Source organism: Podarcis liolepis, assembly GCF_965112155.1.
Source record: "Podarcis liolepis genome assembly, chromosome: 8".
Lineage (NCBI taxonomy): Eukaryota > Metazoa > Chordata > Lepidosauria > Squamata > Lacertidae > Podarcis > Podarcis liolepis.
The window spans coordinates 28,853,860-28,996,112 of record NC_139560.1 but is presented as its reverse complement, the minus strand read 5'-3'; the positions used below and the strand labels follow the sequence as shown (position 1 = coordinate 28,996,112).

Below are 142,253 nucleotides of genomic sequence, written 5' to 3'. Positions count from 1 at the left end.
TTCCTTGAGGCTAACTCTCAAGGAAGCACGCGGCCTCTCAAGCTGGGAGGATGCAACCTAATTCTCACTTGCTTTGTGGCGAGATCGTTCTGCATGATAAAATACAGCACACTTCTCTCTCAGAGCTGTAATTGCACTAGCACTAGTCCAGCTTCAATGGCATGATGTTCCATCTCCATGTAACGGAAAGGGATAGAAATAATCTTTCTGTGAGGATGACAGCCTCTTCTTTTAAAAAGCACCAGCAACAGTAGTAGATCTACACTGCTCTATTAGAGCGAGGAAAGCATAGCCTGGAATAAACTCTGTTTTTTAATATTTAATATGAAGGACAAGCCTTGATTGTTCTTTCCTGTTTGGGATGGAAAACACAAGCAAGGCTATTTATTTTTTCATCATTGTTTCATGGACTCCTTTAATTTTTTAACCCAAAAGGAAGTTATTTTGGGGGTGTGCACCTTGCCTCTCCAGCTCAGCCACATGGAAGCAATTTTCAGCAGCAAGCATGTCCTCCCTGCAGCAAGGTTACTTCCATCCCTTTTTATAATGTGTGGACAAAATGCTGCTCTTAACATTTCAATGGGGTTTTTTGGAGAAACTTTAGGTCTGTACCAGGAAGAGACCTATTTCCGGCCTGACGTAAAGCTATATTCCCACCAGGTAGGGGTGGGAGGCATTCTCAGCTTTTATTCTCTCAGTTTCTCCTTTTTACAATCTTTAATTGCGTTCTTCACATTTCTGTAGCAATTTGCAATTTTAGAGTTAATTTCTCCTAATAAGCATATTTTTAATGCAGTTTTGATTAATGTACACATATTTTGCAAGCCATTTTCCCTAATACGTTTTGTGTTTTTATCTTGTATTTTATGCTGTGATCTTCAGATGAAGGGCAGTATACATATTTAATTAATATAATAAATATGATACAGTGCATTACTGTATGTTATTTTCATAAATATATGTCTATATGCATTTCCCTGTATATATTCATTTTTGTAAACATTGGTTGGAGAACTGCCCTGCAAAGTTTGGATAAGTGTGAATTTTGTAGGGTGCTGTGTTTTCTTTTTCATATTGCTTCAGAAAGTATGGATTTGATAGATTTGGCTTTAAATGCAAAATGAATTGAATTCCTTCCCCTCCCACCCCATCCTTACCTCTAGGGTGTACTCAATCCTTGAAGCACCTATAGGGTGGTGATGGAAAATAGACCCACTCAAGACCATAGTTCAGTAGTTCAGCATCTGCTTTGCTGATCAAAGTGGCTGGGGCTATCCAGTCAGATGGATGGGGTACAAATAATATGATTATGATGATGCAGAAAGCCCTAAGATCAGTCCCTGGCAGCTTGGACTGGGAAATAATTCTGTCGGAAAACAAATGGCTGGACTTTTCCTGTACTTCAGTCAATACAATGGAATCTTTTAAAAGACATTTAGTTAACAGACATTCTTTGCATGTTCCGTGTATGCACACAATGTTTGTGAGCAACTCCTAGCTTACTAGTAGCTTACTCCACACAGATTGCACCATATTATAGGCACAAGCTCTGAAACTTGTTGGAAGACATAGTGTGTCTCATGTGGTGGCTTCAGAACTAGCTTTTAGCACCCAGTACCCATGTGTCCTAGCAGGACCCACCACTGATGTCTGGCCTTGGCCCTGCTTGGAAAAATGCTTCCAGCCTAATACCCTGAGCAGCAGCAGGTGGCTGGATCTAGCTGCCATTTTCATTTTCACAGTATGTCTAACATAGCATTTATTAGGGCTGGGTGAGAAATTAATTTGATTGCTAAAACCTGACACCCGGTATGGCTTGGAGTGCTGCTGCCTACCACTGCTAGAGAAGCCCACCAGGGTCCCAGTGACTGAGGCAGACCACCAAAGAGAACTTCCCTCCAGGCCCCTCAGTGCCAAAGCTGTCGAACTCTGGTAAAGGAATTCAGAGCACAGTTTGCCAACCAAGCATCTGCAGACACGAGTGCCAACAGTATGAAGGATATCAATAGAATTCCCCTCAGAAATTCACAATGCAGAAGATGGGGAGCCATGCCTGCACTATTTTGTATTTCTGTCCCCTTTTCTCCTGTTTCAGATGTGGTAGCCATTTTGTGTTGTGCCACACATCCCATGGCAGCCATTTTGTGACTGCTACCCATATAGCTGTCTTAGTCCTGTCCTACAATGAAATGAACCAAAAGAAGCTGGAATTCAAGGGCTTGTCTCCTTATGTGAGAAAGTGAAATCTGAATAGTACATATGCTGTGTGAACAAAGCATATAAATTTAGGATGGTGGTAGTTCTTAAATTATAGGTATTTTAGCCCTGCTGTTCAAAAGGAAAACTTTGCAGTAGACACAATAGCTGAAAGTTGTTGCTTGCAATGAGATCTCTTCAAGTTGTAACAAAGGCAGCGCTCCTAACAGTTTATTGATTTAGAAACTGATTTCAATCCCATTCATCATCCTTTCCCGTTATTTCTGCGAAATAGATAGTGCCTTTCAGTTGTCAGTGTGTGTCATCTTGAATCATAGCAAATAATTATTGTCCTCTATTAAAAACAGAATGACATCTGATAAATTACTGAGCAGCATTGGGGTACTTTTGATCCCAGAAAAGAAAAGATATTTCTAATGAAGAGGAAAGTGAAATAGATAACATACACAATGACTTGTAACTTGACAGTTACAAGATATCACTGTATGAGCAAAAGAAAAGAAATAAGATGTTCTCTGCAGAATATATTATAAATTGGGATCTTTCTAACAGAAAGCATGGTACTTTGGATAAGATGTGAGTTTGTCCAAATGTTTCAGGTGTAATACTTTTTATATTTCTTTAGGTATTGTATGTTGTACATTCTAGTCACCCATGCCACATTACCAACTCCTGTAGATAGTGCCTACTGAAATGGAGTGAAAGCACAAAAACATTCAAGAGCCAATCTGCAGACTGGGTGAGCTATGTTTTAAGAAGGAAAAACCTGATTCTTGGAAAAACTATCACATCAGGAGGAAAGTTTTTAACTAGAAGTTTTTTTAAAAAGTTTGGGCTGTTTTTTTAATTGGGAAAATATTGTAACATGTAATCCTCCCTGCCAGGACACTCTGAAGTGATACAATCCCAGTGGAGCTCCATTGCATAATTATTCTAAATTTGTAGGCTGGCTCTGGCTCAAGTTTCTCACCTGTATTTCAGATTTACTGTTGCAACCAATTAATTTTTTGCTGAGGGTTTGCAATATCTCCTTTGCAGCACTAAGGGAAGATACGCTGGGCTTATGTTTTATGTGCTCCAATTACTTTGGGTCCAACTTACTTACTTATATATTTTAACTTTTTGAGAGATTCTTTTTTTAAAAAAAAAATGCACTCATTGAAAAACGTCGCCATTCAATTGTGGCCTGAATTTCTCTTCACTTCCAAGATGTTTTCCTTAGACATAACTGACTCTCAATAACCATGACTAAAGGAAAAACTGCTGCAAAAGTTGGAAAACGATTCAATGGCAAATGGTTCAAATAAATGGTTCGCCAATGCTGTGCCTTTTCCTCCTTTGCTTTTATCTTTTAAATTTAAACCCAGTCCTCACTCAGGGACTTTACTACCTCAGTTTACTTCCAAATGCATGCAGAAGACCCCAAGTTTATTCTCCAGCATCTTCAGAGAAGGCTAGAAATTTCCCCTGCCCGAAACCCTGGAGAGCCCCTGCCAGTTGTGTAGACAGTACTGGGCTAGATGAACCAATGGTCTGACTTGGTATAAGGCAGCTTCCTATATTCCTAACTGTTTCTACATTAGCTTAAGCTGAAGGTTATTTGGGTAAAGCACACTGAGTCACTTAAGTCTACAGCTCAGCTTCCCATCCCTGCAGATACTATTCCCACCACTGGCTTTCCTCTTTCTTCACTTGCGCAGCAAAGTTTCTTCATCCTTCATAGCAGATCAGCTATTAGTTGCAAAACTAGGTAAAAACCCAGGGACCTTTGAACATTGTTGCATCTCTTTGCCAACAGTATCATAGGCATCCATTTTTCCATTCTTCAAGTAGCAGCGTAGTTCAAATTTTTTGAACTTGGACCTTCTGTTTTCAACTTCCCAATCCAACAATAATTTGTCCAAAATATGAATGAATTGAGGTTCTTGTGCATATTTGTATATGCTCTGCTGCATGCAAAGATTTGCCACTAGCATTAGGTGCAGAAGAGAACCAGACAGCTTCAAACCGTTTGTTAAACTAGATTCAGGCTGCAATCCTATACACACTTACCTGGGGTGAAGTCCCATTGAACTTAGGGGAACTTACTTCTGAGTATTGCATGCAGAAGTTCCCAGAATTCAACACCTGGCAGCTCTGGTATTTCAGACAGGTGGCTTTCCAAGCTCTACCTGAAGATGCCCGATGTTGAATTCTGCAATACATGGGCTCTACCACTAAGCTACAGCCCTTGCAGTAAGCCCACTTTGTCCTTCCACTTGGAGCTCTCCAAGGTCCTGCAACTCCAGCATTACCTAGACTCAATCACCTTCAGGCAACTTGGTATCCACCAAATCTAGTTAGCTTTGGCAATTGAACTATGTGATAGGCCCTCAGAGTATTCTTTGAGGCACTGATGAACTGAGTCCTGATTATTGGTTGCTGGCTTCTTCTCTACAACCTTCTATGAATTCTTATTCCTTATGGCTTCCAGTAAGCAGGCAAGTGACTGGCATATCTTCTTAACTTAAACATCCCACTTCAGAAGGTCCTCAACCAGAATCTAGGACAGCCTATCCCTGTCAGATCCCTTGAGATTCAGTAATCTCTGATACAACCTCCAGTTCTTTCTACATTTTTAATATTTGGTTAAGGGACATAATATATTTTCAGGATACAGTAACCAGTAACTGTTGGCCTGCTATGGTTGGCTTCTTTCATTTTCATTTTCATTTTCATTTTCATCATTTTCTGACACCTCTCCATTATGGAAATATTGCATGTTTCATCGGTGTCCAGATGAATGGAATTCTGCTACAATTTATAACCTCAAAGTAAAAAGGCGAGCTGAGAAAAGAAAGAGGAAAAAATGAGACTGATGTAGAAGAGTTTGTGAAATGAAAGAGGGAGTAAGAGAATAATAGGGAACTGAGTGGATATATCCAAGTATCACCTGATTCTGATAGTTTAAGCATTAAATAAGCTTAAGCTATCATTTCAATTTGCACTTCATTTTTCTGGAAAAAAAAGCATCACTAAGAGCAAAATTGAAAATGTACAGGCAAATCATTATTGATGGGAAGAAATCGTAAAAATTAAAATACGCAGTTGAGAACAGGTCCAGCTTTTCTATTGTTCTTTTCCAAATGTGTTAGTAATCCTTCCTTGACCTTTCACACCAGTGACTTTCAAGTCCATCTTCTTGTCACTTCCCTTATGCAAACTTAAAGCAGAAAACCTGTTCCTTCTCCTCTGTACACGTGTGACCTACTTTAAAACAGCTTCGAGTCTCCAGTTTCAGTATTTTTCCCCTCGTGGCTCTCACAAATTTCCCCCTCTATTCCTTTCCCCAAACAACATACACACTACCTACCTACTTCTTCTGCCTTATCAATCCTGAGTTGCCAAACGTGATACCTCTCAAACACAATGGGGTTGTATTCACCTAAATCCTACTCAGAGTAGACCTGTTAAAAGTTAGCCATATCAGTTAATGTCAATGGGTCACTCTCAATAGAATTAGCATTGAATCCCCCCCTCCCCAGGCTTCTCTAGTTTTCAGCAAGTTTGCCTGTTAAACACAACTCAACACAACTGACTTAAAGGGATCCATTTTACAGTGCCGTCAATAGAGTATGCAGTGCAAACTTTCAGTTTTGACTGCTGGTAGCTCACAGAGGAAATAAGACAACTCTTAGCACTATATGGTATTATTGTTTGGGTGTTTGTGGGCTTAAGGGTAAAGGACAGACATATGCAGCTGAAGTTTTCTCTTTCTCTTGTGTGTTTTTTTTTGGGGGGGTGAACATAACACTTCTCCAAAAAATCTGCTTAATTGATGAAATGTTGGGCATTGGGTGTGTTGAGAGTGTGCATTTCATGGCTTTAAGTGACAAGGACAAATTATTGGCAGAGTTGTTAAATTACAATATATTATAGATTCCAGGTCTATGGTTCTATATTTTGTTTAATGAGGTTCACAAATATGCTATTCGGTGGTGGTGGTGTTTGTGTGTACACGCACGCCCTTTTAGCAAATCTGTATTTTCAGTCATAATCCAAAGCAAAGTGGATCTTTTTTTTCTTCTTTCAGGTGATATTTTTCTTTACAAGAACACCAAATGAAAGCCATATGGTTTGCTAGAATTTAATTTGATTCCATCTTTGTTGTGCGAGGGTGTAATTTATATAATTCCTTAAAATAAACGATTTCCCCCATAAATTAGTCATCTTGTGGGTTTTCAAAAAATGTCACAGCTGCCACACAGCCAAAGATAAATTATATAGAATTTAGCTGAATAGAAAGAAGCAAAATTAGTTTTCTATTGCCTCAGGTTAATCAGACCCCTGGGGGGAGTGGGAGGGAGACTATCACTCTGGAAGTAATAAAAACATCTTTTGATGTTAAAGTTGCTCAAGATTCTGTTGCATTTTGGCTGGTCCTAATAAAAGTATTGCCATACTATGGTTTTGGGGTTTTTTAGGTGATGACTTTCCATGCCACCCTACTGAAACATGCCAGATGTGCCCTGACAGAAAATTATGTAGCCATTTTGCAGCTTAGTGAATGTTCAACACAGCTTCTTAATAACACCAAAAGTGTGTTCACCCCTTGGATCCAGACAGTTCGCGATGCTCTTTCCTCATTATAACCTGCAGAGCCTTTCTGGCGGGTACAGCGGGCTTGTGAAAAGATCTCCAATAAATAAGCCGAAAATCTGTTGCTCTTTGTCTTCTATATAATATGAGAGCGCAATTAGGGAAAGGGAAAGAAAAGACTAAAAAGAGCAGGATTCTTTGGAGCTGAAAGGTGTGGAGCAGCACAGGTTGCATTCTCACAAGCTCTATAGAGCTACTTCACCACAATCAGGGCTATCTCTGACGCAAGAGGAAGGTTGGAGGAAGAAAATACATTTCTTCTCTATAGAGATAATTCCGCCTGTGAACCTGCTGCTAAAAATAGTTAGAAGGCATTTATGGTTTAAACGTGAGCTGGACCCAGCATGTTCTCGAGCATGTTTTCAAGAGTGGGTGATGTGGAAACAGCCCCACATTTCTGCCAACCTCTGCACAATATGCAGGAAATATTAATGCTTTTGACTCTGTGGTTCCACCACTTCAGAAACAACTGCTTGGCCAGCCTAGCGTGTGATTAAACTATAGCACCTTTATTCATTTTCTATAACAGGAATCTAAGTTCTGTGGCCTTTTAAATGTGTTGGGGGGGGGGTTATTGGTTCTTTTCTCTCTATTTTTGTTAAATATTTTGTGTTCTCATTTTGTGTTTTTATGTTGTGAACTGCCCTGTAATCTTTAGCTGGTGATATACTAAATGAATAAATGAAATGGGGCAATTTGCATTGGGTAATTGTTAAGAAGGGAGAAAGGGGTGAGACATTATGGCAGAGCTTTCCAAAGTTTTCATGTTGATTACACGCTTTTTGCACGTGCATTGTTTCACGATACAGTAATTCAATTTTACTAGCAAACCGGAGGTTAAACTAGCCCCTTTCCAACCATGGGTGGAGCGCAGGGAGCGTTCCTGCGACACACCTAAACGCTGCAGCCGACACACTAATGTGTCGCGATACACAGTTTAGAACGCTCTGCACTATGGTGCTGATCCAGATTAGATCCCCACCTCCAGCTATATTTTTACAAAGGAAAAAGACAGTGGTCATCTAGTCACAGATTCCCTGCATCACATTTACTTTTGCCCACAGTCTCCTGTCACTGTCTCTTATTCAAAATGTTATCAAATTAAAATTTGCATTTTATCTTACAGTTTCTACAGATCAAATGAATTCGGAATGACATCCAGTCCCTTTGGAAACCAAGAACATAATAATTCACAGACTTCCCCATGTGGAAATGTGAGCTGCTGTTTCTTGCTGGCTAGCAACATCTTTGACTCAATTTTTATGGGGCGGGAAAATGAATTAACTTCTTGAAATGGACATTACCATTCAAAACTTAGAAATTCCATTTCTTATATGTTCTAAAGCTGTACAATTGTCAGATTTATATGGTTTAGATTGTAAATGTGTTTTTTCCTGGCTAATTATTGGTATTATTTTTTTAATTTTGATGTCAGAAGGCCAATGAATTGTATGATAATATGAAGGACATATTTAAAATGAAGGGGACACTGTATACAAATGTATATTTGTAAAAGCTATTTTTATGATTAGCATGTTTTATGGTTCATCATATTAAAAGTCAGGTGATATTGCACTTAAATGTTTACAGCATAACGAAATGAGATCATGAAAGATTTATGATCTAATATGTTAAATAGTATTTTAATTATTTGTATTTATTTATATTCCTGTTTTAGAGCCAGTGCATTTATTAAGAAGTAGGGTCATAATGGAGGTCAAAGTAATATCCATGCCCAGATTTATTTATTTTTTACAACACATCATAATGCCAAAACAAATATAATTTGGATATAGTAGTTTTGTGCGCAATATATATCCCATTGAAATCAATGGAATAACTACCACGCATTTCAATACTCTGAACTATGCCCTCAAATCTTAGGGTGTTGTAAACCTACACAGATACATTTGCTGCTCTCTGACATAACCATATGTCAGACAGCATGGATTGAAACATGATTTTATTTCTTTTAAAAAGAACAGTAATACTAAAACTTCCAAGAGTGTTTGTTGCCAAATCGAAAGTTGGCATGTTGTTCGATTTCATAATTACTCCATAACCCACATTTTCCCAATTGCCAGTATTGAAGTCACATGATCACGGCGGTATGTTTGTGGTTGGCAACCAAGCTTTGTAGGTAGCTCCCCATAAGGTTAGTCCAATGACCTGGACTTATTTTAAACCAAACATCTATAATACTACCACAGTTTGCCTGGTGTTAAAATTGCCCTGAGCGATTTGGATGCTCCTTCAGTCAAGCACCTAACTGAACGGAGAGGCCGTTCAGATTTCTTTGTGGCATCCCTGCCAATAAAATATGAATGAGGCCCTGGATTGTGCAATATCTTTCTCTGCCTTTGTTTCTCATTCCTAAGTGTTTCTTGTACTCTCAAAATAAGGCTGCCCAACTGTATGTTAATTTACTCTGTGGTATCTGTATAAACTCTTCCCCACACCCCTCACCAAATCTGGCAAATTTTTCCCCACATGCTAATTGGAAAATATTTATAGATACACTTAATGTTGTACAGCTGTGACTGCTTCTGCTCCAGGGAAAGAGCTGGTGATTTGACAATGCTGAAAATAAAACTGCACGGATCAGAAAAGTCTTTCCACCACCTCAGTTTCTCTCCTCTGCTGGGAGTACTGTACCATATACCTCTGCACACGGGGAAAATGGACCAAGAGTTTTGGGTTGTTGTTTTTTTTTCCTTTCCAGAATTCCTTCATTGTCTTTTGACATAGTTCAGTTTTATGATTCCTAAATAAAGCTAAAAAATAAATTTTAGCTTTTAGTAATATTAATATATAATTTCTCTTAAGTTTTAATGAGTTTCCCTAGGCCAGGGTGTTCTTGTGTAATTAAATTATTTGGCCATTCTTAACAAGATTCAAGCCCCTTTCAGATGGGTGGGGGGGTCACACAGTCACTGAACATGTGGGGAGGGGGGTATCACCATTCTGTCACACACACAGGTTTGCTACAAACAGGCCGCTGCCCCCACCCACACAGACTATCTGAAAGGTGCCTTACACACTTGACAATGATACTTTTCCAGAGTACTTTCTCTAGTGCATAGATAACTCCCCCCCCCCAGTTTTGAGAGACAGAATATTTATTTCCCACGATTTTGTGTCATCTTACATACACCTTTCCTACGAATTATTGACAGCGGCAGACCTATAAACCACAGCGCAGAATACTTCTGCCACACGCTAGTTTGTTAGCACAAATCATTTGTACGATATGCATTAAGGTCGGGACACGGACCAAAGAATAACTTGTCGTTCTGATAACCTGGCGAGCAAATCTGAATAACCCCAATTTAGAAAACCACCCTGGTCAGCTGAGAATATGAACCTGTCAGATACAAAGTCAGGCTTATCAGTCCATCTAGTCCAGTACTGCCTGCCCTAACTGGCAGCTGTCTGAGGCACAGGTCTCCCCTAGCCCTGACACCTATTTGTTTGTGAAAAGAAGCTGTTCTACCTACATGTGTCCCAGTATATTGCTTTATTACACCATTTGCACTTGAGCATGCTCGTTTCCGTGTATGCACTTTCTTCTTAAGCTCATGCAATAGTTAAAAAAGGAAAGGTTCCCCCTCCCCCGATCCCAAATCTAGCATGTGGAGCATGATCCAGCATGTGTCCATCAGCCACATACCTCTGTGACACAGGGGACCCAAATTGTCTCCATTTGCAATCCAATGAAGGAAACCAGATTCTTTTTTCCCCTTCTTTTCACTTTTCTGTATCCTTACATTTAGTCTTGTTATATCTTTTTGTCTACAACAATTATTTCCAAGCAGGGAAAGCGGTTTCTAAAACGTCGAAAAACGTCGTTACCTGTACACACTTTCTGCAGCCCTTTTCAAAGCCATGGTAGTTTTTAAACAACTATGATAGGAAGTTTATTTGCACTGAATATATTGCCCATGTGTTCTCGTGGAATCATTTCATGACGGTTCTGTTCCAAATGTTGTAACATAATTTTTACATTTCTGTAAATAAATATTTTCTCTGACTAATGCACTAACTCTCTTTAGTAGTTCCTGCTGCCAAATGCTGGTTATAGATATGGAGCAATACCCCAAATATATTCAGTCTGCTGTGCTGTACACATTTACCTGAGAATATGCTACACTGAACACAAAGGGTGGAATTCAACGGTGCATTAAGGCGATTGTTTGGTCAGCACGACTATTTCTGCTCGACAGATGGAACGATCTCCCCTCTCCTACCCCATCACTGTTCTGGGGGTCCTCCTGAGCAGGTTTGGGGATAATGGAGGAGCAGGGTCCTCTTGTGCTAATGGGGGTCTACTAGTGCAACAACTTAGTTGAATCCAGCCCAATGGAACCTGCTTTTGAGTCAGCATGCCTAGGATTCAACTGCACTTCACTTAAACTACTGGTCCATCAGAGCAATCTCCATGAGGATAAAGCTATCAGTGGCTACTAGCCATGATGGGAATGGTCTACCTCCACTGTTGGAGATAGTATGCCACTGAATACCAGTTGCTGGGAATCACAGCAGGTGAGCAGAGTGCTATTGCATACAAGTTCTGCACACAGGCTCCCCACTGGTACCTGTTGACCATTGGGAGAATACAGTGCAGGTGGACCTTTGGCCTGACCCTGCAGGTGCTGCTTATGTTCTTACTGGGCTGTGGGTTAGAGGATAAAGACACATGAACCACCAAACCCCAAGCCCTACTGGGCTCATGCCAGTCAGCTGGAAGGTGAAGGATGAGTGTCAATCCTTCTTCTCTCCTCTCAGAGGACTTAATCCCCTCCCTTGAAAAAAGGATTTCCTTCCAACTGAGATCAACAAGAAGGAAATTAACTACATCAGCTCCAGGGCTGTAGTTTCCCCCTCCATTCCATGTGAGAGAAATGGGAAAGCTTGGGATCCTGTGGATATCTCCTAGGACATCCTATGGATATCTCCTAGGACATCCCTGGAATCCCTTTTCATTTACCCAAGACCCACCTGACATCTAATTGAGGGGCATGTGGCTGCTAAAACAATGCAATGTGCCTTAGCTGAATGTTCCAGTGACTGCTTCTGATGCAGCTCAGATGTACAGTCAAATAGTTCCCATGGCAGAATAAATAAGGAAATCAGAGTTCCGGGTCCTAGTGCCCTATCTTATGAGATGGAGTACCTGTGAAGCTGTTGATGCCAGGCCAAACCATATAGTTGCTTTTCAGGATGCAAAATAGTCTATATCTCTACAGCCAGAAAGGCAAGTGTGTGGATGAGGCGGTAAGGAGGAAGCATGCAAAAATAAGGCTCAACTCAGGAAGGCTAAAGAAGTACAGAAGGCAGACTCAATCAATAGGATTGGGCCATGATCTCCCTTTGTATGGAGGCGCTCTATGATAATACGCACATAGTATAAATGTGCAGCTCTTTCTCATGCACATCCAGCACAGAGACATCAGCTTATGTGGCTGCTGATGGATACAGAGGAGAGGCAGAACAAGTCTCTACTGTGGCCCTGGAATCCCACCCCAGCCCATGCAATCTTTGATTGCTAATTGGTGCTCATCTGCCCTCATATGCAGAGGTTTCCATATTCTTGTACATCCTTTATTGTATATGCTCACAATCATATGCAAAACTCCATGCATAAGCCCATGTGTTGTGTGTTTCGTACAGATAAAAATGTTCAGCCTCCACCCTAACTGATGCAGCCACATTTGCTCTATATACAGTGGTACCTCGTGTTACGAACTTAATCTGTTCCGGAGGTCCGTTCGTAACTGGAAACCGCTCATAACATGAGGTGTGCTTTCGCTAATGGCGCCTCCCACTGCTGCCGCACTGCCAGAGCGCGGCTTCCGCTCACATCCCGGGGTAAAGTTCACAGCAAGGGGCATCTACTTCTGGGTTAGCGGAGCGCGTAACCCGAAGCATTCGTAAGGGGGACGGTACATAACACGAGGTACCACTGTATGGCAAAAACAATGTCGGGGGGGGGGGAGAAAAGAAGCAGGAAAGATAATAATCTCTGCTGAGTTCTATTTAGTTTTACTTCAATCCAACATTATGTCGCTTGCAATCAATATGTCACTCCTATCAAGAAGCACGTTGGCCCCATCCAACATGGTTATTTAAGGAAACAGGTTTCGGAGACCAACTGCAAAGGCTCATGTCTTGGAAACCCAAAGTAGTTTTTGACAGCAAACTAGATAAAATCAATTGCAGTGATTTCAAGGATGACTTGCCTTTTAGAGCTAGTTATCCCTCTCGGCTTACTTGAACATTGCTTCTAAGTGAATGTTGAACTTTTGCTTGCTTGCTTGCTTGTCCTCCCCCCCCCCCCCCCCCGGTTTGGACAGAATCAACAGAGCATAAAAGCAACACCCTCCTGTCACTACCAGCTTAATGCTGGCCATTTGGACCAATTTATTGGAAGCTTTGCTTTGGACGATCCAGGATCCGTAACAAGGCAACCAGAGAGCAGCGAATCAATAGGAGCAATAGAAGAAATGGGATGGAGAAACGCATCCATGTAATTGCACACGGGTGGTTTGGAAGGCAAAATGCGACGTTGATTGCTCTATCCAATGCAGAGTTCACCAAGGGCAGGAGAGTGACGTCAGAAGCACAGCCTGCCAAGTCCAAAGTACAATAAAGCTTTTGAAACAATATCTAATGGCCAGCTCATAGTTTGGAAAAAGTTCTCTTTGCAACATGCCTCATTCAAATGAAAATGGGGAAGTATGGTAGCATGTTATCTTCTTTTTTGGTGTTTTGTTTCATCTAGTAACCCTTGAAGTCAAAGATGCCCTGATCTCTGGTTTCCTTGAACCTTCACTAAAGCAGCTGGCGGCTGCAATAGCTCAGCGCTGCTAACCCTGGTTGAAAACCTGTTGGGTTCCTCCAAACTGGTGGGGTTTTTGTGGGTGTGTGCAACATGTCCTCATCAGGATATTTGCAGATTTATACTGGACCACCCACACATCATGCTACTTGATTAGTTGTTCTGTGAGCCTTCCCCAATGCTACATTATTGTTGGCAATATGGGCTACAGTCAGTGGCGTAGCGTGGGGGGTGCATGGGGGGCCGGCCGCACCAGGCGCAACATCTGGGGGTTAGGGTTAGGAGGCGCAAATCCACGGGTTAGGGGGCGCAAATTACTTGCCTTGCCCCGGGTGCTGACAACCCACGCTACGCCACTGGCTACAGTGCAACTGAAGCAGGACAAAAAGAACTCAACACAGAATATTTGTGGTTTGAAAAGCTATGGGATTTCAGCAGAAAGTTGCAGGATATGCACTGACTGGAAATGAAGCAGTGAGACAGCCCCAAAACCTTGACAGGCCCCAACAGCATTGAAAGTGGGATCGTGTGTGACCACTTCAATCCTATGGTGAGCACAAATCATCCCGGATGCACAATTCAAAGGATGTTTGGAGGAGCCCTTAGTACATTATATCCAGACTTCCAACAGAATGCATAAGGAGTGCGCTAAGAAAATAGGCTATTTGGATATGCATTGGAAGCAGTCAGCATGTAGATCAGAATCTGCTGGCAGGCCTCTGACATAATACAATCCTAGGCATATTTATTCAGCTGAGTTCTTGTAATTGTGTGTTTGTGTGTATTCAGATTGCAGTGACTTGCAGGAGATAAGCTATTGTGCTCCAGGGGGGTTCCCATAGGACATTGAGGTGAAGTGTGCATGCACACAAAAGCTTATACCAAGATCAAACTTAGTTGGTCTCTAATATATATATATATATATATATATATATATATATATATATATATATATATATACACACACACACACACACACACACACACACACACACACACACACCTTACTTTTCGCCCTATAGGACACACTTTTTCCCCTCCAAAAATAAAGGGGAAATGTGTGTGTGTCCTATGGGGTGAATGCAGGCTTTCGCTGAAGCCTGGCGAGCGAGAGGGGTCGGTGCGCACCGACCCCTCTCGCTCTCCAGGCTTCAGGAAGCTCTCCACAAGCCTTGGGAGCCCGCGGGAGTTCCCGTCAGGCTCCCTAGGCTTGTGGATAGCAGCCTGCATCTCGAAGCCTGGGGCGCGCTGGATAGCACGCCCCGGGCTTCGGTTCCCCGACCTGGTTTGGAGGCTGGCGGTGGGGAGAAGAGCGTTTCTCCCTGCTGCCAGTCCCACAAGCTTGGGGGACAGCGGGGAGGTGGAGCGCCGCCATCCCACTGTTCCCCGACCTGGTTTGGGCTTCAGGCAGATATTCGCAAGGCGTGGGAGCCCGGCAGGAAGTCGCGCCAGTCTCCCAAGGCTTGCGGAGAGCTGCCTGTTCTGGGGGCTGGGGTCAGGGAAAGCTCGGGCTTCCCCCGCCCCAGCCCCGTGCCTGGGGGGGGGGGGAAATAATTTTTCCCCCTTTATTCCCCCCCCCAAAAAACCCTAGGTGTGTCCTATGGGCCGGTGCGCCCTATGGGGCGAAAAATACGGTATGCACCAGACCAACACGGCTACCTACCTGAATCTAGGACTTCATCCTGATGCAGTTAAGCCCTTCTTGTGTTGTTACGGGAAGATTTTCTGACTTCTCATAGCTGAGACAACTTGGAGGGGGTAAACTCTGCCACAACTGTTCCTTCTCTATAAAATATGAGTATCGATCGCTGCCTCCAGGGAAATGAATGTGGCCCAGCAGCGGAGGAAGCCGCTTGGGCGCCTGGGGCGGTACGCCCAGGGGTGGGGCAAGCCACCCATAGGGGCAGAGTGAGCCGCCCATAGGAGTGGGGCGAGGGCGGGGCGAGCCACCCCTAGGGGCGTGATGCACCATGGGGCTCCAGTGCCTGCCTGCCTCCTCCCACTCAGCCGCCCTACAGCTGGGAGTGGGGAGGCAGTGGGCGGACTGCTTGGGCAGCACGGAGCGTGCACGCACCCATGCTTCTGCGTCTCTCCCAGCAGAGACGCATGGCTCGGGCGCGCTGCAGGCCCCGTGGTGAGCACCGCCCGGCATTTTGTCACCCCCCTCAGTGGTGACACCCGAGACAGCCCACACCCACCGAAACCCCCTTCCTTCGCCCCTGATCTGGCCTTCTTGGAGAATGGGCAGGGCTTTTGCACCTTTCAAAGCTGTGCAGAATTGTGCTTGTCTGAAATCCCCTTTCCCTCACAACTATTAAAGGGTCCAAGTGCCTTGTTCTTTTTTCCACCTGACCCCCCTAGTCCCTGTCATTTGGCTAGCTGGTTCAAACGAGTGTGCCTTCAATGACTGGCAAATAACTTTCTGCTGCTGTGGTTATAGTGATGGTAGTGCTGCTGCTGTTTCCTCACTGAATTGTTCTCTCCACCCCGATTATTTACACTTAGGGCTTCATGAACTGAAAGAAAGAGCAGATGCAACTCCGTATTTTCCGCAATTGCTCGAGCCCATCCTAATATGAAGTCAGGAACATACTCTGTGAAGCTGTTCCCTATATCTGAAGTTTTCAAAGTGGGATGTAGCTTTGGGATTCCTGCAGTGATGTGATGGCTCTTTTCATCCGCTTTGGCATCGGAGGTCATACCAGAAGGCAGCCGACTAAAAAGGGCGGGTGAGGAGCTTCGACTGACAGTGGCAGGGCTCCTATCTATTACTGTCCTGAAACAGGCTGAGAAAATGAAATGTCACTAATGGAACATTTGACGCTCTGATCAAAAGTGTTAAATTAGAGCCGACGTGCATTAAATTATATCCTCTTTTCATCTGCGTTAAGATCTCAGGCTTTGGTGATTATTATCTCCTCCTGATTGTCTGTAGCCCCAACTGAAATAAATTAACTGCAGCTCTCCTTGCTATATAGCAAGCTATTTCAAAACACAGTCCTAAGAAGCACCTTCCTGCCCAGCAGGAATTTCAATTAAAAAGAAATTACTTTAGACCCATTTTCTAAGTCTATTAGTTTGAAGCCTTGAAAGCGGGGTAGCATCACTTCTAGTGAGAAGCTGTGAAATTGTCAGGGAACCAAGCGAGTTGCAGAGAGAGAGAAAATCTAAGCTCACATTTTCTATTGTGTAGGAGCTACTTTTGTGTGTTATCATAACTTGCCTGTGCATGGGGAAGGGCTGTCATTCTTTGCTGCTTTGCTTGAAGACGGTCCTGGGCTCAGTCCCCAATGGCATCTCCAGATAGGGGTGGAAGAGACCCTGCCTGAAACCCCAAAAAGCTGCTGCCAGTCTGACTCAGTAGAAGGCCATGAAGGAGCATCTCCGCCCTCATTTTTCAGCCTGGACACTGTCCACCTCTGAGGGCCTTCTGGTGCTTCCCTTAGTGTGAGAAGTGAAGCTACAGGGAACCAGGCAGAGGGCCTTCTCGGTAGTGGCACCTGACCTGTGGAACACCATTAGATGTCAAGGGGATAGATAACTATATAACTTTTAGATGACATCTGAAGGTAGCCCTGCATAGGGACGTTTTTAATGACTGATGTGCTCTTATACTTTTTGGAAGCTGCCCATAGTGGCTGGAGCAACCCAGTCAGATGAGCAGGGTAGAAATAACAAAGTTGTTACTATTATTATTATTATTATTATTATTACAAGGCAAATCTCACACTCCGTGATACGAGCCAAGACACTGTCATCACATTTCTTCTCAGTGACTGCACTTTGAAGGCTGCCACAGACATTTCCCTTATGTTTTTTAATAAGCTTTTATTAAAACTTTTTCGTGATACAAGATAAAAGCAACTAATCTAGATAAAAACAAACACAGAGAAGGAAAGAGAAAACAGAGTTCTCTCTCAAAGGTAATCCTTGCCTCACACAGAAAGTGGTGGGCCATCCCAGCTCCCACCTGGGAGCTTTCCCCTTCTTCTCCTTGTCTCTCACACAGAGAGGGCTTCCCTTCCCTGCCTCTCACTTAGGGTCCTCCTATCCATCAACCCAGGGCTTTTCTCTCAGCTGGGCACCCTTGCCATTCTAAGAGAATGAGGGAGGCGTTCATAGTGAGTTCCAGCACCTCTTTTTCTAGAAAGAGAGAGGTGGGGGATGTTGTGAGCCTTCAGATATGGACACAGTGATGCACCCAAGTCTGGACCTCAGGGATGAAGCTCAAGGGTCTGCAACCCAGTGTGGTCCCTAATAACCATCCAGAGAGCAGCAGTTGATGTAGGCAACAGAAGATAAGCTCATCATCAGCATAATGGGTGTATCAGGGCCCATTGGGATTGATACAGGTTGTGTCAGTATCCTTTCTTCTGCTTCTTTTTAATTTTATAGCCAGGGGGTGGCTAGCCAGGCATGCCTATGGTTACAGGTGCTTGTTTTGTTATTGTAACTTTAAAGTCCATCTTCCTTTTCTACGAGAAAAGGATGCTTATTCCCAAGCAACTGAGCTTAGCACTGGGGAAGCAGAAGCAAGCACCACTTTGTTCCTGTAGTCCTGACAGTGACATGATTTAAGTGAGCTTAAAATATGAAGCTGCATCTGTTCAGAGCATTTGATCAAGGCAGGCAAACTCTCTCTCTCTCTCTTCCATTTTTATTGTGTTTTGCTCTAGCATATGAAGAATAGGGAAGCCATGGGAAAGGGCAGAACAGAACATTGCAATTGAGTGCTTCACAATGAAAGCCATCGCAGCCTAGAAGGGGGAAGGTGGCCATAGCTCAGTGGTACAGCTCTGCACGAATAATCTCCCAGGTTCACGCTGGCATCTCCAGGCAGGACTGGGAGAGAACATTGCCTACATGAAATGTAAACTCTAAATTGTACCGGGGGGGAAGTGATCAACACCCCCGGTGCTTTTGACAGGAAAGCTCAGCTGAATTTAAAGAAAAGCTAGAGTGAATGTGTCAGTGTCTGGAAGCTTACATTCATTCCCCCGGTACAATATTTATAGTCAAGATGCATACACATTTTATACAGAATACAGGCTTGACCCATGGATGTTCCATTAACATTGTATAAAATAAAGTGTATCAGTTCAGTTGACACTTGTATTCACTTTGTGACTACATTGTTAGGAGTTTGTGGGTCTGGTGGGTGTTAGAATTTAATCAGTGCTTGATTAAATTGTATTAAGCCATGTGTGTTAAACCGGACCGGTGTGTATTAAGCTTTGTGCTAGACACTTTTAATCTGCTGGAATCAGAAAGTATTTAAAGCTAATTAAGCTAAGCTAAAGGGACGCGGGTGGCGCTGTGGGTTATACCACAGAGCCTAGGACTTGCCAATCAGAAGGTCGCCGGTTCGAATCCCCACGAAGGGGTGAGCTCCCGTTGCTCGGTCCCTGCTCCTGCCAACCTAGCAGTTGGAAAGCACGTCAAAGTGCAAATAGATAAATAGGTACCACTCTGGCGGAAAGGTAAACGGCGTTTCCGTGCGCTGCTCTGGTTCACCAGAAGCTGCTTAGTCATGCTGGCCACATGACCCGGAAGCTGTACGCCAGCTCTCTCGGCCAGTAAAGCGAGATGAGCACCGCAACCCCAGAGTCGGCCATGACTGGACCTAATGGTCAGGGGTCCCTTTATCTTTACCCTTAAGCTAAGCTAAACCTCCTCATGAAGCCTGGAGTATGAGCCATGAAGACTAGGATCCCATGTGAGATGGCAAATGGATGGGGTCCCTCCCTCCCTCCCTCAACATATAAAGCAGTAGCAACGTGGGTTAGGAGATTAGAGGAAGGGTTTATGTGACCAGAAGAAGCAAAGTAGCAGGCAGAGCACGATGTTGGATCTCTGCTTGGAACCTAGGCTGTTTATAGAAAAGGCAGGACCCTCTTGGGGTGATTATGCTGTGAAACCCCTCCACTGCAGGCTCAGGTTGTATATGTGGGTAAATAAACCGTATATCACAAAGACACTACAGTCTCTACTGTGCCTCATTTCCAGAAGGAAGCACAGGCCCTGGGTACGCATGCCTGGAACCCCTGGAATCTCTCCCCACTTGGAGATTGGGGTTGTGTGCAACAATATAAATCCAAATGGATGTGCACTCACTAGCACAGAGAAAGTGCCATAATTGCATAGGTTACAACTGGAATAAGATTATAGCAACCTGACAGAGTTCTGACCTGCAAAAGGTAACCTTGAAGTAATCATTAACTCAATTTCTTTCAAATTCTGTGTAAATATGCAAGCTTGAAAACCAATCCAGAGCAAATGGAGCCTGAGAGTTTCATTCCAGCTGTCACTGCAGAGGGTCACAAGGCTGCAAAGCATTTTTTATTCAGCGAAAAGAACAGATGTATGGATCTGACCAGGTTAAACTAATTTGAACTCAGACTTTGCCTGTAATTTACAGTGCAGTCCTGTGCGTGTCCAAGTCCCACTGAGTTTGATCAGACTTACTCCTGTGTAAGTATGTACAGGATCGTAGCCTTAGACATACAAATAATGAGAAACCGAGAAGTCTTATTTTCAGATAGCAATCTTCCCTCCCAAGGAAGCATACAGACTAGGAAGGCAAGGGAATTGGGTCTTGTTTTCAGCACTTAAAAACCCTTCAAATTTTGCAGAAAGATTAAGCAATCAGAATGAATGCATCAAATTATGTAAATGTGTGTAGCTGTGTCTGATTGTTCTACTGTGCTTTTACTTTGTGTTGTTCTTAGAGATTAGGTAGCAGTGGGGAAGTGGCAATAAATCTGCAGAGGCAGAAGAGAAAGACTTGAATAGTGAGAGGAGGGAACCAAGGATTCAGGAGCCAGGAAGGGCAAGAGGCAAAGGGAGGACAGCCCAATTGCTGCAGCACTATTTATTCTAAGAACCTCAACAGGGTTTTGTAACTAAACGAGCACACACATTGGTTTATTTACCATACACCCCAGGAGTGGGGAGCCTCAGGCTATATGGGGAGCCAAATGTGGCACTTCAGGCTTATATATTTGGCCCTCCAAGCTCTCTCCCCTGGCCGTGCATCACACCTCAAGAGCTTTGTTTTCTTGGCTAGAATGTGCACTTGCACTCCAATAATGCTCTCGATTTGTCTAGAAGATAGAAAGGGGTGCCTGAGCTGCACCCCACTTTGCCTGGAAGGGGAACTTCCCCTGGACAGGGGTGTTACAAAGTTTGCATCTTTGCACTCAAACCTGCCCTTCTTACATGCAAACCTGACACTCCTTTCAGAAACTTTTGGCTTTGAGATACGAGTGTGTCCTGAAACAGGCACTTTACGGAGCCAGAAAATACTGCTGATCATCATTTAAGCCATTTATTATAATGAAGGAGAATTAGCACATTTCTCTTAAAATGCCCACTGTGCTTGGTTATTTCTGCTTTCCTCTTCCCATTGATCCTCACAACAAAGCAATGGTGTAGGGTAGACTGAGAGACACTGACTAACCAAAGGGCACACACAAGAAGCTTCAGATTTATAAAAAAAATCTGATTTTGCAACCTGCTGTCTGATCTTGTGACCTACTGTCTTCACATGAGTATATGCATTTCAGTGTACAACCTAATAAAACAGCTCCATGTATATTCCTGATGGTTTACAGAGAAAGCGTCTGTAGCATTTACAACAGCATGAGAAAATATATACATAGAAAGAGGCTCTTTGCAGATGTGTGTGGAGATGAACTCTGAAGGTCAGTTTTTCAAGATAGCCTGTGAAGTTATTTCTTAAAATCCCATAGAAATTCTGCGGGAAGGCAATTTGCTTGAAGCGAGGAGGCTAATCTGAACCACTATTTAATAAGAATCATTTTCTACCTCAAGCTCTCTTGCTTATCATCTTAGTATTGACTCTGGGTGCCTGCAAGCCTTTTCCTTTGTGTACTGAATACCCTTTATGAATGCTTTGATCTTTCTTCAATATGCATTTTTTTTACCCCTCTTTTTTCTTATTTATAGTTCTAGCCAATGTTTTGCAGCAGCACTATAAAGATTACTGCTTTTAGTGGAGAGAATAGGAAGAAACTATTAACTGAGACGCTGAATGCTTCACTTGGATAAAAGTACCATATGCATGCACTAAATGGTCTTCTGGGATTAGGCTACCAAGGACAGAATTACTCTTCTAAATTTAAAAAAAGTTCTCTTCTCCAAGCCCATTTTCAGCATCTAGCACCATCCAGCAGTGGCTGGAGTCTCCAGCAAAGCTCACCAGCCCTCGACCAGATGGTGAGTAGATGGCCACAAGTCATCATTTAAATTTCCAGTGATGCCCCAGAGCAACCCTACATTGGATGTTGCCTGCTTTTCTGTGTGGAACTTGCACTTTGACAAGTGCCGGTAATGTTCCTTCTGCATTTGGAAGAAGAAGAAGAAGAAGAAGAAGAAGAAGAAGAAGAAGAAGAAGAAGAAGAGTAGTAGTAGTAGTAGTAGTAGTAGTTTGGATTTGATATCCCACTTTATCACTACCCTAAGGAGTCTCAAAGCGGCTAACAATCTCCTTTCTCTTCCTCCCCTACAACAAACACTCTGTGAGGTGAGTGGGGCTGAGAGACTTCAGGGAAGTGTGACTAGCCCAAGGTCACCCAGCAGCTGCTTGTGGAGGAGCAGGGAAGCGAACCCAGTTCACCAGATTACGAGTCTATCGCTCTTAACCACTACACCACACTGGCTCTCAGTCTTTGAGCATGGCACCATCTGTGCTTTGGAACTCTCTGCCTGTTGACCCTAGGCAGACTCCTCTCTTGCTATAGCATTTTAGACACCTGCTGAAAACTTTCCTATTTGTTGCAGGATTGCAGCCTTATGATATTTAAACAATTGTGTGAAATAGGAGAGTAATGGAACATGGCCAACTGTGCTGAGGGTGAAAGGCACAATCAGCTTTTATGCCTCACTGGCTGCCTTGGCAGGTGGGCAGCCAATGCCCTTTCAGCCAACAAGGCACACCCTCCAGAGGAGGACTCTCATTGGCCAATTTGAAATGAAGTACTCCAGTACTGCTACCCAGGTGGCCAGGGGAATTCCCCAATGGTCACCTAGCCATGTGCATTCTGGCTGCCCAGGGATGTTGCAAGGCTCTGCAACAGCCGCCCACCCAGAGAAATGGGTAAGCATCCATTTTACCACCTGGCTGCTTTCAAAAGTCTTTAGGCCCACAAGGACTCACGTTGCATGAAGCTCAAATATTGCAACTCTGAAGTTACTAGCGGGCTGCTTTCATCTTCTCCTAAAGGTGGCAGCTTTTCATTTAAAACTTTGGTTTCATAAATGTGCAGTCTCGTCTAGAAAAGCTCTGTGTAGCCTTCTCTATAATATAAAAAATTATTCATCCTTTGAATGATCTGTTTGTGGTATTTGCTTTCCTTGAGCCAAGCAAACCATACATCAGGATTGAAAAAGAAAACTTCCCCCAAAGCCTTCATCTGCAAATTGCCGTGAATGATTGATCTGATGTCTGGTGACTGAATGCAGGTAGCTCTTATTACAGCCTCATGGCCTTTGTGGCAGTAACATCAAGTAGCAATTTTGCCGTCAGCATCAATTCTTCGTTTCCCCCCCTCCCATTCCAATATGAAATGAGTTTTGTCACAAACCGACCAACCTTCGGTTTAAATAATCCTATCTCTCAAGTTGTAATTTGCATGACTGTTGTGGTATTTAGGCAAAGGCAAGACTGAAGTTAAGTTTCTCAGCACCTCACTTTAAGAAGTCTATAGACTATTAGAGCAGTTTGGGGGACAATAACAAAAGATGCTCCGGCATATGGAAAGCAAATCCTATGAAGAAGGGTGAAAGGAACCAGGTTTGTTTAGCCAGGAGAAGAGAAGAGAATGTGGTGCAAGATAGCTATCACACTTTAACTAAAAGACTATCATGTGCAAGAGGCCAAAGACTTGTTCTCCGTGCCTCATCTTCAGTTGCAGGAGGGTAGGTTTCTCCTGAACATTTGCTGATTTTTTTTTTTTTTTGGCAGCAACAGCAATTTGACATTGGAACCAATTACCGATGGGGGTTGTGAGCTTCCTTCACTGAAGGTCTTCAGTCAGAAACTGGACATTCATCTGTCAGAGATGGTCTAACTCTGGATCTCCTGCATCAAAGTAGGGGATGGACTGCAATCTGGCCTACAAGATTCCCAGCAACTCCGTGAGCCTATGAGATGATGGAGCATGTTGGGAACTTTCAGGTTCTACTTCATTTTGATTTTGGACAAAGAGCAGAACAAAATATGGGGTGCTTGTTTTCTCTGAAGCCTCAGAGGAAGACAGTTATTCAAGAGGAGCACAATTCCCTACACAAATGCTACACAATAAAACAAAAGAACGTTACCTTCTCCCCTCCCTCCCTCCCTCCCTCCTTCTCTTCCCTCTCTTTCCCTCCAACTGCATGATGTCTATGACAATAGTGTCTCATACAGAACATAAACGAACTGTGAAAAAGATTATGAATAAAAAATGGAGATGCTATATGTACTTTTCCTTGCTTGTTTGTTTTATAACACAATATAATCCTTAATAAAAACGAATTATTATTATATGTATTTTTTTTTAAAAAAAAGAATTTAGATCAGAAGAATGAACTGACCTGAGGAAGTTGAGGAAGAGATGAGCAGACTCAAAATGTTGCTTAAAAACATTTGTGGAACAATCTGAAGATCAGTACTGGTTCAAGGTGACTCTGTTAGAGTTGCATGGCCTAGATGCTTTCAGAAACACTTCGCAGTGGTACTAGAGACTTCCATGGTGGACAGGGACAGAACTATTACAACTCCATGGAAAAACAACTTTCCTCCCCTTCCCTTGGCCATGAGGAAAATCCCTTCTCAGATACTGGTATTTGCTTTGGGAGGAAATATATATTTGGAGTTATCAAGCCATGCTGTGATGATCTGCAACTGTCTTGCTTGACTGTGTAACTCTGCTCTCCCTCTCTGAGAGTTTGCTTTACTGTCTGTGACCAACCTCCTGATTCCAGCACAGAGGCAGGACAGAAGGGGCTACAGCCAGGGCTTTGTTTTTCAGCCAGAACTAGCCAGAAATCAGTTTCCACACCTCTTAAGTGGGCACCATTGCCATCCTCAGAAAATGAGGGAGGCACGTCTAGAAAAACAGCACTGCCTACTGTTAATATGCTGCCTATAAATGTTCACCTTTCTTTCTGTCTGAGCCGGGGGGGGGGGGGGAGAGATCCCTGCTTGCAGCTGAATGGTGCAACAAGAATTTGTGGGGGGAGTGGATCTGTACTACATTCATTCATTCATTCATTCATTGCCTTTATATACTACCTGATAGTAAAAGTTATCTGAAGTACCCACAGGGTGACAGAGGATGGTGAGGGGATGGGGGGGGTCAGTGCACAGGAACCAGAGGGGCCCAGTATACCTGAAGGAGCGTCTCCACCCCCATCATTCTGCCTGGAAGCTAAGGTCCAGCGCCGAGGGCCTTCTGGCGGTTCCCTCACTGCAAGAAGCAAAGCTACAGGGAACCAGGCAGAGGGCCTTCTCGGTAGTGGCACCCGCCCTTTGGAACACCCTCCCATCAGATGTCAAAGAGATAAACAACTACCTGACATTTAGAAGACATCTGAAGGCAGCCCTGTTCAGGGAAGTTTTTAATGTGTGACATTTTAATGTATTTTTAATCTTTGTTGGAAACTGCCCAGAGTGGCTGGGGAGACCCAGCCAGATGGGCGGGGTACAAATAATAAATTATTATTATTATTATTATTATTATTATTATTATTATTATTATTACCTCCATGAGCACAGCAGGTTCTGAGGCATAGAGTAGTAGAGTGCTCTTGGAGGCTGAGACAGGCAAGGGCCCACAGCACAGCTCTCTAGCTGGCCAGGTGAGGCTCATTAGCTCTGGGAGAAGGTCTATGAGTAGGCTTAGGACAGGTGAGGCTCACCTGCCTCATCAAGCCCAGCTGCTGCAACCATCAGGCAAAGTACAAAAGGGAAACAGAGCTAAGGTACTGTGCTTGTTGAACTGCCCATGTTGATGGACTTTGTCTTGGATGTTTGAGGGCCTCCACAGGACAGTCCTTCAGGTTTGGCTCTGAACTCTTGTTTCCTGGAACATGCTGGGCTTATTACTTTTGCAATAAATCTACCGTTGCACCTTATTACTGACTACAGTTCATATGCCTATCAGTTCAGTATTCGTTTTTCACAAAATAAAAAAAAAAATTACGGAACACATTTATGAATGATACACTGTCAAATGCATGAACATGATTCAGTTCTCTTTGAAAGCAAGCATTTAAAAACCACTTAATGTGCATGATCAATAGCATGGAATGTAAATTATTACGGTAAATGGTGTGTCAAGGAAACGGCATCTTACACATATGCCAATGCAATTTCCATCCCAAAATCGGTTTCTTAAATTTTAAAGACCTAGTGGAGATCTTTACGGCAAAGGAGCATAAATTATTATTGCTTCTCCTTCCTCTTCCTTTCGGTAAATATGACCACTGCCTTACAAGTAATGGTCTACTAATTCTGCAGAGTGCCATTTTGCAGCAGAACATTCAGAGTTATTGATACGTGTGCTTTGTCATGGGTGAAACTGAATTGTAAGGACAGATGGAGTTTATGTTCATACATTACACTTGGACGTTCCGTGGCTCACAAAGAAGGAAAATAATTTCTTAGAGCACTGGGGTGAAAGGTCACATTCCCAAATCACACAATATATAATTTTTACGCTTAAATTATTTTATTCCTTTTTTCAAAAAAGAAAAAAAGTTTTTTTTTAAAAAAAAAAGTTTCTATTTTCCTCCAAGTAAGCATGCTATTTATAGCTGGTGCAATCCTGGATATAGCATGCAATTGTCTCCAGTAAGGATTCCAAGAGGATTATCATTAATTGCCCCATTTTCTGTGAACAGATGTGTAAGTTACACATGTTCCTGTGACACACAAGCAGATCTGGTATCACAATTGAAATGGCCAACAGCCAGGAATAATGGGAGTTATAGGAGGGTCAGAGCTGGAGGGCCACAGATTCCCCATCTCTCTTTAATCATTCTGTGCCTGATCTTTCCTATAGCTCCTTGTATAGCTAAGGCAGAAAGAGATCAATTCATGCATTACTGGTAGAAAACTCTATTATTATTTTATTTATTTTTTTACTATGTTATTTATACTCTTCATTTATATACATTTCAACAATAGTTCAACAATAACATTTGAAACCTAACTTCCTCCTTTTTCTGCGGTTCCTTAAATTTATTTTCATCATTCCCTGCATATTTCAAATTATCTTGGCTTATTATTTCATTCATCTGTTCTCATATATGTTTTTTGAAGCTGCAAGTTATTACAATACTGCCAATGTCTCGATCTGTTTACAGTTTGTTTGGAAATATTCAATAAGCTATTTCCATTCCTTTATTAAAAGTGTTGTCTTGCTTTCTTATTCTTCTGAAAGGTTTTGCCATTTCTGCATAATCCATTAGTTTCTGTAGCCATTCTTCTCTCAGGACTTCTTCTTCTTTCCATTTTTGAGCAAATAACATTCTTGCAGCTGTAGTTGCATACATAAATGAATTTATATACTGTTTAGGTAGTTCTGATCCTATAATTCCCAATAGAAAAGCTTCCGGGTTTTTGTTTTTTACAAATGTTATCTTAAACAGCTTTTTCAATTCATTATATATCATTTCCAAGTAAGCTTTAACCTTATTACAAGACCACCTGTCAGGAGGCTTTCAGCAGCTCCCCACTGGTTGCCCAGGAAAGTATAAAGACAAGGAAAAGTTTCTTACCATCCTTTATTATTTCAATCTTTACAAAGCAAGGCTATAAAACCCAGTCTCCTAGATAATGGCATTGTCCTGAGTGAATCTCCACCCCCACGCCCCCGTCTCTCCCACTTCCTCATTCGTCACTTCTACAGGTGCTGTTACATGCCCTCTGTCTTTGAGCTCTTTGCTCTCCTACTTTTAAGGCTCGCCGGGTTCTGGGAGATGGAGGGTCTGGAATGCTTTCAATGACAACATGACAGCTGGGTGTTGTTCTGGCTCTCCCATGATTTCCCAGCTTTCCCCCTCATCTGCCTCTGAGCTGCTACCTGCCTCAAACCCCTGTTGTAAATCTGTACTGTCTTCCTCTTCCTCCTCCCTGGAAGGGTCAGGATGGGGAGGCAGTCTCCACCATTTCTCCTCTGCCCAGTTCCTGACACCACCACATGTGAGAAACATGTACCTTCTTTTTCTTTACATTTCCAACACTTATTCGATTTTGATTTAAACATTTTCGCCAGTCTACTAGGTGTTAGATACCAACTATATAATATTTTCATATAATTTTCTTGTAACCCATAACATGCTGTAAATTTTATATCCATATTCCACAGTCATTCCCATGCTTTCATTTCTATGTTATGACCAATATCTATTGCCCATTGTAGATTTCACTTGTTCGTCCTTTGTCTCCCATTCCAGTAACATCTTACACATTTTAGACATCACCTTAACATTACAGTCTAACAGGTATCTCTCTAGTTATGAAACAGGGGCTTGGGGAACAATAATCATATCTTTTCAAAATACTTCATTCAAATGATATTGTATCCATGTTGTTAACAAATCCTTAAACTCTTTTAATTTAAATTCTCCACCTTCTCTCTTAGTAAATTTCTATAGGTTGCCCAACTTTCCATCATATTCTTCTTCTTCACCACTATGGCTTCCAATGGTGAAAGCCAAAGTGGTGTTTTTGTCTCGAGTAAATTTTCATATTTATCCCATACCTATTATTATTTTCTTTAGGGTTCTTCCATTCTTTCCCCAGGGTATCTTCAAGCAGCGCTTTCAGCAAGGGGTTTGCAGTATTTAGTAAAAGAAGAAAAAGAGGATTGGCAACTATTATTCATAATCCCTTACAAATCCTAAGTAATCTTTGAGAAGCCTGAAAATAAATCAATGCGCATATTCAGATTTTGTTTATACGTGTGCATGGGGTATTATCATCAACTTCAAGCCACAGTTTCTGGATCTGTCTTTATATGCTCTGAAAACAGAAGGAAGGGTACACATTTCTGAAAGGGAAAGCCTAATTTCCCTTGAACATGTTAGTCAGCAAACAAGTCTTTGGAGCAGATATCCTCAGTGGATGCTGAAATGTGTATTTTATGTATTTTAATTATGAGTAGCTAGATAATCGATTTCATACATGTTATTTTGCTGTTGGCTTTTATTTGTTAACTGCCTTGGTATTTATTCAAAATGAAATTCAGGAGATAGGATGTTGTTGTTGTTGTTGCTGCTGCTGCTGCAATCCTGGAATCAGAAGCAGGATATGAGAGAGCTGCATTTTTCAGGAGGCAGACCAGAAAACTGCCAGCAACTCAGACATTTTCTATATGCACACATGGCATCATCCACCAATAACGTCCCTTGTATTGACAGAACTATCTCCAGACCTGCAATCAGTGGAACAGATTCAAAGAATGACACAACCCACAGATGGTCCTGACACAGGTGAGGCCCCCACAAATGGCTGCTCATTGCAAATTATTCTTACAGCTGTAGCAACAGGAATGTGAAACCATCTCTGTGCGAATACAGTCTGAGTTGCAGGACATGCTGTATAACCTCCACGTGAGAGATTATGATGTCTAAAATATCCATATAGTGAAATAGGTCTTTGCATAAAAGGCTTAAAGTATTAAGTGAAGCAGCTGTTTTATCCACCCACTTTACAGCTGGAACATTTTCAAGCATTTCTCAAACGGAATGAGAATAACAAGGAGGCATTAAATGTCTAATAGTCGTCTGGGGGATACGGGATTATAATTAACACAGAAATACATCATGTGAATTCATTTTAAGCTTTGGGTTTAGTTGCAAAATTTCATGGTAATAGCATTTATTCTTCCAGCTGAGTTTATGGAGGCATCTTGGCACATGCCGTTGGTCTGTTATATTCAGGGCTGTGTGATTCTGTGGTTGCACTGACCAAGCACACAACTTGCTCATGACTCTGGAAATCCTGAGAATCATTGTCTACTTTTTCTGCTTGCAATAAGAGAAGCTTCTAGGGCTTATATCTCTAATATAGGGATGGAGAACCCATAGTCCACCAGATGTTGTTGCACTACAGCTCCCATCAACATTGACCACTGGGCAAGCTGGCTGGGGCTTGTGGGAGTTGGAGTCCTACACTATCTGGAAAGTCACATGCTTCTTGTCCCTGTTCCTGTTAGACAAAGCTTGTTGAAATCAGGAAAAATAAGTGCTTGATTGTAAGATACCTGCTTTTAATGGGAATAGGTTCCGATACCATATGTAGTTCTGCTATAACTAGTAGAAGGGAGAATACATTCTGAAATAATCAAATATAAATGCAGATATTCTTGTTCTGCTTGCACTATTCTCAGTTATATATTGCTGAAGAACAGTTGTGTGGTACCAACAGTTGTGTGATTAACCTCTAAATAACCTGATCAGCAACAAGGCTCAAGAGGTCACAAATTAAACAACTCAAGTTTATGCCCAGCTTCCCCATAGAGGAATTAGCTACATTTTCAAATGCTCAAAAGAAATGCTTATTTTAATGGGACTACATTTATTCAACATTTGAGTTCTTGGTGGAGAAAGGTCTATTACTGCTGTGCTGCAGCCTTACATTGAATCAGAATTTCCGACTCTTAGGCGTCTGTTATTGATCTAAGGTTATCCTGGCCAAATATTTTAATTGGTATTTTAATTGGAAGACTGGAAAAAATACAATGAAGCGTGATGTCCTTGGTATGAACGGAGGTCACTTTCTATGGATTCTTTTAAAAGTGCTAGTTCAGATTAAAACTGTGCTGTAACAAACGGTATTGTGTGGATGAGGGATTAGAGGTGGGAAAGTATTTATCAGAGGCACGCATAAGCTGTGTTTGCAGCCTAATCACAAGGTGGGTGGGTGATTCAGGTGAAGTTTTCACATGCCTAAGTTGGCAAATATTGAGTCCAGCAAATCTTGCGTCCAGTGAGTAACTCTAGGATTTATTAAGATCTGCTTTACTACTGATCTGATATGGATTTATGAGTTGGGATGAGTTTGCTGTTCTGAACCAGTTCATCTTCTAGTCTGTTGCAGTTTGCATTTCATTAAAGTTACACGATCTCAGCCTGATCAGGCAGTTTGCTAAAATAACATTATTGTTTTCGATCATTCTGACAGTGTTGCGATGATCGCTTATATAATGGATATTGCTATTTACAGTACTGCTGTGGTTATTTATTACCCATCATCAAGTACCCATTTGAATGCTCCCAGGGGTATTGTAATTTGTCTGCCATGCAGTGTCCCATTAATTTTGATGTTTCCCTTTCGTCTTCCTGTATTTTTTAGGAATTTAATGAGGCTTGTGCATGCAGTTCTTTTTTGAGTATCCCCACTACCCCCCAAAATGTAACCGCTGCTCATGATGGTTAAAAACCAATTGAAAGTGCCCACTGAGTTGGTGCCAGTGTACAGTGTCACAACTGTCTCAGAGGAGAGGAGACCCCAAGAGTAGGATGGTTTCTGCAGCCCCTACAGGGCGATGCAAGCATGATGCCTGTGGCAATCACACAGGGTTCCCGGACGTTTCACCGTCTATTGATCCCTGTGCCACCACTTTATTTCTCGCTGCCACCACCCAGGCCCTACCTGGTACAATACTGAGTCCAGTCAGGTTTAAATTGGAACATAAACTTCTGTTTATTTATTGCAGTTTAACAAGCGTGTGGTTTCATAAACGGTATCGGTCAATTACAATCATAGGGAGCCTATCCAGACCTATAACTTCCGCTACCTGCTCTCACTCACTAAACCACCTCTCAGATATTTACTTGTCTTCCTAGCTCCTAACTGTTCCTGACTCAACTTATTTCGCTACACTAACTCAACCTCCCCACAGACTCTATCCCAATTCACTCCCACTCCAACCACCCAACTCCCAACGAACTCCTCCTTTGCTGGTTTTATAGTCCCTCTGACTCCACCCCCCTGGGTTCTGATTGGGTAACTTGTTTAACTATTTCACCTCCAGCACTCTCATATGTTAACGTCACAATGCCACACATGGTTCCCTGTATTTACCTGCTGCAGAATGAAGGAGCTGTGCGCTCTGGCTACCTTCAGTTCAGGTGCAGAAGTAGCCAAGCAACCAAGACACAGTCGCTTTCCAGGCACTTTCTGTCTCCTAGGGGACCCAGTAGAAAATCTAAGGGCTCTCTAACATAACATAACATCCTCCTGTCACTGCAGCTTGCCCCAAGTGGACCATCTATATTGGCCTTGACCTACAGGGATGGGATGTATTGTTATGGAGCCGAAGGCAGCGTGGAATGCATATGGCTCTCAGGTGGTCCCCCACCTAGGCACTAACCCAACCCAGACCTGCTTAGCTTCAGCCAAGTGGTGGCCTTGTACCTTCAGACCTCACAGGCAGTAACATCTCACCGGGCTCGCAGTGACACTGTGTACTTCTGATAGATTCTTGGGGATTGACTTCTCTCTCTCTGAATAGGGTATATACAGTAGTACCTTGGGTTACAAACACTTTGGGTTACAAACGCTTCAGGTTACAGACTCTGCTAACCCGGAAGTAGTACCTCCGGTTAAGAAATTTACCTCAGGATGAGAACAGAAATCCAGCAAGGTGGCAGCAGGAGGCCCCATTAGCTAAAGTGGTACCTCAGGTTAAGAACAGTTTCAGGTTAAGAACGGACCTCTGGAACGAATTAAGTTCTTAACCAGAGGTACCACTGTGTGTGTGTATACATATTCCATCTATATCTCAGTTATTATTCAATGGTTACATTCTTTGGGATAATAATATCCTTTTAAAGTCAAGTGGTCCTGAGTTGCTCATAAAAGTTTCAAAAGCAGGGCACGGACAGAATAGATTTTAAGTTCCTGACCTAGAAAATGATTTATCTACATTTTTACTTTGCAAAAATAATAATAATGAGTCGCTGCTGTTTCTCTTGCATTCTGCATAATCTACCTACTACTTCAGGTCAGATATTGTTTGTGTGGCGCCATCTGCTGGACGTATTGATAGGTGCTCCCTAGCTACCAATAAGCCTGGCATCCCAAACCCAATTATTTGCTCAGGGATAACTGCCCGTACCACTGTTGTAGCATTGCTGCATTTCTGCAAAGCACATCTAGGTTCATGCACCCTGTGTATAGCACCGCAGCCTAAGGCTGCTACCTGTTTTGTGAAATGGAACTTTGGGTTAGCTATTGACACTCCCAATCTCAAGTGAATCACTTAAGTGCAGACACAAAACATCTGCAAGAGCCACAATATACAGGTCCATGAACACTCATGATTTGTGTTCAGTTTTCCATGGCCGTAACTCCCAGACTGGTTCAAACTTATGAACTCAAGACACCCATCTGTTTTCTATAACCAAAGCATTAAAATAAATTATTGGATAATTTGTTGTGACGCAAAAACAGAGGTGAAGTATCCAAACAGGATATGTGTACAAGGTTTTGATTGCAAAACAGCTATATCTCATCCACGGAACCTCTGAAATTCTATGTCCCTGTTATTGGATAGTTTCTTATGGATCATGCAAGCGACCCATGCCGGGGGTGGGGTCAAAGAGTCAAGGGTAACAAGGGGTAATATGAAGAAATGAAATTTATCTATGGAATCTGATGTTGAGTCTTCTTCATTTTGTAGCCTCAGGGCAGTTATCAACTCGCCCATGAATGCAAAATGGCAGTTGACCAAAATAATTAAGATTTTCAACTTAATGTATAGAGCAAGGGTAGAGAGATTGGAGACTGGGCTGTATTGGTAGATTTCTGTGATTTATATAGGCAAAGATTCCTGGCTTCCAGTTGTTTAACAATAGTAATAGAGTGGTACCTTGGGTTAAGTACTTAATTCGTTCCAGAGGTCCTTTCTTAACCTGAAACTGTTCTTAACCTGAAGCACCACTTTAGCTAATGGGATCTCCTGCTGCCACTGCACCGCCGGAGCACAATTTCTGTTCTCATCCTGAAGCAAAGTTCTTAACCTGAGGTACTATTTCTGGGTTAGCGGAGTCTGTAACCTGAAGCGTATGTAACCTGAAGTGTATGTAACCAGAGGTACCACTGTACAGTCATACCTCGGCTCCCGAACGACTTTGGAGTCGAACGTTTCGTCTCCTGAATAATCGAAAAATGAAAGTGAGTGTTCCAGTTTTCAAACGTTCTTTTGGAACCTGAACATCCGATGGGGCTTCTGCAGCTTCCAATTGGCTGCAGGAGCTTCCTGAAGCCAATCAGAAGCCATGCTTTGGAAGTTGAACATTTTGGAAGTCGAACGGACTTCTGGAACGGATTCCATTTGACTCCTGAGGTACGACTGTAATAATAAAAAATGTGGGTCTTCCCCCAACACCCTAATTAGGTTGCTGAAATGAAGAAAGCTTGTGGGGGAAATCAGGAGTTGATGTCTGGGCAAAAGACAGTGAATTTAATTCTGGAAAAATAATAATTCCTGGGCTAGTCACATCCTCAGGGGCATACCTAATATGTAGTATAAACACTGACAATTGGGAAACGCTGCCCTGTGAGTGCTCCAATGGAGAACAGCCTTTACCAAAGATGCCATGGGCTTTGAAGACACTCAAACTCAGGATGAAAGGGAGAAATGTGCTAAAATGAAGGCACGCTTGGCAAACCCTCACCATGATCAACTCCCGCCCGGAACCAATGTCCCCACTGTGGAAGGACATGTGGATCCAGAACTAGCCTCCACAGTCACTTATGGACTCACTGTTAAAACTATGTTCATAGAAGACAATCTTACACAGCTATGAGTGATCGCCAAAGAAGAAGACCTAATAAATAACAACCTTAAAATAGATAATAGTTAGGGCACTGCCCTTTTAAAGAAGCTGTGGCTTCTCTCTATTCGACTTGACAAACAATTACTATGTTTAGTTTTTAGTTTAATTGTTTGAAAAACAAAACATACTAGAATGTGCTCTTAAAAAAAGGCATCCCAAGAGTTTTCCCCATTATTATTTATTCAATTTATATCTCATCCAGGAGCCCAGAACAGCAAACAGATATACCATTAGAAAACAAAAGCAAAAACGTTCTAAAACCTTCCAAAAACAATTACAATAAAAAAATCTGAAATCAGTTACGCTTAAACATTATTCCATCCAATGATATTATTATTAATTCCTGCCCTTCACCTAATGTCCCATTAGCATTAAAACACAATGCTTAAACACAGTTTAACCCAAGTTTGGGTTACTAGGAACAGTAATCTTCAGCCAGCAAATTGGGTTTTCTTTTCTTTTGAAATAAAGTTTAAAATACAAGCAACAAAAAAGGGGCAATGGGCTGCTTTCGAATTCAGAGTCCTTTAACCAGGTAACAGCTCTACTAACATGTAACCTTAAGAAACATTGGCTGGGATGCAGAAAAATGCTCACACAATGGGGATTGTGTAACCTTTCTCCCACTTGTGCTTTGAGGTGGTGGTCCAGGGAGATGCAGTGAGGAATACAGACTGACAAATTTGTCAGTTTTAGTTTCTCTCTGTTTCTCATTTTTCAAATCTTATGTTCAGTTCACAACATTTACAAATCAGTTTGGGATTTTTTTTTAAGATCTCACAAAAATCATCTGCATTTAATATGCATTTTTCCTAATATCATAGCTGTCAACTTTTCCCTTTTTTTAAGGGAAATTCCCTTATTCCGAATAAGATTCCTCACAAGAAAAGGGAAAAGTTGACAGCTATGCCTAATATACATATTTCTGTATTCCAATTTACTCTAATACAATGCATTTTTTGTGTTAGTCTCATGAATATATCATAGCCTGAAAGTGTTCTAGGAAAAAAATATGGCATCCAATTTTCTTGTTTGAGAGCACAGCAGCCACTTGGGTGCCTTGATCTCATGAGATTCCGCGGCAAGATCTCTCCCAAAAGAAATCATGTATTTTGGGCTCCATGATCTCATGCGGGACATTTGACTCACCCAGGAGCACAGGTGAGAAGACCTGTATCCCAACTTTGGGACACAAGCTGTTGGAAGGTATGATATACGCATTTTACTGCATAATTTCCCCTACTACACATTTTTTTGTACACATTTCTTTGGGTTGGAGAACAGCATTGCAAAATCAGAAGTGCAAATTTCAACAGTGCGTTGCATTTCAGTTTGTGTATTGTTTCAAGAAATGCAAATTAGGTGGGTCTGCATTAAAACCAACTGTCTCCCCCAACCCCTTGGAGAGAAGGCTGTAGGAAGCAATATTCCATTTGTGCTATTCTAGATCCAAGCCACGTTCTTCACCCCCAAAAAAGGCAGCCAAGTATGAACCTTTGCCCTTACTCAGATTTATGATGAGGAGGTGACACCTCCAGCAACAGCTGCAGGTAGCAAGTGATTTTGTCAATAAACGCAAAATGAATTTTAAAATGGACAAAAGGCACATACAAGAGGAGACCCCCAAGCATAAAAATGGAAGCATAAATGTACTGCACCTTTGGAGACCAGACTATAGGAGCTAAAACTAAGAACAGTGACATCGCCACCATCCCGAAAGCGACAGGTAAGAAAACCTGCAAAACAGAAAAGGAGTTTGGGAAAGCAAATGTCAGATATATGAACAAGCATAGGGGGGAAACCTGCAGAAAAAAAAAATACGTTACATATTCTGAGCAGAGATGATGTTTGTGCTGCCAACCAACTAGTTTGGGGGACAGGTGGTAAGAACTGAAAGAGCCCCAGGCAGAATCTCTCCAGAGCTGCATTATGCAAGAGATTTCCTCCAGATTTCCTGAGTACTGAGTGATCTTCCTACAGTCACTGGGGATGGTATAAATAACTGTTCAGTCATTTTTCACAAGTGAAGCTTGGCTTCTCTCGATGCAAGGTGGTCCTGTCTCGACCTATCCTTGCATTATGGCTCATTCGTTTGGTGTTGCACTTTCAGAATTTGCCTTTGATTCTGCAACCGTAGCTGAGTAAAATGCCTGTCTCCCTTTCAGTACAGGTCCCCCTGCCATTTTCAATATGTGCACAGCATCACTGCTTAGATTCCACCCCTATATTTTGGACACATTTTCTTTTCCCCCTAATACACACCCATGTGCAATGAAAGCTGCAATTCTAACCTCCACCTTCTCTGAATTCAAGCCCCATTGAATTCAGCAGGACTTATTTCTGAATAGACACGGCTAAGATGGCAGTGTAGATCTAGCTTTTAAAAACAATTCTATCCAAAATGGCAAAATGTGATTCTGGACCATACCAAGATGTGGTCTTTTGGCAAGTTTAAAAAAGAATTCTGTCCTATAATTGCATGCTCTTCACTCAGTAGGCTCACCTCCTAATATATATAGGTTTATATAAAGGTTTATGAAGAAAACCTCTGCCTGACCCTCCAAAAGGTTTGCTGCTGGTCAGTGTATACAATATAGACTAGATGAACCAATCATCTGTCTAAGCATAAGGCAATTTCTAATGCACATATGTCCCATCTAGTATCAGTGGGGTTGAGCCTACAGTGTCCATAGCATAAAGCTTGAAAGACTCGTGTGATATTTATACGGAAATTAATTAGGTATTTACATTTCTTTTTACCTTGTATGGCCTGTGTAGATTAGGCTCTCGGTAGCGGAGGACAATCAGGCTAGTGCAAGTTAATCCAATCATCAGCCAAACGGAGAAGCCGAAATAATTAGTTAAAGCAATTAGGTCTGATGGGATAATAAAAATGGACGCAACGACAGTTGAGAAAATCATGGCTGGCGCTGGTGTCCAGTGGTGGACATTGAGCATGGATACTATGGTGGGCAAATGTCCGGATTGGCTTCCAGCATAGGTCAATCGTCCGAGTGTAAATACGCTGCTGTTGAGGGCGCCAAATATGGAGATGGCCACAGATGCAGGAATTATCCAGGCAACTGAAGGGATCACCCTGTCGGCCCAAGTGACTGCTACAGCAACTGCAAGGAAACATCGACATCATTAGCAGACTCCTGGTTACAGTTTGACAGCTCTCCTGGATCATCAAGTTTAGTCTCATGTTTCAGTGGCCACCAGACCATTTAAAGTGCTAGCAGTTGGAGGTACTGCATCAGGCTATCACGGCAGTATTTCAGATTGTGTACTTTCTGTTGCCATAAGAGGTGGGGCATTAGCCAAATTATGTATATATTGCAAACACACACACACACACACACACACACACACACACACCTTGTTGCTGAAGTGTGTTGCAGTGATGTCATCTGTATTCCCAGAAACAAGATTGTACACCTACAGCAATCAGTAATAATTCTGGTCACATTGAATTTATGTTGTCGTCTTCTTTACAACAAACCACACATCATCACTTGGAAGAGAAATTCATCCATAAATCTCAATAGGATTTGAGTCTCATCCCAAAGCAAAGGGGAATTATTTTATATTAGGTATAGTTTTAAATTAGTAAAAGGCTAGCATGCTACCTTCACATTGTTGCATAACTAGTCTTGAACGGTCGCTTATTTGGTTTCATTCTTCATCCCTTACGCCTGATTGGAATAGGCTAAACAACTGACAATTTAAAATGCACTTCCAAAAATCACCAAATAGGGCTTCAGTTAAACACACAAACATAACTCTGATTTTCTGCCACCTTTAACATAGTTCATAATTGCATGCTTTTTAAACTCTGACTTTGTTAGCAAAATCTCTGCTTTGGTTTGCTTGAGACCCTGGCCTGCCTCGTTTTGGTTTGGTTCACTTTTTAATATGAACCTGCCTGATTTGTACTTCCTGGAGCAAAAGACAAACTGAAACACAGCTATCCTTCGAAATTCTCACTTTTCTGAACTTCTCCAATCAAAACATGCATATTGTAGAGGAAAGTGTGCACAGAAATGTATAAATGTGAACATAACATTAACAATATGGGAAATTGTTTATAAAAAAATGTTTATATTTGGGGGGAAATGCATACAAGAATAAGGAGAAATGCACATTAACATGCTGACTTTAAAAAATCACATATTGGTGCAGAGTAGTAAACTGAGCATAAGACTGGAAAAATGAGAAATGGAGAAAACACAATTGTCAGGTCATCCATCTCTATTATCTACTGAATATGTATTATATCTATGATCAGTTCTTGAATAAAAAATGCAAACCAATCAGCCTACCTGAGGAGACAACCTCCTTTGGTGTGAGAACTGTCAAGTATGAAATGTTCACAAGCAAGTAAAACACAGTTATTGAAGGAAGTGTTGTCATCACAGTCAATGGAATGTTCCTGCTGGGATTTTTAACTTCCTCTGAAATCGAAAATTTAGAAGAAGAAGAAGAAGAAGAAGAAGAAGAAGAACAACTTATTATTTATTCCCCAGCCACTCTTCAAACATGAAAAACATCCCTAACAGGGCTGCCTTCAGATGTCTTCTAAAAGTCAGATAATTGTTCATTTCCTTGACATCTGGTGGGAGGGCGTTCCACAGGGTGGGTGCCACCACTGAGAAGGCCCTCTGCCTAGAAATCATTCCAAAACATTTGTTTGTAAAGGGAGAAAGCATACATCGTAACTTCTTTTACTAGACTCACTACTATGCTCTTTTTGTGAATTTTCACATGCTGAATTTGAAAATTGGCACTGAATCTTGTGAAAATCTGCTTTACATTTATTCTTATACCATGTTTTTAGCTGGCATGATTATTGCTATTCTCTCCCCCCACCCCCACCCCCCATATCCTGTTGTTTTGCAAAACAAAGAATTTCACTTCCATTTATGCTTCTTCTGCCATATTTTCTTTACTAACTTATGTTCCTCCAAGTACCGTGTTGATCATTGCAAAAACATTCCCCATACTATAAAACTAAAACAGAGTAAAATCAGAAAGCGCGCATAAGACCATTTTTCTAGAGGAACTCCAAGCCAACAGATATGGGGTGAATGGAGACGTCTCATGCAACAGTGGCCTTCTCTAAACCACAGTGTTTGGGATGTTCCATATGTAAAGCTTTTATTGAAACAGAAGAGAATTATTTTAAGAGTGTTCATTGCAACTTTGTGGAATTTCAGATCCCAGCCATTGTGTTTTACTGAATCAATTTGCAATGATTACATCACCGGTTGCTGCTCTGAGAACCAGTAACAATGGTCAAATTGATGCCTGTCAGGAAGTAACTGTGTGGTCCTAGTTCAGTCTTGAGGAAACAGAGCAAATATAAAGACTCAGGACAATACGTACATTATGTACACTGCTTAGGTTTGTTCAACACTCACAGCAGCTGTAACCAGGTGCAAACCAAAGGAAGATTTCACCACCACCTTGGAATGCTCCAAGTAGGTAGTTACTTATGTGCCAACCACTTTCCTTATCTTATGTTTCTGTTCTTGGCACAAATATACATTCCTTGCGCCAGGTATGAGATGGCTGCTTAAGCATAGTTCTGTAGCTTGGCTAACAGTGACCTAGCCCAGCAACAGAGAAATGTAGAGAGTTGACTGAGAGATGGGGGAGGCAACAGAGTGACTGGAGGAGGCAGGAGGGGGAGAAACAAGATGCAGCAGGGAGCAGGAGGAGGAGGGTGTTGGGGTGGGGAGTGAGAACAGAGGGTCAGAAAAAGAGAGGGGAGAGATATAAAAAGAGAGGGAAGAGATAAAAGTCAAATCCAATAAAAGGTATCCTCTGGATACTGGAGAGCCAGTGTGGTGTAGTGGCAATAGACTCGTAATCTGGGGAACCAGGTTCGCGTCTCCACTCCTCCACATGCAGCTGCTGGGTGACCTTGGGCCAGTCACACTTCTCTGTAGTCTCTCAGCCCCACTCACCTCACAGAGTGTTTGTTATGGGGGAGGAAGGGAAAGGAGAATGTTAGCCGCTTTGAGACTCCTGAAGCAGAGTGATAAAGCAGGATATCAAATCCAAACTCTCCTCCTCCTCCTCCTTCTTCTTCTTCTTCTTCTTCTTCTTCTTCTTCTTCTTCTTCTTCTTCATATTGCATGTTTTTGCTACAGATTTCCCTACTCCTCACCACCATCAAATCACAGGTCACACCTGGACCATAAAAATCAGCTCTGGTGCTCCCCAGCACAGTCATTGCACAAAAAACATGCTTTTGGGGTATGGATTCTTATGCATCCTCATAATTTTTACGAGGGATCCCCTCAAAACTGTGGGTCACATTTATATCCACAGGTATAAATTTTCTGGTGATTTGGTTACCACCCTATTAAAAAATCATGAAAATCCATCAGCTTTAAATTGATGAAGCTTCTGGAGGTGGTGGAGTCCCATGTAAAATCATGCAAATTTAAGAGGATATGTCTGACTTTCACCTAGAGTCTAGACTATATTTTTAAAACCCCAAAGTGTGTGTGTGAGTGTGTGTGCGCGCGCGTGTGCATATGCATATGCATATGCTTTCTCTTCTGTCTGTAAGGGGGAGGGGAGAAGAAGCTAGAGACCATGGGTCCCACTGCACTCTTTCAAAAAGCCCATGTGCCCCAAAGGATTGGCAACTCCTAGATTAGAATCTAGTCCTGTCAGTCTGCAGGACCACCCTGTATTTTCATCACGTTTCAGTTTTTTTCAGACACATGATCACATATTTTATTCAAGTTCGCACCCCTGCACATGGTCTGTATAGCTTTTAAAAAAAGCATTTGGATCTCTTAATCACCCCAAATAGCTTTAAAGGTCCCCAGCAGTTCAGAGTGCTTCTGAGAGATCCTGCTTCAGCTCAGAGAAGTTCTGAATCCATCCACAGCAGCTGACTTAGAATCATAATTCAGGATTTGTCTGAATCCAATGCGTACCTTTAGTGTGCATTTAGGATCTTATACCTCACAACTTCCCTGGCTCACATCGCAACGATGGTTTACATCAGGGATGGGAAACCTTTGACCACCCAAGATGATGTTGGACTCCCATCAGCACCGGAGAGCATAGCCAAAGATCAAGGATGATAGCATTCAACATCTGCAGGGATACTTTCACATGGCTGAATCTGATCCAGAATTGGGCCTAACACTTATCTATGTGTTCCCTGATTGAATGACAGTAGCGCAAACATATATTTTTTTTTTAAAAAAACAAAACACACCCTGGTAATCCTGTGGTTCAGAAATGTGAGGTGGTGAGGTGGTTTAATTCTGTGTGATTAAACCAGCTGCTTCACTGTGCTCAGTACTTGTGAATTAGTTGTTCACTGCTTTAGAATAATCCACCCTGCCGTGTCTTCCCTCCTTCTCTTTCCTTGGCCTAGAAAATTATTGCTTCAGGCCTGTATGAAGAAACCAGCCAGGAAGCTGTACAGGACTCTATTCATCATCAAGAAAAGTCACTGACACCTGTGTGGAGCCTCAGTTCCATAGTCAAGACATCACAACTGCCAACTGAAAGCAAAAATGAGAGATATACCTGACAAATAGTTGAGAGACCACCAGCCGCCATATGCATAGAGCCCCTGGTAAAACGCTTCCGCAACCTGCGCAGCATCTGGGATCTCTGAGCCGAAGGCATTCTCAAACCTTGCTACGTTCTCTTTCCTCCCCCTGATCAGCAGGACAATCCCGCCAACCGCGATTACAGAGAGCGCCATCATCTTCAGGACGGTGAAAACGGTCTGCACCCAAGCAGCCATCTTGACACTTCGACCATTGAGGATCCCGAGGCACCAGAGGACCGCCAAAGCCAGACATTTCTTCAGCACGTCGGGAACCGGGCACTCACCGTAGAAAGGCTTGGTAGCATACTCAGCAAACAGCAAGGCCCGAGCGGCATTTGAGGCGGGTTTGTTGAACACGGCCGTCCACAGAAAGATGAAGGCCAAGGGAGAGCCCAGGGCTCTCTTGATGTGGCTGTATTCTCCTCCTGAAAGTGGTAACGCTGTTCCCAGCTCTGCATAGCAGAGAGCGCCCATCAACGATACGATGCCACAAGCTATCCAGATGACCAATGCAACGCCAACATTGAGCAAAGAATATTTCAGCACTCCAGTGGGGGAGACAAAGATCCCTGCCCCTACAATGGTGCCCACGATAAAGCTGGCACCTTCAAAATATCCTATGGTTCTTTTGAGTTGCATCTCGCCATTTTGGCTTCTATTTTCTTCATTTACCTGATCACGCCCGTCGTTCCCCATGGCACTTTGTTTTCTTTTGCTGTTATTTCCACACACACACCAAAAAAAGAATCGTTGGCAACCCAAAGATCCTAATCTCCTCCTCTGACTGTAGTGAAACGTTACTTGGGACGGTTTGCAAGGTCATTACAAACCTGTATCCTCCTATGTTTAACAGGGAAAGTGCTGATGATTAACCACGCTGTTTCGAGGAAGCAGGCTGGGTCATAGAAAATAGCATTCCCCATCACCAGCGTGTTCTCAAATTAAGGCACATTTTCTGGAACAAAAAGAGAACTGAAAAACAGCCATCCTTGGGAATTCATACTTCTCTGAATTTTGCAATGCAGTTCTTCAGCCAAGTAAAGTTTACAAAAAAGGTATATGCTAGTTAATCTGTACATAACAATGCATATATTAGTGGACGCCAGTGCCAAATATTTTGCTCTGCTTTGGACCACATCAGCAACTGGGGTCGTCATCTGGGCAGCCCAGGACCTCCATACACAGTATCCAGGCTTGCGCCCCAAGGAGGGTCACTTTGGTGCTGCTAACGCAGTGGTTTGACTTCACCTCCAGAGGTGGACTCCATTGTCTGTCGAGACAGAGGGATACCAAAAAAACAAGCAAAGATGCATTAGTTTTTTTGTGAAAATTGCTTTGCAAAAATGTGGATAATTAGCAAAAATGCATTGTATTAGCGAAAGTTGCTTTATGTGGATAATGGGCAAAATTGCATGCAAACGTGTGCATTAGGAGAAATTCACACTAAAATGCAAGGTTGGGGAGGCTGTCAAGGCAAAGACAGATGGAGCAAAAACTCTTGACGGAGGAACCTGACTGCGTAGTAAGCTGCAGTCCTAATGTGAAGGAACAAGTCTCTCCTGAGTCCCTGAAGGGGGTGAGCACAGATAGGGAAGCAGACCTCCTTCAGTGGACCCCTTTACTTCAAAGCTTGCTTACCTGGAATGTGCAAAGGTCCTGGAAGAGATCTACAAGGAGGGTTTTCCTTTCTTTATATTTGTCCTACGAAATAGGCTGAGGTGGGGCTGCCAAGAAAGGAACAGCTTTACTTGAACAAGTCATATAAAGCCTACACTTACTGTTTGCAGGAGAGCTCTTGAGTTGTTTCCCTGCCATGGACCTGGGTATTTACAGAGTGCTGTAACACTTGATGTTCCCTGTGACTGTGTCCAGTATATAGGAGAGCAGTGAGAATATAGGAGAGCAGTGAGAGTAAATACCTTTCGATACCAGGGATGCGGGTGGCGCTGTGGGTTAAACCACAGAGCTTAGGACTTGCCAATCAGAAGGTCGGTGGTTCGAATCCCCGCGATGGGGTGAGCGGTGAGCTCCTGTTGCTTGGTGCCTGCTCCTGCCAACCTAGCAGTTTGAAAGCACGTCAAACTGCAAGTAGATAAATAGGTACCGCTCCAGCAGGAAGGTAAACAACATTTCCGTGCACTGCTCTGGTTCACCAGAAACGGCTTAATCATGCCGGCCACATGACCCGGAAGCTGTACGCCGGCTCCCTCGGCCAATAAAGTGAGATGAGCGCCGCAACCCCAGAGTCGGCCATGACTGGACCTAATGGTCAGGGGTCCCTTTACCTTTACCTTTTACCTTTCAATACCAACAGAAGCCATGACTGCTAAAGTTGTGTAAGAGTGCTCGAAACTTATGGTGTAGACCAGAAGAAAAATTAAAGAAATTTAGAGTGTAATTTCAATAGTACAATATCCTAGCTTAAACTGAAAACGATAAGACAAGGGTACATTTCCACTTTCCCTTAAACAAGGCTTCTACAAGCAAAATGGCGTATTTGTGTTAGACGAGGCCAAGTCTTCCACATGTGCTCAATTATGTCTGTAGAAACAGAGACACCGCTAAAAGAAACTATTGGCAATTCCCTGGTAGCAAAGTCTATCCCAGTTTTATACTGATTACATTTTTTGATCCAGAGTCTCAAGTTGGATCAAAGGCAATTATAGACATTTGTTCCAAGTATCTAAGATAACAAAAGGATTTGTCTATAAGCAGACAGGCCTGTGGGTAAACAGGGGAGCTGGAATCTGATTACACAGCTAGACTCTGATTGCACATTCAGATTTCCTTCCTCTTGGAAATGTTTAGAATCATAGAGTTGGAAGGGATCCGAGAGTCATCTAGTCAAACTCCCTGCAATGCAGAAATCTCAACACACGGTCCCCTATCCAATGTGAAACCATACTGGACCCTGCTTAGCTTTGTAAATATGTTTTACTGCTGTGACACTAGGATCCTCTGCCTTTTTTTGGTAAACCTTATAGAAAAGATAACCAAGGACATGATAAATGTGTTGCTCGCTCCTGGCCGCAGGAATGCAGTTAATGGGTGAAAATGGGAAGTAGATTTTGGGAAAGCATTAAGAGAAACTTCATAAGTGTGGACCTGGATGACCAGATGCCAAAACAGACAAGGATCCTTCACCTTTAATAGTTGTATAGAAGAAGGGAAGTACAGCTGATGCTGCTTTTTATGCAAGCTTAAAAGCAACCATAAAACTTCCTACAAAAAAAGAGCGAAACAAAGATATTTGGGTTCATTAACTCAGATCAAACATAAACTCAGCAGGGTATACTGGATATCAAGAAATAAAGTATAAACAGAAATATTAATTCTTCCATGCATATTTCATCCAAAACCTGCCAGCATGCAATAAATATCTGATTAATCAAATTGATGTGCTTTGTCATTACTCTCCCCTGATTATTCATTACAAGAGGCATATGGTCATAAAGCTTTACTGACTCCTTATTGATTTAGCAAATGGTCTCACTGGATCTCAGCAGCACATCAAGGACTTCATATGTGCCATTTATTTAAACAAAAACCCCTAAAAATGCCATCTGGCACTGCATTGTGCTCCTTGATGATTCAGATACTGATTTTCCTTTTTTATTGCATTTACAGCACAATCCCGTGTGTGTGTGTGTGTGTGTGTGTGTGTGTGTGTGTGTGTGTGTTCAGGAAATAGTATTGCACTGAGATATGTGAGATGTACCCCCAGGGATGCAATTCTTCTTAACTGGTAGTATGTACTTAACTGAGAGTAGGTGCTATTGAATGGGCATCTGATTAAACATGTATAGGATTGCTGTCATAAACTGATAGCAATGTCTATTTCTCCCAGTCTACCAGTAGCCAGCTTAGCCTAAGGCAAGAAGAGGAAACTTTTGGCTCTCCAAATTTGGCTGAATTACAACTTCCATCAGCTGTGGCAAGCATGCCCAATGGCTAGGGATTTTGATGATTAATTAAATTTATATACCACCTTTAATCTGGAGATCACAGGACAGTTTACAAGTTTTATAAAAGTGTAGGTTTGTTATATCTATTATTATTAATTAAATTTGTATATCGCCCCTCAACCATAGATCTCAGGGCGGTTCGCAACATAAAAATACAAGATAAAAACACAAAACATATAATATAAACAAGAACCAACCCCCCCCACCCAAAAAACTCCCCTTCCCCCACAAACACATTTAAAGGGGTATAGTTTTCTTGCGTCCTAAAGCAATTTACAACCGTAAATAATCCCATGCACATTATTAAAACAGACTTAACAGTATATCAAGGGATGCGGGTGGTGCTGTGGGTTAAACCACAGAGCCTAGGACTTGCTGATCAGAAGGTCGCCGGTTCGAATCCCCACGAAGGGGTGAGCTCCCGTTGCTCGGTCCCTGCTCCTGCCAACCTAGCAGTTTGAAAGCACGTCCAAGTGCAAGTAGATAAATAGGTACCACTCCAGCGGGAAGGTAAACGGCGTTTCCGTGCGCTGCTCTGGTTCACCAGAAGTGGCTTAGTCATGCTGGCCACATGACCCGGAAGCTGTATGCCGGCTCCCTCGGCCAATAAAGCGAGATGAGCGCCACAACCCCAGAGTCGGTCACGACTGGACCTAATGGTCAGCAGTCCCTTTACCTTTACCCTTTACCTAACAGTATATCACACAGAAATGTATTTGGCACTGAAACAATTACAAGGCTGGTGTCAGGCAGGCCTCCCTGGAGACAGTATTCCTGTTATTGCCACGCCGTGGACTTACAGTGGTACCTTGGTTTGCAACCGTTTTGGATTACAACAGTTTTGGATTACAACCACGTCAAACCCTGAAGTGTGTGTCCCTTTTTTTGGATTACAACCCACCCCCTTTGGGGGGGGTTACAACCATTTTTTTGGGGGGGAGGCTTCATTGGCAAAAGCACACCTTGGGTTACAACCTGTTTTGGTTTACAACTGGTACCTCCGGAACATATTATGGTTGTAAACGAAGGTATCACTGTACTCTTGAAGCTGGCATTTACAGAAGGGCCTCAGATCTCAGAGTTCAGGCAGGTTCATGGTAGGAAAGGCAGTTTTAAGCAGAGTAGCTCCGAGCCATACAAAACTCTTAATGGACCTTGTAGAAGGCGGTGGCAGAGCTCCATCTCCATCCGCCCCATCCATCTGCCTCCCGCCCCAGTGCTCCTCTGCTTTCCTAGCCTGACCCCAGAGCTAGGGCACCCTCACAAAGCTGTTTCGTTTTCCTTCCGCCCCTCACATCCGAGGCTCTTTTCCAATGGATGGAGATGTAGCCCTTAGTTTATGCCAGTGAATGGACTTTTTCTCCCACTGGCACTGTAGTGTTTGGGCATTTCTTGTGCCACTTTGTGAAGCCCTGTGCGATAGTGGTAGCCAACGGATGGGAGTTGTGGTTCAGCAACATCTGGATGACCAAAGGTTACACTAAGGAGTAGCTATAACAAACTGTGTTAAAGTCATAACCCAGCCTATTTGACTAAGCCGCGATTCCAAGATTCCATTCTAAACTGTGCATGAAGCCCTTTTTGAGAAAGTATGAAGCTGTGCAGTCCAGGAAATCACTTCCACAGATGCCCTCCTGTGTTACTGAACACAGAAGTGGTTTAGTATAGAAGAAGCAGACAAACCTATCACAAGATAAAGGATTACTTGTGGGACTGCACTTTCTGCACTTTTGGGTGTGGATGATTGTTCAGTACTTGTGTAGATGATCCCAAGTCCTATGTGTCAGATCATCTCAAAGAGTCCAAGATAGCTCTGACTGAATGGTTCCTGAACTTGCAGCAAATCCAGACAAGCCAGTGTCTTCAAGCAAGGAGGCCTCAGAAAGAAAAGGAAGAAGACTACTACTTTTAAAATTTCACAAATCCATCTTAGAATCTTAAGTTTTCGCCTCCAGATGCTCAATAAACAGCTGACATCATATAAATGCCCTGCAAGTTGTGTACAAACAGAATCAGGATGAATGCTCAATATACAGGTCACCTGTAAGCAACCCAAATCCCCAAGCCGTGAGGTTTTCTATCATGGATTTATTTGGTCATTTCCATTAATGAATGTATTGCATGTTCCGCTGCCCTCCATTGATTCTAATGTGCAGTGTTGGGGAAAGGAGGACAGAGATAAATCCAGATTGCCCCCTCTTGGGTGACAAACATGATTAAGACACTGGAAATTAGGCACATACGCATTTCAGCTCATTTAGTATCATCACAGATGGCAACGCAATTTGGAGACATGTGTGCCCTTCAGATTAATGATGGGAAGAAACTCTTCATTTTCTGGAGGATGGCAAATATCTGTACATGTGCCTTATGAGAAAGAGTACATATTTTCCCTAAGGGGTGCCAGCTATGTCACTCAGGGTTCTTTTAAAACTTTTTTTTAAAAATGTATTTTATTTCTTATTTCACTATAAGGTCCCAAAGCATTTTACAACAATAATATATACAACTATATAAAGAAGTTACAGTAACAAAACAAGAAAAGTGTAAACTTACATGCAAAGCATATAAAACAATTCCATATATAAAAACAATAAAAACATTTTAAAACAACTGAAATAGCTTCCGAACAGATGCAGAACCTGGGGAGAGACAGATTCTAGTCAGCAATCCCCATACAGCTATAAAGCTTATTGGGTGACCTGAGTCCAATTGCCATTTCTCAACTGAACCTACCTCACAGTTGTGGGGAAAAAGAGGAGTAGAGGACCTTACACAAATGTCCCACTCAAGCCCTATTCTCACATTATGCAAAGGGTGTTGTCATGTTTATTTTGGAGTGGGGCTGCACTTTGATCTTGACACATCAAAGAAGCGTTTCAGTTAAATGCGTTGCAAACTTTGTATGAGAAATCGGGTTGGCAAAAACCGAACTCTGCAGCACCACCTGGTGTCACCGTGTTAGAACAACAGCACATATAAAGCACTTTTTCTTTGTCAGTGTAGGTGAGTCCCCAGTTGCACAGAGCTTCCTACAGGAAAACAGGAGAGCGAGCTGGAGTTTATTTATCGAAAACTGCATGCGGAGAGGGCAAGATCTCACATAATTTAGGGCGCAAAATGGATGGGATCTTTACCCAAATCAGTGCTAACGGCAGTGACGCTTCTCCGCTCTGGCAGGGCCGGTGAGATGCCTGTGGGTATGCCATGGGGGGGGGGGTGTTCTGCCACCTGAAGCAGCAGTCTTGCCCTGCCTGGCAGAGCGTTGCCATGATGGCAAGTAGCCATGCATAGCCTCCTCATCCATGATTTGTTCTAGCCTCTTTCAAAGCCACTCAGTTTGGTAGCCACTGCTGCCTCCTGTGGAAGCGAGTTCCACAGATAAACAATGTGCTGCATAGAGAGGTACATTGCTATATCTGCCTTGAATTTCCCAACACTCAGCTCCGTTGGATATAGACCCCGAGGGTCTCAGACAAAACACCGATGACAGATGCTCATCCAAGCTCGGCTTAAAAACCTCCAAGGAAGAAGAGTCCGCAATCTCCTAAAAAGTCCCCAAAGCTGCTACTTTTCTAAAGTAGGGGAGTCGCCCCCCCCCCCCCGAACATTTTGGTTGCCCTTTTCTGAACACGGTTCTGTTATGATAGATGCAAGGCTCAGGTTGCTTGTAACGTAAATCTGGTTCAGTCTGGAACATGCGTTCCCAAGCCCCTTTATTCGTCTCCGTAGGGATGCGGAAAACAGAGACCTCAAATTAAACTGTTCTCTAAAGGGAAGGGAGTGGGAGAGATCTATTTCTTCTAGCGCTGTGGGCTGCCTGCAGCCCCACTCCTTTCCCCCAAAGATACTGTAGAAGTTTCCCCTGAGCCAAACAGATATGGGGAAAATTACGAAGTGCACATGGCCAGAACTTCCGGATTCCATTTGAACGTCAGCCGATGCTGGGCAGCCGCCCGTCTCAAAAATAGAGAACCACTCTTCTCTTTCTATCTCCAAGGTGCCCGCTCCCGGCATGTTTCACAAACGCAGTAAAAATGAAGAGTGACGCATCTAGCTGATTGAAGTTTCCGGGTTCACTTTAGAGAAGCCGTTCTGGGTTGCATGGGCTGTGTTGCACTGACAACATGTGTTTACATTGATATCTATATATATTTACAAACCTCGTTTTCCACCTTTAAAAAACTCAGAAAGCGGAGGACGAACTGTCTTGTTTTTAATCACCTTTTATCCTATCCATAGACTTACACCTTTCCCCGCCTTGTCAAACAACCCTAAGAGATAGGTCAATCCTAAGAAACTGAGTGGGGGAGAAGAGTCCCGGCCCTTCTGAATCGTGGCGCAAAGCTCCATGCACTACCCCTCACTTTCCCTTCCTGTAGTAGGAGAAACGCGCAGAGTCCTGCGGCGCATCCTACTTCCGTCCCGGAAGTGTTCAGACGACGTGTGTATCTGTCCTTTTTTTCATAGCGCTAGAGTTCTCTTTCTCCTCGCTCGCCGGAAAGAGCCGCTGGGAGGAGCTTCGAGCTTCCCGTCATGCCTTGCGCGGGCGCTGTTGTCCCAGCGACGGAGTGGGAGGGATTTGAAGCGGAGGGCGGCAAACGCCGCGGCGGCTGAGGGCGAGGGGCAGCTCCGAGGGAAGAGGCGGCGCCGACGGGAGCGGGATGGCGGAGCCCGGAGCGGCCTCGGGGGAGCTCAGCCTCATGGACAAAGGCGTCAAGAGGTGAGCGGCTGCAGCGGAGTCACGGAATCGTAGAGTTGGGCGGGGCTCCCCAGGGGTCATCTAGTCCAACCCTCGCAATACAGGAATCCGTTGGTTCGGGTCCCAGCAGGGCAGGATGAACCATCAAGCGAAAGAAGCACGTGCTTGGGGCATCCAGGGAGGGAGGCTCCGTGGACATTTTAACATTAATGGCCCCAAATTGCTCCGCTGAGCGTTCCTTTACTTAGTTGGAAGTATATTGAATGTCCCAACGGAACCAACTGTCCAGTAAGGCCTGGGTTTAAGATTCCCATTCAGACATGAAGGTTAAGTGAATGGACAGGTGGCCGTCCTAATCACAGGGTAAAGGGGCCCCTGACCATTAGGTCCAGTCACGGACGACTCTGGGGTTGTGGCACTCATCTCGCTTTACTGGCCGAGGGAGCCGGCGTACAGCTTCCGGGTCATGTGGCCAGCATGACTAAGCTGCTTCTGGCGAACCAGAGCAGTGCACGGAAATGCTGTTTACCTTCCCACTGGAGCGGTACCTATTTATCTACTTGCACTTTGACGTGCTTTTGAACTGCTAGGTTTGCAGGAGCAGGGACCGAGGAATGGGAGCTCACCCCGTCGCTCACTGACCATCTGATTGGCAAGTCCTAGGCTCTGTGGTTTAACCCACAGCGCATAGCCCTAATTCACAGGCTTGTGAAGATTGGAAGTTGTGATGAGATGAACCTTATGGGAAGAGCGGGGTGAAAATGCATGGGCAGTTCCACCATTTAATTCTCACAACAACAACCCTGTGGGGTAGCAGTGAGAAAGAAGAATTGGCCTAGGATCCTCCATTGACTTTTCACAACTGCGTGGGGATCTGAACTTGCATCTCTCCCTAGTCCAAGCAGAAAGCTGGTCATACATCACATTGGCTTTCATCCCCAAGCGAGTGCAGCCTAACTGAGCACAAGTAGCCAGAGTAGAGAGCCAGGCCTGAGCACTGGAAATAACCATGCTTACCTGCCTTGCAGACCATTTGAGATAGGCTACTTACTGCTTATTTTTATTAATTATGGTAGGATTCTCTATTGCCTCCCCCCCCCCCAAAAAAAATTATTACATCCTAATACCATTTGCTTTTTCATTTGTAGTTTAGCGGAGATACCTTTAAGCTCAGAACTTCACACGCTCAACTTGCACAGTAACCAGATCTCCAAAATTGAAAGTCTTGGTCATATGTTGAACTTGCAGCATCTGGATCTCTCATCCAATTGCATACATCAGATTGAAGGGCTGAGTTCCCTGACCAACCTGCGTACCTTAAACTTAGCCTGCAACTTGATAACAAAGGTTGAAGGTTAGTCCTTGGCTTGACTGGTTTTCTGTTCCTAGTGTGCATGTTGCATGTAATGACTGTGTTTGGGTGACACGGAAAATCAGTGCTAGTGCAAGCAGGAGTAACAAATCACAAGCCTTGGCTTACTACAGTGTGTGAACCAGTGCTTGGCTTCAAATCTTGGTTTGCTTAGAGAGGAAATAAACTCCAAATCCTGGTTCACATGTTACAATAAGCCAAGGCTTGTGGTTTGTTGCTCCTACTTGTGCTCAGGAGGAATGCAGTAGGAGCAGTTCAACAGTGTGTGCTGGTTTACTGTTTGTTCAATGCAAACTCTAGTTTATGGCAGGGGTGGGGAACCTCTGGCCCTCCCAGTGTTGCTGGACTGCAGCTCTCATCAGCCCTAACAAGCATAGCCAATGACTGGGGATGTTGGGAGTTGTAGTTCAGCAACATCCGGTACCCTACACCTGGTTTGTAACTTGTTCGTTTCTCACTCAAACACAACCCACTGGCTTGTGAACTTCCAATAGCTTATTATTATTATTGTTGTTGTTGTTGTTGTTTATTGTTTATAGTTTATTTTATTCATTTATGCCTTTCTCCCAGACTTAGTTAAACATTCTTATAAAAGCACATGCTATTTTGTTTTATAATTAATTATAAGAGGAAGACCCCTCTCTTCCCCACCTCCAAGCTGGATTGGAAAGTTGTGGATTCCTATGGTGGTGCTTGGCAACTCTGTCAAGATGCTCCAAGTGCTTTGCTAGCCCAGTCCTCAAACAATCCTCTGCTTCCTTCCCCAGTTCCAAGCTGAGATAGAAAGTGGTGGGAGTGTCGTCTTACAATTGTGTTGGACCTCAGAACTGGAGACATAATTTGTTTATTAAATTTATATCCCACTCTTCCTCCCGAAGGAGCCCAGGACACTAGGGACATAATGTGAGGTCAGGAACAAGAGACAGTAACCATAAATTCTGGCATGGCTGCCGACCAACCCTAAACTGTGGACCCCTGTAACTGTTGCGACTTTATCTTTTTTCTAAATTATCTTAATGGCATATATTCTTTACCTGATCTCTGTGGTCAGTGATTTTTTTGTTTTACCTTTTTCTTTCCCAGGACTGGAAAAGCTGTTTAACTTAACTAGATTGAATTTGTCTTACAACCGCATACATGACCTTACAGGTAAGAGATTTTTGCAGCTCATCCCTCTGCATATCTACTTGGAAGTAAGTCTTACTATGTTTGATGTGACTTAACTCCCATGATGGCTTTGCGAGAATTGTTATTGCCGCTGCATACATCTAACAATTGCCAATAAAGTGTTCATGGGGTATTTTACAAAAGGAAAGGAAGAAAAGTGGTTTATTCTAAAAGGAATTACTTTTTCCACATAACACATCATTTCAGCTACAGAACTCATTCCCTCAGGAAACAGTGATGGCTACCAACTTGGGTGGCGTCAACAGGGGATTAGACAAATTCAAGGAGGCTGAGACCATCAGTGGCTACTAGCCAGGATGCCTGTGTTTTACCTCCACTATGCTTCCAAATTCCAGTTGCTGAGAATCATATTTGGCCATTGTGAGACCATGATCCTGGTCTAGATGAGCCCTTGGCTTGATCCAGAAGGGATTTCCTTGTCTTTACACACCTTCTTGTTGAAAATGTTTTTTGACATACTGTGTCTGTTTTTACAGGACTTTTGTACCTTCGTGGAGCCAATTTTAAAATTAGTTCTCTTGAGCTACACGGCAATTGTATAAGTAATATTAACCATTTACTCCAGTGCTTGGTGGGATTACAGTACCTGTCAAATCTTTCTTTGGAGAAGAGTGGGAAAAGTAATCCAGTGTGTGCAAAAATAGGTAAGAGTAGTGCACAGGAAACATTTATGACTCACTCTATTTGCATTTTGAAGATCGGCATTTCCAGCTGATCACCAGATCATGACTTGGATCCAGATAACTGTTGGCAGAAAGAGAAAAGCACATGTGTTGGTCCATGAATTATTGTGCTAAGGTTGTAGAAGACTTCTTGCAGCGTGGCTGTGGCACCCCAGTTATAGAATGTTTCCCCCTCAGAGGCCAGGCTGACGCTAGCGTTGATCTTAGTTCAGCACCGGGGAAACCTTTGACTGCAGCTTAGTATTGATGTTTGCTTGATTTTAAAATTAATGGCTATAGCAGGTTTGCAATTTGCTGTTTTCGTATTCTGCCCTGAGATCCATTATAGGGCGGGTTATAAGTATTTTAATAAGCAAAATATTCATAAGGGTGCATTGCAATATAAAAAAACATGCTGAGAAGAAAGACGCAGACTGTACCATATAAAGTTCAGTGAACAATGAAAAAGTCTTGAGAAAGAGCTTGCGCAAACAGCAGAACTGCTTTGAAATCTTCTCATGCTGTGCTCTTTTGCTCCATTCAGAAATAGCCCTTCTGCGAGCGGTTGAGGCTTTCGCCTGCCAGAAAAACATCTTGGGAATGGATTGGAGCCTATAATTTAGTTCTTCAGTGAATGATGTTTCAGATAATACAAGGATAGGGAACCTGTGACCCTCCAGATATAGTGGTACCTCGGGTTATGTACTTAATTTGTTCCGGAGGTCCGTTCTTAACCTGAAACTGTTCTTAACCTGAAGCACCTCTTTAGCTAATGGGGTCTCCTGCTGCTGCTGTGCCACCGGAAGACGAATTCTGTTCTCATCCTGAAGCAAAGTTCTTAACCTGAGGTACTATTTTTGGGTTAGCGGCGTCTGTAACCTGAAGCGTATGTAACCTGAAGCGTATGTAACCCGAGGTACCACTGTACTTGATTCCAACTCCCATCAGCCTCAGCCAGCACAGCCAATTGTTTGGGATGATGGGGAGTCGTAGCCCAAAGCATCTGGTAGGGAAACTGGTTCCCCATCCCTCTGGTATTGGGATAGTCAGATATGCTATACTGAAATGAATTTGCCTCACTGTTGGTGATGTTTAGACTGAAGCATGGAGCTTAATAGCTTCTCTGTTCTTCTTAGGCTACAGAGAGATCCTCCTTCAGGCTTTACCCCAGCTAACCATCCTAGATGGAAGGAATATATTTGGTGAACCAGTAAACTTGGCAGAAGCAAATTCAACAGATCTGAAGTGCTTAGAAGGCCTTTTGGACTGCTTGGCTTCATCCAGTTCTCCTGCAGATGAAGATGAGGTGCTGTGACTCCTGCATGTGTGTGGAGGGGGGCCTTTTTGTCTTTGAAAATGTCAAAGCAGGGTACGTTCCCCCCCCTCACTCCTCATCACTTATGCTTTGTTTCTTTTAAACAGACTTGTATCAATTTGCCAGTGATGACACCCCGTATTGATGAGGTGTTAGCTCAGTTTCGCCAGCGTGCCTGTACGCCAACCTGGCCCACCACTAGCTCTTCCCCTGAGGGCATATCCTCTTCCGAGCCAGAAAGAATTAAACTGGACAGTGACATAAGAATAAAAAAACTAGAGGAACAGATATCACAGCTGCTGGAAAAGGTAACGGTTTACATTTCCCCCTCTGGCTTGACAGATATCTGTTTGCTGATGAGCATTGGAACATACGAAGCAGCCTTGTACCTGGTCAGACAATAGTCCCATCTAGTTCAGTATTGTCTACATTGACTTTGCATCTCTCCCAGCCTCACCTGGAGGTGCCGGGAATTAAACTTGGGTTGTTCTGAAAGGCAGGTGTTCTACCACTGAGCTACAGATCTTCCCCAAATGTAAGATGGATCTACACTGGTTGTTTATAACGTTAAAATGCATTATTAAAATGAGACACAGAGGGCGCTGTGGAGCAGTGAGCCTTCGACAATGGGAAACTGCATTGAGAGTTATATAATGCTGTATTTAATAACATTTTTATAGATCAGTGTAGATCCAGCCATAGTTACAATTGAAACAGTTGCTCTATGTGACATAGATATAGTTTATATCTTGTGCACCTATTATAGAGGCTTGGGATGACTGCAGCAAAGCTACCAGCTGACTTGCCTGAAACAATTGACTTCTCCACCCATTTTTTTTCCCATTTGGTTGTTTCTGGCTCATTCTCCTTGCTTTAATACCAAAGGTCTGAATTGAAAGGTCTGTAGTCCATGACTTCAGACAGAGTGTGATCAACAAGCCACTTGAGCTTCTGTAGTCCCAGAACTGCAGTGCGAATAAGCTTCAGAGTGCAGTATGAGTCATGCGCTTGAGAGCAAAATTGTTCTTATGGTCTGAGTGGAAAGTGCTGAAGCTTGCAGTTGAGGAGCTTAGGCTGGGTATTTTGGGAACTTAAAGGGAAGAAGAACCTCGCTTAATTGCTGCTTGAAGTAATAATGGACACTTCTTACTTTTGGAGTTAATACATTTTCACAGATTATCCTGCTGTAAGTGGCATTCAGTGTAATCAGCTACCCAAGACAGTCTAAAAGTAATAGGTCTAAAGATCAAGTAAGATAAAAAATGAGCTCTAAATCCTTTTATTTTTAGGTGACTAATGCTTCAAAGGCTGGCGTTGCTCTTAATGTTCTCAAAGCAAAAAGGGACACAGATCTCACTTCAGAGAGTGGTGGTGAAAGTGGGAAAGAGAACAGAAAGGTAGCTAAAAGGAGCAAGATCCCCAGTTATCGAAAAGCCACTTCGTCTACAAAGTACCATTCTCAGAGAGGCAAAATTTCAGACAGGTATCTTCAGTTTGTTGATGTGTGCTTCCATATTCACATGCAGTCTTTTACCCATTTACTTGGGAGTAAGCCTCATTGAACTTGGTGGATTTCTGAATAGGCATGTCTAAAATAATGTTTTCAGTGGACTTTTAGGTACTTCTAGTTGGTACCCTGAGATCATCTTCTGAGGCCCTTTGTGCCTCCTCCACAAGAAGTCCAGAGTGTGGCAACACAAGAATGGACCATTTCTGCAATAGCTCCCCATTTGTGGAATGCTTTCCCCAGGGAGTTTTGCCTGGTGCCTTCATTATATATCTTTAGGCACCAGGCAAAAACATTCCTCTTTAATCAGGCCTTTGGTTGACTGACATTCAGTGGCCTTTTAAAATGGGGGGGGGTTTGGGGGGGCTGTTTTTATCTTTATTTTATGTATTCTGTGTTTTTATATCATGGTTTTATCCTGAGACCTGCAGGTATAGGGCAATATACAAATTTAATAAATAATAATAATAGTTCAATCGGAGAGCAGCTTGGGTGTTAAAAATACAACAGAAATGGTTTTGTGTGCTCGTTTATGATCAAGTAAAAGCACATAAAATTCTCCTTTAAGTATTTAGAAGGCATTCTAAATGCATTTGGTAACATCTGGAAGTTTTTTGTCCAAGTATTGATGTGTGAGTTTAATTTATGTATCGTTTTAGGGCAGGAGAGCAGACTTGTGTAAAGTCAAAAACTCGAGGATCTCAAGTTAAAGAGGAAGAAAATTCAAGTCCAACTTCAGAAGTTCCGAGCTCAGATTTAGTGGGGAGATCGCCCAAGAATTTGGGTGTGCAGAAAAACCAAATGAAAAAACTAAAATGTTTAGATTCCAGTACTCAAGAAGAGTCGACTTACAGGGTAGGTATATTTTACTCTTTTATTACTTCAAGGTACTTAAGGCTAACATGGTTTTCACACTAGCCATAAAAACTGGCACTAATATAAATATTGATCAACAGAAGTAGGAGTAACTTTCTAAATCGAAGTGGAGAGAACCCCTAAACTTGTAAGGCAACATGAGTGTTCTAGCTGTTGGTCCACTGAGCACAGGATCTCTTGCAGCTGAATCAGCTTATAGATATTGTCAGGGAACTGCCATCGGAGCATCAGGTGGTGGAGGGGCTCAGGGAGGAAGAAAGAGACTCAACAGCTGAAGCAGGGACCAGCAGGGGGAGGAGTGGATCTCTGAGGGAATGCGAGCAGGAGGGAGGGCTCAGGGACGCTTCCAGCGAGAACAGTGGGGAGGTATCTGAGTCTCCCATAGGGAGACCCACACCTCGCCGGAAACTGTCACGCCGTGAGTCCAGGAGACGCGTTTCCGTTAAGGAGCTCCTTTGCTGGAAACGCTTCCGCAGACAGCCACTGTCGGACACTACTAGTGACTAGAGCAGACATGTCTGAGGAGCTCCGTCACACACGGAGGTTTGTGGGGTCGCACAAACTCTGAGGGAGCACATTTTTACGCACAAGCAGCTAATCAATCCCTAACAGCAGTCCGACAGTCTCTGTACGCTGCCTGTGCAAGAGAAAGCATCATGAGCGAACCAACCGGAACCGGAGGAGCGGGGGCTGGAGCTGGTCCAAGCTTGGAAGATAGATACCGAGCGTTGGAGGTCCAACTGGCGCTGCAGACGGCGAGGCTGGAGGAGAGAAGGGCTCAGGATGCAGACAAGAAGGGGAGAGCCACTCAGTTCCCCAGAAAGGTACCAGGATTGGTGCAGAAATTTGGGGGGGACCCCAAGGATTACCATGCCTTTAGGACAGAGATGCAATATGCCATTAATGTGCAGTTCGATGAGTTCCCTGATGAGGAATCGCGAGTTGCTTTCGTAATTGGGCATCTTGAGAAAGGGGCGAGAGACTGGGTTCGACCCCTAATGGCAACGCACAATGACGTACTAAAGGACACAATGAAGTTCTTTCGTGCAATGGATATCATGTTTTCCAGCGATATTGAGGAAGGGGTGGTACGCAGACAGCTAATGGCTTGCAAGCAGGGAAGTCGATCTGTCCGTGAGTACTGGACTGAGTTTACCATGCTGATTCACAGACTGGGTTGGGATTTATCGGCGCCACCCATTCAGATGCTATTTGAAGAAGGTCTTTCTTCGGCGGTGAAAGACGAGCTGTCACGGAGCCCCAGGGCGGGGTCTATGGATCAGCTGACCAAATCTGCGCTGACCATAGGAGCGCGGCAGGAGGCAAGAGCCTTGGAGAGGCGGGAAGGGAGAGGGGAACGTTGGAAGGAGTTCCGCATTCCAGACATTCCTGAGCCAGCTTTCCCGCCGGCAGAGCCGATGGAAATCGGAACAGCGCGCGCGCGCGCATTTTCAAAAACCAGCGAGGGGGCTAAGAAGGAGGGAAAGGGCGCCCGGAAATGCTATCTCTGCCAACAGCCAGGCCACTTTGCCAGAGTCTGCCCCCAGAGGAAGGAATGGCAAGGGATGGTGGGAGCTGTTGAGGGGGGAGAACAGGGGGGAACGGAGCAGGTAAAAGCCAACGCCTGGTTGCCACAATCGGGGCACTGCAGCCAGGCCAAAGAGCAGTGAAAGTGCCCGTGCCAGAAGCTCCTCGACCTGCTCTAGTGATTGAAGTGTCGCTAGAGCTGCAAAATGGGCACCCCCTAAAAATAAAGGCGCTATTGGACTCAGGCAGCTCCTGCAATTTTATGAGCAAGGAGTTTGCTGCTGAACACCAGATACAGACTATCCCTTTAAGCAACCCCCTGCAGGTGACCACGATCGATGGCAGGGAGTTGTTGGGAGGAGGAGTCAGCTTGCAGACTGTCCCAATGATAATGAGGGTGGCAAGGCACACAGAACTGATAGCGTTTAATGTGGCCACCCTGGGAGGCGCTCCCATTATTTTGGGAATGAGCTGGCTAGCTCTACATGATCCGCTGGTGGGCTGGCATCAAAGAGTGGTGTCCTTTGGTTCAGCACATTGCTTAGAACACTGCAAAGGGGAAAAGGGTTCAGCAGGGGCCCAAGCCACCCTAGCAGGGACTGAAGTAATGGAGAAGGTGAAGGTACCACCACAGTATGCAGATCTCAGCGACGTGTTCAGCGAGAAGGAAGCTGACCAACTACCACCTCATAGGCCCTTTGATTGCCAGATCAATTTACTCCCTGGAGCACAGCTTCCCGTGGGCAAGTTGTATGCCATGTCAGACAGAGAAATGCAGGAGTTGCGAGGGTTTATTGACAAGAACCTGAAGAGAGGCTTCATCAGAGAGTCCAAAGCAGCAGGGGGTAGCCCAGTGTTTTTTGTGGACAAAAAAAACGCGGACAAGCCGAGACTTGTATGTGATTTTAGGAGGTTAAATGCAGTGACTGAACCAGTGGCTTTCCCTATGCCCAGGATTGATGATATTTTGACCAGGGTGAGGAAGGGAAAGATTTTTACAAAGCTGGATCTAAGGGGGGCGTACAACCTGATACGCATAAGGAAAGGGGATGAATGGAAAACCACCATGTTTACCCCTTTGGGGGCATTTGAATACCTCGTTATGCCATTTGGATTACAAGCAGGCTCAGCGTGTTTTCAATCTTTTATGAACCACGTACTGGGCCCTTTGCTCTACAAGAATTGCGTTGCTTTCCTAGATGATGTGTTGGTGTATTCGGAGAATGAGGAGCAACATGTGAGAGACGTCAGAGAAGTGTTGAGCAGACTGCAAGCCAACAGGCTGTGGGTGAAACTGGAGAAGTGTCGGTTCCATACCAAGGAGGTGGAATTCCTGGGGTACCGCCTGTCAGACAAGGGATTGGCCATGGATCCCGGCAAGGTACAGGCAGTGCTGGAATGGAAAACACCCAAAACCAAGAAGGATGTGCAGAGGTTCCTAGGGTTTGGAAACTTTTATCGTAAGTTCATCCGCAACTTCGCCCATCTGACGGCGCCCATCACTGACTGTCTCAGCAGTAAAAAGAAGTTTGTATGGACGGCGGAGGCGGAGCGAGCGTTTGAGGAGCTGAAAAGGGCCTTCGCCTCTGAAGAACAACTTCTGCATGTGGATTTACGAAAGAAGCTAAGGGTTGAAACAGACGCATCTGACAGAGCCATAGGGGCGGTGCTTCTTCTGCAGCCGGGGAAGGAGGAGTCAGAGTGGCGACCGTGTGCCTTCTTTTCGCGAAAGCTGAACAAATCCGAGAGGAACTACACGGTGTACGACCGAGAACTTCTTGCTATTCATGAGGCGTTCCGGAGATGGAGGCATCTGCTAGTTGGTGCACAACATAAGGTGCAAGTGTGCACGGACCATAAAAATCTAGAGTACTGGAGAACTGCGCGAGTGCTCAACCAAAGGCAGTTAAGATGGGCCCAGGAGTTCTCCAAATTTAACTTTGAGATTTGTTACGTGCCAGGCCCAGAGAATGTTAGGGCGGACGCTCTCTCACGCAAACCTGAATATTTGGAGGGGGAGGGAGCACACGAAGAAACCCATATCATTCCAGAGGACCGCTGGGTGTGTGGGGCGACGTTGGTGGGGCAAAGGGAATTGGTAGAGGGTACGGTGCATGATGCATACGCCCAGGACAAACTCAGGGGTCTCAGGAGGGAGGAAGACAAATCCGGTGGTTTTGAGGAGAGAAACGGGGCATTGTATTATAAGGGAGCGTTATATATACCTGAAGGGGAATTGAGGGAGAAGGTACTCAACCAGCTGCACGATAGCCCCACAGCAGGGCATTTTGGGCAACACAAGACCATGTGGCTGGTTACCAGGGAATTTTGGTGGCCCAAGGTCAGGGAAGATGTGCGGGAGTATGTGAGAGGGTGTGAACAATGCCAAAGAGCCAAGGGGGAGAGGCGGGCGCCGGCTGGTTTATTAGAACCACTGCCCACACCTGAAAGACCGTGGGAAGCAGTGGCAATAGATTTCATGACTGATCTGCCAAGGTCTAGAGGGAAAACAGCCATCATGGTTGTAGTAGACCTGTTAACTAAAATGGCCCACTTTATAGCCTGCTCACATGCGGTCACAGCAGAAGAAACAGCCAAATTGTTTGTAGAGAATGTGTTTCGGTTGCATGGCGCCCCCTTGAGGGTGGTTTCAGACCGAGGGAAACAATTTACTTCCAGGTTCTGGAGGAAGCTCATGAGCTTACTGCATGTAGAGGTTAATTTTTCAACGGCCCGTCATCCAGAAACCAACGGGCAGGCGGAAAGAGCAAATGGGGTTCTCCAACAATATTTGCGGTGTTATGTTAATGACAGAGAGAATGATTGGGTGGAGAAGCTGGCGTTGGCAGAATTTGCCTACAACAATGCAGAGAACGTGTCCACGGGGATGAGCCCCTTTTTGGCTAATCACGGGTGCCATCCCAGAGCCTTCCCAGGGGGGGAGGGGGAGAACTGGAGCGTTCCAGCTGCTGAACAGTTCGTTGAAGAAATGGAAGCGATCCATCGCCAGCTCCAACTCAACTTAAACAGGGCTAAGGAGGAATATAAGAGGCAGGCAGACAAAAACAGAAGGGAAGGTGAAAGCATCAGGGTGGGGGACCAGGTGTGGCTGTCAACCCAAGGGTTGCCGTTCAAAGGAGGTTGTAAGAAATTAAGACCCAAAAGGCTGGGTCCGTTTGAAGTCATGCAGCAGGTCAATCCAGTGGCTTTCAGGCTCCGGTTACCGAACCACATGAAGCTGCACCCAGTTTTTCACAGGTCGTTGCTGTCACCGTATAGAGGAGACAGTGAAGGGAGGGTCACTAGGGGACCAGCAATGGAGGAGAAGGAACACAGCTACTATGTAGCGGAGATCCTCGATTCCAGGTGGAAGGGAGATCAAGTAGAGTATTTGGTAATGTGGGAAGGGGAACCGGAGTCGGAAAACACCTGGGTTAGGGCAGAGGATGTCAATGACGAAGTTTTAATAGAGACTTTTCATCAGAGGTTCCCACGTAAACCTCAGCCTGTAGCGAGGTTCCGAAGGGAATACTTTGCCACCACCGACGAGGAAGAGGAGTTGGAGGGGTTCCCAGATTCTGAAGAGGAAGAGGATTCAGCGAGCCAGGACGACGATCGATGGAGGGAATTGTTCGAGACGTCGGAAGATGAGGAAGATTCTTTTCGGGGTTTTAGCCCTTCACCTCCCAGGGGAGAGGAAATGGGAGGGGGTGAGGGGGGCCCTGGAGGGGAGGTGGATGTCAGGGAACTGCCATCGGAGCATCAGGTGGTGGAGGGGCTCAGGGAGGAAGAAAGAGACTCAACAGCTGAAGCAGGGACCAGCAGGGGGAGGAGTGGATCTCTGAGGGAATGCGAGCAGGAGGGAGGGCTCAGGGACGCTTCCAGCGAGAACAGTGGGGAGGTATCTGAGTCTCCCATAGGGAGACCCACACCTCGCCGGAAACTGTCACGCCGTGAGTCCAGGAGACGCGTTTCCGTTAAGGAGCTCCTTTGCTGGAAACGCTTCCGCAGACAGCCACTGTCGGACACTACTAGTGACTAGAGCAGACATGTCTGAGGAGCTCCGTCACACACGGAGGTTTGTGGGGTCGCACAAACTCTGAGGGAGCACGTTTTTACGCACAAGCAGCTAATCAATCCCTAACAGATATCATTATAGGATCACAGAAATACATCTGTAGAGATATTTTCAGAAGCAGCTTATGGTACAGAGAGTGACTAAACTTTGAAGTGCAGTACGTCTCTCACATCTGCTTTCTCGTGTTTTTTCCTTGCATCAGCACCTCCTTCAGCATTCTACTTGCTGTTTTGAACCTCAAAACTGGCTCTTCTTTTGCAATATGCACCTGACTGCCATTGCCACACGGACATTCTCATGCTTTTATGAAACCCAATGTTTCTTTTCCAGCATTACTAGACTTTACCTTTGCTAACCTTCATTCCTCTACTTATTTGGAGCTGAAGTAGATCATTTCTTGATATGCCCAATATTGGTTTTTAAAGTTGGGATTTGTTAGTTGTTAAGCGAAAGCAATCCCTTTGCCATAACTGTCTAGTAGCCTAGTTTTTAAACCCTTCCTACAGTGTAGCGGCCGGCAGTGTCAGAGTCATGGCCATATAGCACGTAATCTTTCGGGAGAATAAAGTGGGTGTCTATCATCTCCCTACTGCACCAACACCCTTCCTGCCCCAAAATGCATCCACCTTTCTTCTTAGTAGAAGCAATTCTTCTGCATTTGTAGTTTCTCCTTTGGAATATATGGGATCTCTGTCTTGTTCAGGCACTGATTCAAGAGCTGGATCAGGAGAGAGAGAAAAGGTGGAAGGCTGAACAAGCTGAAAAGAAACTGAGAGAAAATATCAAAGAGCTGCAGGACCAAGCAAAAGAAGAAAAGGGTATTCAAAGTATGGCTGTGTATACTACAGACCGGTAAGGATCCAGCATGTTCAAATGACCTTCTGAAAATTAATTTATTACCGGTTTTCCCCCACTTGCATTTCTTCAGGCAACAGAGAGGGAGTATTTTAGAGCAATAAAATACAACAAGTTTCTGTAGGTGTCTATAGGTTTGTTTGCAAATCAATAACTTTCAGTGTGTTTTAGGCTATAAATCTTCCACAATCCTGTTCTGTGCTACTGCTCTTCAACAGAAGAACACATTGTGTCAAAGGTGGCTGGAGGGGCAGCTTTTCAGAAAACTGATCAACCTCGTCATCAGGGTGATACTATTAGCAATATTATAATTGACCTTGCCTTCAAATAATTTTGAAGTGTGCTTGAAAAATCCTTCTTAGCACTTCTGGCATTTGAATATATGCAAATAACTCTGAGGATTATTTGCAAAACTTCTATGCATAGTTTATCCTTCATAAAAAGAATATTACTTTTACAACATTGCATTTCAGATATTGGTCTGGTTTGCACAAAATGCTAATTCTTGGTTTATTAACCAATGGGCTTTTAAAAAAATCATCCGAGCCCTTCCCTGTGGCTTAACTATAGTTTGTTACTGCCAACAATATGTGAAGGCATAGCTTGTTGCTGTTGGCTTGTGCACCTTGGTTTGTTTTAACTGTGACTTGACATTACATACAAACCCTTCCTTAGCTAAAGTTTGTTTGATCACGAAACTACAAAGGCCATAGCAGCTGCAGAACAAACTTTGTAGAAACAAGCCATGGTTTCTAGAATCCTCTGAAGTGGTTTGTGTGATCATCTGTGGGACAACTTCATACTTGTGGCAAACTTGTGGTTTGTCAAACAAACCATGGCTTAGTGTAATGTGTGAATCAAGCCATTATTTCCTGACGATGAACATGCCCACTTAAAATATATATTGGGCTGTGTTTGCTATTAAGCTACCTTTGCAGTTCCCACTCACCTTCTTCTGAATGTTTGTCACTTGGATAATTCCACATCCTTTTCAGCCTATAAGAACAGGAAAGTTGCTTGTTTTTTTGTGAAGGAAAGTAAAAGCCAAGCTGCTGAATTCAGCATCTATTGTCAAGTTTTGTGTGTTCTGTGCTTGTGAGGATGTTGGAATATGCACAACCCTAATGGACATACCTGGACCTTGCTATGAGGATTTGACAAGGAGGCCATAGCTCAGTGGTAGAGGAATATGCTTTGCATGTGAAATGTTCCATGCTCAATCCTTGGCTTCTCCAGGTAAGACTGAAAAATGCTCCTCCCTGAAACCCTGCAATTTAGCATGGGCACTACTGTGCCAGATAGAATCTCACTTGGAATACAGCAACAAAAGGTCTTCTACAAGCTTGATGCAGAAATGCTGAAACTGGACAAAGCTGGATGCCAAAGTATATGCCAATAGTTTTAGGCAGATAATTTAACTCCTGAGTTAAATATTTACAGTTCTGCCTCTTGAACTTTGAGTGCTTTCTCATTGCCCTTCTGGAAAAGCTTTCCCCTCCTCACTTAGTTCTATCAACTATTAATACAGCTCATTGCTTAGGTTGGGAGCATGACAAATATTGTAGGAAACAGTAATTTGACCGGAGATCACTTAGGCACCGACTATTGGGTGCATCTGCCAGTGACTAAAAACATACCTTTTCACCCAAGCTTTTCCTGACTGTTAATACTGGATCCTAGCATTTCTGGCTATTTTAATAGCAACTGATGTTTGCTGATATGGCTTTTTAAAATGGCTTTTTTTATTTTCCTATAATCTGCCTTGGTTTTTAAAGGTGGTATATAATAATTTTAATATGTAAAAAATAAATCCATTGTCTAACTACAGCTCAACTTAGACATCATGCCAAATCATGGTTAAGGAAGCTGAACTGTTCTGGCATGATATCTGAATGGACAAGCCATAGTTATGTCTGGCCCTTTGCTTTTGGAGGTTGCTGTTCCATGGAGATGGGAGTGAATGTCAGAAGCTGAGTACTGGGAGTCGGGGAGCAGATGAGCAGGTTTAAAGCATGGCTTGCCTATATGCTTTGGAAATGCCAACTGTGATTTGACCTTAAGTGATACACCGAGTATCGAAAGCTATACAATACTATGGTGGCATCTCTTCATACATTCCTAAACAGCGCCACTTCTTACTTTGAAAAAGTAGTGATTTTGAATGAACGGGATGTTTTTCAGGCTAAAAGAGCTGGTTTTGAGAGAAAGAAATGCGAAAACCAAACTTCAGGTGGACATTCAGCATCTGAAAGACGAAGTTGAACGACTTCACAGGGAACTAGATCAATCACGACATAAAGTGGAGGATCAACAAAAGGCACTTCAGACTTTAGAAGAAACGCTGTCCAAAGTGGAGACTCAAAGAGCACAGCGGCAAGCTTCAGAGGTACAATAAGAAAATAAGTACTTACAGTTCAGTTAATCAGGTGTAAGGGAGGACTGGTCTATTTTATCTTATCTCTCAACACCTCTGCATGATGAGTTGCACCTGCCAAAATTCTGTCTCCTACATAGATTTGGAACTCAAAATTTTCTAGAGCATATTTTGGTTAAGACCATTGGCATGTTAAGATTCTGTTTTATCTGGTGTGTTCTAGTACTGGAGTATCAGTATTTTCATTCTCCCATTGCTGATGTAACATGACATCGAGCAAAGAACTAAATAACCCTGCATTTGCATCGGGAGAGCATCACCATATCCAGCTCCTGTAATCTCTACAGCTGGAAAAATTGCTGCCACATAGTAAACCTTGTGCAGCTCCATTCATACAAAAGCTAGAGTTGGCTATAGGGCAGCACAACCAGTTCCGCTACAGCGGGCACTGAGCCTAGGGGGCACCACAGGATGTTACAACTATGACATACATAGTGTATTAAGCAGAACGGAAGGCGATGGGGGGGCTATCCTTGACCTTGCACAGGGCATCACTGAAATTTGAAAGACCTTCAAAAGCTTCCTGTATAATTGCAGGGATGTGTGGCTATTTATGTTCAACTTTATGTTGAATAAAGCTATTGAATGGTACTATGGATATGAGTGTGAGCCAAACAATGAAAGATGTGATTGGGGGGCATGGGGAGTAATGTAAAAGTGTATTCCATGGGAGGGGAAGCTCTTTCAGCCTGAGAGCCATGGTACCTTCTGCCCAACTCCCAGTGCCACATGCTAGTTGTGCTACATCAAAAAGCAGATATAGGAAAGGAGGACAAAACCAAAGCCAGATCTTCATGGAGTTTGCAGCTGAGGATAGAAATATTGATGCTTAATTCTCCATCTTCAATCTCTGCTGCCTCTGCCTGCCTGCCTGCCAATCTCTCTCTCTCTCTCTCTCTCTCTCTCTCACACACACACACACACACACACACACACACACACACAAAACCGCATGGCAATTTGACTTGAAACTCTCTTGCATTGCTACTGACATAAGGCTGTTTTCAAGCCCAATTGCTTCATGGGTTTTTTAGGGGGTAGGAGTACATGCTAGCCAGAAAGATTTCTATGATGTCTCATGGTGAAGCTGGCAGCTCCGCCAAGATGTTTTGCTTGTAGTACCAACTCTCAGCAACCATGATAGTGTGTTCCTTATCTTCCTTTGATACATTGCACAGAGGAAGCAAATTCAAGCTGCAGAATTAAAAGTTTCAGCTTCAGAGAGAGAAGTGCAATTGCTTCGAATTTCTTTGCAGCAACAAAAAGAGAAGGTGGAACAAGTCCATGAACTTCTTATGCTGAGAGAGCAGGAACACAGGTATGTGTCTCAAGACAATCCAGAAAGCACGGGTATACATTAGTTGTGCATTAAAAAAAAAAGGTCAGCTTTGTGTCATACAGTAGAATATTCTATTAAAAGAGAGAGAGTGCAGAGACAGTTAATTCTGTACTTCATAAAGAAGAATTCATTAGGTTTTCCCAGCAAACCAAAACTACCATTCGCTGTTTTTAGAAAGATTATAAACTGACAAAGATGCCTTTTTAAAGGAAGCAAGTCCTTGTGGTAAGAAATGGTTGTAAGTGAAGTGCTATCCAGGCAGTCTTGTATCTGAATTAACATCTGTGATCTGAAGAACCGTTTGAGCCTCATCTCCGCATGCGTGGTGTCTAAGAACTAAGAAGTACAGTGGTACCTCGGGTTAAGAACTTAATTCGTTCCGGAGGTCCGTTCTTAACCTGAAACCATTCTTAACCTGAAGCACCACTTTAGCTAATGGGGCCTCTTGCTGCCGCCGCATGATTTCTATTCTCATCTTGAAGCAAAGTTCTTAACCTGAAGCACTATTTCTGGGTTAGTGGAGTCTGTAACCTGAAGCGTATGTAACCTGAAGCGTATGTAACCCGAGGTACCACTGTATGGAAGAACTCCCATCTGCAGACATGCACTCCTCATTTATTTTACTGTGTAGCTTCTTACTCATAGGTCTTGTTATTCCAGAAAAGAACTTGAAACTAGAGTTACATTGACCGGCTCAGAATTCCAAGAAGCTTTGTCAAAAGAAGTGGCCAGAGAGCAGCAGAGGCACGAACATCATATTAAAGAACTGCAGGGGAAGAATACTCTGCTGCACCAAAAGTATAAGGATCTAGAGGATGAGTTTCGTTTTGCATTAACGATAGAGGCCAGAAGATTTACTGAGGTAAGAAATAGAAAGTGTATGAGGAGATCTATATTAGGAATTCTGCTAAAACAGAAATGATTTGCAACAATAAGTTCATTCCACATTTGTAAAGAGTCTGTGCTCTGGAACTCCATTTTATTTTATCTGTGTATTTTTATTGTGTTATTTTATCACACATGTGTTTGCTGTCCTGGGTTTCTTTGGGAGGAAGATATATCAGCATATAAATTTAATAAGTAAATTTGCTGAACCAACAAACCGAACTGGAATACAAAAAAGGGAGGCGTGAGGAGGTCCGGGAAACAAGCTAATGAAAAATAAGTAATGGAAAGATTGAGTTGTTTTTAACCACTTTTTCCCCTCTTTTGTATTTTCTTCTTTTTTATTTTTTCTATTTTGTAATATTTTGAAAATCTTAATAAATATTTTATATATAAAAAAAATAAATTTAATAAATAAATACAATCAATAAGATCCATATATTTTGGGGGGTTTTATATTGTAATTTTATGTTGCGAACCGTCCTGAGATCTACGGATGAAGGGCAGTATACAAATTTAATAACTAAATAACAAACAAACATCTGTTAATTAGCTGCTATAAGATTGATTAGTGCTTTTATGCAAACTTTGAGGCTGCAATACACACTGATTTTGGAGCAAATCCCATTGAACTCAATGCTGCTCGCATCTGTGTAGACGTGGATAAGATTGCACTTGTCAAGTTACAAAATTAAGAAACTTGACAGTGCAAGCCTAGATACATCTACTCAAAAATAAGTCCCAGTGAGATTTACTCTCAGGTAAGTGTGCATAAAATTGAAGGCTTTGTGTTTTTATTGACTTAAATCAGTGTATTGTATATATTTTTTAAATTTTCAGATACTTCCAAGCTAAATTGTGTCAAGCAAAAATACATTGCACACATACCGCAATAATTATATTTTAGCAACTAACTAATGTGTTATAGGAAGTAATTTCATAAAGTTTAAAAAACTTATAAAACTAGTCTTCATTCTCCCCACACTCATTTTACTCTTAGAAATACCTATTTTTCCCATTCTAGTGCAACAGCTGCTCACTTATGCAACAGAAATCTGCTTGTACAGTGGAACCTCGGTTTTTGAAGGGAATCTGTTCCGGAAGACTGTTTGACTTCCGAAATGTTCAGAAACCGAGGATCAACGGGCTGGCTGCAAAGTCAGTGGGGGAAAATGAAAAACACGCCTCGGAAAGCAGTTCTACTTCCAAGGTGCGTTCAAAAACGGAAGCGATTACTCCTGGGTTTTCTGCGTTCGGGTTCCGAAATGTTAAGCTTCCGAGACGCTTGAAAACCAAGGTTCCACTGTACAACAAGGCAAGCCTCTCCAGCCCTCCTGTACGCCCCCAAAATCTGCTGCACAGTATCCTCCAATTCTCTGGAGCAGATTTTGGGGACTGCAGGCAGGAAGAGAGGAGGAAGAAGCCCTGTAGATGCCCACTTGTGTTACATTACATCTCACCCCTAAACAACTCCAAACACTTTTTCTGTGCCTGCAGAAGAGCTGACTTAGCTATAGAAGGAACCCTGGTTTTAAATGCTTAGCCACTGTCTTCCTTCAGTTCATTCAAGTAACTCTTGAGAGTATCCTTCAGCAAACATATACTGCTTAAAGGATCACCTCCAGCTCAGAAATGTATTATGACTGGTGATGTTTTTCCTGAAAGTTTCCGCATCCTCAAAGAAAAGGTGCTTAAAAGTTAAGTTTTAAGATATTACATGCTATCATTAATTTCAGTTCTATTTTAAATTGAGGAACTTACTATAGCTTTTATATATAGTTTTTAGTCTTTTCTCTTTTTTGCTAACTGGTGATATTCAGCATCCATTTTTAGTTCTTAATTTGGAATATATGTGATGAAATACGATATTGGGGCCCCGCTAATTGATTTATTGGTCCTCAATTAGCTATTTATGGCAGCCCGGTCCGGCGCGCTTCCCTCAGCTGCGCCACTCAGCTCCGTCGTCCGGTAGCTCCAGTCACACCTTAGCAGAGTTAAACACAGCGGTGATAGAAACTGTCACGTCCTTTTCCTAGCTTCCAGACAAACACACACAGAGTCCAGGTTTGTCCTTTTCAGCTCTTTATTCCGACATTCCCCCAGGGATTTCCTGGGCTCCTCTCCGCCATTACAGGCTACGTCTTTCTCCCTCAACGACCAGAGGGGAACAGACAGAAACTCCTCCCAAACTCCTCCCAGCTTGCTAGGCTGACGTCAGAATGCTGAGGCACCATGGGAACAACTTAACCAGTTAAGTTCCAACCCCAACAATATATACTGAGCCTCTCTATTCCTAAAATGCAAGGTAATATTCGGTGTTTAATGTCATGTGTTTTCAAATTAACCTCTTGTCCATTCGAAAGTTACATTGCAGTTTTTATTGAGTAAGAAATAACTCATATGTAGCAATAACCTTTCTAATAATTTGCAATTTGTTTCCCCTTGCTGAAATAGGTTAAAGAAGGCTTTGACAATGTTGCTGCCGAGCTGGCAGAACATAAGCATCTTCTTGCTCAGTCTCTGCAAAAAGAAAAGCAATCGGCCACCCTAATCCAAGAGCTGACATCCATGGTTAAAGAACAAAAAATGAAGATTGCAGAATTAGTCAGATCGAAGCAAGAAACGACACACAACTTGAGAGTATGCATTAATAGGCTTATCTAACTTTTGTATGTTGTCTTCTGTACACTGCATTTTGTGTTAATACACAGAAGACTGTTGTCAATCAACAGCATGAAACATTGAATGGCACTGCAGCTTCAAATACAGTGAAAGCCTTCTTTCACAATGGCATGTGTCCTTTTTCTTTTTGTCAGAGTCAAATCCGAACTCTTGAAAATATGGTGGAGGAAGATAAGCAGGCAACTATTCAACTTGAGCTTCTTAAACAGGAGAAATCAAAACTTATTTCACAGATAACAGCCCAGGAATCTGTAATTGACGGATTAAAAGCGGAGAGGAAAATATGGGGACAAGAGTTGGCGCAACAGGGTAAATACCTGTATTCTGCTTTGGTAGGATGCTGATAAAGAACAAAGTGAAACTTAAACCTGCATGTTAAGCCTCTGTAAGAATGCAAAGTGTCTACATTCTAATGGTGTTGCAATGGGCTGTACTGGCAAAAAGCTCCGTAGCTGCATTGCTTGCATCTATTTCCTAATGCATCACAGCTTTATGTTTTGGTAGTGCTTTACACAGTAGAGGCATGCATCCCCAACCTGGCATGCTCCTGTATCACACACATAAGAGCTGCTGAAAGTGTCTAGGTGTCCTTCCAGCAGTATCATGATTTTCCAGAAATTAATTTCCAAAATACTATTTACTAAGAACAGGTTGTTCTGTTAATGAGACTTGGGTGTGCTTTTTCTTTCTTAAGCTAAGCAGGTTAACAGTTTTCAAACAGTTACTACAGTAGCCTAAACAAAGAGGCATTTAAGAAAGCCTGGATGCCCAATGTTAATTTTCAGACACGAAGAAGAGTGGGGTGGTTTTGATTGCTTTGCAGTCTGTTAACACGACAAATTAACTTCATTATCTGCAGCACTGAAAAGGTAGACTTTGTTTTGTGTCTCCCTCCTCAGGAGCATCTCTTGCTCAAGATCGGGGAAAACTGGAAGCCAAAATAGAAGCACTAACCAGTGAGAATGAGACTCTGAGAAAACAAAACGAGCGCAACAACGACGCATTGAAGATTAAGTCTAAAATAGTGGAGGATCAAACAGAAACGATTAGAAAGTTGAAAGAAGTAAGAGTTGGTTTTTTTAACAAACTTGCCTGAAAACAGATATTGAATACAGTAAAGGTTCTTGTAATGATGAGAGGAAAGCATAGAAATGGCACAACAATTGTGCATGGGTTGTCTTCAAATGTTATCAAGTGATAGAGGTATAATGGCCATTCTTTTCTGGCAAGCGTCCTCTGCTTTTAACTATAGGAGACTGAGTAAGCAGAGTTTTTCCTGTTGATCCATTTTGAACCTTGAAGTTTTAGCTGTGGTCCAGGGCAAATATATTGATAAAATTGTTTTCAAGGCCTCACAGGACCGAGATGAGCAGATAAGAAAGCACCGCGAAGAAAGTACTGAAATGCAGAAGAGACTTCAGGTGCAGCTAGAGGGAAGAGAGACTCAGTTGGATGATCTCATGGAAAAATTGGAAAGGCAAAATGAGAGGAAAGAGGAACTCAAACAGCAGTTGCAGGAAAAAGAAACAGAGCTCGAAGAGATCAAGAAAGCTTATAGGTACTAACTAGTAATGTCTTAAATGCTGCTAAATTAATATTAGTAATGCTAAAGTGTCAGTAAGCCATATTGAGGCAGGATGGGAAGCTGTAACTTTTCTTTTCCCATTACAAAAACTTGAAAAGTAGGGATATAGTTTTCATTGTAGTACGAGTAAGTCTCTGAAGCTTCTGTGAAAATGTCCATTACATTTCAGTGCAATGAATAAAAAGTGGCAAGATAAAGGAGGATTGTTGAGCAAATTGGAAGCACAAGTCAAACAAATGAAAGAAAATTTTGATATGAAAGAGAAGCAGCTGATTGAGGAGAGAGATAAAAGTATTCAGGCACAAAAGTAAGTTGCTATATTTGTCTTTCTGATTGTATTACTGTGAATTCATTCAAGACAGTCATATTTTTGGTGTATGTATTCTTCATGAAAGATCTTGCAGAACAGGGTGTCTTTCAGATAAATTAGAGGAAGAAATTTTCTTTCCTGAATGGAGGTTGTGGCTTTGGGGGAAGCTTCTCGTTTGCAGTATGGACATATATTGGAACTTCCATTGGTGAAAGGTGCTCACACCTGTCATTACAATACTGTTTGTTTTTATCCCTAATTAAATTGAAAATTCATAAAGGACCACCTGTAGCCTGACAAAATTTGAAAGCAATTCTTTAGCCCAATTTTATGAACTCTAGGAGGTGACATAAATATTGGTTGGTATTTGTAAAAAGAGAGTTCTCCTGTGGAAACCTAGTACATTTCTGTTTTATCTGTGGGAAAAAAATAAAAAGGGTTCTTTCCATTCACTGAAGGAATTCCAATCCAACAGAGGTTTTGGTTGGAAGTATGTGGTGGAAGCCATTTTTTTCTGATTACTGCTTACTCTATAGGCCCTTTTGCCTTCTAACAGCTGCACCAGAGGAATTAAAATAATGTGGGTGGTGAGGAAATTTGCCTTCTGCCCCCCCCAACCCTCTTCCTTTCAGCAGAGCTTCCTGAGTGAGGAATTCTGTTCATGGGAAGCATGGATGGCATCCCAGAGGTTTATGGTTTAAACTTGCAACAGATCCATGCTTTCCCCCCTTCACACATTTCTCCAAATTTCTAGTGTATACATACACTGTCTCTGCTAATGTGGTTTCTGTAACAAAATATCTAGAAAATTGAGATTACAGTAGAAAAAATCCAGTCAGAAAATGCTGCTTTACAATATGTGAACGAGTTACTAGGATGTACTTAGTAAAGAATATTTTTTCTGACTGTAAGAGAATAGTTGTCTACACAACATGCATATCCCAATAGTGATATAGATATAAGGTTTAAGAGTTCATTTTGTGTTTAGGGCAGTGGTGGAAAAGCTACATTCTATGGATGATGCTTTCCGAAGACAACTTGAATCAACGCAAGCAGCGCATCAAGCAGAATTGCTGCAGCTAGCAAATGAAAAACAACGGCAAATTGCGGCAGCAAATGAAAAGGTGATAGATAATGCTAAAAGCACCCAAATGTTGCTTCACTTTTAAAAAATATGTTAAGCAAATAAATCTACTAGTTTTTGTTTGCTAACAATGTGTAGATAACGCCTTGATTACTGCAGCTACTGCAGAAGAATGATCAGCGGATGCAGGATATGGAAATCCAACCTTCTGATATAGTTGGATCAGAAAAAAATACATAAAATTTGTGCTTTTGACAATGTCACCCACTACCATTTACTCACAGTCTGTATTCAAGATGATGGGGCTTAACCTGTAAAGCTTCTATGGGCTGGCTGTTGCCTATTACTGAATAGTATTCACGTGGCCTTAAGGTTGACGAGTGATGCCTTGCTGAAAGTCATATGTGTACTGAGAGATCTAGAAAAGCACACTGCATAATTCTCAGTAATGGTGGTTGGTTGTTCATTCGTAAAAAATCAAATGAAAGGGCTGCTAGAGACCCTTTTTTCCCCATTTAGGAAACTTTTGGAAGTTTGTGTGAAATTAGTTCAAGAATGAATGTGTTCTCTAGTGGGTGCAGGTACTTGGTAGTGGTCCTCTGTCTTTGTGAGGAACTTTTACTGAAAATTGGAATGGATCTAAATAAAAGCCTACAGAAGGGGGTTGGCAGAAGCTGACTTTCTTCTCTTCCCCAGTAGCCCATATCCTCCCCCCCAAAAAATAAGGGTTGGGGCAGTGGTTTTCAATCAGTGTGCTGTGGGCTCCCTGGGGTGCCTTGAATGGTGCTCAGGGGTGCCACGGGACCTCTGTCCCTCTTTCCTTCCCTCCCTCCTCTGATGCTCTTTCGTGTCTCTGCCTCCCAAAGGCTTGCACAGCTGTATACTGCAGCAGCCCTGGCTATAAGCTCTGCAGGCGAATGGAGGGGAGCTCAGAGACCCAGGGACTCCCAAGGAGAGGGGAGAGGAGAGGAGGCCTCCACAAGGGGAGGGTGTTTGAGAACGGGTGAGAGGCTGCCAGCTCTGCAGGCAAGGGGTGACTTAATAGGGCTCCTGAGCCCCACAGGGATGCCACAGAGAGAATGTAGTTGGTTGAAGGGAGCTGCGGACTCAAAAAGGTTGAAAACCTCTGGGTTGGGAAATCCGACTAAGCCGGGAGGTGTCTGAAAAGGCAGTCGGCTTCCATCAGCTGCTGTATGTATGCTTTTCCCTGGTTGCAACCCATTAATGTTTCAGGTATGTATTGTATAATGTATACATTTAAAGTATATATTTAACTTTTTAAAGTGTAATAGGTTTTGCACGATAGGCATTACCTTTTATGTAGTCTACATGAAATGTATGTTGGTGCTTTCACAAATGTAACCTCTTCAGCCAATTTCAAACTTCTACCTACCTTGTTTCTATAACATTTTCAGAAATAATGTTGTAACTTCCTATTATATTTTACGTATCTTTCATTGCACAAACAGACCACAAGTTCACAAGGGTGTCATTTATAACAGATGTAAATTTTATTTCAGGTTTACCAAGTTGAAGAAGAAATGCGTCAACTCTTGCAAGAGACTGCAAGCAATAAAAAGGCCATGGAAGAGAAAATTAAAAGATTGACAGTTGCTTTGAGTGACATTCAGCAGGAGCTCTGAAGTACAGGGAATGTGACACTCCTGTAGAGGCATACAAAATTCAGTAAGATAGTCAGCCTTGATGGACCCAACTATGACATTAGCCGTTTATTCAAAGTTAGTCTTCTGAAAAAAAAATGCTGCATATTGGCATGACTTATATCTGCACTTTATGTATAATATTTTCAAAATAAATAGTTACCTTTCTTAAATTACTGATTTACTAAAGATGCGATTCAAAGGCTTGAATAACTTTCGGAAACTTGGAGAGGTTTTAAAAAGTGGTCTTTGCTCTCTGCCATAGTGCTGAAAGGAAGAATCCTATACAGTGGTGCCTCGCAAGACGAAATTAATTGGTTCCGCAAGTTTTTTCTTCTTGCGAGTTTTTCGTCTTGCGAAGCACGGTTTCCCATAGGAATGCATTGAAAATCAATTAATGCGTTCCTAGGGAAACCGCTTGCCAGGCTGGCGGTGCAGAGAAGGGCTTTTCTCCGCACCGCAAGCCTTCAGGACAGGTACGGGAACAGAGGGGAAGGCGCGCAGCGCTTTCCCTCTGTTCCCGGGGCTTGCGTGGGAGGAGGGTTTTTCCTCCGCACCGCCAACATTCAGAACAGCATTCTGAATGTTGGCAGTGGGAAGGAAAACCCTCCTCCCACCCCAAGTCTTCAGGAAAGCCATCCGGGCGGCGGGAGAAGGCTTCCCCCCGCCCCGGCATCGGAGCTTCGTTCTGAGGCCGGGCGGGGGAAAGGAGGCTTTTCCCCCCCACCTCCCGGCATCGGAGCTTCGTTCTGATGCCAGGCGGGGGAAGGAGGCTTTTCCCCCCCCACCGCCCGGCATCGGAGCTTCGCTCTGATGCCGGGCGGGGGAAGGAGGCTTTTCCCCCCCACCTCCCGGCATCGGAGCTTCGCTCTGATGCCGGGCGGGGGAAGGAGGCTTTTCCCCCCCACCTCCCGGCATCGGAGCTTCGCTCTGATGCCGGGCGGGGGAAGGAGGCTTTCCCCCCCCACCTCCCGGCATCGGAGCTTCGCTCTGATGCCGGGCGGGGGAAGGAGGCTTTTCCCCCCCACCTCCCGGCATCGGAGCTTCGCTCTGATGCCGGGCGGGGGAAGGAGGCTTTCCCCCCCCACCTCCCGGCATCGGAGCTTCGCTCTGATGCCGGGCGGGGGAAGGAGGCTTTTCCCCCCCACCTCCCGGCATCGGAGCTTCGCTCTGATGCCGGGCGGGGGAAGGAGGCTTTTCCCCCCCACCTCCCGGCATCGGAGCTTCGCTCTGATGCCGGGCGGGGGAAGGAGGCTTTCCCCCCCCCACCTCCCGGCATCGGAGCTTCGCTCTGATGCCGGGCGGGGGAAGGAGGCTTTTCCCCCCCACCTCCCGGCATCGGAGCTTCGCTCTGATGCCGGGCGGGGGAAGGAGGCTTTCCCCCCCACCTCCCGGCATCGGAGCTTCGCTCTGATGCCGGGCGGGGGAAGGAGGCTTTCCCCCCCCACCTCCCGGCATCGGAGCTTCGCTCTGATGCCGGGCGGGGGAAGGAGGCTTTTCCCCCCCACCTCCCGGCATCGGAGCTTCGCTCTGATGCCGGGCGGGGGAAGGAGGCTTTTCCCCCCCACCGCCCGGCATCGGAGCTTCGCTCTGATGCCGGGCGGGGGAAGGAGGCTTTCCCCCCCCACCTCCCGGCATCGGAGCTTCGCTCTGATGCCGGGCGGGGGAAGGAGGCTTTCCCCCCCCACCTCCCGGCATCGGAGCTTCGCTCTGATGCCGGGCGGGGGAAGGAGGCTTTTCCCCCCCACCTCCCGGCATCGGAGCTTCGCTCTGATGCCGGGCGGGGGAAGGAGGCTTTTCCCCCCCACCTCCCGGCATCGGAGCTTCGCTCTGATGCCGGGCGGGGGAAGGAGGCTTTTCCCCCCCACCGCCCGGCATCGGAGCTTCGCTCTGATGCCGGGCGGGGGAAGGAGGCTTTTCCCCCCCACCGCCCGGCATCGGAGCTTCGCTCTGATGCCGGGCGGGGGAAGGAGGCTTTTCCCCCCCACCGCCCGGCATCGGAGCTTCGTTCTGATGCCGGGCGGGGGGGGGGGAGGTCCGAGGACAGTGGGGAAGACGCGCTGCGCTTCCCCGCTGTCCCAGAGATTTCCCTATGGGCTGTCGTCTTGCGAAGCAAGCCCATAGGGAAATTCGTTTTGCGAAGCGCCTCCAAAACGGAAAACCCTTTCGTCTAGCGGGTTTTCCGTCTTGCGAGGCGTTCGTCTTGCGGGGTACCACTGTATATGGGGAAGTGAGAAATATGGTCTTGTGGAACCACTGCTGTATCTTGCGGGATACCAAGCCAGGAGGGATGGCCGCAACAGCATCACATCCAGCAACTGACCTACTTTTTCCACTCTTGACTGGAGTGGCAGGTGTCTGAATTTACTTATGCTCTTCAAAACCACTGTCTCGCAGCACAACATAGCACTCTGGGACACAAGATACCCTTCTCCTCAGGGTGTTTTTATTTCTGCTAAGTGTGAGGCCAAGATAAGCAATGAAGGCTCACACACAAGGCCGTCTTAACCGCGGGCGTGGGGGTGCATGGCAACCGGGCGACGGGCTCTCAGGGGCACCAGGCAAGCAGAAAGTTCCAGGTTCGATCCCAGATGTTCCCAAGTAGGGCTGTGAGAGACCCTTGCCTGAAATCCGAGAGAGCTACTGCCGAGAATATCGCAATACTGAGCTAGATGGACCAATGTTCTGACTGTCCATCTGAGCATTTCTCCCTGGTGTGCAAGTCTTCTGTTTGCAAGGCATGGGGTTTTTTTGGGGGGGTAGGGTATTTTGGTTGTGGTTTCAACCTATGGGAATAGAGAGAGTTTACTGCCACAAGGTACTGAGATAATGTGTAAGCGTGATGCAAGCTCCCTAAAAAAAGGTCAACCACCCTGGGCAACCTTTCCTGCTCACACAGTCACAACAGCAACCTGGTTGGGCGCTTGGTTAAGCAGCAGCAAAAGGGGGAGTTCAAACCCCACCAAGCCTGGAGCGTGGAAGCGCCGCCGCCGCTCACCACTTGCAGGGAGTTTCGCCACGGGAACCAAAGGAAAGCGACTGCTGCTGGGACTCAAGCCGCCACCTGGCTTGTCGTCGTTGCTTTACTTTCCGGGCGGAAAGACAGGAGGGCTGATCATCTTGCTGGAGTCTGGGCTGCTTAGCGTCGCCCCAGGAAAAGTTTGCTCGGGAGGAGGGGAGCCGCGCGGAATTCAAGCGCGCGCGCGCTTCCGTGCCTCGCGCAGCGCAACTTTGCGCGGAAAAAGTCCCCGAGTGAGTGAAAACACCACTGCCGGGCGCTTCGAAAGCCCCTTTTTCACCCTCCCCGCCCCGTTTGCTGCTTCGTTTCCCCCCGGGGGCGAGAGAGGGGCGCAACCACCCCGCAACTCTCTCCCCTCAGGCTCCACCTTCTCGGGAAAGGAGCAGCTGCCCCCTTTCCTCTGGCTCTTCCCTACACAAAACTTTGTCTCCCGGCAACTGCGCGGGCGGCGTCACTTCCTCTCCCTGCAGGCCAGCCGGCGGTGGGCGAGAAAAGGGCGAGGGCTCGCTCTTGTGTCTCTGCGGGGCAGCTGCTCCGCGCGGGGACCAGCCGGGCTCCCTCGCGGCCGGAGGAAGGGCAAGCCCGGTGGGGAGAGGGCCACGTGGGGCCGCCGGAGGAGGTGGGTGGGGGGGATGCAGCATGGCCGCGGTGGCGCTGCCCGAGTCGGTTTCCAGTAGCCATGGCGGCGGCGTGGGGAGCCTGGAAGGCGGTGCGGGCGCCAGCAGCAACAGCAGCCGGCATGAGAAGAGCCTGGGGCTGCTCACCACCAAGTTCGTGTCCCTCCTGCAGGAGGCCAAGGACGGCGTGCTCGACCTGAAAGCGGTGAGGGGGAGGTGGGGGGCTTGGGTCCAGGCGCTGCGGGTGGGATCCGGGCGCGGAGGGAGGAGCGTGCATGTGCGTGTAAGAGAAACACACAACGTGCGGTGCGATGGACCTTGATATTCTGAGGGATCCAGCGGGAGGATCTCTGGACTGGGATCTGGTGAGGGGAAAAGTTCCATGTTGGGAGTAGGGCACCTTTTTAATAACCCACCCCTTTTCTTCAGGCTTTGGCGTATGTGGTTTTGCTTTTGCCCCTGGGTGGGTTTAGTGGTTTTAGGGCTCGGTTGCTTCAAACTGATGCTCTGTTTCCTCCTAGCTGCCAGCTTCTCGGTTGCCCCAGCCTAGAATTATAAAGTTGGAAGAGACCACGAGGGTCATCTAGTCCAGCCCCCTTCAATGCAGGAAGCTTTTTGCCAACGTGGGTCTCGATTCCACCACCCTCACATTAAGAGTCTACCTGACTTCTCTAAAGGAGCTGTGGGCTGTAGGAGTAACCCCTGCTCTTTTCTCCCACCCTCTCTTACCTCCACAGACAAAGGTGCACAATAAGTTTTTTTGTGACTGAGTTGGGATTTGAACTCTAGTCTAAGTCCAGTCCTGAAAACCGCTGCACTTGCTCATCCTACAGCTTGTCCCTTAAAAACTTGTATTTGCCCAATATGTGCTCTTTATCCCATTGTGCACAGAAGCCTACTTATGTTGAGACAAGCTGGTGGAAGTGTTGGGGACATGACCCTTCCTGCGTTCTTGAAACATGTGGAGGGACGCTTTTAATGTTTAATAGACTATTTTATTTTAATATTTTGTTGGAAGCTGCCCCAGAGTGGCTGGGTAAACCCAGCCAGATGGGTGGGGTATAAATAATAAATTATATTATTATTATTATTATCTCTGTATATAACACCCTCTCCCCTTTATATATCCTGGGGAAGGTTTTAAGTAGAAAAGTGTGTAACTTCTGAACTCTTATAGGATATCTGGATTGGAGAGACATATGACTGGTGGGGCTTTTTAGAAGGAGTTGGATTCATTGAGCTTGTTTTTTAGGGTGAGTAGGAGAAACGGAGGTGTAGCTCAGCCGTAGAGTTCATTGGTACAGTGGTACCTTGGGTTACATATGCTTCAGGTTACAGACTCCGCTAACCCAGAAATAGTACCTTGGGTTAAGAACTTTGCTTCAGGATAAGAACAGAAATCGTGCTCCGGTGGCGCAGCAGCAGCAGGAGGCCCCATTACCTAAAGTGGTGCTTCAGGTTAAGAACAGTTTCAGGTTAAGAACGAACCTCTGGAACGAATTAAGTACTTAACCCGAGGTACCACTGTATTACATATTGAGGAACAATCAAAACCAGAAGGGCTATAGAGTGAATTCCTTGGAGAAGTGTGGCTTGAATCCTGCTTTCTTCTATAATCTAAGTGGGGAACTTGCAGAATCTTATGTGAAGTGGATAGTCCTAACTATGGGAAGCCACTGTAATTTACACTGGCTTAAGTTAGGCCAACATAAAGTTGTGCCAGATCCAACCCCGTTCGAGAGCCCGGCTACTGCCACCTGAGCTGGCCCAAGCCTGCCAGAGGGAAAACAAAATAGATTTTGACTCACACCACCCATTTTGCCAGTGTACGTTCCGCCAGGTTGCCAAGTCACGTGACTGAGCTGAACAGAGTTAGGATCCAGTTTAAGTATCCTCTGGCTGATTCCACCACCAGGAAGCCGGTTCTGGGGGACTTGCATTGGCCAAGCCACGTTGTGCAAGTTACCCCAGCATATCTTCAGCTGAGCCAGGGCTGGGGATATACGCCATAGCCTGGCTGAGACTGAGATCTGCCACATCTTTTCTCTCTCATCCTGATGAGATGATTATGTGTTTTGTGTTTTTATATTGTGATTTTATCCTGTGAACCACCCTGAGACCTGCAGTATACAAATTTAATCATTAATAATAACAATAATTGTGGCAAAAAATGAAGTGCTTTTTTTGAGAGATTTTGAGGGGTTTTAATTGAACCGCTAATAGGGGAATTGTGATCAGCTGGCACCAGGCCTGGAATTGGACACTGGTTCAAATTCCTATTTAGTTCTCCATTCTATTGATGGCCCATGGCAAACTGCCACCCATTTCTGTGAGAATAACAATGGTCTCTTTCCCAGAACTGTTGAGCAAATATACAAGGCAAAGATTGTAAAACATTTAAAACTACTATTAAACTATTAGCAACCTCCTCCAAGGTGAGTTGCAATAAATTGTGTAGTTGCTCCAGAGTTCTGGTAACCTTTCTACTCCTTATTTTATTTGTCCCCTGTAACAAAGGTCTGTAATCCACTTAATTAAAAACAGACGTCAGGTTCAACAATAAACCCACCCCTATACACATACAGAAACAGCAATATGTAAACTTATGCAGGCTTGCCCAGAAATAAGCTCCAGCTTTTAAGCTTGTGTTCAAGTAAACTTGCCTAGTATCAACCTACCAGAATAATTTTGCTAGTGAAGTAGACTGGTTCTTTGCTCTTGCACTACATAATGAAGGGTATTTTCAATAGATATTCAGCTGACATTTATATTCAGCTGGGTAAAGTAAACGTAACTATAATTATACTCCAACAAAGGGCAGATTCATACACTTGCCCAAATGAAGTCTCTTTTTTCGTTGCAGAATAGCATGTGTGTTCACCTTCTTCCATCAATCACTCAGCATAAAGGGCATGTAACATGAGTGCTCCTCATATTTACCAAAAGGGATGGATCTAGTCTTAAGTTAGATGTACTGAAGATTTCAGTGGGATTTAAATTTAGCTAACTTCATCGGAGCCAATAGAATGTACATGCCTTCCCCTTTAAAAAAGGGGATAGGGGAAGGGATATATTATGTAGGGGTTTACATGTGTGTAAGATGAGGGAGTCTTGTGCATCCACTCCACCTTGGGGAAATAAATGATCTTTGAGTGTACAAACTAGGTCTTAGGTGCACATTGCCACATTAAGATTCCATCTTCCCTCCCATTAAAGCAGGAATGAGGAATGTTTTTCAACCCAAGAGCTGAAGTTCCTTATGGGGGACATTGCAAAAAGGCTTGTATCAGAAGTGGATGGACCAGAGGCAAAAGTGGGAAGAGCAATAAATGTAACTCTTAGCTTTGTACAGTAGGTTTCATTCCAACTATGCAAAAGTCTGGTTTCTCTGCACACATCCCTCCAGCGGAGCTGGACTGATGGAAAGCGGAATGTTAATTTTGTGGTTAGGATTGTGTCTTTAGTGTTGAATGATCAAATATAAGCATGAATTTGGAGAGGAAGGCTGTTGTTAACAGCCCTTAATTGGTGGTTAGGGGACGCAGGTAGCACTGTGGTCTAAACCACTGAGCCTCTTGGGCTTGCCGATCAGAAGGTCGGCGGTTTGAATCCATTTGACAGTGGTGAGCTCCTATTGCTCTGTCCCAGCTTCTGCCAACCTAGCAGTTCGAAAGCACACCAGTGCAAGTCGATAAATAGGTGCTGCTGTGGCCGGAAGGTAAACGACGTTTCCGTGCGCTCTGGTACTCATCACAGTGTCCCGTTGTGCTAGAAGCAGTTTAGTCATGCTGGCCACATGACCCGAAAAGCTGTCTGTGGACAAACGCTGGCTCCCTCGGCCTGAAAAGCGAGATGAGTGCCGCACCCCATAGTTGCCTTTGACTGGACTTAACTGTCCAGGAGTCCTTTACCTTCATCTTAATTGATGGTTGTAGGTTGGATCAAAGTAACAGCTTCTTCGCCGGTAGATATGGATGAAAAAGCTACAGTTGAAAAATGTGTTTTTCATTGTTGCCAAAAAGTGTATATGGGTTAATGAACAACTGGATTAGGGGGTGAAGCAAAGGAGGAGTCTTTCACAAAAAAATATTAAAGTGAAATTTGTCTCTGGTGAAATATGAGCAGGGGGTGAAAATTTCAGGCAGCTTGATCCTTAAAGAATTTACATTGGTAAGAGTCTTGGACCCATGCCAGTGCAAAAATTTGAGGCTCAGAGCTTAGGCTGCTAATCACGTTGGCTGTTACTTGCAGGTTAAATTTTACTCTTTATGCTATTGCTTTCAGCAACAGTTCAACAACATAAAGTGTTCTAGAGCATACCTCTTGAGCATTCCTGATTTCCCCCCTTTTTATCTCATTACTTCTTTTACTCAAAAGGTCCATGGTTTCATTTGTTTGGTGGTGTTCGTTACTGAGGTTCAATCTTAACCATTGCCATTATATTTTGGAATGATAGCAAACCCCATAATAACACTGCTCTTCCATAAATGACATTAAGAAGCCTATCTTCCTTTGATACAATGAATTGTCATCCTACTCCCTTCCACAAATCTTGTTCCCATATTTAGAAATGAAATGACAGATTATTCCTTTACATCCTGCTCAAGAAAAGCATGTTGTCTTTTCAGCCCCACTTTCCATTTCCCTTGTTCTCATGCATGGCTAATTCTGAAAGAACTCATTCCCATGTGTGGAATTCTGTGGACATGTTTTAAGGAGGTCATTCTTTTCGGCATTTTGCTTGAAGGTTACTGTCCCTGTCCAAGAGTCAGAGAGGGTGGTCTAACACATCTAATTGTGCATCTGTGACTGTGGCAGGTTGAAGATTTACCCTTTTAGGCTTGTGATTAATATTCTCTAGGAGGCTTGTACAGCTTCACTGAAGCTGTCTAATGAGCCTCCCCTTTTGCCCTTCATCTGCATAAATTATTCTTTATCTTACCAGGCTGCCGACACACTTGCTGTAAGACAAAAAAGGCGGATCTACGACATCACCAATGTTTTGGAAGGGATAGATCTCATAGAAAAAAAGTCAAAAAACAGCATCCAGTGGAAGTAAGATAACTGATTTTTAATTTTCTTACATAGAAATACAGAATGCTGTTTTCCTTCACAGATGAATGTTATCATTGTTAGGTATTTATGTAACGAAAACAAGGTATACATGTAATGAAAGCAATATATGTCAGCAATACCAGCTTTTGTATTCTCTGCAGACACTAGTCTCCAGGCAGTTGTTTGTCAGGACCTGGAAGTATATTTCGCCTGCCACAAGTGCAAACCCTTTTGTTGGTGGTCAGGCAACAGAGGCTCCACAGTTCAGCAGAAAACCACACATGAAAACCCAAAAAAGAGATGGATTGTCTCTCTTGTGCGCAACCTTTGAAAGTCCCCCTACTCACATTATACAGAATCAAAGGGCAATTGAAACTTACTTGATATTACACTGTTTATAGAATTAAAATTTTTGCTGCTATGATATCTTTTCTACTTTTGCCTTTTTGTTACTCATTTACAGTAGCATTGAATTTTTTTGCTCTCTCTTAAGAGGTGTAGGTGCTGGTTGCAATACGAAGGAAGTCGTAGACAGACTGAGATACCTTGAAGCAGAAATTGAAGAATTGGAGCTAAAAGAAAAGGAGCTGGATCAGCAGAAACTGTGGTTACAGCAAAGCATAAAAAATGTCAAAGATGATTCCACAAATAAATGATATCCTTTGAAACATGCTGTGTAATTCTTGCAAATGGAATTATTGCTGCTGTGCCTCGGTGAAACACAGAAAATGGAGATGGAATAAGTGGTGGGCATTTTCTCAAATGGGAGTTTTGAGGGGTTTGACAACAGTTGATACTAATTTTGTGTCTGGCTATTCAAAATGAGTTGTGGGAACATAGACCCTTAGTGGAATAATAAGGGATGTGAAATGCCCATCAGGAGGCAAAATGGCATACATGGCCAGCTAAGGACAAAATTATATTGGTAGCTTAGCATTAGCTACCAGTTGGATCCCATTCAATGTTTACACAGAAGTCTCATGTTCACAGGTGCTGTTTCAAGAATGGAAAGCATTCTCATACAAGGCAGTGCTTCCTTTTTCATTTACTCCCCTACTGCTGCAGCCCTCTGTACCATATTGCATCTTGGTCCAGATCATCCCTCATCCTCAGAGTCCTTTTTTGGGCAGCAGTGAATTGGGTGACTTGTCTGAACAGATTTTTTTTCCATTCATGCAACAGCACCTTTGGATTCAGGCTAATGGGACTTTTTAATACCCGAGATATAAAATAGGCAGAGGCTGTTTTTTGCTAAACAGCTTTCTTACAATCAAATGGTATATAAATTTTGTTTAATGATTAAAATGAATGTGTTTTTAACTCTGCAATTTCAGTTACTAGTCCAGGGTATGACAGGCAAAATATTGAAACAGAACTACCTAATTAGCCTGGTAAATTTCCTAAAACGTACTTGAAAAAGCTCAGCAGTATCATGTTATTTTGAAACTTTCCTTGACACAGACCACTTTTTCATACATCACTCATGATGACATATGTGACTGCTTCAACGGTAAGATGCTGAGAAGTTTGACATGTTTGTTAAATGGTGTCAGGAGAAAACCCAGTTGTGTTCACCTTATCAGTTAGTGCTAAAAGTTCATCAGATAGCATTCGTTTAAAATAGTGTTTGAGTTAGCTTTCTGTTTTTCAGAACTGATTTTCAGAGACAGGATATACCTTTATTCCAAAAGAAATCCTCAAAACTCCTTAGCAGGCCGGTTCTTTCACTTTCTGCTAGGGGTGAGGAACCTGTGGCTCTCCAGATGTGAGTTTATAGGCCAGTAGCATCATCCCTAATTACTGCCCATGCTGGCTGTGGTTTATGAGAGTTGCAGCCTCACAACATCTGGAGAGCTGCATATTCTCTGCCCCTGCTTTATGTAGACCTGGACTTCAGCTACAAACCTAAAACACAAGAAAGCCCTGTGTGAATACAGTGGCCCTTGATTTCAGAGTAAATGTGCTAAAGCAAAGACAGCACCAGATTTTTGTGTGCAATAGGAGTGGAAAAATAAAGCTGGTAGAATATGGGGAAGTGAAATGGCCAGTTTAGGATCACTTAAGACTTTCTTCCATTAAAAACATGATTTCTCTTTACACAGTGTAGCCATCCTGTACTGTTTTTTCCCCACACTGAAATATAGCATATCCTATTTAATCATGTAAACCTTTGCAAGTATGCCGAATTTTATTTTGTATATTTGTTCTGACATGTTTTCATGACCCATTGGCCATGTCCTTCAGGCAGTACAAAGCAAAACAAAACAAAACCTCCCTGGAAGGGAATGTGTGTGCATGCATTCAGCTAACACTTGACAATTACTCCACAATCAGGGGATACACTACTAGCAATTCAGGCTCCTTCTGGCACACAGTTAGAAGTTCCTGTACCTCATGTGGTATGTATAAACATCTCTTTTAATCTGTGTGGTTAGCAAATTATTATTATTATTATTATTATTATTATTATTATTATTATTATTTTTAAAAAAAAGGTTTTGGACCCAAGTAGTGTATATGTTCTAACTGGGGCTTGTGCTTACAGAATAAATTTGCTAAATTAATAGAAAAGCATACCTAGTTTTTGTTCTGTTAACTTTTTATGTTTCTTTGAAACGTGCAGCATTCATCACTTCAACTATTACTGATAGTTATTTATGCTGAGCCTGAGTGAAACATAATAGAGGTTTGGGTGGGTTTTTTTAGAATTTCCAGGAGGAAATACTTGCTCCACATTTTCAGTTTCAAGTTTCCTTTGCTGCTAGCAAAAGTCATGCAAATAGCTTTTTGTCACAGTTGGAAGGAGGAAATTGACCGCTATTCCAAATGATTGTTCACATCCTGATCCAAGAGAGAATTAGTGAGTGGTACCATCTAAATTTCCAATGAACCCAGAACCCAGGGACGCGGGTGGTGCTGTGGGTTAAACCACAGAGCCTAGGACTTGCCGATCAGAAGGTCGGCAGTTCAAATCCCCGCGATGGGGTGAGCTCCCGTTGCTCGGTCCCTGCTCCTGCCAACCTAGCAATTCAAAAGCACGTCAAAGTGCAAGTAGCTAAATAGGAACCGCTCCAGTGGGAAGGTAAACGGTGTTTCCGTGCACTGCTCTGGTTCGCCAGAAGCAGATTAGTCATGCTGGCCACATGACCCGGAAGCTGTACGCTGGCTCCCTCGGCCAGTAAAACGAGATGAGCGCTGCAACCCCAGAGTCGGTCACAACTGGAACTAATGGTCAGGGGTCCCTTTACCTTTACCATCTAAAGTTCCAATGAACCCAGAACATTACCTTCTGAATGGTTTGAATTTGGCACTATTTGAAGCCATCACTTTGCCTGTCCCTCACCTGTCATACGACACCAGGAGAAGGATAGGTGGTTGCAGCTTGGCTCAAATGACTTCATGTGCCAAATGGGAAGCTCTGGCGGGCCTGGTTAGGCTCGGGGGCCAGAGGTTTCGCTTCACTAGTATAAAGCAAAAGCATTATCACTACAGGCAGCAGAAACATTTACTGAAATTTTGATGCAGTTCCGAGACAGGATGCGTGTTCAGTGTGCGATTAGCTTCCAAACAGCTTGACCATGTGAAGATATGTTGGGTTATGGTGTAGATTAGAGGTGAGGGGGTAGACTTGTGTACTTGTATCATCGTTCTTTATGAATTCAACTTCTCAACTAGCACATTCTCACCTGTTCAGTACACAGCTTTCACCTGCATTATTTTTTTTTACTTCAGTCCAGTTTGGCTTAATTGCTAAGCCTACTGCCATAAAGAATGGTGACTTTACCTGTTAACTCTGCTTCCTTTCTAAAGAGACAAAACAAATATCAGATCAATCTGAAGAGTCATTCGGGGCCTATCCATGTGCTGCTTATAAACAAAGAGTCCAGTTCCTCAAAGCCAGTGGTTTTTCCGGTACCTCCTCCAGATGACCTCATGCAACCTCCATCTCAGTTGCCAGCTCCATTGATTTCCCCTAAAGTGAATGTAGATCCTCAAAAGTTGGAGTCTAGAGATCTTCCTCATCAGGGTCAATCCCTTTCACGGATACCACCAGTCACAGATATGTCAGCAGGTAGGGATTTCCCCTTTTCTCAATTAGCAGCAAATTAAAAATATAAAGGGGGGGCAGGTTGAGCTAAGGATTTGTGGGTGGAAGACAATGCTTACATGTGACTGTTCTAAAATCTAGCAGCAAAACCCATGTATTAAGAATTAGTTACGACATATTTTTGCTTTTCACATTAGCGTCGCTAAAATCAAGTGCATGCCAATATTAAAATGTGAGCTTGTGGTAACAAATAATTTGTGCCTGTATCAGAAATGTTGTGTTCCAGAAATTTGCGTTGAACTAATATTGTCGATTTCTACTGTGAACTTTCCCACCCTGTAGACATCAGTTTGCAGGAGAGCCAGGCTCCTGAAACTCTTTATGCTGGCATTCCAGATTCTGAGCTGTATAACAGCCTTATAGCAGAAACTACACCTAGCTCAAATACCTGCCAGTCCTTCCTTCCGCTGGACGTAAATAGTATTCTGAAGCCGAATGCGTTTGACATCGCAAAGATGGATGAGCCTGGAGGTAAATTACATACTTCGCTTGATTATAACTTTGAGGGGGGGGGGGAGGACAGTTGCTGGTGTGCTGAAGCGTAAAACAGGAAAAGAAAGCAGCCCAGTGCTATTTGATGACAATGTTGAGCTGTGGGATTTTTATTTTTTTACGGTCTTAACATTGGCTAAATGTCGAGGAGAGCATCTTTGCTTTTGTAGTTGTTTTGTGAGGTGCTGAAGCAGATGTTCATGGGCAAATGGTTTTGGTGGAAATGGTTAGGGATGATAAGAGCTGTAATCCAGAATATATGGAGGGCACCAGGTTTGGGAAGGCTGATTAAAAGGATGACGGCAAGGATTACTGCTAATGTAAAGCATTTTGAACAGAACTGCACATAAAAACTAAGCATGTTTTATTATGAAAATACTATAAAGGAGTACTTGATTCGCTCCTAGCTACTCCTTCAGGGCAGGCTAAACAGGGGTGGTGCATGGTAGTTTACAAAATACTATTCATAACTGACCTGGCATTTTGTTTTGTAATTTTCTGAATCCACTTGAGAATCCTGCTGGGTGTTAAGCCACTCTATATTTCCATTTCACTAGAGATCCAAAGAGAGTAGACTACATGTAATATTAAAAGCACATGGAAAATTTCAGGAGCCTTAAATACCTGTAGCTAGCTAACACGTTTACTTGACTAACTGCACATGCCAACTGGAAATATGAAAGCCTCATAACTCCCTCCTGTTTTTAGCCAATTTGATCTTATTGTCTATGTGGATAGCCATGAATTTGCTTTTTGTGTTCCTAGGGATAATTAACAGCGATATCATTGATGAATTGATGTCCTCTGATGGTAAGTTTATGTTCTCATTGTCTCATCCTTCTTTACAAAGTGTGATGTCTCTGATTCACTAGTTAACAGTTCCCTGCAAATGCCAGCTCAACATCCCTTTGCTAGAGTTTCAGGTGAACATGTACTTGAAGCAGTTAGATATCATGATTCTTTTACCCTGTTCGAGTTTAGAGCAGGTGGGCATTCTGCTGCCTGCAGTTAACAAAGTAGTGAGTTTCCCTAACTTTAGTACGTATGCCCTCCTCCAATCTTTCATTATAAACAATGCTGGGGTGACACTGCTGGGACACTCCTTAGGAATGCAAGAAATATGTGAACAAAGTCACACAAATTATCATTTTTATTTCCATTTGCCTATGCAAAACGTTTAACAAAATAAGGAAAGGGTAGAAGACTGCTGTTTGCTTTTAAAATTATTTCTGCCCACAATTTTAACCACAGCCCTCTTTAGGGTCCAAAGTATATTTTATACTGTAGTTCCCACTTTCTTAAATATGTAGAATCATCAACACAATCCTCTGTGTTTACTCAGAAGTAAGTCCTGCTGATTTCAGTGGGGTTTACTGTCTGAAAAGTTTGCATCAGAGTGTAGCTTCAGATTGTGTTGTTCACATGACACATTCTAGAATAATTTGTTGGATGAGTAATATAGCAAGTTGAATGGCACTACTCAGAAGCACTAAGATTTACATTGAGTAAATCAGAGCAGCAAACAGCTGGGAGCTTAGCTCACTGAAAACACCAGGCAACCACCCATTGCCTCCAGATTTAAATACCAATTCCAGACTCCCAGGATTCATCAGGGTTAACTGAAACAGCATCCTTTTATTACAGACTCTGAATGAGCAGATCACCCATTGTACTAACCTAATTGAGTGTGTTTTCATAATAATGGCGCGGGAACCTATAGCTGACAGCCTTTCCTACTTGCAAATTGTTACCTGTGAATTACTGCAACATGCTGTTTGCAGAATTATTCAGCAGCTTACCCACCAGCCTTCAAAGGTCAGGATGGTATGCTTGAGTTTCTCACTTTAGCCTGAGATAAATTATGACTTTCTAACAATCACCCAATAAGTCTGGTTTCCAACACTCTAAGAGTGTCATCTGTTCTGCAAGGATGAAGTTGGATCATCATAAATTGTTGCATGGGCAGTCTACAAACATGTACATTTGAAATAGACTTTCACTCCTCCAGTTTTACTACTTCTCTTGCTAGCAGTTTCCTCCTTTCCAAAGTTTCATTTTGTTTCGCACTTCACACATGGGATTGAATCCTGACTAGCACACTGGTTGAATTTGGGGCCTATTGGAATTAGTGAGGCTAAAATTTAACAATCTTAGTCAAGATTCGACCCATGATGCCCCTGTACCAATACAGGAAGATTGTTGAACATGAATCTCAAACTAAACTCACCAGGAGAATGTCCCTTATGAAATGCTTGAGCAGACTCTGCCTGAGTTTTCTTTTTGCACATCCAAAAAGCGTCATGTTCCAACACTAATAATTGCCAGTGGTGCATGAACTGCATTGCAAAATAAATGTTTGCTCTGCCAAATTGTGTACAAGGAGTCTGTACCAGCACCATGCCTGGTACAAAGCTTTCCCAACCAATTTCTCAAATGCCGTATATAGTGCTTTCCCCTTTTGAATTTGCCCATGAATTAGGAGGATGTGGGGCTTTCCACCACCAAATCAGCTTTAGGTTGTCCCACTATCCCCTATAATAATTAAGCTTCATTTTTGATTACGTTTTCTCAAACCAAGATGTTTCTGATCTTTAGCATTTCGGTGAAATGGTTTTGCACTTCAGCTGTAAATAAAAAATAAATGTTCTCAGCCGTCCAACTATTCTTCATAGCCCTGCTATTATGCCACCCTGCTTCCACAGAATCTTGATTGAAGGAGTCATAACTTTTTTCTGAATGAAGCAAGCAAATTCAACAACTGCTGTTTTTTGTAACCTTGTTGCGTTCCATTAACAAAGAAATTTTAATTTTGTAATTGTGGTTGATATGCTTATTTAAAAATGGTTGTTTCACTTCAGTGCATTTGCTGTTTCAGAGGCCCACAATTTTAGCCCACCTGTTCAGAAAATTGACTTCTATATGTGCACCATATGGATGGGAGTCTTCATCTTAAGTAACTCGTGCAACATCTCTGCTGTTGCCTGAAGACCATCGCATCTCATGTCTTTTTGATTCCATCAGAGGCGTTCCGGCTGCTTTTTCCAAATTGTATAAGCTGGCTGTGAGCTGTCCCTTCCGCTTCACACCTGAGGGGGTGGGGAAAATACAATTTAACACTTCTACATTTTCAGTACAGTAAATGTATTGCAAATGAACACATAACATCATCCAATCTACATTTTTGCATTATATGTGTTTAAAGCTCATTTCATAGCACAACACTGCTAGTTCCTTATTCCTTTAATTTGACTTGAATGTAATTAAGCTGCCATAGTGCATCATGTAAAAATGGTGCTTTGGTGTTGAAATGATTTGTGGGGCATCCTGTAAAAAAGGGTCTCGTGGCAGTATATTGCGTGGTGGTCCAAAGCTTATCTTGCAGTCCAGGTGTGTGGCAAACCTGAGTTCCTTATACAGGCTGCTTGTGGACAAGGAACTACCTCTGTGTCATTCTTTACTTGATTTCACTTGTTCATAAAATTCCACAAGATAATGTACACAGTTGTTCTACATGCCCACGCTAAGTGGACTTCGCCAGAGGGTAATAAATTCCATTGCACAGTATTCACTTTTGCTGCGCTGACCCATCAAGATTTGAGTCGCTAAACAGACTTAAAGAAATACATAATAAAAAATTAACATAAAGACACTTTCACATTTTGCACTGTATGCTTTAAGTAACAAAATGGGTATCCCTTCTACCAGTTCTTTGCCTTTCTACCCAGTAGTCAAAACTAGCATGAATTTCTATTTGTCGTATGTGGAGATCAGTACTGGAGCAGGATCTTTGCCAACCTCATTCTCAGCAGAGTCTTATGCCTAAGCAGCCTTCCAAGATGTTGGATGAATGTGGCAGCAATGATAATGGTTTTGGAGGCCGGGAGAATAATAATGCTAATTCAGAACTAGGAATCAGGATAGTTATGTGTTCATTTGCCAAGGACTGGTACTGTAGCTGTGTGGCACAAACTGTGCTTAAATTGATATTTCTTTTCCCCTCCGCAGTCTTCCCCCTCTTACGGCTGTCTCCTACTCCTGGAGATGACTACAACTTCAACCTGGATGATAACGAAGGAGTCTGTGACCTCTTTGATGTGCAGATACTGAACTACTAGATTTGATGCAGCCAGATTGCCTCATCTACCTCTAACGATATAATATTGTAGACTTAATTTCATAACACAAGTATTTAAAATAATGAATGTAAAACTTCTGTAGTTCACCAATGCTGGGTGTACATTCTTCCTTGTACTTCATTATTTTGACCAACTTATAAACTCAGTAAAACAGAAGCTTGCTTTTGCTGCAGTGCAGGGAATGGTGTTCCTAGAGATGTTACAGTAGCTTAATACAGTTACTTGAAAGCCCCAGTTCCTTTTAATTTGTTCTTTAGGAACCAAAGTTTCATAAGCCCAACTCTGCTTCCTGTACAACTCCAGACTGCTGCGTTTTATACACCTGGAAATCCTCTACAATCATTCCAAAATTCTGACCTTTTATGTCTTAAAACTTCCACTGCCAATTGTAGAATGAAGGGCATTAACTAGTTTATGCTACATTGTTTCAGTGAACACTTTTGTGGAGTGCCTTTTTAATTAGCACTTTATTTTGTTCCCTGTTTTTTACTTCTGACATTCCACATTCCTAGATTTAGGAAAGCACTATTTGTAGTTTGTATTAAAAGAGTGCCAATGCTTGTACATTAACAAGATTTTTAAAATAAAACTATACAAAGAGTTGCTTTTTGCCGATTTATCAGGGGGTGCAAATATTGATGTAATACGTACTATTTGGTGCTACAATTGGGACAGCAAGTCAGTAGCAGTATCCACATTGGCTGGTTCACCTTCCATAGCTTTTGGAATCTGATGAGGGAAACACACATGCTCAGTGATTTGGGTCCAGTGTCCATGTATAATTTAAGAAAACGCTTATAACCACCAACTCATTGAAAACTGAAGCCTAAATTGCAGCATAGTAACACAACAAAATATAATAACAGATGCCAAATGAAAGAGTAAAAGGGGATATCTAGAGCCAAACATATAGGAACAGATTTCCATGCCAAAATCAAATGCAATAAATTAATATCACAAAGTTCCAAGTAACACAATGGGTTTACATTCCTCTTATAACTCCAGTACATTGTGAAAAGAGGCTTTACTTTATTTTTGTATAAGGCAAAGGAATTACCTGAAAGCTCTTTGGAGAGTCTGATGAAATGGCTTTGGACAATTGCTTAACTTCTTTCTGTACTTCTGTAAATACCTTATTCACCATGTTAACCTTTTCATCATTCACAATATTAATCTTTGGGGGGAAAGAAAACAAATTTTAGGCTTTTGTATTTCAAGATCAACCTAAAAGCATTTTCTGTGCAGTAAGCTATAGAAACTCAATGTGTTGTGTTTTAAAATAACTTTGGAGGATATACATGACACTAAACTATGCTAAGATTTCAAAAGTTCACCAAGGGAACCATTCTTACATAACAGCTCAGCTTGTTCATTAGGCTGAGGCAGGGTGAAGTATTTCACAAATATACAGAAATAGATTTGCATCACTCACTTCCAAGAATCAGGCTTATAGATTTTAAACATGAGAAAATTACTATAGGCATTTCCAGACTGTTGCTGTTCTTGGGGCAATTCAATCCCATTCCAGCCAGTCCAGGCTGTAGGATTAAAGCTGATTTGGAGCTCTGGTTAAAACAAACCCATGTTCCCAAAAGATCAGACATCTCAAGTGATGAGGAGTGACTGGAAACTGGGGGATTACTTTGCATCAAAGCGTTATCTAATCTCTCCACAAACAAATAATTAAACAGCCAATGTCATCTAATCTCTCAGCAAATAAATCAGGGTGAATGCTCATTAAATGGGTAATCTAGAAGTGACCTGTGTCTTTATTCAGCCAAGAGAAAGTCATAGTCGGTACAGCATGAGACTCTTAATCTCAGGGTTGTGGGTTTGAGCCCCATGTTGGGTAAAAGATTCCTGTATTGCAGGGGGCTGGACAAGATTGCCCTTCCAGCACTACAATTCTATGAGTATTGTTGTTGCCTTTACATGCATATGGAGGGAGAACTGGGTCATATTTTCTGGCCTCACTAACCTCAGTTGAAGTTAGGGAGATGTTGGGTCAGCAGGCACAATCCCCTCCCCGTCCCCTGCATTCATTCACCTTGGATTTGAAGTCAAGAATGGGGCTAGTAGAATGTCCTGTACCTTCCATCACTTTGCAATTGCATATGCCATCCTTTCTCAACTTTGGGTCTCCAGGTGTTGTTGGACTACAACTCCCATCGTCCCTAGTGAGAAGGGGATGATGGGAGTTGTAGTTCAACACCTGAGGACCCACGGTTGAGAAAGAATGGCATACACCATAAACTAGGGTTGTTTCCATTTATCATGCACAGCACAGGTTGTTAAGATGTTCCTAATGAAGAATCTAAAACAATAGCAAGAAGGAATCTTCTAAAACTAACCTTTTTTAGATTTGTTGTCACTGGCTTTGCTTTCCTTTTACCCTTCGCAATTTTCTTGTTGGCCACATGGAATACATTCATCGGCTTCTGACTTTTCCCCTTGTTCTTGCCCATTGCCTAAAATATTGATTTCAAGAGTTTAAATAATGTGTTTTGGCTGCTGTAGTAAGCAATAATACTTAAAAGCTCCTTGAATCTTTCATGCAAATAAGGCTGCAGTTTCACACACTAATGTGGGAAGAAGTCCCATTAAAGCAACTGAGATTTGCATAAAATGAAGCTATAAACCCAGATTCCTGGCTATTCAAGTGCTAAGAAACAACACATAATAGCCACAATTCAGCCCAGAATTCAAGTGCACACTTAAGTCAAGTGTATTAAGATTGTAAGCAACAAGTTTAAAGGGCCACCAGGGTGCAACCAGTAATCTGAATCAGCCAGTACAGCTTCATAGCAGAGCAACAGACCACCTCTCCCCATATGAACCAACCCAGATCTTGCGACCATCATCTGAACTGTAGCCTAACAACATCTGGAGAACCAGGGTTGCACCCATCCTTTCTATAAAGGGGCACTAGAAGAAAAAGGAGTTATATCCTCTCCAGAACTGTGGGCCCTTTCCCACGCACAGCCATAAAATGTCCAGTTGCGTTGGCAGTCCTCTAGCACAGCCTTTTCCAACCTTGAGCCCCTAACCTACAATTCCCATCAGCCCCAGCCAGCATGCCCAATGGTCAGAGATCTTGGGAACGGTAGTCCAATATCTGAGAAACTACAACACACCAAGGGAAGTAGGGCTGCATACGGGAGAAGAAGAAAATCTCCCCAATAAGAGTTCCGGGCTGGTTGCAGCTATAAACAGGAGCACTCCTCTTAGGCCCTGAGGATACACTGCAACATTACATTGACAAGGAGAGTCTGATGGGTTGGGACAAAGGCACAGCAGACTGTTCTCCTATAGCTATTGCTTAGGGGCCCCCTATCTTGCCCTCCCCCAATTCACTATTAATGTACTTCCTCTTAATTGTATTTCAGTTCAACAATTACTTTGATACAATACATATTCTGTTGTGTGCAAATGGCTTTAGATACCTATTAGGTGGTCCATAAATTACCACATAGCATATATTCAACACAAAAGACAGCGACAATTTGTTGTTGGCAAAGGACAGCTGGACATATAAAGGGCCCCATTACCTTCAGAAGCTTAAAGGTAAAGGGATCCCTGACCATTAGGTCCAGTTGTGGCCGACTCTGGGGTTGCGGCACTCATCTCGCTTTATTGGCTGAGGGAGCCAGCATACAGCTTCTGGGTCATGTGGCCAGCATGACTAAGCCGCATCTGGCGAACAAGAGCAGCACACAGAAACGCCGTTTACCTTCCCGCTGGAGTGGTACCTATTTATCTACTTGCACTTTGACGTGCTGTCGAACTGCTAGGTTGGCAGGAGCAGGGACGAGCAACGTGAGCTCACCCCGTTGCGGGGATTCAAACCGCCGACCTTCTGATCGGCAAGTCCTAGGCTCTGTGGTTTAACCCTCAGCGCCACATCAAACCTAAATCCGGCCCTGAGCAGGACCAGGTGAGCGCAAGAGCCCCTCTCCCCTCCTCCAGTTCCCAGCCATTGGCATTTAGGCGCATTGCTGCTTCCGACCTTGAAGGGAGAGCACAGCCATCGTGGGTAAGGAGCCATTAACAGACCTTCACATATTTGCCCAACAAAACTTGGTGGCCGTCACTGCCACCTGCGGGGGGCGAAGTTCCGCAGTTGCACTCTGCGCCGCTTATATATCTCGCTTACACGAGAGTAAAACGCGGGTACACCCTGAAGTCCGAGCCCACGCCTCCCTCCCTGCCCCCCCCTTCCCACGGCTTTACCTTCTTTGCACGCACAGCCAACGCCTTGCAAACTCGTCCGGCTTCCAGGCTCTTCCCTTGCCTACTACACCACGTGCGGCGCCGGCGCCTGACGTCATCCGAAAGCGACGGGGAGTTCCCCAGCTACATGCCCGAGCCAGAAGTTGTGTGTCTGCGGAGAGCTCCCCTGGGTGGCGCAATCTTTGCCTGTGCCCGCCTGGAGGAAACTTGCAGGGTTGTGTGCGCGCGCTGCGGTTTGATTAGATCTTAGCCACTGACTTCTGTTTCTACCTGATTTTACATTACATATGCACACAGTCAGCATTCCCTACCCGTTCAGCATATTCAGTCTTCATTGGGTTGTTTTGGCAGTTCCTAAAAGGAGATTCACTGGGTATTTTGAGTATTTTCGCAAGCCTCAGGGCTCCCTCAAGCTAGCTGACACCTTTCTCTTGTGGCTTTCACTGCATAAGCAGCAACACTCAGTGTCTGAACACTAGAAGTAGAGGCAATTATGCTTGGAAAATAAGGGTAGAAAGCTGTATATTTTGCAGACGATCACATATTTTTGGGAATCTCAGTTTTAAAATGGCATTGTTGGGGAAAACCTGCCTAGGCACTTTGGATAACATAGCCCAAATTGCAATATCAGCACCAAACTGAAGGTGGCAATGCGCTCTTAAATTTAATATATTTAAAAACGCGATGAAAGTTGCTGGATCACATTAAACCGCATTTGAAGCACATTTCCACCTCACCCAAAGAATTCTGGACTCTGTAGTTTACGCCTCACAGAGTTACAGACTACAGTGGCCAGAATTCTTTGAGGAGTGAAATGTGCTTCGAATGGGCTTAAAAGCTGTATTGTGTGCACAAGTCTGGCATCCTGTTTCAGCCAGTGGCCAATCACAAGCCTACAAGTAAAGCATGAAGGCAATATAGTGGTACCTCGGGTTAAGAACTTAATTCATTCTGGAGGTCCGTTCTTAACCAGAAACTGTTCTTAATCTGAAGTACCACTTTAGCTAATGGGGCTTCCCGCTGCTACCACACTGCCGGAGCACAATTTCTGTTCTCATCCTGAAGCTAATTTCTTAACCCGAGGTACTATTTCTGGGTTAACGGAGTCTGTAACCTGAAGCGTCTGTAACCTGAAGCATCTGTAACCTGAGGTACCACTATAGTCTATCCTCACTGCAGTTCTCTAAAAACTGGTGTTTAGGGGCACAAATAGAGGTTCCCTTTAGCTCACACAGTTTGTTTAAGGTCTATTCCACACATGCTGTAGAATAAGGATAAGGAATATAGGAACCTGCCGTATACTGAACAGACCATTGGTCCATCTATCTTAGAATCGTCTACACTCACTAGCAGTGGCTGTCCAGGATTTCAGATAAGGAGATGTGACGTGTGCACTAGATGTATACATACATGCCTGCAAACTCATGTGCTGTTCTAAATGCCACATGGATGCACCTTTAAGAAGCAATCACTTTGCCCAGAACTGCTGTAGACAATGCTAAAGAAGTCATAGACAGAAAAGAGGACAAATGGCTTGTGTTCCGCTTGCCTGGACCTTTGCTGAACAGCACATGCGTCAGCCCAGAATTCTGTCTTCTTTTTGTGTGACATGTTGACTGCAATTACGTACTTTTCCATTCTATTCCCTTTCAGATTGGGGTATTATGCAGTTCTCTTATAGCTCAGAACAGAATTCTGGATGCATTCATCCAGAAGTTTGGTTATCGAGAGGTATTTCATTCTTTTGCCAATCATCGAAGCTAAGAATTTGTTCCAACAGCAAAACTACTGAAACAAGGAAGTGCCTGAGTGCACAGAGAATTGCACTACCTTCAAGTGCATACTGGTTTTAAAGTTATGACAGAACGGACTTGCCAGTACAGCACATTTTGTGATAAGACATAGCATTCTTATAGCCCTTGCGTTGCTTTATTCCTACAACAATTCTGAAAGGTAGGACAAAAAAGATTATTACCCACATACTGTGGGTAAGAGAAAGCTGAGGCTGAGAGGCTCGTGAGTTTTTGGCAAGAGGTGAGGTTTGAACTGAATCACAATTCTGTTTCTTAGCCACCGTGCTATTCTGACCCACTTTACGACAGCACATAATTATGGAGGCAAAACCTTAGAGGGGAAAACTCACATAGTTTTGAAATAGTTGAAGATCAGTGTGTTCTATTTCAGAGGTACCACACACTCTTACATTAGCAATTCAGTGGTTTTCTGAAGGCTTTTTGTTCAACACCAGTTTACCAGTGCAGCAGTAGTTGCAACAGGTTTTTCATTATATGGGCTGGGGAAAGGGCAATCTCTTATCTCCCTGGCCAGTGTTCTTTGCACTATCTCCTTGTTCTCACATATCCCTTTTGTGCTCATTCTCAACAAGCATCTCTCTCTTGCTGCCTTGGAAGCAGATAAACCAAGAGGCGGCACTGAACAATTTGCCATTCGTGTTCATTTCTTGCCTACACAATGCATGCCAGTGGCTGTACAAGAGCTATTCCGCTGTGTAGTGCAGCTGCTTTCTCTCTGTCCCTTTGTCGTCCTAACTGTAAAGAGGGTTGACAGGCGAGGAAGATATTCTAGATAGATGGGCTTGCCTTTCAAATAGCAGGTTAGGACTGGATGATCTTCCTGTGATTTCTACTGAATGTTTTCCATCCAGATCCGGAAAACCTGCCATGGCATGCATGTAATGAGCACATTTCACATAGTAAGGACTATCACCTTACATGTACAATAAAAGGTAAAGGACCCCTGACAGTTAAGTCCAGTCGCGAACAACTCTGGGGTTGCGGCGCTCACCTCGCTTTACTGGCCAAGGGAGCCAACGTTTATCCGCAGACTGTTTTTCCGGGTCATGTGGCCAGCATGACTAAGCCACTTCTGGGGAAACCAGAGCAGTGCACAGAAACACTGTTTACCTTCCTGCTGGAGTGGTGCCTATTTATCTGCTTGCACTTTGACATGCTTTTGAACTACTAGGTTGGCAGGAGCAGGGACCGAGCAACAGGAGCTCACCCCGTTGCGGGGATTCGAACCGCCAACCTTCCAAATGGCAAGCCCAAGGCTCAGTGGTTTAGACCACAGCGCATGTATGAAATCAGCTTCCCCCAACCTGGTGCCCTCCCCAGTCAGTCTGGTCCAAAATCCCTGAAGGACAGCAGGTTGGGAGAAAACTATACTAAATATGCACATAAGCTTGCTCAGTTCAGAAAAATTAAAATACAACAGCTACCTAAGAAATAGCAGAAAAAGAGCAACTAGCCAAATCACGTACATATTTTACATTCGTGTGTAAAATAGTGCCTTTACATACACGATTGCAGTGGAAACAAAATATAATATGCCTGCAGTGTTGACCGATTATATCAGTGTTAACATTGATTTCTAATACATGCTCATAATAGTTGTATTTCGCACAATAGCTCAATAGCAATGAAGGCAAATGGGACAAACTGCATTTTATCAGCAACCTCCTACTGCAGTATAAGTATTCAACTCCATAAACAGCCTGTACTCCCAGCTAAGCACAGTGACATCTCTCACACAAAAAAGCCACCTCTGAATAAATGAGGTCTAGGTTCCTTCCTCGATACAACCCTAGTATTAGCTAGGAGTCGAGAAAGATGACACAGGGAGAAGGTTTTTGGGTTGTTTAGTGCCAGCCCTACCATTAGGCAGAAGTTGGTGGCTGCCTTGGGACAGGTGCTGGTGGTGCAGTGTTGATGGCAACAGAGTTATGAGTGCTTCAGCCCCTAAGCTAGCTTGCTTCTTTCAGGTGTGGTCAAGGATGCTGTGCTGTCACTGGTATTGAAGCATGAACAAATGAATTGATTTATTTTGGTCACTGACCAGAATGAGTATTGAAGTAAGATTCAGTTCTCTGGTCAGTTGACTTCTTCTGTGGTAGAAGGACATCCAAAGGTCTTGGGCTGACTCTGGGGTTGCCACAGGTAAGGAAAGGGATGTAAGAGGGAAGAGCAAGTCAGATTTATTTATTTTTAATGGAAGTGGAGCTACTGCACACTAACCTGGTTTTAGTTCTGCCCAAATTGCGTAAAATGTGTGTGATTACTTTACCAGGCATGACCTGGAATTCTTGCCCATGTTGATGCAACACCCAATACATTATCCTTCGGATGATGACATTGTGGGAGACCTTTGTTTATGCTTAGGGGCTGACTAATTGCCCTATTTTCAGTTGAGAATGACTTCATGCCACCACCTGCTATGCCTCACTTCCAGCGTACATGAAGTGATAATGTTCCCTGAAACATATTCAACAGAACTGGAAAGAAATATATGTATAAGAATGATAGTCAATTTTTAGCGCAGCTAACTTGCTAAAGCTGTGGCAATCTTAACTGGATTGGTTTGAAATCTGGCACATTTATAGAGGCGCTCATCAGGCAGATCATGTATGGAAAGTTTCAAGTGATTAGTCCAAACAGATGTCATTTTTAAAAGCTACAGTTTTTAAAATGTATTTATTTGCGTTTTTAGTAATGCAAACTATACAATAAAGCAAACATGAAAATAATACACGCTTCCCTTCAATCCCTACCCTAGGATATTTTTAAAACTAAAGGAGCACTAATACTTTCATTGTTGAATTGCTGATAAGCTCCTAATGGCTCTGCCACTTTCCTATGTAATAATAACATTAGTATTAGTAGTAGTAGTAGTAATTAATTTATTATTATTATTATTATTATTATTATTATTATTATTATTATTAATACTCCACCCGTCTGACTAGGTTGCCCCAGCAACTCTGGCAGCTTCCAACGAAATATAAATAAACACAACAACAACAACAACAACAACAACAACAACAACAGAACAGAACATCACACATTAAAAGCGTCCCAATTCAGGGCTGCCTTTAGATGTCTACGGAATGTCTTATAATTATTTATCGCTTTGACATCTGACAGGAAGGTGTTCCACAAGCTGGCGCAACTACCGAGAAGGCTACCGTGTGGCTTGTATACATCTCAATCGTGCAACTAATGAGTTAGCTGTGGCTTGGACTGATCTGATGTTTTACTAACGGCACCCTCTCTAGTCCCTTCTTACTCATAATATTCCTGTTTAGGAGGATTGCAGTGTCTACACAGAAGCAAGTCCTATAGAACTCAGTGGGGCTTACTTCCGAGCAGATCGCACTGCGGGGCTAGCCCGCTGGGAGCGGGGGGCGGGCGGGGGCCAAAGCTGGCCTAGATGTATTTGGGAGCTGAACCTGCAGGAATCCTTCCCGACGTTCCTAATCCATTGCGCATCTTACAGGGAAGCAACTGGTTGGGCTACTAGCTAGCACGGCTAGCTAGGTTCTACTGCCACTGCAGCAGTTCCTGGGAATCGCAGGTGGGCCGACTGCTGCCGTGCACACGTCCAGTTTGCAGGCTTCCTAGTTCCTACACGCGTCTAGTCGGTCACCGTAAGAACAGGATGCTGGTCCTGATCCAGCAGGCTTGTGTGGGGCTAACCTCGGAGTAAAGCTGCCGAGGATCGGCCTCGAAATGCTTTCTAATACATCTCTATGAAAGCAGAGAGGGCCAGGCAAGGCGACAGAACTTGCGCCTTGCGCGTCTTCTCAAGTGACAGGGCTCCCGCGGGTGGCGCCGCGATGCCCTCGCTTGGGTCCCCTGGCGGCCAAGCGCGGCGCTGCAGGGCGCGCGGAGCATAAGAAGGCGCTGCGGGGCCGCCCTGGGCGCGCTTGGTCCCTGCCTCGTGGAGCGTCCGCCTCTCTTCGCCCCTGCTGCCGCGGCACCAGCCAGAGCATCCCGTTAGGGGACTAGCCATGATGCACTGGGGATACGATGAGCACAACGGTGAGGGGGGAGAGCTGCTGCTGCTGGCTCTCTGGGGCAGGACGGGAGGGGGCTGTAGGGACCCGGGGGGGAGGGCTGGGGTGAGGGGGGGTTCTCAACCTCTGGGCCCCCCAGATGTTGTTGGACTACAGTTCCCATCATCCCTGACCACTGGTCATGCTGGCTAGGAATGATGGGAGTTGTAGTCCAACAACATCTGGGGACCCACAGGTTGAGAAACACTGGCAGATGTTTGTTTTTAATTCGGGCCTTGGCGACATGCAAAGTCCGTGCAATAAGTGAGTTAGAAGGCATGGACAACTTTTTAAGTGCGGTGCGGCCAGTTCCACCGCACGTGCATCTAGATCCGGGGCGTGTTGCTTTAGTAGTGGGATTTGTTTGCAAGTTAGGCGGTTGTAGGCAAGTGGAGGTGGGAGAGGGATGGATCTCTAGTAGGTGCTGTTAATCACAATTTGCCAAACAAATTAACGCTTTGAAATGGGGTTTAAACTAGGGATTTTTTAAGCATTGCTGTTTCTGGGAGATTACGGGGAACTTCTTAATTGATAACAAGGCTTGCAAAACTTAAAACAGCAGCTGATTTGTAGTTTTTTTGCGGGGGGGGGCAAGGAAGGCGCATATATATATATATATATATATATATATATATATATATATATATATATATATATATATGATTGCTAAATCAGATGCAAGGCAGTGGTGGTTTATCATGAATTGGTTTCTTTTTTCCCTTTTTGTGGTATTGCATTAATAATATTTTCTGAACTAACATTACTTTCCATTTATTCCGCTTCTATAAAGGACTCTATAACTCTGTAAAACTTCTGAAATCTGTGCTAGGGCAGTCTACACATGAGACCTTTTCTCTGTGGCACTCAAAAGCACATGTATTTCAACTCGATTCTTTGTGTTATGTGTGAATGTTGTTCATGTCAGAAAGCAGGGGGGAACCAAACATGCATTCTAGCCAGTATGAATTTTACCTTCATGTTTTAGAGCGATTTAGGCAGCAGTCCTAACCCCATTACTCGGGCAGCCCTGTTGAATTCAGTAGGACTTAACTTAAACACAAACCTGTATGAAGCATTTGGAGGTGTTGAACCACCAAAGTGATTTGCTGTGATGCCTTAGAGTGAAGGAGTTCTAAACTTAAATTTTACCTTAATTAATACTGCACACCTAAAAAAAAAAAAATGGCTAAAGATCAAAGTGAGGAATGGGGAACAAGGATTAAAGCAACAATGAAAAATAAAACAGATTAGTTGCAGAACTCAGCTCTTTTCAATTTCATGGTGTCTCTGCGTGCATTCCCCATTTCTGCTTGCAAATACAGTCTATGGGCTTTTCTATATCCCTCATGCCTCCTTTAATTCTCCCTCTTTCATATGGCTTTCCCCTCCAGCTACTGATGTCCCACACTTTCTCCTCCCAGAATCTTAAATCCAGAGGTTCCCTATGTAGTCAATGCAGCTCTCTATTCAGATTTTCAAAGTATATTATAGGGAATCTCTGGATTTAGAGAGGGGAAAGTGTAGAACAGCAGGAGTTGGAGAATTCTACTGAACTCATGGTTCTTTGGGATCAGGGATCATGTATAAAATATAGCATATAAAATACAGTATAAAATACAGCATCTCGTGCTAGAGAAAGGTGTGAGCCAATAATCAACCTTTACAATTAGGGTGCAGCTTACATATTTCCTTCTGCACCAAAACAACCTTGTTTTGTGATGTATCCCTTAATCCTTCCAAGCTGAATACATCTTTGCATTCCCTAAATTTCTGGTGAGCTCAGTTAATGAGCTGGGGGAGATCTCTGACTTTTGACACTTGTTCTACCTTACGGAATAAACATAATCTAACTAATAATGCCACTTTAGAACCAGCACTTCTTAGTCCATATGTACCTTCTGCAATCCTGTACTCACCTACTTGGTAGTAAATCCTACTGAACGCAATGGGATTTGCTTCTGATTGTACTGGATGTATAAGTTTGTACTGTTAAAAGCTCTCTATGCTGTATTGGGTTGCAGTTGCCTAATCTTGATGCAACAGAAGGATGGATGAGGTCTGTTTAGCAAGACACATATTGAAGATACAACGGCACAGCTTTGTGTTCTGCTGCATATGGTGGCGCACCAAATGATTTATTATATGTCTTCTTAATAATATATGATACTTTAGCAAGGTACCTCCTCTGCAAACTAAATAGATGACTGGCAAACATCATGAGCAGTGTTAGTGGCATGCAGGGCTTTAGTGTGAATACAAAATGTTGAATGGATGCCCCATGTGTTTTCTCTTTCATTGGGGGCTTTGCATACAAAATGTGTGGAATGTTCTAGTTGCACATTGGAACCCCCGGTTTCAAGAATCTGTGTGAGCGCACTGGAGATCTGGGGAACCTTGGCTGATGTGGTACTACTACAAGCTGTGCTGTGTGTTGAAAACACAGAAGAGTTCTGAACTGGAAATACCAGATCATTTCCTTACAACTAGAATAGTCTTCAATATTTTTTTTTAAAAAAAACATATATTCTACTCCACATCTGTGGTTAACAGGTGATAAAATGTTCATTACTACAGAGAAGGGTGGCATGGTAACAGAGATGAGTAGCTTTCAAACTTTCTTTAAATTACAAAGGTAAAGGACCCCTGGACGGTTAAGGCGACTATGAGGTTGTGGCGCTCTTCTCACTTTCGGGCCGAGGGAGCCAGCATTTCTCCACAGACAGCTTTCCGGGTCATGTGGCTAGCATGACTAAACTGCTTCTGTTGTAATGGAACACCTGACAGAAAGCAGAGCGCACAGAAACGCTGTTTACTTTCCTGCCACAGCAGTACTTATTTATCTACTTGCACTGGTGTGCTTTCAAATTGCTAGGTTGGCAGGAGCTGGGACAGAGCAACGGGAACTCACCCCATCACAGGGATTCGAACCGCCGACCTTCTGATCGGCAAGCCCAAGAGGCTCAGTGGTTTAGACCACAACGTCACCAAATGACCTGGGTACTGTAATCCACACACTGCTTAAGAACTCCTGCTATATGCACACAGTAGGACTCAACTTCTAAACAAAGCATGCACAGGATTGAACTCTAAATCAGATGGCATGAAATTAATACTTCTTTGTTTGCCATGAACAAAAGCCAATTTAAAAGTCCTTGTGCAGGCTTAATTAACTTACAAGTTGCACAGTTGAAAAGTTGGTTAAAATTTACAGTGGTAGGAACGTTACTTTGCAAATGGTGCTATGGGCTAAAGTTATTCTATAAGCAGAAAAATCTTTCAAGTAATTGTGTAGCCGACCCATTTTGGGGCTATAATTTGACTTACCACATATGGTAAGAAACACAGTTTGAAAGCCTGCGGGACAGATAATCTTGGTGAGACAGAAACATGTCTGACGTCGAACAAACTGTGCATCCCAGATAACATTAGGTGTGATGGTGTTTTCCAAGAATTAGAGGCCCAGAGTGGGTCAAGATGTTATCTTGTCAGACTCAGTAGGTTGCCTTCCGTAAGTAAGCCAGCCTCAACCCTCTGCCTGCAATCTTGGGCTAAAAATACTTGCCTACCTTACAGAGCTGTTGTAAGGATTTCTGAGCTAATGTAGATAAATGTAGATAAATGACACCGGATCACTGAAATGTGCTATGCAAATACTCAGTACTATAATTCATACTGCTAAAATGAAGTGAAAACATTTTTTGTTAAGTTTCGTGCTCCCCCCCCCCCCCCAGTATTGGGAGGGGAGGAACACTTTGGTGCTAGAGACCTACAGCTAGGATTAACGCAAAGATCCCTGGAAGTCTGTGATGAATCAATATTGGCGTTTTTTATTTGCACACTGGTAGATCACTTGGAAACTGACCGGCAGATCTCCAGAAAGCTGCTTATAATCTTCACAAACATTCTAAGGAACTGGAAGCCACCGGTAGGATAGCAGAGGAGGTGTATACCCTAAGTTTCACCAAAAGCATTCCTGACAGTATTAAGGATATGAGGCTACACTGGAGCTATTCCCCCCTTGTGAAGAATCCTTGAATAAAAGGAAGCTGATAACTAGAACTGATTCTCCTACCATCCCTGCTGGCATTTTGTTGTTGTTGTTCTTTAGAATGTTGCATTATGCATTAACATGCAAAATTGAACAAATCTCCAGGGCTGGTCACCAAAGCATCTAAAAATGTACTAGTATCTGTGGTTTAACCGTTATTTCCCTTCTCCCAAGGAATTGGGAGAACTGCAGTTTTATGAACTGGGGAGGGTTGTTTAATATAGAGCGGTCTAACCCCTTCACCAGTTTCCAAGATTCTTGGAAGATCGCTGTGACAGATTAAATAGCATAAAATTAATTTAAGTGTAAATATTCTAAGAACTTGTTTTTCTTTTTTTCTTTCAAAGGCTGGCACCTTCTAATAAACTGAACTGTTTTTCAAAGGATGGCACCTCCTAATAAACTGAACTCTAGCCTAGGAAATTGGTTTTCAGCCCTGTCATTTAAAATATGCATGTATTATGTGAGTTAACGCCACCAAACGGCTGGGGGCCTGGTCCACTGTGGCTATATAACAATGGCAGAGATCTGAGATAGTAGCTGAACTGATTGTACCACTTCTGAAGGTACCACAGAATTGTAGAGTTGGAAGGGACCGTGAGGACAATCTAGTTCAATCCCCCTGCGATGGAGGAATATGCAGCTGTCCCATATGGGAATGGAACCAGAATGAAGCATTTTAGATGTGTCAATTGCACATTAATCAGCTCGTGGGGAAATGTTCTCTGAATCTATTGCATGTGTGTCAATTTCAGGTGCCTGCTACATTCCTAATGACCAGAATGCCTGGAAGTAGGCAGAAAATGACCCACCCGAGGGTTCTAACTCGCATCCTTGGGTATTTAATTCATATTAGACTTAAGACCTATTTATGTAGAGAGAGAGCTGCCTTATAGCTCACCAAAGACAACTGGGCGGTGTACTTTCCATCCCTTTAGACCCATCCATTTTTTAATTATCTGAATAATATTTTTTAAGAAAAAAATAAGAAAATCCAGGTAGGTTCATGTGATTACTTTCTCACGACAATTCCTTTGTTTCTCTGGCTGCCTGGAATGCATTTTAACGAACACCTTTTTCTACTGCAAGACATTCTAGGGCCTTCTCGCTGGAAGGAACTTTTCCCTCTCGCGACTGGAGACCGTCAATCTCCCATTGATATCCAAACTGAGACGACCAAATATGACCCCACTCTGCGTCCTCTCTACCCTAACTATGACCCTTCCTCCGCTAAAGTTATACTCAACAATGGACACTCAACCAGTGTGGAATTCGATGACACTGAAAATAAATCAGGTTTGTTTTTGTGGTAGATTTCATTCTGCTTTCGTTTTAGGGCAGTTCTCAGTATTTCCTGAGGTGAAATAACATTACGTGGTCTGGTTTGCATGGCACTTTAAACTATGATTTGCTGTGAATGGGCAAAAGGCCACATTTCGCTCCTGCCTTCTGTGCTCTGGGGATGAAACTAACCAGAGACTGGCTTGGCATGACATAAAACAAGCACTCATTGTTTGTTTGAGGAAATGTTGCAATTGATAGGCCTGGTTTGCAAGTCTGGTAAACCACCAGAGATAAACCAACATCACATAACACATAACTGATTTGTTTCAGCTTATCAAGGACAGGACTTTAGGAGGAGCAAAACACTAGTGATGTGAGCCTCATGTACCAGCACACTGCTCATTTCACCTGAAACCATAGTTTATTTTAACTATGGTTTAAAGTGACTTGCAAGCTAGGCCTATCGTTTAAGATTATTTTAGGATTCTCATAACATACACAATTGCATCTATCTGAACTTACCAGAGTTCAAACGCCCTAGCCTCATCCTGTCTGAAGATATTTCAGTCTTATACACAGCAAGTGAGCTGAACAGTCACCCCCCCCCCCCGCACGAACCCTGTTTAAATTGGCAATATTCCTCTTCCAAACACAGCTTTCATTTAGTCTGCAGCATAGTTGCAGCCTTTGTTTCTGATCGTAGGTCTGATTTCATGGGAGCAGTTCAGATTTCTTGTTTCCACTTTTGCCTGTAGTCAGCTAGCAAGTTATGTCCCGGCCCTAAGCTCATTCCCCCAAAATCAGAAGATTAAGGGGCAGGGGGATTGAAACAGCAAGTCAAGTGATTACCTGCTAATTTCAGATGTTATTATGTTCAGATGTGGAAGATCTTAGTATTAAAAAAACATTTTCATAGCAGATGGGCAAACTTATTTATACAGACAGTTCTGCTGCTAGTATTAGAGGAGAAAATATGTACACACACCTGTGCAGAAATTCTAAGAACTGCCTTACTGAATTCAACCCAAAGATCCATGTAGTCCAGCAATTTCCAGGAGAAACAGGGAATTTACAGGGAAACTGTAGCCTTGTGCTATGTCCCCAGTTTTGGTCGGAGGAGTAGTGCTGGAAGAGGGCAAGCTAACCAGTTCTCCCAGCAACATATTTCAGATCTAAATTGCTCCCAACCTTTGTATGTTGCCTGCGTTTTCTATTGTGGAGATGGAGTTTTAGATCCAGAGAATTGGGGTGGGGTGGGGGTTAAAGCCCTTCTCCAGTGCTGTGACTCAAAATCAGAGTTTCCCTGCAACTACTTTAAAATTGGGATATCCAGTCACACTTCTTTCACATCCTGCCTGTTTTGGCCCCTTTGGCAGTGACAAGGAAATGTTGCGTTTCTCTTGGGTTCCCAGTATTCTAACAATGCTACCCTTCATTTTTATATTTATAGTGCTGAGTGGGGGTCCACTCATTGGAAACTATAGGCTGCGGCAAGTTCACTTCCATTGGGGGCCCAGTGATGACATTGGCTCTGAGCATGCAGTGGATGGGACAAAATTTGCGGCAGAGGTAAAGGACTCCACTGAACTATATGAATAGTTGTGATTTAATGACTGCATCTTTACAGCCGTTCTTTGATAAGCAGGCCTGTTTTTAACATGTCAAAGTGATTTCTGCAATGGAAAGACCATTCGTTTACAGTTGTAAATCTCTTTATGCTTCACCACGACTGCTCTCTCTCTCCCCCCCCCCAACTCCCCTAGAATCTGCCTCTTACCATTTCTGGAAAAGGCACCCAGCTGTATTACCAATCTGCCTTTCATTTGTATACTGCGCAGAAAAGTTTCTATAAATTATGCTGACTAATGGGGGCTGATTCACTCGTTACACAGCATATATAATTTCACTGTTTGCCACATATTGGTGGACACCAATATTTGAAGGAAGACTCATCTCAGTAAGCACACCTGGACCCCCATGGAGGAGCTGCACTATGCTTTGTCTTCCTAGCGCATGTCTGCAATATGCCTGGATGCTCATTTCCCTTTCAAGTGTTGCAGTATCCATTGCATGTACATGTGCTAAACAAGGAGGACGTACCCGCTGTATAAAGTGTGGCAGTCCTCAGAGAGTTGGCCGTCTTGTATGTTTATTGCTGAAGGCCACAGAACAGAAAAGCACAAATGTTTACATTTTGCCATTGCTTCTGTGGGAATTCATTTTGTTCTAAAACATTAGTCGGATTCTTGTAAACAAGCTGAGGAAATAGTAGCATTCCAATAAACAGGAAATGCCCTAAAGCAACATGGGCATGATTGAATCCATTGTGGTGATAGCACTTGTGTGCAGAAAACACTAAGTATCAAGGTATCGTGTACTCTGATGCACGCACTGTAATTTAGATGCATTGGCCACTCTATTCAAAAGAATATACACTTATATCTGCTGCCTTCATTGAAATAAACAAGGAATTACTTCCAAGTGAAGGAGCTTCAAGTGCACATTGAAACTTTTGATACATCAAGGTTTCCCTGCACCAGGGTGTTCAGTATTTTTGCTTCCTCTGGCATTTAGTTGTTTCAGTGTTTGAAATGGAACTTGTCATGCAAAAGCCACTATTCGTAACTTAACACTTTGGAATATTTAAAAAGTGTAAATGGGTTTCTGTTTAACTAACATTAAGATGCGAACTTTTAAGAGTCCAGTTATTTATTTATTTTTAATGGAATGGTAACCTGAAATGGATGTACTATAATTCAAGTGCTGAAGACAGAGAGAAGCAATGTCCTTAGTGAAATAGAGAAAAGTGGGGAAATATGTTGAGTGGCTAAAATCAGTGGGGGAAATAAATTTGGGGGTGGGGTGGGAAATGACATTTGCAGTGTTTAAAGACTTATGTTTTCCACAGGAACCAGGTGATTTGGAATATAAAGAATTAATAAGAGGTGCTTAGAAAACAATATGTTCCAAAACAAACATATAGCTGGAAAACAAAAAAATAAGTTACATCTAAGAAACCAAATGGAAAGAGGCAATATCTAGGAATCTTTAGTCAGTCTAAAAAGGTTTCCCACTGCTGGTTATAAACATCTTCAAGAACCAATAGAGACACCCTTCTGGTTTTGGAGAAAGGACCCTAGAATTGAGACAGAACCAGGCAGAACTATACAGGTGGAGAGTCTTCCGAAGGATCAGTGGCTAGGTGGCAGTTTGCAGTGCTTAGTTCCACGAAGAAGAAGAAAAAGGCTCTTTAATGCAAGAATGCACCTCTGCCAAACTGGCACATGCAAGAAGAAAGAGCTGCTCTTCAGTCAAAGAAGACGACGCAACTTCCCTTGGCAGATGAACTCAACAGGATAATGGATTCAAGGTCCCACTTAGCTGGGATGGCCTGTCCACTGGATCCAGTTTTCTCCAGGGGGCTGCCGTACAGGAGTGCCAATGATGTTGATGATGGTGGTGATTCACACAAGAAACAGGCCTTAAAAGATTTCTCCAACAAGCTGTGGTGCAGAAGCGGTGGTAAGACAAGATACATACATCCTTTAAAAGAGAAGTCACAAGCCATTGGGAATGGGCCTCCCCCACAGTGTTTCAGATTTTACTTGTGTCCTTTCTCGTTTGTTGTTTTCCATTACAATAAAAGCCATTCCGACCGAAAGCATTTGTTTCCTCTTTGTAACATGCATAATTTTTTTAAAAAAAGTTGTGCCGTCCAGCTTTTTAAAAGTGAACCTAAAAGTGCGAGTGTTTTGAGACACCTTTACGTTCCAGAATACGGAATGATTTAATGAATCGAGCAGTCAGAATTCATATATTTTACTCATTTGCACTTCCGTAGCAGCCAAGGACCTTGTGTAAACCCTCAAATCCAGCGTGTATATCTGAGGATACCCGTCAAGGGGAAAATGAGGGTGGGGAACATGGCCTAGTGGGTAGGGCTGGCATGTGAACAGGCCAGAGACTGTTTCATTCCTTTTTTTTAATGGCCAAGACTAGGACTGGCTAGAACGGATCTTCAGAGCTTTGGACCAAGAAGCATGGAGCTTCCAAAGGACGTCATACCTCAAGATGGCTTGTAAAAACAAAAAAGTTTTAAACTAGTCCCAAATACTCCTCATGAGATATTATGGAAAGTTGTCAGGCTTCAGTAAAGTGATGATTGATGGTAGTACATGTCTTGCTTTCTAGCTCCACGTGGTCCATTGGAACGCAGACAAATATGCCAGTTTTGTGGAGGCTGCTGGCCAGGCCGATGGATTAGCAGTCATGGCTGTTTTCTTACAGGTGAGAGGTTTTGAGCAGGGGGATTAATTGTATATAATAATAATAATTTATTATTTATGCCCTGCCCATCTGGCTGGGTTTCCCCAGCCACTCTGGGCGGCTCCCAACAGAATATTAAAAACACGATAAAACATCAGACATTAAAAACTTCCCTAAACAGGGCTGCCTTCACATGTCCTCTAAAAGTCAGATAGTTGTTTATTTCTTTGACATCTAATGGGAGGGCTTTCCACAGGATGGGCGCCACTACCGAGATGGCCCTCTGCCTGATTCCCTGTGACTTTGCTTCTCACAGTGAGGGCACAGCCAGAAGGCCCTTGGCGCTGGACCTCAGTGTCAGGGTAGAGTGATGGGGGTGGAGACGCTCCTTCAGGTATACTGGACCAAGGCCGTTTAGGGCTTTAAAGTAAGGTTACCAGACGTCCCCGTTTCCCAGGGACAGTCCCCAGATTTACAAATCAGCCCCCTGACAAAATCCATCCATTCCGACTGAAGTTGAAAAGTGTCCCCATATTCACTGAAAAAAATCTGGTAACCTTACTTTAAAGGTCAGCACCAACACTTTGAATTGTGCTCAGAAACATTAAAGTTAAATGTAAAGGGAAGCTATGAGGAAGACTACATGCAGTGCTAAATGCATCACTTGATGTTGCTTTAGTGTTTCAAAAATACAGAAATAAACATAAGGGGTGGGGGGAGAGACGGACGACAACACCAGGATTAGAACTGTAGAGAAGAGGGATAACTCCTCTTGCTGCTCAGCCCCAACAAATAATCCCCTCCCTTGAAGCTGATGTTTGACATGGAGTGAAGTTCCTTTTTGCATCAATAGAAGTTTGCTTCTCACAACTAACAGCATCATTGGTTGGGGGAGGGGACGTGTTAGGTGTGTGGCACAAAAAGAAAGAATTAACGCTTCTCCCTGCAGTCCTGGCCCTGACCCACCAGCAACTGCTATTTAAAGTTTCTTTTTCAACGGTTCACAGAACTTCAACTTTTAGTATGATTCAGTGATTTTTTTTAAAAAAACCTGACACATGTTCCAAGAAGGACTAACTAATATTTTGGAAATATTTCCATTTTTAATTGTTTATGTTTCTGGACTTTTTTAAAAAGTCATTTTTTAAATATAGTTTTTAAACCTTCTACACTGCTTTGAGCATTTTGACGAGAAAGCAATTAATAAATTTAAAAGAATCAACAAAATGAAAAATTACAAATCTGTCAGCTTCCCTAAGAAAGGCAAATAAGTTGATCTTTGTATTTACAGGTGGGTGAATGCAATTCGCAGCTGAAGAAAATCACAGACCATTTGGACGCCATCAAAATTAAGGTAAGGTAATTCTAAATTTGGGCTTATATCCAATGCAGCACTAAGTAACAATCCCTGTCAGCGCAAGGATTTCCACTTATGCGACTGGACTTCCAAACCCCACTTCTCCTTCCCCTGCATGCCCCCTAAAACTGTTTTTTGGGGATTCCCTGAGCCCCCTAGAGGAGTGTTGCAGGGCATGCACAGAGCGGGGAGAAGGGGGAAGTCCCATTGCGCAAAAGGAGGTCCTTATGTTGATGGAGCAAGACAGCTGAATACTGCTCTTGGTGTTTTCCACAGCCCACAACGTTCTTCAATGTATTTATTTATTTATTTCACAATATTTATGTACTGCTTGATTGTAATAAAACCTCAAAGAAGTTTTTTTTGGGGGGGGGGACATCAACGACGACAATAAAATTGCCAGTTAAAAACAGCTATTTGAAACATAAAATAATAAAATGAAGCCAACCATCAGATTAAAATATATGTCAGCATTCAACATAGCTATAGGAACACTCTGGTGTTCACGGAGCCTCTGCTGGCTATATCCAGTTCCTTTTTCTTTGAAACCAGAGGCAGACCCACGCTGCTTCCCCTGCTGAATGAACAGGACACACATGCAGAATACCTGCCATGTTTAGCTGTTCAAGCATATTCTGCATGTTAAGTTATTACGAACGCTTAACTTGAATCTCTTGACTCAACTCATAGAATTATAGAACTTTAAAGTTGAAAGGAACTCTCGCTTAAGGTGGAATCTACACACATTTAAAAAACGTTCTGAAAATGCTTTTTCTTAAAGCGTTTTTAAAAAGACATTGAATTTTCCATAAGGCTCACCATCGCCATCTAGTATCACATTGTATATTTCACTTAAAACACACTTAAAACGTTTTATTTGCAGCTGTGTAGATGAGTCCATGGGACGCAGGTGGCGCTGTGGGTTAAACCACAGAGCCTAGGACTTGCTGATCAGAAGGTCGGCAGTTCGAATCCCTGCAACGGGGTGAGCTCCTGTTGCTTGGTCCCAGCTCCTGCCAACCTAGCAGTTCGAAAGCACGTCAAAGTGCAAGTAGATAAATAGGTACCGCTCCGGCGGGAAGGTAAACGGCGTTTCCGTGTGCTGCTCTGGTTCGCCAGAAGTGGTGTAGTCATGCTGGCCACATGACCCAGAAGCTGTACGCTGGCTCCATCGGCCAATAAAGCGAGATGAGCGCCGCAACCCCAGAGTCGGTCATGACTGGACCTAATGGTCAGGGGTCCCTTTACCTTTTACTAAATGAGTCCATAGTTGAACCCTCTGCTCAATGCCTGACAGGTGGCCCTCCAGCTTCTCTGCAAATGCCTCCAGCAAAAGTGAGCCCATCACCTCCCAAGGCAGTCTGTTCTGCTGACAAATAGTTCTTCCCTTTAGAAAGCATTGCCTAAAGGTTTTTTTCCCCCCTTTCCCCAGAAATTGTTCTTCTTTACGGTGCCGCAAGACACCAAGTTATTTGTGCTGCAGCAGACTAGTGCAGCTCCGTCTTCAAAAAGCAATAAGCAAGATAGGAAATGGCGCATGACGGTTTTTGCTCATTTCTTTCTCTCCTCAGGGTAAACAGCACAGGTTCACCAACTTTGATCCTTCCTGCCTGCTGCCCCATTCACTGGACTACTGGACTTACCTTGGCTCCCTCACTTCTCCTCCTCTTCTTGAAAGTGTCATCTGGATCATTCTCAGGGAGCCTATAAGCGTTTGCTCAGAGCAGGTGCGGTTTAATACCTCTGCCTTGTAGAATAACATCTTCCAAGTTTAAAACCAGGCCTATGGCACCCACAAGAATATTTACAATCAGCTATACAGGTTTACCTTGATTTTTGAATGGCTTAGTTCTTGAACGTTTTGGCTCCCGCACACCGCAAACCCAGAAATGACTGTTCCTGTTTGCGAACTATTTTTGGAAGCTGAACATCCTACAGGGCTTCCGATTGGCTGCGGGAGCTTCCTGCAGCCAATCAGAAGCCACACTTTGGTTTTGAAACGGACTTCCGGAACGGATTCTGTTCGACTTCCAAGGTACGACTGTATCTTGATCTTAGGTGAATATACCTGCCACCAGCTTTAAAAGTCCAGAAAGTTCAAGGCTGCAGGCCTAAGCATAGTTATTAGAAATAAATCCCACCCCAACTCATATTTTCCACATGGCTGGCAGAAATTTTGAGGATTAGTTAAAATGTATACGAGATTTGTACAAGTTCAGAGTGATTTAATGAATTTATTATTTCTTATAACCCACTTTTCTTCAGAGGATCAAAGGCAGCATAATGTGCCCAGAACAGAGAGTCCTGCTGGATCAAGCCAAAGGCCCATTTAGCTCAGAATTCTGTTCCCACAGTGGCCAACCAGATGTCTGTGGGAAGTCCGCAAGTTTGTGTCTGTGAATGGATTTAGGCAGCATATACCTTTTCAACATTTATACAGTGTTGCAGTAGGAGCATGTGTGTGGAGCCTTCCTGGGTGGATCTGCACACAGAAAAAAAAGCTATAAATAAGTCAGAAATTAAATTGTTATAGCAAAAGAAATAAAAGGCTATGAAAATTGCTTAGAATTTTCTCTCTCACACACGCCATCTGGTGGTGCATGTTTATAACACATTCAAAACGCTGTTTCTTGGGTAATGTAGCTGAGTCCCCTTGCTGTAATGAGGTCTGAACTTCTTGGCAGAATTGCCACACCTACAGTAGGTTCTCTATTCAGTTCATTTAGGGCAGTGATGGCCAAACTTGACCCTCCAGCTATTTTGGGACTACAGTTCCCATCATCCCTGACCACTGGTCCTGTTAGCTAGGGATGATGGGAGTTGTAGTCCTAAAACAGCTGGAGGGTACACAAAGCTATTTTCCTACTGAAGGTAATAAACAACATGAAGTGCAAAGGGGCTCTGTAATCTCCCAATCATTGACTCACGCAGAAGGTTTTGGATCGGGACAATTCTTTGGATTGGGGTAACCTAAATGATGCATGTAATTGAACTTTGGGCTGAGTTTGGGCATCTGAATCACTTCCCTGCTGAATCTTGTGCCATTTTCGTCCACAGCTAGCCAAATTTCGCAACCTCCTCTGCACTGGTGAGGGAGAAGCTGCCTTCTGCATGCTGAGAAACTTCAGACCGCCACAGCCTTTAAGGGGCCGGGAAGTGAGAAGAAACTGAAGGGGAGAAAAAGAAAGGATAATTCATAGCAATGGCTGATACTATTTAGCAAGCGGAACCCATTTTAATAGGTTATGTTAAGTTTTAATGATTTTTTTTTAAAGGATACCTTCTAATTAGGTCCCGATTTCAGTAAATAGAAAGCATTTTTAAGTCCTAGGTATTTTGAGGGAGAGGTATAAGCCCATGCTTACGTTTCTCAAGTGAAATAGGCAGACCTTAAAATGCTTCAGATTTCCTGGATTGTTCCCCTAATTTTTAGCATGCAGTCCATAAATACGCTAAGGTATTATAATTAATAGATACTGTTTTGTTGCTATATAACTATGATAGGCAGGCACTCGCGACTCAATAAAAAGAATAGGATTTATGTTGTAGTAAATAAGATTGGGTATTGTGGTTGGTTAAGATACAGTTAGTTATAGCAAAATAAGAGTTTTTCAGAGCTGTAGCAGTTGAGCCAGTCTTGTGTTTTGCTAGGTATGGTGATGCTCTCTTATCTAGGTTGGACAGATATCTGTTGGGAATGTTGGTTGTGGGGTGGCCTATTTAAGGCAGAGGGTTAGACCAGATGATCCATTTGGATCCGTTTCAACTTGCCCTGCGTTTACCACTAGCATTCCCACATGAAAACTCTGGGTGTCCTTTAGCAGATACCTTAGTGGTTAAACCACAGAGGTTCAAACTCACTTAAATACATAGTATAGATGTGCTGGGATCTGATCATAGAGAACCTGAGATTCCTGCCATCCCTCCAAACATTCTCCATAGGCCCCCTTTTCCTGCCCCCTACAAACTGGAAGGGAAAAAAATGGGCCATGTTATTTCCTGACTTCCTTGCCAGAGGCCACATCTAGAGAATAAGTGTGACTTAGCTGTGGCTTAGATAGTGACTTAGGAATCTTCACTTACCTCAGAAACTGCCAATTCCTTAGAATTCTTATAGCCTTGCATCATTTGCTTCAATGCCTTAAGCCTTAAAAAAGGAATTGAGGTTTTTTGAGGAAAGCACCTTTAAGGAGCAGAAGCCTCTGGTGGCCAAAATGTGGAGCTGAGGCCTAATTAGATACTACAAGGAGAAGTGTGGGTGCTACTGCCCCACATGTTCGTGGTCGCTAATTATTGGGGGTAAAGTGTGACGTGACAGTCATATCAGCATTTTCCCACTCCATGAAGCACACAGCCACGTATCAGGGGAAGAGGTGAGGCAATGCTAACATAGCAATGTCACCAGGGACATTTTCCCAATTTACCTTTACTAGTAAAGACATGAGTTCATAGGACAAGTGTGTGTGTGTGTGTGTGTGTGTGTGTGTGTGTGTGTGTGCAATTGCACGTTCATGTCTGTATGTCAGGATGTTAATGATGCTTTGCCTATGGTATATTTACATATATACATATATTCAGTCCAGAGTTGTACCTAATATTTTCATGTTGTCTGAATGGCTGCATGGAAGATTCTAAAGTTGTTTGCGTTGTGACAGGACAACAGTGAAGCTAAATTGGCTGGTTGCATGTTTTCATATTAGAAGAAATGGTGGTGGTAGGGTGTTCTCATAATTTATTAGCAATAAATTGAGTTTATTCTGCAACTTTGTATTTATGGAATAAATAAAAGCAAGTGAGCCAAATGTTTTCATGATTTTTTTGTTTCTTTTTACTCTGCACACATGAATAGATCAACATGTTGCTCTAGGTTTAGTTGCCTGATAGAATCATTTTTTTAAAATTCCACAGTAAATGGAAACAAGTTGGGATTGAGTCCAGCTGCCAAAAACTTACACTAAGGTCCTAGGGCACATTTCCCTGGATGTAAGTTCCACTTGATGGCAACGGGATTCTGCTACACCAGAAATAATTTGTGACTCAAGTTTTTACAGTATACTCCTATGGATGGCAAGTCAGCTCCCTTGATTTCAGTGGGGCTTGCTTCCAAGTGAGGGTACACATGGCATAGTACACGTCACTGTGGTAACTCAAAATAAGCTGGATGCTAAGACTCAGGTCACAGCCCTGTGCAAACTGACTTAGGAGCAAGCCAGATTGAACTCAGTGGGGATTTCTTCTGCATAGGCATGCATGAGATTGTGTTCTCGCTGCCAACAAACCAGATTGGCCCAGTTTAACCAATACAGTACATTTACAAATCATGAAGTAGGATCATTTTAGCAATATTGATCTGTTGTTACCGACAGATACACTGATCCAAATGTTTAATGTTGGGTTATCATAATCATCAGTAAATTTGTATACTGCCCTTCATCCGTAGATCTCAGGGCAGCTCAAAATATAAAATTACATCTGTTGTCTTAGCTGTTGAGGCATATTGCTGCTCAATAATACTGTGTTTGTGCAGTTCAAGAAATATGTGGCTACACCCTACTGCTTTTATCCCTCCATTTTCCCAAGTAGTGAGACATCCTGGGGCAGTGCTTAACTGGGTTTGGTTTCTGTTGAAGGAGAGGCCACTGGACCCTTACAGCATTTTGGTTTATTTCTAAATATATAGGGTGAACGTACAATAGGTGGAAGCAAACAGCATTGCAGGCAGCAGATTCACAGCCCCTCACCAGATCCCCAGAGAGGCAGCAAACACCCCAATCTGTTTTAACCTTCCAGAGCTCAAATCTCACTGCCACTTTCTCTGTCTGTCTCAAACTGATTTCTTTCTTCCTTTACACATCCACAAGCACACTCCAGGAAAAGAAGAATAAGTCACCTCTTAAATATAAACCACAAAGACTACATTTTGGGTCAAAAGGAGCCAGCATCAGATCCCTGAACCTTGTATGAGGAAGGTGGCTTTTTCTGTGTTCAGCAGAAATGATGGGTTAATCCAACTATATAAAAAATAGCTATATAAAATAACTATACAAAAAAATAGCACAAATGCACTAATTTTCCATACAACAAGGCTCAACAAAGACTTCGCTAATTAATTGGACAAAAGTCAACAGATTTTGAAGCATGTAAACAGCTCCTTCCAATCAGTAGGTGTCACTACAAGCAAAGTAATATTCAACATGTAGATCTATAACTATATGGGTTATCATTACTTGAAGCCGTTAAGTTAGCTTTAAGATGATTAGTGAGCTAAGCCATTCAAACAGCAATGAAATATACATGGACAATTAAAATCAAGTAAAATGCTTGACTCCTTTGAAGAGGTAATCACAACCCTTTTTTCATGCAAAGGCTGGAGAATTCATGGGACATACAAGTATAGTACAAGATAGTAAAGGTAAAGGGACCTCTGACCGTTAGGTCCAGTCGCAGACGACTCTGGGGTTGCGGCGCTCATCTTGCTTTACTGGTCGAGGGAGCCGGCGTACAGCTCCCAGCATGTGGCCAGCATGACTAAGCCGCTTCTGGTGAACCAGAGCAGCGCATGGAAATGCCGTTTACCTTCCCGCCGGAGCGGTACCTATTTACTTGCACTTTGACATGCTTTCAAACTGCTAGGTTGGTAGGAGCAGGGACTGAGTGGGGATTCAAACTGCTGACCTTCTGATCGGCAAGCACTAGGCTCTGTGGTTTAGACCACAGCGCCACCCATATCCAAAATGTAACTCAGAACAACTTCAATTCTCTTAATTGCCACACTGTAATCCTGTTCACATTTTCCTAGGACTAAGCCCTACTGACAGGGACGTGGGTGGCGCTGTGGGTAAAACCTCAGTGCCTAGGACTTGCTGATCATAAGGTCGGCTGTTCGAATCCCCGCGGTGGGGTGAGCTCCCGTCGTTCGGTCCCAGCTCCTGCCCACCTAGCAGTTCGAAAGCACCCCTAAGTGCAAGTAGATAAATAGGTACCGCTTTATAGCGGGAAGGTAAACGGCGTTTCCATGTGCGGCACTGGTGCTGACTCGCCAGTTGCAGCTTCATCACGCTGGCCACGTGACCCAGAAGTGTCTTCGGACGGCGCCGGCTCCCGGCCTCTTGAGCGAGATGAGCAGTCAACCCTAGAGTCGGTCATGACTGGCCCGTACGGGCAGGGGTACCTATACCTTTAAGCCCTACTGAGCTCCGGAAGCATGTATAGGATTGTGCTGTGGAATAAGGCTATTTGTCATAATATGGACATTATTACAAAAGGCTGATGTGTGGGTCTCTCTGTTTCAGCAGCTTTGTGGAGGGTTGCCCTTGTCATGGACTCTTTCCTGACGTGGTTTGTACATGGAATAATTAGAGTTTGGATTGTCGGTTTTTAAAAGAGGAATCTGTTGATTTATTCCCCCCCCCCAAAAAAAAATCTTTGTACAAGACCTGCTCACTCACTATATATCCATAGCTTTTAAGGTAAGAACAGGTAAAAATAAACAAGATTTAGCTTTGGATGGCAATGGACTCAGAAATGCAGTAGATGGTGTAGCTAAGTTGGTAGCAACATTTTTCTATTTTGTTAAAACAGCACAGCCAAAAGGCATACAGCAGTGGCTTGACAATTCACAATTGCCAGCATTTAAGAACAACAACGATGGGACAGATACCTGTACTAATACCTGCAGCAAAGGCTCAGAACAAGAGAGACGAAAGCAGAGACTGGTACAACCTGCTCCGAAGCTTATAACTTTTCAGCTTTCATTAAAACTATTTGCTTATTGCTAGGAGAGCAGCCTCTTGAGAATGAAGCAGACTAAAACAATGGTTCAAATATAGAGTGTGTATCAAAATTCCTTTCAAGTACAAGGCTTTTTCAAAGACCATCCTTTTACAATGAAGCAGCAGTATAAAAAAAAAGGAAGAACCAAACAGGTCTATGAAATGTGTTGACAGGCCGAAAGGCCACAGACAACCGAGTCCTTTCACCACCATCTTAATTGTTTCACTGCCAGATAGTTTAGCAACAACCCCTAGCTGTAATGGTCTTAATGTGGCATCATCATATCCCCTCAGAAGGAAGCATTGCCTAACAACCTGCCTAGCAGAACCACAGATGTTTCACACAGAGTTTCACTCTCCACTTTTTCTGTTCCCAGAGCAGATCTGCTGGCCAAGGTGGTCAAATCTGCCAATTGGGGTGTCTCTTAGTTTCTAATTTTCCTAGTCTTAAGTTCAGTTCTCCACATTTCCACATCAATTTGTAAAGTGAAAGTCCTTGTGGCAATTCATCACCCTTTGAGTTTGAATTTCTTCTGATGTAGAGTACACAATTTTGCCTAATATACACATTTTTTGCAAAACCATCACCCCAAACATAATACATTTTTGTATATTTATATATTATTATACCAATATTTGTATATTTGTATTTGTATATTTGTATATTATTTGTATATTATTTTCAGTGATAGATGTCATGAATGGGGAGGATGATGGGGAGGAGGCAGAGGACCCCGGCAAAGGAATGGGGAAGGAAGTACTCACAGGGTGATGGAGGATAATGATGGGATGGGGGGTCATAGCACAGGAACCAGAGCAGCAGGACCCATCATCAAAGCCAGAAGGCTGTCTCCATGCAAGCGGCAGGCTCTGAGGCCTAGGGAGCAGCAGGAGAGGTGCTCCAGGAGGCTGAGGCTGGCAAAGGCCCATAGCCCAGCTCTCTAGCTGGCCAGGTGGGGCTTGCTAACTCTGGGAAAAGCAGTATGATTCATCAGCTGGAGTAGACTCAGGACAGGTGAGGGTCACCTGCCTCATCAAGCCCAGATGCTGCAAAAGGGAAGCAGAGCTGAGGTGCTGTGTCTGCTCAACTACCCATGTTTATATACCTCAGCTTGGATGCTCCTGAATCTCTATGGGACTGTGCTTTGGGTTTGACTTTGGAGTTCTCTGCACACAGGCAAAAGTAATGGGAAGGGATTGGGAAAGACAACAAATCTATTCATCCATGCGTACAGCAAGCATGCCAGTGTGGTGTAGTGGTTAGAGTGCTAGACCAGGACTGGGGAGATCCGGGTTCAAATCCCCACTCAGCTGTGAAGTTCACTGGCTGACTTTGGGCTAGTCACTGTCTCTCAGCCTAACTTGCCTCGCAAGGTTGTTGTGAGGATAAAATGGGTAGAGGAAGAACGATGTACACCACCTTGAGATCCTTGGAGGAATGGTGGAATATAAATGCAATAATAAATAAAATGCATGCATGCAAAATACACAGCTTGTCCTGTGTCTGCCCTGTGCCCCAGACCCTAGCAAGTAAAAGGACTGTGCTGAAATGCTTAACAAGATGAATGCAACCTTCAACCTTTCCTTGTGTTTGGCCAAGTCCCTTTGCAGCAACGTGCAGCACATTTTCAAATGTTGGTACAACATTCACAGCTACATTCAGAAGCTAACAAAAGGAAGGCCTCCTTGAATACGAATGCAATAGTTCAAAGTGAAGTTGAAACGAGGGAGAAGTAATTTGGTTTAAGTGTTACCAAGTAGAATGTTGGAACAGAAGCTTTGCCACTGAGGGACTTTTGGATAGGTAACGTCACATATTGCTGATATCTCAGCGACACCAGCCAAGCTGGGTACGTGCAAATTCATGATTTAGCAAGCTGTGGATAGTCCGCCGAGAACATCAAGTCCCTCTCCTCTCCCGCCCCCTCTTTTTGCTACAGTATCCATCATATGCAGTAAACACACAGGGCAGCAGTGTTCAGCCTGATACTGCGGGGAGCCTCCGCCCTGGTCTGTGTGTCAAAGTTGAACAGCATTTGTGAATTGCAGTTAATGTGCTAGTTTTGAGGGTTTGCAGCCAAGGTGGTTGCTGGGGTCACAATGGGGCAGGCCCCCACTTTGGGTTTCAAACAGCAGGTGGAAGCATGCATAATCCTTGCAAGGGAATAGATTTTTATGCATGAGAAAAAATACCTGACAGAGCACATACTTAACTCAAAAGTAGTAGTCCTGTGCCTGGAAATTATATGCATTTCCATTATGTCTCCTCATTTTGGTTGCCCTTTCCGGAACTTTTCTCAGCTCTACAATATCCTTCTTGTGATGAGGCAATCAGAACTGTACACTATGGCCTCCCCATAGTTATGTATAATGGCATTATGATGATGTTGATGATGATGATGAAGAAGAAGAGTTTGGACTTGATATCCCGCCTTTCACTCCCCTTCAGGAGTTTCAAAGCGGCTAACAATCTCCTTTTCCTTCCTCTCCCACAACAAACACTCTGTGAGGTGACGCTGAGAGACTTCAGAGAAGTGTGACTAGCCCAAGGTCACCCAGCAGCTGCATGTGGAGGAGCGGGGAAGCGAACCGAGTTCACCAGATTACGAGTCCACCGCTCTTAACCACTACACCACGCTGGTGTAGTGCACCACCACAGTCTTCTTTTCAGTAACTTTACTAATGATCTCTACATGGAATTTGTCTTTCACATGTGCTGCATGCCACCAGAAGGTTGCCCCAATGGGAATGTGACTCTCTGTTTGAAAAGGGTTCCCCACTTTGGGGATAAAGGAACTGCTGGAGAGGAGATGGTTGGATCTGGGGTACCTATTCTCCACTACCACCACCGTGCCATGCTGATCAGGGCTTCGCTGGTCTTATGGGACGGCAGAGAAGGGAGGACAGCCTACTCTTGAAGGTAACCATGAGCAGCTGCCCTGAGCTCTGAAAGGTCCAGGAACCCAGGTCTGTTACATGGGCTTATTTATATAGGGAAGTAATTGGATGATCTGCCCAGTTGTGAAATGCTTGGATAGAATTGCTATGCAGCCTTCTGATTAGATGAGTTTATTCAAACATTAATGCCTGTAAATGCAGGGCTTTGCGCAGACATAATAGGAAATAAATCTAATAAGTCTAAAAAGGAGGTCAGGTGCAGATAGTTTAGCTATGACACTGGGATGCTCGTTTCAGATTACGGGCATGGAAAGTGTGGCTGTTGCCGAACTCCAAATGCCATTAGCATCCTGTGTTCTTTCAAAGTTTTGCATTGTCTGGACATGCTTGCAATGCGAGAGCCATTCATTTGCACTCAATGACCCCTAGGAGCTTCCCCCCCCCCACCCCCATGCTTCAGAATGGCACCAAGGACCTCTGGCTCCCCCTGAAGCCCAAAGTATCCCCCAAAGTCCCGTGAGATCAGCTCTTTTGCAGCCGGTGTGGTTGTGTGACCTCTGCAATGTTAAGCTGAAAGCAGGGTGGGGGGGTCCTGCCGCTTTTGGCAGCTCTATTGTTGTAATGGATAGCCCCTGATGGCTTCTGTCATACTATATTGCGCTGACATTTAGGGAAGTATGCAGGTTCATTGGTTCAATGGGCCTATTCCTTTTAATAGGTTTGACGGGAGACACTTTGCAATCCACCTTACCCTGAGAGGCTTCCTTTTTGTAGTAGTAGTTCACTTCAAAGTCATCGCAACACAATTTGGTACTCATTTCAAAGCTTTGCAGACTGTGACAACGTAAAGTGCCCCAAGGAATTGCAAGAAGTGTGGGGTAGTTTGGGTTTTGGCTTGCGTTCATTTGTGTTATTATTTGCATATTACAACCTCACAGTTTCCTGACATATATCTATACAGGCTAAGAGCTTACAGATTGACATAGCTGTCAATGTTTCCCTTTTTTAAAGGGAAATTCCCTTATTCCGAATAGGATTCCTTGCAAGAAAAGGGAAAAGTTGACAGCTATGCAGATTGATCTCTCTGTAGATCATTAGTGTTCATTTACAAAGTAGGTCTCTTGCCTGCAGAGATCAAAGCAAAAGCATGCAAGCAATATTGTAACCAGTTGCTCACTAATACATAAGATCACTTTAAGTATATTGTGCCACATATCCATTGATTCCCCATCCCTTAAGAACATAATCAGAATTCCAACATTGCAGCTTTTACAACTGAGACCTGCAGGAAAATATTACTGTGTGCCATGTTCCTGGTCAAGATTTCAGCTTGCAGACAGCCTTGCCCTTCTCCAAGATTTGCTATTCCTTTCCCCCTCTCTTTTCCCTTTCCATTTCCCCAAAGATTAGTAAGCATTCCACGTCCACTGATTATGTTTGGCCCTTACTGGGCCATTGGTCTGTTTGTTTTTGAGGGGGGCGTCTCTTATAACAAGGTTTTTCCTAAAGATTTTTTGTACTTTTACAAAGCTTGGGGCTTCCTGGAGTCTGCTGAAACTGCCTTTTTGTGAGCAGATGGTGTTGTTTTGCCCACAAAAGAACTGGCATTCAGAAAACAAGTTTGTTTAAAAGTTTTATACAGTATGGGAACTTATGCAGAGAGGAGTTGATGCCTTTCCCTTTTATATTTCCTAGCAAGACATGTTTTATTTTCTAGAGCCCTGGCAGATTAGTTGACCGGCATTATGAGTCACTGTGGTCGACACCGAAGTAAATTGACAGTGTGCTGGTATATAACTTGATTTTGCCTGATGAAGTAGTATAAAAATATATCCCTTAAAATCTAAATTCCTGGAAAGTTAGTGATTTCAAGACTTTTAAATGCTGCATTTTGAAGTTGTGCATGTTGGTCTTTTATGGTATTTCCTTTGGTGGTGGGCAGGAAAGCTAGCTGAAAATATGTCAGAGATTCCATTTTATGTGCATCTTGAAGGGCAGGTTTTTTGTCCTAAAGATTAGATACATGAATTATCAACAAGCTGCACTCGTCATTGGAATTTAGGCAGCTCTGTATTTCATTAGATTACGGTATGTGTTTAATAGCTGAGTTGCTTTCCACTGTACCTCAGTGCAAATGTATATTTGGAGCTCTTACAAATCTGTAAGGAAGCACAAAATGAAATCACACCCAACAGCTAAACTTCTAGGAAATATATAAGCTGGGATGAACAGTATTCCAAAAAACTGAACATACACGAATCTCTTTAAATGAAACATCCACCGTTACTCTCCTATGCCCAGGATGGCATTGGCCACAGCGCTACTATTACCTACACCCTTAGCAGATGGGGCTTGTCAGCCTGGGAAGGTGGCCCATCTAGGAGAACGAAATCTCTAATCCTAAACCTCTGGTGTCCTCATTTGTGAGAAAGACTTCAGAAGTAAACCCTGAGGAAAAATCCATACCTGCTGCCTCATGGGACATCTTCAGGAGAAGAAAGGTTAAGGAATAACCCCTGCCCAAATTTGGAGCGGAGTCCCCCAGATGGTTGGATGGTACACCTCCTTCTGGCAAGTCCTGCAGCCAAGCTGGTGCCAAATGTATTGCTCTGCTTTCTTTTGGACCACATCAGCGAGGCTGAGAGGGGGGTCTTGTTGTCTAGACAGCCCAAGACCTCCATACACACTGCCCAGGCTTGTGCCTCAGAGAGGTCACTTCCATGCTGCCAACACAGCAAAAACAACATGGGAAGCAACAGTTACGAATTACCTTTCTCTGCAGCCACAGCAGGTGTTGCAATTCTCCAGAGGTTTGACTTCACCTTCAGAGGCACACTCCATTTTCTCTCAAGACAGACGGATGTCCCATATAGGTCCCAGTATTCTTTGAGGGTCAGATCTATGGATAGATAGCATATAATAAAATAATAATAATAATAATAATAATAATAATAATAATAATAATAATAATAATAATAATTTATTTATACCCCGCCCATCTGGCTAGGCTTCCCCAGCCACTCTGGGTGGCTTCCAAAAAAATATTAAAATACTATAATACATCAAACATTAAAAGCTTCCCTAAACAGGGCTGCCTTCAGATGTCGTCTAAAAGTCTGATAGTTGTTTTTCTCTTTGACATCTGGTGGGAGGGCGTTCCACAGGGAAGGCGTCACTACCGAGAAGGCCCTCTGCCTGGTTCCCTGTAACTTGGCTTCTCGCAGTGAGGGAACTGCCAGAAGTCCCTCGGTGCTGGACCTCAGTGTCCGGGTAGAACGATGGGGGTGGAAACGCTCCTTCAGATATACTGGACCGAGGCCGTTGGTATATCTCTTCCCAGGTTATGCTTTTAGTCTGAACTTTACGAATGTGATGTGTTGCCCGCTAATTTTATTTTAAAGGACTGAGAATGGCTATACGTTTAGAAGAATTATTATTCTACTATCGTAGTTAGTGCATCACATCTGCTTTCTACATTCACACCATACATTTAAAGTACTGTATTATGATACCACTTTAAGCAGTTATGGCTTTCCCCCAAAGAATACTGGGATCTGCAGTTGGTTAAGGTTGCGGAGAGTTGTGACGAGACCCCTATTCCCCTCACATAGCCACAATTTCTGGAGTGGTTTGACAACTGATCCCTTTTTACAAGGAACTCTGGAAACTGTAGCTCTGTGAGGGAAATCAAGGTCTCCTAACGGCACCCTTGACAAACTACAGATCCCAGAATTCTTTGGGCGTGAAACCCATGGCGGTTTACAGTGGAATAGTGCTTTAAGGCTAAGACTCGCCTGTGGTATAGATTTTGTGGAAGATAACAATTTTGCTGGCTGGTTGTTCTCCCTCTACTACCAGAGGGAAGAGGTCTCCGCATACCTCCCAAGTGGAGAAGGTGCCATTGAGCTTAGAAGTCCTGCTTGTGGATTTTCTAAAAGCATCTAGTTGGTCGCAGCAGGGTTTATTCTTAACTGAAAATTGTTCATATTGGTATGAATGATACGAAACACACAAAAACAGCCCCCAATGGGTTTTAAAGGCATAGACTGCAAGCAGCCCCTACTAGAACTTTAGTCATGCAGCCTTCATGTTAAAAAAAAAAGTGTCACTTTTAAGATCTCTCCACCATCTTGAATTGGGAGGAAAAACACAAACAGAGACATACTATCTTGTTATTGACTGCATGCTGCTGTTCTTGGTGGGTACACTTTGTGCTGGTATCAGTCTGGTGCAGATGTCCCTGGATGACGACAGCAGCCATAGAGGCAGCCATGGACATATCACTCGCCTCATTGCCACCACCGAATTTGTCATCAAGTTTGCACAGCATACAGCAAAGCATGTGTATTGGTCTCCTAATGTTATGCGGAACATTTACTTCAGTCACGTTCCACCACAATCCAGTGGCCCTGAAACTTTCTGCGACGTTCTCAAAACCACAGTTTTAAGCAGAAGTCACAACTGTAAGGCAGGTGACATGACTAAGATGGAGCTAAGACTAGATATTGCAATAGGCTCAGGGGATAAGATCTGGGTGCCATTATGTTGTGGGCTTGACCCTTTAAAGTATGATTTCTATGCAATTCCATAGAAATGAATGGGATTTGGACCATTAGTTTTAAACCAGACCAAAGATGTGTTGTTAAATGCATATTTGCATTAACACACACACACAGTTAAACAGTTGCATTAGTGAGGAGGAGCTGATAATGACTAAGATCACAGCAGGAACTGAGGGGCAATTTAACCCTTTCCTTCCCTAATTGGTTCCAGTGAAAAATTCATCCTCTGGCATCAATAGGGGATTTGCTCCCAATGCAAATAACCAGCTTCAGGGGATAATTATCAGACCTCCCACCACCCCGCCATCTATAGATATTTGCATTTTTAAAAAAATAAAATCCTGCACATTTAATGTCTTGATTGGCCCATAGTGAGAGGAGGAAACATTTAGGTTTTCTACCTCGGGCATAATTTTTTTTTAGAGCTATAACCCTAAATTGTGATAGCCCAGTAGGCTCTGGTTAATGGACCAGCCAGGATTCTTTCATTTTTTAAAAACCCTGAAACTATTTGTTGTACCTGTTTTGATAACCTGGTCCCTGAAGGAAGATCTTTGCTCTAATCGGAAGCAGGCCAATGAAATATTAAGAAATCACATCATTAAGAGCAGAAAGATTTGAATGAGATCACTTGTAATTCTTTAATAAACAAGTAGAAACAAATGTTTGGGAATAAGAGCCAAGAGAAATATAAATCTTATCCTAATAGACAGATGCAAAGGGGATGTAATCTGGAGAAGCATGTTACAGTATCTTTTACAATATCAGATAATTGATGGCAATTTTCTGGCTATGAAAAATATGCACTCGGGGTGTGTGTGTGTGTGAGCATAGCACCAACGCAGAAAAAAGATCTTGGTGGCTGTAACCAGCTTTAGGAGAAATGACCTTTCACAGTTTTGACTGCCAGCCTTCTAAGTAATCCTAGAAGCCCCTTAATGCCATGAACTGGTTATGACTGACAGGACAGCTGGCCCATCTGCTCAGATGCAAAGCAACTGCTTCATGTTCTCCATTGAGGCATCCCTTCTATGCAGAGATATTTTTGTTTGCATCCTGCTTCAGACAGATGAGGACAAGTAGCATTTACTCATTTTTCTCCCCAAGAAGAGACTGGTGATCAGTAAACAGAGGAATCTCTGGATTAGAGCCAGAACAATCCAATGCAGGATGTGTGTGTGTGTGTGTGTGGGGATTTTCTGCACCAGCAGCAACACCTGTGTGAATGTGAGCTATGTGGGGAAGCTGCCTCAAACCACTTCAGGCGAGCTTTTCATCATTTTAGCCCAGTGGGACCTCTGACTGCAAGTGGCTTTCCAGGGTCTCAGGCAAGAGTTGTTCACAGCTAGGGATGGGGAAGAGGGATGTGGGTGGCGCTGTGGGTTAAACCACAGAGCCTAGGACTTGCTGATCAGAAGGTCGGCGGTTTGAATCCCCGTGATGGGGTGAGCTCCCGTTGCTCAGTCCCTGCTCCTGCCAACCTAGCAGTTCGAAAGCACGTCAAAGTGCAAGTAGATAAATAGGTACCACTCTGGCGGGAAGGTAAACAGCGTTTCTGTGCACTACTCTGGTTCACCAGAAGCGGCTTAGTCATGCTGGCCACATGACCCGGAAGCTGTACGCCGGCTCCCTCAGCCAATAAAGTGAGATGAGCGCCGCAACCCCAGAGTCGGCCATGACTGGAACTAAAGGTCAGGGGTCCCTTTACCTAGGGATGGGGAAGAAGTTTGATTCAGAGTGCATTTTTTAAAAAAGAGAAACTATCTAAAATTGCACTTTGGAACCAATCTGTAAACCAAAACTCAGCTTGCCTTTCGAATCCACACATCTCTGAATTTTGCAATACAGTTCTCCAACCAAGGAATGCGTACAAAAATGTACCTACTGGGGGCAACGTGTATGTAAAAATGAAAACAACATGCAAAAACAAAGGTCTTGAACTACAACTCACATCAACCGCAGCCAGCCCAGCTGTTGTAGCTGGGGCTGATGGGAATTGCAGTTCAAAACACCTGGAAGTCACCAGGTTTGGAAAGACTCTGACCTTGACCTCAAATACAATAGATTTCAGTTTAAACCATCTTCATATGTTACGTGTTACTGTGTAATGAAACCTAGAAGTGTATTTTGTTGATTCTGATAAGATTCTGTTTGGATTATTATCAGTTAGCACTGGTAGACGCATCAATGGCACGAGACAACTGAAGAAGCCCAGAAAAGTGTGCTCAGGGAGTGTGCTGTCCACCAAGCCCAACAAATCAGCCCCACCGGGGGTGAAACAGCAGCCTCCCAACTGCATGGACTGCTAGGGCAAAATGGGGATGGAATGCTGGAACCCTGTCTTCTTTATTACTTTGTACGCTGCTTCATCAGCACCTCACAGCCACCGGGAACAACGTTGAACTTACCCTTTCCTTGAATCTCCTTGAACTTATTTTAAAAACAAGGGGGGGGGGGACGAAAAACCAAGTCAAGAATTTGTAAGAACCTGGTAAAATCTGATCTTGCAAGTTCACTTTATTTTAGGTAGTTTGTAAGGTCGGCGGTTTGAATCCCTGTGACGGGGTGAGCTCCCATTGCTTGGTCCCTGCACTTGCCAACCTAGCAGTTCAAAAGCACGTCAAAGTGCAGGTAGATAAATAGGTACCGCTTTGGCGGGAAGGTAAACAGCGTTTCCATGCGCTGCTCTAGTTTCACCAGAAGCGGCTTAGTCATGCTGGCCATGACTCAGAAGTTGTACGCTGGCTCCCTCGGCCAATAAAGCGAGAAGAGCGCCGCAATCCCAGAGTTGGTCACAACTCGACCTAATGGTCAGGGGTCCCTTTACCTTTTTAAGTTTTCATGGCACTTTGTAAGTAATTGTCTCTTTCTCACATATTTGATAAATGGGGTAAAATTATTTTTGAACAACTGTGTGAATATTTGTCGCCAACATGCTGTACGAGTTGCACTGTCTTTATTAACAGCACAGGTTGCAATTTTCAAGCACAGCTGTTTTAGCTGGGGCTGTTGGGAGTTGCGGTCCAAAAAACCTGGAAGTCACCAGGTCCGGAAAGACTCTGACCTTGACCTCAAGTACAATAGATTTCACTTTAAACCATCTTCATTTGTTACATGTTACTGTGTATTGGGGGCAGTGGGGATGACGGCACTAGCTGTTTTGGTCACCCTCCAAGTTATAGAGGGCAGCTGTCTGAAGCAGTGAACCTCCTGTATCAGTGGAGTTCCCTACATGTTTTTGAAGCCTCAATGCATGGGGAGCCAGACAGCCACTCTCCACAAGTTGAAGGGTGACTGGAGCAGGGATGGGGGTGGGAGGAAGCAAGCAAGCACACCTGTCCCCACCCCTGTGGTACCTTAACACTTAATACTAATGCCTGAAGAGCTCTAGTGTGCCCATCCCAGGTAAGGAAGACACACGTCTGATAGTTACCATATATACTGGAGTATAAGTCGACTTTCTCAGCACATTTTTTATGCTGAAAAAGCCCCCCTTTGCTTATACTTGACTGAGGGTCCCTGTCGGCGGCTGTCAGTGGTGGAGGAGGAGGAGGAGGATGAAGGAACAGCCTGAAAGCAGCCCTTTTGGGTTGCTTGTTCTTCCTCCGCCGCTGCCGCCACCAGCCTCTGCCTCTCAGCAAAAATTAGGTGCCTCGGCTTATATTCGGGTCGGTTTGTACTCAAGTATATACGGTAACTCTTTTTTGCAGGAGAAACACTTAAAAGCAGCTTCCATGGTGCTCCAGATACACCTGCTTCTAACCTCTAAGCAGTGTCCACAAGTCTGGAGCCTATGGAGCAGTTGCAGCAAATGGGGGGGGGGTCCCCTCTTCTGGCTTACATACCCTTCTCTGATATATTGCGCCCCTGCAGCCTGAGATGTCTCCTGGATTGAAGTCGCCATTGCCCTTCCCTTTTCAAGTCCCTCCTGGTTCTGGGAGGCAGTGGGGTAAGGGAAGGTGGGGAATCTACTGTCCCATCCCTTGCCTGAACTGCCCCTCTGTGAGATCCTTCCTCTACTTGGGTCTACCCTGACACTCCCTTCTTCTCTGGCTCCTGCCTTGCAGCTGGCATCATACCCCAAAAATCGCTGGTCCCCTCTCTAGGGTCACTCCTTGGTCCCCCGCCTCTGCCACACACTCTTCAGAGTGCTGCCAGTCCCTGGCATAGTGTCAACTTCAAGCGTAAAGTAATAAGGTAATCTAGAAGGTATAGTCACATGCGAACCAGACTGCTGTTTGCCTGATCATTATGCCTACTGTTGAAAAAGCTCTGGCTATCACACCTTACTGTAAACCCATATATTCTTATCCAGGGGTTACCACAGTGGAGCTGAAGTGCCCATTAAATAAGGGTGGCTTATTTCAACTGCTACAGAACATTGGTGGCACTGTGGTCTAAACCACTGAGTGTTTTGAGCTTGCTGATTGGAAGGTCAGTGGTTTGAATTCCCATGATGAGGTGAGCTCCCGTTGCTCTGTCCCAGCTCCTGCCAACCTAGCAATTCGAAAGCACGCCAGTGTAAGTAGATAAATAGGTACCACTGCGGCAAGAAGGTAAACGGCGTTTCCGTGCCCTCTGGTTTCTGTCATGGTGTTCTGTTGTGACAGAAGCAGTTTAGTCATGCTGGCCACATGACCCGGAAAGCTGTCTGTGGACAAACGCTGGCTCCCTCGACCTGAAAGCGAGATGAGCACCGCAACCCCATAATCACCTTTGACTGGACTTAACAGGGATCCTTTACCTTTACCTTTATTTCAACTGCGTCAATCTGTGTCAAAGGGTCGTATCAGGATAGTGCTCCAGGTACGACACTGCTGGTGCAAGTATCTGAGGTGTTTTACCTGTTGAGTAGCTCGCAAGCAAATGCATTTCAAATAAAATTTGGTTCCCAAAAGTCCTATTCAAGTGAGATGTTCTAATTTGCTTGGTAGTATCGCCTCATGATGAGGGGCCTAGGAAGAGGAATGGCAGGACAAGAGTTTAGCAAGTGTATTATTATTTAGTTTTCCCAGGTCCCAAGGTGGGTGGTGGAATGTAAAAATATAATAATGAAATAATGTAAAACAATTTTATTATTTTTATTTGACGAGATTTATATGCTGCTTAGTCAGCAGAAGCCTCTAATTTACAGCCAGAAAATAGGAGATATATGAGTGTGTGTGTGTGTGTGTGTGTAGGGCCAGATTTAGGTTTGATGAGGCCCTAAGCTACTAAAGGTAATGGGGCCCTTTATATGTCCAGCTGTCCTTTGTCAACAACAAATTGTTGCTTTTTTTGTGTGGGGGGCCCTAAGCTATAGGTTGTTTAGCTTATACGTAAATCTGGCTGTGTGTGTGTGTGTGTGTTTAGATATGAAGCCAGATACATAGTCGGACATGACTAAACAACTAAACAACAACATGTATCTCAGGTGTCAAATGCCTAACAGCCCTACAAAGGGAAGCTTTTCTGGAGTAACCACCCAGTGTCTATGGAAAGAATGAGATATGTACAGGAAATAACTTGTTTTGAATCTCTCCTCTGCTTACTTACTAGGGAGGTTTAAGCAAGCTGTTCCCTCTCAGTCCCTGTCCCCTCATATACACCATGTGGTTCATAATACTGATCTACCTGAGGGTGGTTGTTGAAAAAAATATAACAAGGTGATGAAATACATGAAGCATTTTGCATCTGTGGTGTATATATTTATGCTAAATATGATCAGGTTTCTTTTGGCTACTAAGAGCCATTTTTAACCACCCTTTTCATAAATGCAGCGTCTTGACACAGAACGACAGCCATGCATTGGATGCAAGTGATACCCGCAGCAGCCATGGCAAGACAGAGCTTTCTTCAGCAGTTCGAAAAAATTCAGCACCAGACTTTAAACTTCAAGCAGTGGGTGCTGCTTGGCACAATTTCAGGAGTAAGTGCTGCCCCCTGCTGCCCTGTTCGAGTAATATAGCTGAAACAGGAATATTTACCGTATTTTCTTTCAAGTTCCTGAAACACATATGAAGTCATTACAGCTGAAGAGCTGAAACTTTTTCCCCCTAGAGTGCCTTCTCAAATTTTATAGCACACATGTTTCTTTTGCAAAACGGCAGCATTTTAATTGCACACCTAAATAATGGGAGCTATGATTTAGGATGCATTCACAATTATATTGTTCATTTACTTGCAGCCTTTTTATCATGTTATTCAGCCAGAAACTGCCCCAAGTCAGCTTACAAAGATAAATACACAGCACTTCCCAAGATATGGCAAGGAGAAAAAGGGCTGAGGAGGGAGAAGGAAAAGATCAAGCTGAGGCGCTGGTTCTTAAAGTAACCACAGCAGGATTTATGGTAAGAAGCATGACTATGTAGGGTTTGTTTGACCGCAGTCTGTGAGTTGTTTAAAGTCTGATCCTGACCCCAACCCAAACTCCTGGGCACACAACTGCCCTCCCTGGCACAAACGCTCCCACCTCTTTCCTCCCAGGTCTATCCACCCCCATTTGTGCCCCCTCTTATTACAGCATCTGAAAAAGCAGAGACATCACCTTGCCGACAAGGGTCCGTATAGTTAAAGCTATGGTTTCCCCAGAAGTAAGGCATGGAAGTGAGAGCTGGACCATAAAGAAGGCTGATCACTGAATAATTGATGCTTTTGAATTATGGTGCTGGAGGAGACTCTTGAGAGTCCCATGGACTGCAAGAAGATCAAACGCATCCATTCTTAAGGAAATCAGCCCTGAGTGGTCACTGGAGGGACAGATCCTGAAGCTGAGGCTCCAATACTTTGGCCACCTCATGAGAAGAGAAGACGCCCTGGAAAAGACCCTGATGTTGGGAAAGATGGCTATAGCTTAGGGCCCCACTCTATTGGCCCCCCCCCAAAAGGGAAAAAAACTGGATGTACTTTTCCAAAATATAAAAAACAAATAAAATAAAACCTACATACAGCAAAAATGTTTTGTGTTGTGGAGGCTCCTAGGATGTAAGTAATGGGCTGTGCCTGCTAACCTGCTCCCTAAAATATCACTGGTTTGCTCATTTATATATTTTGGGTGCCTACATTCTGCATGGGCGGGTTGCATGGCAACAAGTGCAAATGGCTTTAGATACTTATTAGGTCCATAAATTACCATACAACATATATTCAACACAAAAAACAGTGACAATTTGTTGTTGACAAAGGACAGCTGGACATATAAAGGGCCCCATTACCTTCTGTAGCTTAGGCATACCTGTCAACGTTTTCCTTTTTTAAAAAGGGAAATTCCCTTATTCTGAATAGGATTCCTTGCAAGAAAAGGGAAAAGTTGACAGCTATGAGCTTAGGACCTCATCAAACCTTAATCCAGCCTGTCTGGGAGGAGGGCCACTCCTTGATGGGACCTCAAGGGGCACAGATGGATGGAGGGAAGCAGCTCGGGCGAGGAGCAGTAGTCCCTGGGGATGTGCTGCATCATTCCAGCCTTTCTCCTCTGTCTCCCATGGCACTTCCACATTGCCATCAGGGGGAGGGCAGGATGCTGTTTACTGCCCTCCCTAACCTGCCACCTGGTACACTTGCTCCCGTTTGCCCTCTTCTCCCCTTGATCTAGGTCTGAATATCACATCTAAATCAAGGTATCCACTGAGTTTATGCAGAGATATGCAGCCCAGCTCTCATGGGTGTTTTGTGGATATGTAAAAATGTAAATGTGCACATGTGTTTCTTCATGAAACAAGATGTGGGCAGAGTTCCTTGTCGATTTTTTTAGTATCTATTCACTGCCTCAAATATAAATATTTCTGAGTCCATATATCTTGGCAAAAGGAATGCACCATTGTGGCAGTGAGGTAATATCGGAGCATGCCTGTTGTCAGTGTGTTTGTTTTTTCCTCTTCGTCACATAAAATCTATTAATTAGCAACTTGGCAACAGTAATCCAGGAATCACCGTTTGTCAACAAACAGAAATAGCTGCTTGGATTGTCTGCAGTTCACGAAACCCCCATCAATATTAAATCACCGCTGCCATTTGCAGCAGACACACAAACCCAGCCTGCTCACACCTAACTGAAATGCGTTTGCGTTCTCCTTACCCTTTGTGTGAAGGTGGCAATGACACCCTACCGGATAATATTTGTCACACTAGGGTGGTGGCATTCATGGAATACAAAAATAGCTTCTGGTGTTTTCAGCTATGGTAAGTGTTCGTCTCAAATAAGAGTGCCTGTGACAAAAGGATGATTGTGAATTATGGTTTTAATTTACTGTTTTAGAGCAAATAATAATAATAATAATAATAATAATAATAATAATAATAATAATACCCTGTCTATCTAGCTGGGTTGCTCGAGTCACTCTGGGTGAGTTCCAACATATATAAAATTCTACAATATTATTATTATTTTATTACATTTTATTTATTGCAACTATTTATTGCAAGCAGCCTCAGCCCAGTATACCTGAAGCAGCACCTCGCCCCCATCATTCAGCCCAGATGCTGAGGCCCAGCTCCAACGGCCTTCTGGCAGTTCCCTCATTGTGAGGATATAGGGAACCAGGCAGAGGGTCTTCTTGGTAGTGGCGCCCGCCCTGTGAAACGCCCTCCCACCAGATGTCAAGGAAATAAACAACTATCTGATTTTAGAAGACATCTGAATGCAACCCTGTTTAGGGAACTTTTTAATGTTGATGTTTTATCGTGTTTTTAATATTCTGTTGGAAGCTGCCCAGAGTGGCTGGGGAAACCAGCCAGATGAGCAGGGTATATATAATAAATTATTATTACTATTATTACTGTATCCCACTATTTCTCCAAGGAGTTCAAGGTGAGGTATATGGTTCTCCCCCTCCTCATTTAAGCCTCACAAGAAACCTGTGAGGTAGGTTAGGCTGAGAGGCAGTGACTGGCCCCAAGTCACCCAGTGAGTTTCGTGGCTGAAAGAGGATTTGAAGCCTTGTCTCCCAGGTCCTAGTCCAGCGCTTTAACCACTGCACCACATTGGTTCCTTTTAGACCTACTTTCCTGAAATATACTCGGAGTCCTGTAGTGATTTCATGTTCTTTATTGCAGCTTGTAAAACAGTGATTGAATTGCCCCCCAAAACCTCAGGCTTTTATATACATTATTTACACAATGAGTCCTGTCTGATTGGCTGATTCTGCTTCCCTCCTGGAGCCTGATTGGTCTTTTCCTGCAGGCCAATCAGTTGCTGCATTCTATGATCCTACCAGCCTAATAGGCTGATTAACTTCCTCCTGGAGCCTGATTGGTCTTTTCCTGCAAGCCAATCAGTTGTTGCATTCTAGGCATCCCACTTGCCTATTGTTCTAGGATCCAAGTTTAGTACATAACATTTCCAATTTCTCTTGTGCAGCATTTAAATGTACACGAAACATGGACTGTGTCTGCACTCCCATTTCCTCTGCATCCAGTGTAGGCATGACACCATCTGCCATCCAAATCTATCCTGTAGATCCTTATGTGTTTTTCTCTCCAAAACCCTGTGACCCAAATTGAGATAAGGAGCTACTTAGCTGTGTTTTAAGCTGGTAATATGTACAAAGCCATGGTCTACGTATGGCAGAAACACAATTTAATTGCCTATATTCCCATACTGGATGGAATCATGGTATAGTCAAGAGAAGGAGCAGCCCAGGTAGGAGTCTCTAGGTTCTTGCAACTAGTATAAGATGGCTATGGGCCCTACCATACAAAGCACAGCTTTCTTTTTCAAGGAGCCCTGTCTCTCTGAAGGGTTTAAAGGTAAAGAACCCTAAGAAGTGAGATGTGCAAGGGCCTTCAAGATACCAATCAACAGTTGACAACTCCAAGGCGACATTTCCTCTTGGGCAACCCTTCCAGGGGTTACAAGCCAGGAGTTAAAGCTGAAAAGAGAACTGCTTTGCTAGATGGAGGCTGCCATGATCCCATACGGCAATTTCATGCAGTTGAAAACCTTCAAGGCTGTTCAAAGACACATCTTCTCTTTCCTCCTTTTACTGTATGTCAGAACGTTAGAATTTCTTGCAGTGCTTTTTCTGCCACAAGGGGGAGCTGATTATTTGATATTTAAAATCTCACAGCAATTCCAGACTGTTTTCTGGTTGGATTCAATCTCGTACTGGCAACTTCAGATTGCACAGTTGAAGCTTAAATCCAAGATTGATTGATAGATTGATTGATTGATTTTGCAATAAAGCACATCATGGGAAAGTGCATTGGAAAGTGTGGGATAGCCTTTGCTTGCTGCAGTGTCTAACCTTCCCTCTAACAAACCAAGATGAATGCTCATTAATCAGGTCCTGTAGAACCATAAGTGCAACTGTGACACTGAGATGGGGGCATACAATTTGCATGATCCCTGGCCATTTGCCATGCTGGCTGGGGCTGCTGGGAGTTGAAGTCCAAAACATCTGGAGAGAACTTGGTTGGGTAAGGCTGGGCTAGAGAGACAGACTACAACTCAAAGATCTGATCTGATTCTCGCTCAGCCATGATGCTTAAATGCTGACTGGGTTAAAAGCCAGTCACCGTCTTTCACCTTAACCTATCTCACAGAGATGCTGTGAGGATAAAAGGGAGAAAAACCATGTATGCCAGCCTGAGAGTCCTTGGAGAAAAGGTGGGTAAATTGAACAAACTGTTGCAACTTAATATAGTAAGTGATATCAGTGGCGTAGTGTGGGTTGTCAGCACCCGGGGCAAGACAAGTAATTTGCGCCCCCTAACCCGTGGATTTGCGCCCTCTAACCCTAACCCCCAGATGTTGCGCCTGGTGCGGCCGGCCCCCCCTGCACCCCCCACGCTACGCCACTGAGTGATATTACATGGGAACACAGGAAGTTGCCTTGTACCAAGTCTGGTCATTGGTCCATCTAGCCTGGTATTGCCTCTGATTAGTGGAAACTTTCCAGGGTTTCAGACAGGGAACATTCCTCATCATAGAATTGTGGAATTGGAAGGGATCAGGAGGGACATCGAGTTCAACCCCCTGCAATATTGGACTCTTTTACCAGAAAACCAAATACGATAACATTTTTAAAATTATTTCAGAATGCTTTCCTGCTAAACAGCCCTACTAGAAAAATTAACCAATAAACTGAAACTGGCACGGGGACAAATAGAAGAAGACGCCTCCACCCCGGTATGGCTCCCCTTTATCACATACACAGCCCAACAAGACAATGACAAAAATCCACCAACAGCATACAAATCAATATGGCTAACCTGAACCAAAACACCCACCCACCCCACTCTCACACGTAAACAAAGACCACTACAACCAACCACAAATGAATAACCGCACCCTAGGCCAACCCCAACCTCTCTCACCACCAAAGGAACACAAGTGAACAGCAAAGAACCTGCACAAGCAACGCTGACACCAAACCCTACATATAGTAAGTAAAATAGAACCATTGCCACCCGATCCCAGCCCCACCCATCTTTCCCCCCCTCCACCTCTTTCCTCCTTTTCTTCTTAATGTCTCAACAAATGAAACTGATTTGTTAAAATGTTACATGGGGAAAAAATATGAGAGAGAGTGAGGCATCAGGCATAAGCCTGCATTTTATTAATGTTTGATCAGGGCTTGTATATTAAAGAGAGGGCTTAGATTTTCAAATGTTTCATGCCAGGCAGAGAAAACCTTGGTCATTCTCCTAAGACAAGGGGCCCCCCCTTGATTGATAGCAGAAAACAATTCTCAAAGTCGTAAAAGCTGAAAATACAGACTAAGAGCAGGACATTGACCCTACATGTTACAGAAGATAACAAAGGCAGAGATAAATATAATTAGGAATGGGCAAATAGTAAAATGATACCATGGGCCTCTCTTAAACCTTGAGCTGTATTTTCTAAGGCCAGAGGCAAATGGGGAGAAGCATCTAGCTGACAGAAAAAGAGAGCATTTTTAGGAAATCTTCTAAAAACTGTTTCTTTCTTAAACTGAGAGAAAAGGCAACTGGCTTGGCTGGGGAAAAAGAAGCTTCTTCCTATTTTATTTTGAGGCTGGAAAGGAGGGTGAAAGGGGGAGGTGTAAACTAAAGAGCCTTCTTTAAAAACTGTTTTTTTACTGAGTTCCTTCCTTTCTACTTTGAGAAGCTTTATTCTTTTAAAAGGTTACCTATGATAATGTATGAAATATATTAGCTTAAATATATTGGCTTAAATGTAATTATGCAAAGGATTTAACAAATGCTAGAAGAGTTGTATTTATCTTGAAATTAAGTCAGCCACCAGCCCAGCCCTCTTGCCAGACAAGAAGACGCCATCCAAGCAGTCTTGATATATAGCTGTCAGACATTTGTTTAGAAACCTTCAAATGAAGGAGATCTTTCAATGTTGATGTGAAACTCAAGATCCTTGACATATGTTTAAGATAAAAATTTAAGATTAACCATTTGTTTTAGAAGGCAATAGGGCAAGGAG

The 142,253-nt window shown here is 43.5% G+C and overlaps 6 protein-coding genes across 18 annotated transcripts in view; 4 read left to right on the top strand and 2 right to left on the bottom strand.

Moving 5' to 3' along the window:
- The window catches only part of RALYL (RALY RNA binding protein like), a 263,198-nt gene extending 252,305 nt beyond the window's left edge, over positions 1-10,893 (top strand). For 2 of the 7 annotated variants that reach the window (XM_083517404.1, XM_083517401.1), the window contains exon 9: positions 1-730. This exon is cut by the window's left edge and continues 104 nt beyond it. Coding sequence is in view for 1 of the 7 variants with exons in the window: in XM_083517405.1 (XP_083373531.1) it covers positions 7,982-7,999 (18 nt within the window). In the remaining 6 variants the exon portion in view is untranslated. The other 5 variants (XM_083517400.1, XM_083517402.1, XM_083517403.1 and 2 more) reach the window with 4 other exon arrangements.
- A 24,314-nt stretch (positions 10,894-35,207) lies between these two features.
- SLC7A13 (solute carrier family 7 member 13) lies at positions 35,208-42,976 on the bottom strand. The gene is made up of 4 exons (XM_083517347.1): positions 42,110-42,976; positions 38,872-39,003; positions 37,310-37,674; positions 35,208-36,285 (listed from the first exon to the last, which is right to left on the bottom strand). The coding sequence occupies exons 1-4, from the start codon at positions 42,831-42,833 to the stop codon at positions 36,052-36,054; spliced, it is 1,455 nt and encodes a 484-aa protein (XP_083373473.1). The 5' UTR covers positions 42,834-42,976; the 3' UTR covers positions 35,208-36,051.
- Positions 42,977-50,664: 7,688 nt separating this feature from the next.
- On the top strand, positions 50,665-76,337 carry LRRCC1 (leucine rich repeat and coiled-coil centrosomal protein 1). 3 transcript variants are annotated; one of them, XM_083517227.1, is made up of 19 exons: positions 50,665-50,825; positions 51,953-52,158; positions 53,260-53,325; positions 53,841-54,008; positions 55,163-55,332; positions 55,449-55,649; positions 56,631-56,824; positions 57,508-57,703; positions 64,033-64,181; positions 66,366-66,570; positions 67,797-67,936; positions 68,618-68,819; positions 71,297-71,482; positions 71,659-71,833; positions 72,424-72,587; positions 72,874-73,082; positions 73,279-73,416; positions 74,408-74,543; positions 76,024-76,337. In XM_083517227.1, the coding sequence occupies exons 1-19, from the start codon at positions 50,767-50,769 to the stop codon at positions 76,144-76,146; spliced, it is 3,087 nt and encodes a 1,028-aa protein (XP_083373353.1). In that variant the 5' UTR covers positions 50,665-50,766; the 3' UTR covers positions 76,147-76,337. The 3 variants fall into 3 exon arrangements, with proteins under 3 accessions (XP_083373353.1, XP_083373354.1, XP_083373355.1); XM_083517228.1 differs by having other exon boundaries at positions 50,679-50,825; positions 67,875-67,936; XM_083517229.1 differs by having other exon boundaries at positions 50,742-50,825; positions 51,958-52,158.
- A 2,641-nt stretch (positions 76,338-78,978) lies between these two features.
- E2F5 (E2F transcription factor 5) lies at positions 78,979-94,192 on the top strand. 2 transcript variants are annotated; one of them, XM_083518193.1, is made up of 9 exons: positions 78,979-79,416; positions 84,746-84,855; positions 85,349-85,510; positions 86,322-86,365; positions 87,190-87,254; positions 88,666-88,927; positions 89,246-89,434; positions 90,221-90,265; positions 93,461-94,192. In XM_083518193.1, exons 1-9 carry the CDS (start codon positions 78,994-78,996, stop codon positions 93,568-93,570), a joined length of 1,410 nt encoding a protein of 469 aa, XP_083374319.1. In that variant the 5' UTR covers positions 78,979-78,993; the 3' UTR covers positions 93,571-94,192. The 2 variants fall into 2 exon arrangements, with proteins under 2 accessions (XP_083374319.1, XP_083374320.1); XM_083518194.1 differs by lacking the exon at positions 78,979-79,416 and adding an exon at positions 79,474-80,005.
- Positions 90,588-100,656, bottom strand: RBIS (ribosomal biogenesis factor). 3 transcript variants are annotated; one of them, XR_014529430.1, is made up of 6 exons: positions 97,822-100,656; positions 95,943-96,059; positions 94,649-94,765; positions 94,243-94,320; positions 92,182-92,541; positions 90,588-92,114 (listed from the first exon to the last, which is right to left on the bottom strand). XR_014529430.1 is itself a non-coding variant. In XM_083518195.1 (5 exons), exons 2-4 carry the CDS (start codon positions 96,054-96,056, stop codon positions 94,252-94,254), a joined length of 300 nt encoding a protein of 99 aa, XP_083374321.1. In that variant the 5' UTR covers positions 96,057-96,059; positions 97,822-97,972; the 3' UTR covers positions 90,588-92,541; positions 94,243-94,251. The 3 variants fall into 3 exon arrangements, 2 of the variants coding, with proteins under 2 accessions (XP_083374321.1, XP_083374322.1); XM_083518195.1 differs by having other exon boundaries at positions 90,588-92,541; positions 97,822-97,972; XM_083518196.1 differs by having other exon boundaries at positions 90,588-92,541; positions 97,814-97,904.
- Positions 100,657-103,429: 2,773 nt separating this feature from the next.
- Positions 103,430-119,433, top strand: LOC310713377 (carbonic anhydrase 13-like). Of its 2 annotated transcripts, none has more exons than XM_083517438.1 (7): positions 103,430-103,658; positions 108,819-109,016; positions 110,455-110,573; positions 113,196-113,291; positions 114,562-114,624; positions 116,199-116,354; positions 117,685-119,433. In XM_083517438.1, the coding sequence occupies exons 1-7, from the start codon at positions 103,628-103,630 to the stop codon at positions 117,796-117,798; spliced, it is 777 nt and encodes a 258-aa protein (XP_083373564.1). In that variant the 5' UTR covers positions 103,430-103,627; the 3' UTR covers positions 117,799-119,433. The 2 variants fall into 2 exon arrangements, 1 of the variants encoding a protein (XP_083373564.1); XR_014529214.1 differs by having other exon boundaries at positions 103,505-103,658; positions 116,199-116,928; positions 117,465-119,433.
- Positions 119,434-142,253: the final 22,820 nt, after the last annotated feature.

What these genes read in the sequence shown, in the direction of transcription:
- SLC7A13 (XM_083517347.1), bottom strand. Translation starts at nt 42,833, where the DNA reads ATGGGGAACGACGGGCGTGATCAGGTAAATGAAGAAAATAGAAGCCAA. An exon ending in GTCTCTCAACTATTTGTCAG is followed by an intron (nt 39,004 to 42,109) that starts GTATATCTCTCA and finishes TTTCGATTTCAG; the next exon opens with AGGAAGTTAAAAATCCCAGC. An exon ending in AAAGGAGGTTGTCTCCTCAG is followed by an intron (nt 37,675 to 38,871) that starts GTAGGCTGATTG and finishes GTTTCCTTGCAG; the next exon opens with TTGCTGTAGCAGTCACTTGG.
- E2F5 (XM_083518193.1), top strand. Translation starts at nt 78,994, where the DNA reads ATGTGTAAGCGTGATGCAAGCTCCCTAAAAAAAGGTCAACCACCCTGG. An exon ending in CATATGTGACTGCTTCAACG is followed by an intron (nt 86,366 to 87,189) that starts GTAAGATGCTGA and finishes CTCCACAATCAG; the next exon opens with GGGATACACTACTAGCAATT. An exon ending in TGAATTGATGTCCTCTGATG is followed by an intron (nt 90,266 to 93,460) that starts GTAAGTTTATGT and finishes TCCCCTCCGCAG; the next exon opens with TCTTCCCCCTCTTACGGCTG.
- RBIS (XM_083518195.1), bottom strand. Translation starts at nt 96,056, where the DNA reads ATGGGCAAGAACAAGGGGAAAAGTCAGAAGCCGATGAATGTATTCCAT. An exon ending in TGACAACAAATCTAAAAAAG is followed by an intron (nt 94,766 to 95,942) that starts GTTAGTTTTAGA and finishes TTCCCCCCAAAG; the next exon opens with ATTAATATTGTGAATGATGA. An exon ending in ACTCTCCAAAGAGCTTTCAG is followed by an intron (nt 94,321 to 94,648) that starts GTAATTCCTTTG and finishes TTCCCTCATCAG; the next exon opens with ATTCCAAAAGCTATGGAAGG.
- LOC310713377 (XM_083517438.1), top strand. Translation starts at nt 103,628, where the DNA reads ATGATGCACTGGGGATACGATGAGCACAACG. An exon ending in TGACACTGAAAATAAATCAG is followed by an intron (nt 109,017 to 110,454) that starts GTTTGTTTTTGT and finishes TTATATTTATAG; the next exon opens with TGCTGAGTGGGGGTCCACTC. An exon ending in TGGACGCCATCAAAATTAAG is followed by an intron (nt 114,625 to 116,198) that starts GTAAGGTAATTC and finishes TTCTCTCCTCAG; the next exon opens with GGTAAACAGCACAGGTTCAC.
- LRRCC1 (XM_083517227.1), top strand. Translation starts at nt 50,767, where the DNA reads ATGGCGGAGCCCGGAGCGGCCTCGGGGGAGCTCAGCCTCATGGACAAA. An exon ending in CGATTAGAAAGTTGAAAGAA is followed by an intron (nt 72,588 to 72,873) that starts GTAAGAGTTGGT and finishes ATTGTTTTCAAG; the next exon opens with GCCTCACAGGACCGAGATGA. An exon ending in GAGATCAAGAAAGCTTATAG is followed by an intron (nt 73,083 to 73,278) that starts GTACTAACTAGT and finishes ATTACATTTCAG; the next exon opens with TGCAATGAATAAAAAGTGGC.